We start from the raw sequence: 106,555 nt of genomic DNA, 5'->3' as shown, positions 1-106,555 counted from the left end.
GGGGACAGAACTCTTTAGTCAGTTGTTCAATAAACCAAGTGCCTATTACTGAATGCCTATTATGTACCAGGCAAAAGGGACATTAAAATATACAGATGGTTCCTAACCATAAAAAACTCAAGTCTCTCATTATACACACCCATAAACAAGTAACTTTCATACAATCACTAACCCTAGACCCATTTGGCTGCAGGCTACCACTCCCTTCAAGACTCCCTTCTTTTCAGTTACTGTGGTGCTTATGATGCATTTAAACCTCCTTTACTTCAGTGCACCGAAGATGGGGCTTCAAGTCTCAGAACTTTCTTCCACTACACATTCTAGCCAGCAAGAGGTATAAATCAGTGAGATTTCAAAGCCATTTCTGCTCTAGCTTTGTGTTTTAGGATACACAGTGCAGAGCTGACTTGGAGATTCCCAGTCTTTGGTCACTAAGCCTCCATTTGACTTACCACGTTTCTTGCATCTTGAGGCAGCTGTAAAGAGAGGGCATTATAGAAACAGAACACTCTGGAATGCTCTGGTCAGGCAAAAATGAAAGCAAGGGATATGGACAGGTACCTGAGGAGCAATCCGTACTCTAACATGTCTGAAACCCAAAAGTTCTCTCTGAACATAATACAAAAACAGCAATATCCTTATCTTTAATAACCAGTTAAACTAGATTCTTATGGACCATAATGAGGAAATTACTCTTTTTATCCCATTCCAATTGCTTCTGCTTTTTAGCTAATGCTTATCAAATTACTGAATACTACTACTCATTAGTCAGCTATTTAGATAATAAAAAAATATATAGACCAAAGAACAGTATAGATCACTTTGTGTTTATTACACGTTTAACTGAATTGTTTCAAATTACAGAATTCAACTCCAAAATAAGGTCATTAATGTCTGTTATTATTCACTTGCATTTTTCCCTCCTAAAACACCTTAAAGACATGTGCATGGGTTCAGTGCACTTTAGTGGCTCACAATCATGAGACAAAGACGACATTTATCCATAAAAATTAAGACAAATCACTCAATATTTTAAAATATTATTGACATGAAATAAAATAAAGAAAAAAATAAAATACTGCGTTTTTACCACAACTGTTTTGGTAGATGATAGAATATTGTTTAAAATAGTGCTCCTCTGCAGAGCATATGCTGTGGTTGGCATGCTTGGCACACAAGCACTTGGGAACTGCTCAGCCTCCTCTTGCAGTTGTTTTAGAAGGACCCTTACTCGGGGCCCACTTTCCCCTGAGCTTGATCCTTCCTCCACCTGGTCTTAAGACTTTTCTGTCTTCCCTTTATTCTCCCCAGACTCACCCTTGCTGCCACCTGCCTTCTCCACAAGATGCCTGGCCCAGAACTTAAAACACTGAATTAGTTTAGGCAGAATATATACCGACTGCTCTGAAGTTCTTTAAAATCTTTCCTACTATTGTTGTTTTTAAAACCATAAAAATATAGAAATCCTGTCACCTTACTTTTTATTTAGAGAGTTCAAAAAGAACAAAAGTGACACCATGTTCCCTTTGGCAGACCCCAAATCATGCTCCCAGCCCTAACCTACTATTACATGTCTCCCACCACCAGATAGCTCTATAGTTCAGGCATGTCTCTCATGACAACAGCTGCTGCCACTCATGAACACCCTTGTAACAAAGCAGTAGCTCACTGTAATATCTCCCAGATACTATGCACCTACTTGCTGGGCACCTCACATCCACTGCTCCAGCCTCAATGGCCATGCAAACACCTGGAAGTAAGGCTATAAAGATCCGGGAGCACCTCCTCTGCCACACGCTGCATTCCTCTGACAAGTGAAAGGGTGCTTCCTATCTCTTTGCCAGACTAACAGCAGAATCAGGTGGGGGTACTATTGACACAGGTAGGACAGAGGAAGCTGATGAGTCGAGCCACCAGTGTCCACCATACCCCCCGAGACAGCACATTCCCTTCACCATAACACCACTGGGAGCTTGACGATGAATCTCATCTTCTATTCAAAAGGAGAAACCTACACAGGAAATTCATCACTCTACCCTGCTCTTAGAGAAAAGTTTCACTGTATTTTTAAAAGCATGAAATTAACAAGGTGTTATTTTTTAAATGAATAACTTAAACATTAATTTAAAAAAATACTGTTTTGTTTTTAGGGAGGAATATGCTAGACACAAATGACTAATGAAATCTATCAGCTCTGGCGAAATCACCTTAGCATCTTTCAGACCAGCTATGATTAATGAGATCCCCTAAAAGCAGAATTCCACATCTGGGTGACAAATAACACCAATTAACCAGAGTACTTACTGCGATGATTTAAAACTACATTACCTGAATAGTCTCTATGGTGAAGTATCAGAAAAAGTGAAATATTTCCACAGCACCATAAGGTTTTAGAAAACAGAATTTCAGCTTTTAATGTGAATGTACAATCTCAAGATTCTGGTCCATCATTCCTATTAGTCTGATAACAGTCCTGACAGCGGCCACATAGGCACAACCATCCATGAAAATGATACATTTTACTGAAGAAACCGTATGGTACACTGAGTCACTGTTTTGGTTGCATCCACTGAGTGTTAGTGGATTCAAAGGCCAGGAACAACGGTTTCGCCATTTATACTCTAATCACAAATTTTAACTTGCCAAAAGAACCGAGGTGGTAACTAAGGTATTTGTCCTAACTGAAAAAGTCCTCTTGTATCTGTTTGCTTTGGTACTGCGTGCTCTTGTGGGTGTTGTTTCTGTATGACAGTATTTTGTAAATGGTTCTGAGTTTTTAACATAAGGATATAGTTACTCAATTTTAAAAATAAATGCAAGTGGAAAACAGACAAATTCTGTAGCCAAATTATCTGCCATTATGTACAACAAGTTATCTGTAATACAACCTGTATCACAGACTGGATCCACCAATACCCAGCATGCTCATGGATCTCTTGAATTTAGTGTATGCTGTGCCAACTTAGCGCAACACTGACGTAAGCAAAATAGAACTGAAAGGACTAACTTGCCCACCAAAGAGCATTTGCTGCATTCCAAAGCCAAATATGAATTAGGTTTGGGAGGATCAATTCCATGTCACCCCTCCATTAATGCAGAGAACTCAGACTTGGCTTTACTGCAAATCTGCTAGCACTAGAGTAAATTTGCTATAAAATTACTTATAACAAAATAAATATTTTCAGTCCCTCTACACTAAGTGATATATAAATCATTAGTAGTTTGTAACATTAGCTTAGGTCACTCTTTGAGACCCAAACATACTGTACAATCCTGAGTAAAAGGTTAGAGATACAGTTTCTTGATGATTTTCTTGACCAGGAATCATAAAGACAACACATAACACCACCATTTGTAATAATCCCCATTTTCATTAACAGTACCATGAGTTCTTTTTACTTTGGTAAATAAATTTATCTGTGTAAACCATTTATTTTGATGGAGTAAAATATAAGCAGAGCTTCTGCTAGGAGCCCTCCATCACCTTTTGACACTGATACAGTAAATAGTCAGGAAGAGGGGAGCAGGAGGACCTGAACCAGAGGGCTAATACGTCACCATGCACTCGGAAATGCAGCAAGCAGGGGCTGGATGGGAGCAGCTGACAAGCCAACAGCCCTTCGTTGCCTACAACAAAACAAAAATTAAAAATTCTTTAAGTCCAAAGAACTTCAATAGACATTTCTCCAAAGAAGATATATAAAGGGCCAATAAGCCCATGAAAAGATATTCAATATGACTAATCATTAAGGAAATGCAACTCAAAACCACAATGGAATGCTTCTTCACACCATTAGGATGGCAGTTACCAAAATAAATAAACAAATAACAAGTGTAGGTGAAGATGTGGAGAAATTGGAACCCTGGGGCATTGCTGGTGAGAATGTAAATGGTACAGTTGCTGTGGAAAACGATTTGACAGTTTCTCCAAAACTTAGATACAGAATTACCACATGCTCCAGCAATTCTACTCCTGAGCATATGACCAAAAGAATTAAAAGTAGGAACTTGAACACAGACGTGTGTGCACCCATATTCACAGCAGCATTACTTACGATAGTCAAACAGTGGAAACAAGCCAAGTGTCCAATAGACGAATGGGTAAGTAAATGTGGTATATTCATACAATGGAGTAGTGCTCAGGGTTAAAAAGGGACTTTTGACACATGGATGAACCTTTAAGGCATTATGCTAAGTGAAATAAGCCAGTCACAAAAGGACAAATATTGTATGATTTCACTTATAGGAGGTACCTAGAGTAGTCAAATTCATAGAGAAGGAACACAGAATGGTGGTCGCCAGAGGCTGGAAAGGGAGGGGACATGGGGAGTTAGTATTTAATGGATACAGTTTTAGTTAAAGAAGAAAAAGTGCAGGAGTCCATGGTGATGGTTGCATAACAACATGAATGTGCTTAATGCCACTAACCTGTACACTTAAAAACGGTTAAAATTGTGAATTCTGTTATGTATATTTTACCACAAAAAAAATTCTTTAAGTCTGAAGAACAGATTCATCTGAAAAATACTCTTAACAAGAAATACGGCTCTAAGAAATCTGACACTTGTAAGAGCTGATTTGTGTTCTGACTGTGAAAAAGCCCTTATAAACACAGTTTTGCCTTTTCATAACTACGAACCTATAATGTCAACAACATGAAGTCTCAGTTTCTGCTGCAGGGTCTTTAGGGCAGAAGGCAGAGCAGCTTGAGAGTCTGACATTTTTACATTTTGCTTCACATCATTTGCGAAGGATAACCAGAGTTTGCCAAAGTCTTCAGTTGAGATTTTTAATGGCCTGAAAATAATTTTTAAAATTAGATTAATGTCAAAAAGAATGAAATTATTCTAAACAAATAAATATACATTTCAAATGACACATGGAGATAAAACAATCATTGTAAATCTGCGTCCCACAAAACTTATGTTTTTAAACCTAACATGATTAAAATGCTGACCACCATCCTCTAACCTGATGAAAATAATCAAAGGAGATGTTATTAAAGTGCAAATATCTTTTCAACAAATCACCCAGTTCTCTCTTTTTCTGAGATTTAGTGATTTCATTAAATTTTACAAAGTAATTTCATGAATCATTCAAATATAATATGAAACGTACACTTTGCATTTGTGAATAATGAGAAACTCTATCAAAGTCACGTGCAAGAGTATGAATACGAAGACCCAGTACCTTAAGTAATTTATACCAACAGAAAGGATTTTAGTAAAAGTATTTTAAAAATGGTTCATGAGACTGAAGATTAAATAGTAAACATGGGTATCTTGGGGTGGGATTAAAGCAAACTTTTATATTGTACTTATATTTTTCGATAGCATTTGAATTTTTATAAGTACGCATTGATTTTATAATTAGGAAAAATATTTTTAAAGATACAGAGGATTTTATTAATACACACAAAAGAACTGTTTGTGTTATGTATATTGTGCTTCTTCGGGTTAAAAATGCTCACCATAGGATATACCTTCATAGTCAAAGAATGTAAGTTTTTTGAAGGCTGGATTCTATCTTATATAGCTACACAGGCATAAATACTCTTTGACAGATTGACAGACATGTTCTTACTAAAAGACTTTAAAGCGTCAGCAAAAATTATAACACAAGTGGATGTGTGGAGATTAAAACAATTTTACAGATAATCACTGGTATTCTGCATTCTTGGTTCAGGCGGCTTTCATTTTAAAAAATGTGTGAATACAGTACAAAATATTTATAACACTAACTGAGAGCAGAAAAGTTACAAGGTCATTTGTGATTATTTTGGTAACACTGCACAGTGTCTAGTATAATGCTAAACACTTACTGTATGTCTAATAAAAGTTTAATAACTTTGTTGAGTAATTCTCTGGCAACTCTCTAAAATTCAATGAACAGATTTTATGAACGAATTAATCAAATCAATGAAATACAAATGAGAGAAACTTTAAAAACTTTTTTTAAAAAAAGCAATGCACAATCTTTAAAAGTTTTACTTTAATATTAGTTTCTCTCAGAAGTTTTCCAAGATCACTAACCAATCCCAACCTAAATCAGGTCCCAAACTATAATCAGTCATTGTACCACTTCCTTTCTCTTCATAGCACAAATCACAATTATACTCGTATATGCATTTGTATGATTGTTCAATGTCTCCTCCCTAGACTGGACACTCTCCAAAGGTAGGAACTGTGTCTACTTTTGAATTGTTATACTCTCTAGCACCTAGGATAGTGCTTCTGTCCACAAAAGAGGCCTAATAAATGTCTGCTAACTGAATAAATAACCTGAATTAACATTCCATAAAATATTTACCTAATGAAATCTAATAGTGATAAGTTTATTGAAAATTCAAGCTGAACCGCATGAGTGTCCATCATTTGATAATTTATAAAACCAGAAAGATTCCCTTCTGTAAAAGGTTTTTCCATCTGCACACTATACTGAAAGTTTCTGGTGTTCTCTGCTTCTAGGACAGGCAAGCAGCATCCAGGTTGCTCGGTGACCTGTAAATAAAGTAATGACAGTATTGAAGACAGGTTCAACACAGACTATCATATGAATACCAATTTTCTATTTAATTTAAATGGTATAAAAGCAAACTATTGTGAGATGTTAATAACAAACCACATTATGAACACGACTGACAACTTAAGTTGAGAAACACTCACTAGCACACATAATTAAGCATAGTATACAGTTCAAAATTATGTAACAAATGGCATTACAATGAAAACCTCTGTATAATTTAAGAACCAAAAAATTTATTAAACTTTAGTTTTGTGGCTCTTAATCCTGGCTGGCACCAGATTCTTAAAGCTAGGAGAGTTAAATATATATACACAGGGTACCAAAAAAATGTATAACCATTTTAAGAAAGGAAAACTGTATTAAAATCGCAATACTCAATATATACCAATAACAAAGGACAAATAAAAGTCACGTTTGACTTCTGCAATTACAAGAGGTGCTCACAGTGGTTACCATCAACGTCCAGACACTTCTGATTATGGCAAATTACTACTTGAGCAACGGTGACCAAGGTGTTAACATCTCTTGAAATGTGTATACATTTTTTTGGCACCCCCAGTGTTTGTACGTACACACACACACACACACACGTCTTCCCTTCTCATTCTCCACCTTTACTTGAGGTCTGGTGATAAAGCTCAGGCAACCGGATTGGGTTTTGGGTTTTGTTTTGTTTTAAATTCCACAGGTGATTCTAACGCATATCTAGAGTCGGGAACTTCTGCCCTGGTCAGGCCCAGGTAATATCCCATTCCACACATTCCAGCTCATAGAAGACACTGGGTCAGTTTTGTGGAATGCTGATCTACTAATCAAATCTCATTATAAGTCCACCAAGGACATGCATACAATAATTCAATTAGCACGTTTCAAAAAATCCCAATGGCAGTCGGAGTTAGGGAGGAAAAAGAATTGCTGCCTGAGCACTCAGTATAATGCAAAGGCACACATACTTTTAATATCTTCACTTTAAACGTGAGAAAACTAAGGCACAAAGCAGTTATATAACTTGACCATGTAACACAGCTAATAAGCAGTAGAAGCAAGATTCAAAGCCAAGCAGTCTGAGTCAAGAGCCTACATTCTTAACCGCTGCGCTCTACTGAAACTCACGTTATATTTACAGCCTACCCCAATACAATCTTTATTATGTGTCCATGTCTCTCTTAAATAATTCACTCCTACTCAAAATATAATAAAATCTGTCACATCTTTTACTTATTTTGCTAAAGAGGAAAGAATAATACAGAAACAATGTATAAACCATTAGACAAGTCAACAGCAGAGACAGTAAATGAGCATTGTCTATTTAAGGAAGAAATAATGAACCATTCATTGGCTTACCTTGAAATTTTCTGCAGGAGCAATTTCTAAGTTAGCACTTTTCAGTTCTGAACCACTCTTATTAGAAACTGAGCAGACCATCAATAAACAATCATCTTTCCAAATTTTGTAAGAAGACACTGACACGGTTTCATTGTTACAGACCTCCATAAGATCTGAATGCACGTGTTCAGTAGTTTCTTCCAACAAAGAAGAAGCTAAAGAGATTTCACTGGCAACTGAGGCTGCTGCGGATGGAGGAGGGTGAAAAACTTCCATGCTGTTATCAGCAAACAACGAAGGTGTAGACAGCCTGCAATTTGAGAGTTTTTCAGCCAAGGGCAGTTCTGTGAGTGACTCAGAATCCAAAAGTTCTGAATTGAGAGTGAATTTCTTTAATTCTTTGTCTTCTCTACCCTGCAAATTATCCAAATAATAATCTTCTTCATAAGTCACATTTGATGAAGAACTAAAGGAAGGACAGGTTGTATTATGAGCACTGGTTGTTTCTCCACTTTTGGTTTCCTTAACTTTCGATTTCCTTTTAAACTTGTGAGAGACAGTATCTGCTTTTCCTAGCTGTGAAAATGAAACATCATAATAATATTAAAAAAAGTCATTCTTCTAGTCATGGGTTTCAAACATTTTTCAATAATTTCAAGTGAGCAATTTACTAACTTGCTCAAGTTCTATCTATAAAGCATGGATTTAAAAAGAATCAGAGATGAACAAAATGTTAAAGCCCTGAAATTCTGACAGCTACATAACTTTGAACTATTAACTAAATCTTATTTCTCATTAAAAACACATAAAATCGGAAAAAGAAATAAGGTTAAAAAGTCAAATGTGAACAATTCTAAAAACTTGGCAGATTTCAGAATACTAGAGTACAGAATTGTACAAATTAAAAACAATGAGAAACCTAGTCAATTTTTGAGTCCCTAGAGTTGTCCTGGAGAAGCCTAAGACACCCCCAAATACAAGAATGGCTCAATTCTGATTCAGTTATCCATAATAATCATGATTTCATGGCCTGGGAGTCAATAAGCAGGGAAGAAAAACTGATTTTACCTCAAGAATCAACTGGCAGTGGCTGACGGGAGCATACACCGAGAAAGAATTCTATAACTAACCAGTGATGTTTGCTACAAACTCGAGATGGGAACAGCAACTTGCCATCATTGAGCTAACCCTCCTGAGGAGTGGCCTGCCAATCTGTGCCCCAAAAAGTCTATCTAGAATCAGTGCAGGAGATCAGCACTACTCGAAGTCCAAGTTCATGCCTCCATCCTCCTGGGGGAGGGGGGAGGTCACTATGTGGTCACCCTTCACATGATTCTAGTTAACCAGAATTCTAGTTCCCTCTCACTCCCTAAATTCCCCACATCTCTTCCCATTCTCAGCAGAAGAGTCTGTCCCCTGCCTTTCCATTTAGTAGTTATCAAAAAATAACTAACATTGTATTAACACAAAAACAGGGGAGGGAGTGGGGGAAGCACTTCCATTCAAGTAGCCCTGGGACCTGAATTAGACATACAGTAGTCCACCCTTATCTGTGGTTTTGCTTTCCATGGTTTCAGTTACCTGCGGTCAACCGCAATCCAAAAATATTATATGGAAAATTCCAGAAATAAAAATTTGTACGTTTAAATTACACGCTGCTTTCAGTTGTGTGATGAAATCTCTCACTGTCCACTCTGTCCATCCTGGGACGTGAATCATCCCTTCGTCCAGCGTCTCCATGCTGTGTCTGATACCTGCCCATTAGTCACTTAGTAGCCATCTGGGTTATCCTGGACTGTCCTGGTATCGCAGTGCTTGTATTCAAGTCACCCTTATTTTACTTAATGATGGCCCCAAAGCGCAAGAGTAGTGATGCTGGCAATTTGGATATGCCAAAGAAAAGCGTCAAGTGCTTCCTTTAAGTGAAAAGATGAAAGTTCTCGACTTAATAAGGAAAGAAAAAAATCATATGCTGAGGTTGCTAAGAACAAATCTTCTATCCATGAAACTGTGGAGAAGGAAAAAGAAATTCATGCTAGTTTTGCTGTCACAACTCTCACTACAAAAGTTACAGCCACAGTGTGCGATACGTGCTTAGTTAAGATGGAAAAGGCATTAAATTCAGGATGGAAGACATGAAGCAGAAAATATGTTTTGATTGATAGCTACATGTTGCAACAGAAAGCACTGAGCCTAAATGAAGACTTCAATTCAGTAAGGGATCACCTGAAGCGAGTGACACCAAGCAATTTACTGCAAGTAAAGGATGGTTTTACAAATTCAGGACTAGCTTTGGCATTTTTCATCTCACACCATCACAAGCAGGGTGAGTGCAGCACAACAAGATATTTCCAACAGACCACATTCACGTAACTTTTATTATAGTATATTGTTACAAGTGTTCTATCTTATGATTAGTTATTATTGTTAATCTTTTACAGTGCCTAATTTATAAATTAGACTTTATCATAGGTATGTATGTATGGGGAAAAAAGTGTATGTATATATATATATATATATATATATATATATATATACACACACACACATATATATACATGTATATATATATGTGTGTGTATATATATATATATATACACACACACACACACATATATATATATATATGGTTCAATACGCAGTTTCAGGCATCTGCTGGGGTTCCTAGAACATATCCCCCCCAGATAAGGGAAGACTGCTGTATATTAGACTGCTCAATATTGTTCCTCAGGTCACTGATGATGCTCTCAGTTTTTTCATGTTTGTTTTTTGTCTTTTCTTTCTGTTTCATTTCTTATTATTTTGTCTTCAAGTTTAATGATCTTTTCCTTTGCTTTAATCTCCTGTTAATGAGAAGCTAAATAAGGCAGAAGACACTGGAGTAACATCTTTGTTAAAATACTTAAACAAAAGAAACAGTTAACCTAGAATTCATTACCCAGAGAAAATGTCTTTTAAAAATGAAGATGAAATAAAAGGTGAAGGGGGGAAAAATGTAAAAAAACCCTAGATTCTTGACACAGTGAACGATGTAAAAAAAGTTAACTAAAAATAGATCACAGACCTAAAATAAAACTAATTAAAGTCAAATACATCAATATAGCCTTGATCTATGTAACTGAGAGCCTTAAACAAAATTTTTTCTGAGAGCCTTAAAGAAAAACTGGCAGGGAATAGGATGGCTGGAGAAAAGCAGTTACAAAAGGAGTCATGCTGTAGATGGAGCACATCCACTCAGTGCCAATCCTGTCTGCTTTGCCCTCGTGACGAAGGAAAAGTTGTGGATGAGGAGTGACAGGACACATGCTAATTTCATGTAATCACTTGCTTCCCCTCCGTTCTGCATAATGCCATCTGAGTTACAAACAGTTCCTCACAGAACTCAGGGTCCCTTAAAACTGGGAAATGTACTCTTTTTTGCTTTTTAAAACTATTCTAGTGATAGCTGAGGGGAAAAGAAAAGTATAAGGGGCAACCCAAAAAGGATTTAGCGTACATAAATAGAAGAACATGGTTATTACATTTCTGATTTTAAGATGACCACAAAGTCTGATAATTAATTTGTCCCTCTGAATGTTCTCCTGAGGAAGAATCTGACAGCTGTGCACTTTGTTGAGAAGGCAGGAATCCTTTAACCTCAGTAATGAGGTTCACAAATCAGGGCCCTATCTAAGCCTGGGTGCATGCTGACCTTGACGCAATCTGATCTGGGTGTACTCTGATCACTAAGAACATACCCCATCAGAGCCAGAGCAGCCACTGGTACCCTTGTCACAGTCTGTTGGAACACCTTAAAGATCCAAATCAATTACTGTGCTGCTGAACGGATAATATTGGGTGAGATAGCATTAAGATACATTACTTATTGATACTTTAAGGCTGAATTTGGGTTTTTTTAGGAGGGAAAATCAAGTCTAACATAAATAGGATCTGGAAACGAGAGAAAGACAGGCAAAGGGTGTAGCCTGGTCTGGTCTAGTGTTGATAGGGATGGAGGGAAGATTCCACCAAGGGAAGGAGGCGGAAAGAACTAGGCTGATGTAAAACTGATAAACACGTAGCTCTAATCACAAGTTTGCATGAGGTAAGTTCATCAGCCCACCAAATGGAATATGACATGGAATTCTCAGATGCTAAAAAATAGCACCTGTCCTTCACTCCAATTTTTCATTCTTTTACTATGACAATAACATATCAGCATAAACACTTTTGAAAAAACATCGTAATCATAATGCCTGAATATTGTTTTCATTTTTATATAATTCCTTTCAGTCTCAAAACATTTTTAAGTTATAGGCAAGGTGTAAATAAAATGGTATATTCTGTTTTTAATATATATATATTTATTTTATAATACAGTATATAATTTTTAATGGCTGAATAATATTCTGAACTAATAGAATTTATGTACCAATTCTCCAAACTGATTCCTATGTTTCACTATTAAAAATACCATCTTGAGAAGTACTTTTTACATAGACATATCAATATTGTTGAACTATTATTATTGACATTATTTCCATCAAGCCCCTTTCCCATTGAGAGCTGTCCTCCACCCACAGGGGTGAAACTACCCATGGCCATATTTGTGACTTTATTTGGACCCTGACCCTTGCCCAGCTGACTGGATACAAGAGAACACCTGACTCAGGATGAGCTAATTAGATTTTCTTTTTCAGGAATACAAAAGGCGTGTCATTGGTGGCACACTGGAGCTGAGGAAACCATTTCCCACCATTTGTATAGATGACGGACACAAACTTATACAGCGCCAGTATTTTTGTACAAAACAGGGGACACAGATTCTCAGAGGAATATAACTGACTACTTACCAAATTGATTGTACTTGATCCTAGTCCAACAAATAATGATGATGCCAGCAGCTGCTTTTCTTTTTCTTCTTTAGATTGGGCAAGAACTTGAGATTGATCCTTTTTTGTTATAGTTTGATCTACATTCTCCATGACTACACTCTCTTGGGGAACAGGCAGAACTTCAGTTTCATCACCAGTTTTGCTTTCCTTCTTGGGAAGATAGCCCTCTTTCCCCCACAATTTCTTTATGCCTTCCAGCTTCAAGCTATTTGTCCTACGGAGATTGATAATGAAATCAACTCACCTTAAATAATTGCTAGTTACTTTCTTGAAGCATTTTTTAAAAACACGTCATTGCCATTGCCTTTTAGAAACAGTTTTCATGTTATATTTTATATGCCAAAAGTAAAACCTAGATCTCTAGATTTTATTTTAGTTACAGCCAACCTCCCCCCCACCCTCCAGCCAAATGATTTAAGGCAACAGAACTCTAGACTTCGTTAAAAATACCAGACCATTTAATTTTCATTTAATTGCTTAAATAACTTGTCCAAAAATAGACCTACTGTAAATCAGTTCCTTTCCCCCATTGACTTTTCAAAAATATCTTGTCTTTAATTCTGATGAGTTAAAGATGAGAAATGACTCTTAAATTTCTTAGCTATCACCATTCAATGAAAGACTTAACCCTACATAAATTTATGAAATAAAATCCTGTTGAAAATAAAAAAAATTCAAATCCACTCCTATATGTAAATTTAACCTTTAATCCAAAAGGTTTATTCTTAATATGAAGACTAGCTACATTTTCAACTATTATATAATGTACTTTTATAAAAATGAAATGAGGTTTAATCTGTAAAAGAAAAAAGTACAACTTCTGGGAAAAGCATGAAGGTTAGGAGTTTTTTTATACCTCAGCTGAAGAACTAAAGTAGTGATTAGAATTTGGACTCACCTACTATTGTCCCAAAAGTTACAGCTATGAATCTGGAATGACTAATATAATCATAACTGCAGGCTGAAACAGCAAAAGATTGCCTCTATTGTTTTCATGTAAGAACTATGTGTCCTTGGTACTTGGCTCATTTAAGCATCCCTATCATGGTCAAAAATAGCATTTTAAAAATTTGTACTACAAGATAAGCAGATCATGAAATGAATCTAAAAGACTCAGAAACACTTGTACTGATTATTCTCTTCTAATTTGTTGAAATAATAACCAATTTTATTTTCTGCACTACACCAGAAACAAAAACAGGTAGTTATACTTCACACTGAGTGAAGAACTCAAGCTATTAAGTACTAACTGGCTGAAAGAAAATCTGAACGTTAATCAAGAACGATCTATGGGGAATCAGTCTGTTCTTCCTCAATGAATTTTGCTGCTGAATGTTCCTTTACAAGTATCTTCATTTCTCCCTTTCTTTCAGGTACCAAAAGAATTTTCTAAAAAGTTTTTAAGAAAATAAAAACTCGTCATCATCTTGGTCCAACTCAGGACAACGCTGAAGGGCCATTCTAGCTTCCAAGCTCCCCATGGGGTCAGCAAAGGCTGTCGCTGGCACCACATGGCATCTTAACTTCTTACCTCTGCCCAAACCTGCTTCTTTCCCCTTCCTTCCATAGGTGTTAATCCCAAGAGCACTCCTTAATATTCTGCATGGTAAATTCCAACACGCTGTGCACTTCCCAGGGAACCCAATCCACAACAATAGGCAAAATGGGAGAGGGGAGGAAAAATAAGCCCTAAAAGGAACCTTGAGCTATTTTAAAGATTTTTCTGACTTACAAGTATTTCATCTGCATACATGCCTATTAGCAACATAAATTTTCTCTGTCATGCATTACATACAGACAGTCTAAAAAGCAAGAAAGTAAGAGAGCAGCTTAATGCCATTTCATACACAAAATATGATATTAAACATATTATAGAAGAATTTTTTTTAACATGCACCATCTTTGTCTGGATTTTGACAATAATAAAAATATAACTGGTGGTTTTATATGGTATAGCTTTGTATTATTTCTAATCAGACCATTCAAACACAGATGTAAACTCTGGTCAAGCAACCTTCAAAAGATCAGGGACATATTTTAACTCAGCTTTAGGAACTGCCCTTTGAGGTAGGGTGCTGCCTGTGTCAGGGCTGGAGGTAAGACACTCTAAGTTGGCCACTACTTTATTCTCAGTTTGCCAGAGGCTACAGAAGAGTGACTACCTCCTCTCTAAAACTCATTCACTTTGCCTATTATCACACAGGGTCCTGATCTGAAATAATGTGTGAGCTGTGGTCCTCTTTGGAAAGGAACTTTAAATTCATCCCTCCTGTTCCATTTTATGATAATATAGCATATGTGTAATTCCTTAGCAGCTTTGCCAGATGTCACTTCTTGGAGGGTTGTACCTGCACAAGTATAGAATTTACGAGGCCCTGTCAAGTCCTCCAGATTCTAGTTCAATACTGAAAAAGCAGATGCTGCCGACTGCTGTGCAGGTGAAAAAGAACTAAGTTCCTCCTTGGTGTCGGAGAGCTCCTGTCTCTCCTTCCCTCGCTCCTCTCATGCCTGTTTGAGACACTTAATTGCCATCGCCTCCACCACCACATGCCCACAAACCGGATCTGCTCTCCACGCTTGCAATACAAAAATTAAATGTCTTGGAAAGAAAAGGGTGTCAAAAAGGAAGGAAAAAAAAGGCTAAGAATGAGATTTTTGAACTTATGCCATTTCACTGAGCATATCATTCTACATTCCTCATAATCTGTCATCCTTCTGAGATATACTTCTTATAACCATTTCACTGGAAGACTGACAAATGCAAAGATGAACATAAAATAAGGTGACCAACTCCTTAATGAACATATGAGAACGCAAAATTCAAACGGCATCTTTCAATGTTGTCACCTTCGAGACTCTATCACATTTATTCCAATAATGCTGCCATTACTAAAAACACTTCAACTCCTTTAGAAGCTCCTCCACAAAGAAGAAAGCCATATACATTGCTTTGTGCCACAACGGGGTACTGACCAAAGTCATCCAGATTGATCACTAATTTTATTTCGTTAACTCAGCTTTGGATAATGATGACAATAACAATTATTAATATTAGCAGCTACCATTTATCAATTACTATGTGCTGGATTGTGAGGCACTTTACATACATTTTCTCATTTTATTAACTTAATCATATTTCTAAAAACAATTTATTTATATTTCCAAAATCAAAATCTACTTAAAAAGAATAAAAATTTGGCTCCCCATTAAGACATTTATACATACGTATCACCAATTTTCAAGCAGCTGGAAAGAAGCTCTGAAAGCATTTTGAGCCCTCAAGTGAAGTCAATCACCTTATTTTATGTTTATATTTGTCAATGTTCCAATGAGATGGTTATAAGAAATAGATTATAAGAAACAGAGAATGATAAGCTGAATACTCACCTGGGTATATAAGTTCTGATATACTCTTTTAAACACACACACACACACAAACACACACACACACACACACACACACACACATAATATATAGTAATAACACACACATCATTACTATGTATAAAGCTTGTATACATCCTATGCTGTCTTGGAAGTAAACAAGCTCTTTTAAAGTATAAGGACATACTGTACAGCAGTAACACATGGAGAGCAATAAACAGAAACAACTGAAACAACAGCCCATGCAGAATTTAGCTTTCAGGAACCCTTCTACATTTAAAGACATTTAAATACTCCCATGTTTTCAAGTTTACTAAGAAAGGAACTTACTCTTTCAGCCCTGTCTCTGCACTATTCCCAGATATATCTGAACCAAGAGAAATGCCAGCAGGAGACTGTCGTCCAGTGAAGCCAGATGAAGAAAAGGAGAGTCCATATGGTTCAAAGTTGAGAACTAGAATTTTAAAACAATAACAGAGGTTCATATTTAAAACTAAACAAAAATTATTTTAAAAAAGGAAAAACTATCAAAATTATCATTTACTATTGAAATAATTGAAGATTAGAATCCAGTGATAATTTTTAAACTGGAAGGAACTTTGGAGATATTCTAATCAAATATTTATAGTAACAATAATAAAGTAAGTAAGATTTATTGAATGTCTACTATAGTCTTCATACTATTAGTTAGTCAAAGACAGTCTTTCAGGGGCAGCCTGTGAGCTCAGTTGATTAGAGCACCGTGCTCTTAACAACAAGGTTGCCAGTTCGACCCCCACATGGACCACTGTGAGCTGCACCCTCCACGACTAGATTGAAACAACTACCATGTTTCCCCGAAAATAAGACCTAGTCAGACCATCAGCTCTAATGCGTCTCTTGGAGCAAAAATGAATATAAGACTCGGTCTTATTTTACTATAATGTAAGACCCAGTCTAATATAAGACCCGGTCCTATTTTACTATAATGTAAGACCCAGTCTTATATTCATTTTTGCTCCAAGAGACGCATTAGAGCTGATGGTCCGGCTAGGTCTTATTTTCAGGGAAACACTATACTTGACTTAGAGCTAATGGGTCCTGGAAAAACACACTTAAAATAACTTTTTTTAAAAAGGACAGTCTTTCATGTTTATCATTTCACCTCCCTTAGAAACAGAAAAATAATTCAATTAGGAAAGACAACTGATAAAGCATGTCTACTGAAAAGTTGCTGCTCTCATGCAAAAATATTTAAGATATGAAGAGATGAGCATGTTTTTGCCTAACAAAATGCTTAGGCAAGTCTTACACCAAACACAGTGATGGAGCCCTTAATGTGAAATCTCCCTTATTGAAAAAGAACAAGGTTTACTCAGATTCACATTCCTTTGAGTCTGTATAACTTTCGATCAGAGACATGAAAATTCACACTGTGATTGTTAGGGGAGATGACAATATCTATTATCTTCCTTCAAAGTAACAGAACCCTCGACTCTTAGCTAGGTACACGGCCACTCAGCAAAGAGATGACATTCCCAGACTCCTTTACTATTTGAGTTTTGGCCAATGAAATTACGTACATACTTTGTGTGCAACTTCTGAGAGGAATCTTCCTGGACTAAAAAACATCTTTTTTCTCTCCCTTCCTCTTTTATAGTCATGAAGCCATCATCACAACTGGTTGCCTACTTATGAATCTTTTTAATGAAAAGAGCAAATAACCTTCTGCCTTGCACAAGGCCCCACTTTGCTTATGTGTTTTCTAATATGTTATGTAGCTAAACCTAATCCTAACTGGCGCATTTATCTGCTTGGACTATCTGCATTATAACACAAAAAACCTAATTAAGTCATAAAATGTATCTTAGAAAATATAAACGTGAACTTCTGTAATTATTATCTTCATTTTACAAATGAAGAAACTGTGGCAAAGAGTCTGCTACAAACTTACTGAAGATCACTAAAATAGGACATGACAGAGCCAGGTAAGAAACCAGATATGCACTCTGGTTTCAGAGTTGCACTCTCAACTACACTGCCTCCTCCAAAGGAAACAGCATCTCATCCAAAGAGAACTAAATAAATGCTTGCTAGCTAAATGAATGATATAGAAGAGGAATCAATGTGCAGTAGAAAAAAATAACGGGCTAATCAGTAATCAACAGAACTGAGTTCTTGACGCAGGTTGGGTGTTAACCAGATACATGAACTAGACCTTAATTTCTTTGTAAAGTGAAGGGTTCAGACTAGATCAGCAGTTTCCAAATGTTGATTTGATGACCAGAGTCAAGCTGACTTCACAGAATCACCCACGGATCTTTTTATACAAACAGCCAAGCTTTCAGAGATGTAGGGATAGACGGTATAATCTGTATCATTTCTCAAATCTCTCTGCGATTCTGATTCACAATCATCTTTGAAAACCGTTTGTTTAAATCTTTCTAAGGTCCTTTTCAGCTACAATATCCTCTCATTTTAAGCTTTTCAATGCTCTAATCTAACCTTCTATCCCATGTTGCCTTTTTTAATAGCATCTGTGATGGCTGGTCATCCAGTATCTGCATTAACACTTCCACTAATAGTGAATAGCTCAAGAAATGTTCCTATGCAGAAGACAAAGTTTAAGCAAGGAGTAAGTGAACATACAGCTTAAACAAAGAACAAAAAGAATTCAAAATTAGAGGTTAGAATTTGAGAGAGAGAAAGACTAGACATGGAAGGGGACAGTATCTGGAGAATAGTCACGTAAAATTCTGATCCTGAGACAAAAGAATTGATTGCCATCTAAGGAAGGCCTAGAAAGGTTTGAGATTGAGAATGAAGTTCAAACCACATTCTTCAGTGAAAATTTCCCAAGGTCCTTCCAGAAATGAATGACTAGAAGGGCCAAAGATTTTTAGGAGTTAACTAGATATACAAGAATTCATGTATGTGGGGAGCAGGAGAATAATAGTATGCAGAAAGAGTGAGGGGAAGGAAGAAGATGGCTGAATTGCAACTTAATGAATATGTAGAAGTTAATCACAAGAAGAATAAGGACAAAGGGCAATTCATATAGAAGAGAAAGCACGAGCCAAAGTTAGACAGTCTTTGGGAGTTGCAATTTATTGAAAGCAATCCAGGTGAGAGAGAAAATATACACTATCTTGGGCATAAATAAGAAATTCAATGTTTAACCTGATTGTGTAGCCTTCATGACTTTAGAGGCCTTGATTATACACACACTCCCTTTTACTTTTTTACTACATAAGTTTCAGGTGTGTAACATTATAATTTGACATCTGTATACACTACAAAGCGATCACCCCCAAAAGTCTAGTTACTATTTGAATCCTCCTTCTTTATCTTAACCTTGGACTGCAGTTTCTTTATACTTTGATCATTTGGCTCTACTTCTCTTACCATCCCAAGCTGTTGTGTTGTTGTGGTTTTTTTTTTGAGAGAGTAACAATCTCAACTTGACATGGTTTTCTAAAAGCCATAGTTCTATAGACAAGAGATTATACTGTTATTTCCCCTTACAATTTATAGTTTTATCTAACATTGGGGCTACAACATATTTGAATAATGTTTTAGTGTGAAATTTAGTAGTCACTGCAAATTATTTATAAAAATCTCAAATAAGATCAGTATCAGAACTGACTGATACTTGAAGGATTCCAGAATTGACAACTTTTTAATCCAAAAATACCATTTTCCCCCTACTCTTTATTTTCTGTCTTACAGCTACTCATTCCGAGATATATAACTTTGTAACTTATTCCTCAAATATTTATTAAGCATCGCTATGTCCTGTCTCTTAATTCATTTCTTTTTCCTTGACATAACAGTCTAAGCTCATGAAATTTTAATTTTGCTTTAGAGAACTTCTGAAAAATAAATTTGGGAAGAGCCTAATTTGAGAGCTTAACCCCATTTACAATGATGATTCTACGGGGGGACGGGGGGAATGTAGTTGGCAAAGGAATGCATTAGCTTGGGGAATTCCAGGGTTATCTATTTTATCTGCATCAGCCACTTAACTCATTTAAAGAAAGAAGACAGTCAGTGCCAGGAATCAGGCCCCTCATCCTATCTCCCCTCTCCTATCCCATCCCTAAATTGCCATAATAGAAACTGATGGCCTTAAGACATTTCAAAATAAGGAAATATGGCAAGTGGACCATTACCTCCCCTCTGGATCTCCAGATTTTCACTCTATGCCCTGGATGTCGTAAGGCCTCTATATGGACTATATATAGTCCGAGTTCGGGCAATTGTAATTTAAAACTTTATTTTTTTCCTCCACATAGTCTATCAGTATATGAGGAATTAATGGGATGGAAACTGATTATTTTTTGAAAGGAAGTTGAATTTTATAGGCCATTAGGTATCACTGTGCCAAATAACATATCAAAAACCTTAAAAGAGCAAATATTCTGCAAAAAAAGATAACATCAAGCCTATTATTAGTATTTATATTTTTTGGTCTCATTTGAGGATTAACCATTTTAGTTCTACTCAGCACAGAGCCTAGAAAATAAGAAGTACTCAACAAAATTATTAAATGATGAATAGAAAAAAAGAGACTTTTCATCATTGAACTTTGCGGTATTAACATTCTGAACCCTTATATAGATAATATTCAGTGGTCTCCTTTTATTCATATACATACTTCCCATTCACCATCCAAATATCTCAGTGATTTCCTGTTTACCAAAATCATGATAGAAGTCTTTCCCTGACATGCTACATTTCTTAAATGCAAAGTTATTCTTTCCTTTCTTACTGTTCCTAACTTCACTGATCAGATATTTTGTTGGAGAGTATTCTAATATACTTAAGATATACAGATGTACAAAGCTGCTGAGAATGAAAATGAAACTCACTAGTCCATAGTAACCAGAGTTGTTTTTTGAAACTTTTCACAGATATGCTTATACTAATATCCGTTAGCCCTCTAGCACAGTGACCAACATGATAATTACACTTTTGAAGTCTTTCAAAATTCCAGGATGGCTGTCACGTTTCAGGCACTTCATATGTATAGAAAGCCTATGACTTTGTGAATACCTCTAGGTTAACTTTATTTCTGGACTTCTAAAGACCTCGTCAGGGTAAACAAGTCACAAGTAGATTTACTTTTATTAAAGATAATAAAAGTAAATATCCTCAGTTATTTGCTTACATGCATTTAAAAAAAAATGATGTCTCTATAACCTAGCTTATAAACTCATGATAAATTACCTTTTTCCTGAGAAAGCTTTTCCTGCTGCCGTTGGTGGTGAGGTTTATAAGGTGCTGCCCCCTGACTCAGTTGTTCAGCCACAAAACCATCCAGAAAAGACAGGGAAGCATCTACCTGCATTAAAATGAAGCAAAAATTAGGAATTTAAAAAATTTCCGCTAAACAGTAGACTGTACATTCACATAAGTAGTTTCAGTCCATATATCCTAAAAACAATTTTTAAATGAAAAAGAGAACTTCAATTCCAAAAGTGCTACCTAACTGTCTAGCTTTCCAAAATATCTATAATCAAATCACTCGGCTAATAATCTGACAACGTAAACCATTCACAGTTATTATTAATTGTACTGCATGTCAGAATACATTTTTGAGCATCCAATTATATTAGGGCATCATGTGAGGTGCTATGATTGAGACAAAGAAAGACACAGTTCCTGCCCTCATGAGACTTATGACCTATTAGAGGAGAAGATACATATACTACGAGCTATAATCTGTATGTATTAGCTTCTTGCCATTGGGGGCTAAAAACAAGGTGCCCACAAGGCTAGTTCCTTCTGGAGATTCCAGGGGAGAATAAGTTCCTGTCACGTCCAGCTTCCAAAAGCCACCAGAATTCCTTGGCCATATCACTCTGATCTCTGTTTCTATTGTTACTTCTCCTCTGACCTCTGGCCTCACTTTTATAAGGACCCTTGTGATTATATTATGCCTACTTGGCTAATGCAGGATAATCTCCCCATCACAAAATCCTTAATCATCTATTTACATCTATTTACAAAGTCCCTTTTACCATGCAAGGTAACATAAGCACAGGTTCCAGGGATTAAGATGTGGACATTTTGGATGGGTGGAGGGCTATTATTCAGCCCCCTTTAACTATCTGATTCCCTTCTATGAAAAAATGCTTTTTACAAATCTTATGGAAAATTACTAATTTCAGTAGTAACAGAAAGGTATAAGACAATGATTAAATGAAAAGAAGTAAGAGATGAAGAAAGAGTAAGGGGAAAAGGAAAAAGAGAGAAAGAAAAGTAGATATGTAGTGATGACCTCAGAAACCAGAGATTTGCTTCTCCTAATTTAGCTAAGTGTATGGAAACAGCACAGATAATTTAGAACAGCAGGTAATTCGCAAACATTTAAATGGCTTGCCACACTCTGAATTTGGAAAGGTTTAGTTTCAATAAGATTCTTAAGAGATGAAACTATGTCATCATCGTTATCTTTCATGGGAGGAAAGAGGAAATGTGGTTACTTCCAAGTCTAATTCTATGTACAGCAGATTTATTAATCATTTCAATGTCTCCGGAATGCCTACCATTCTGTTAAATCAAGGCCTCTGCCTTTAAGGAGCTGTTGAAAGAATGAATAAACAAGGGTTCAAAGTGAATACAAGCTATGAAAATCTGATTCAGAATTAGTGGGACTACTGCCCACCCTCTCCTCTTTCTCAACTATATGTCATCCAACACATAAAAATTTGAACATATCTGGTTTCCTTTTGGAAATTTTCTGATTTACACCAATCTGAGGGAGAAGCTGGTACAAATTCAGAAGGTGAGTAGTAACTCAGTGTTGCGTGTTAAAAGGGGTGGTGGCTGAAAGTCGGTGGGAGAAGGAAAGGTAGGTGGTCAGGTTCCAAAGTGTTCAAGAATTTAGGCAGTAGGTGGACAAAATAAAATGGAAAACTATTTTTTTACATTCTCAAAGAAGAGAGAATAATAATAAAATGACATGATAGAGAAATTCAAAGGAGATGAAAGTTAAAATTCTTCAATTATTATATATAAAAGAGATTGTCAGAGTATAAATCCCTTCACAGCAATTCTCCAGAAGAGAAACTCTTCCATTCCCGACTATTTAGGATCAATACTGAATGGAAGCTCTCAAATTCTCTCTCATATCAATGTGAGAAAAACTCCAACCTTCATCTTAAGTGCTGCAGAAATTATATTTTGATATATTCCAGATATAGCACAAAGGCAAGAATTATTCTGTTTAAAGAGTATGCAATCTTTAAAAAGATGGAACGCAGATGTCTTACCACCATGTCTTCACAACTCTTATTAACTGGAAGCAAGCTCTTCATAAATTCCACATTCTCATGCAAATGCTTTAATTCAAATGCATGCTGTCTCATGCAAGTATTCAAAGATACAGTAAATTCCTGGATTAATCTCTCAACAATGTTAGAAGAGTGTGCTTGAGGTGTCAGCTTGGTCACAGCAGCAATTAACCAGGCTTTCGTTTCAGAAGAAATGGAGTCATTCATAAGCAACCTGAAGAGCTTGGTTATAACTTCATCTGGCGTTTCCTTATCTAAGAGATAGGAATACTCCCCTAAAACCTACAAGTAAAACAAAGAGATATTTATATACAAATACCAAGTTATACAGCAAACTATACTTGGAAATCTACACAAAGTGATGACTGCTGGAATAAATTTAATCTAGATTAACATATTCTCATGGTGAAGAAACTATTAGATAAAGATACAACTATTAGGTTCAAAATCATAACCAAGAATTGGAAGGCAATATAAAAAAATTTTCCACATCTTTATCATTAACAATATATAAAGCAGATAGATACCTGTACAAGTTAGCTTTCTTCTGAACTTCCATGTTTGGTTGTTGGTTTTTACAAGTACTTTCACATTCTGCTATTATTTTCCAATAAGCATTTAAACGAGTGGTTGTCATATGCTAGTATGCATAAAAGTCACCTGACATGTTTCATTAAAATACAGATTTCTACACATTTACCCCAGATATTCTGATTTATATGTCTATGGTGATAATCTACAATATACATTTTGAACAATCATCAGCTGATTCTCATGGACATGATCCACTGAACTCTAAGGAACACTCGTCTATGTTACATATCCTTTTTCTTACATTTAACTTATTCCGGTGATATATAATCCTACTCATCTAAGAATCATTAATAAACATAATTTACAGAGTGCGAGCTCTTTCATAAGTGGTGTTTATGAAGTATTTTCATGTCTCTGGTGAAATAGCGGTACTAGCAAGATAAAAAAGAGGGAGGTGAGGTGACAGTCAAGGGAAAATTTATAGCTGGTAACAAGAAGAGGAGGAAAAACTAGGACCAAATAAGTTCAATCTTTAAATAGTACAATAATTTTAAAAAATGGAAGGTAGCTCTAGAAGAACAGGTAACCTAAATCCCAGTTCAAAAATCAGTGGACTTCACTTCTGGGAAGATGGAGTCAAAGCATTTTCCCCTATCCATCCCACTCAGTACACATAAAATCCCTTGATGTCATATATAAAATACACACAAAAAGACTCTGAGAGGTGAAGAAAAGACAGCAGATCACTAAGGACCGTGGGACTTAAGGAACAACATTGTGGGTTACCTGTTGCCTCACAGGCCCCAGACCAAGTACTGGAAATACCAATGGGCTCAGACAAAAAAGTCCCAAGAAAAGCCTGCTCTCTAGCCAAAGAGCCAAGAGAACAGAAAACTTTTAGACAGTAACTCCAGCCAAGCACCACATAGAAAAACTGCAGCCCCACCCATACCAGCAAAGACGGGACGGAGTGGAGAACCAAGACTTCCACCCCACTGGGCTGTAAGAGGCACCACAACAACCCCACAAGGGTGGCGACAGAGAAGGTCAAGTTGAGGGGGCAGGACTTTCATCCCCACCGAGCTGCAGAGGCCACTCCTCTGCAGTGTCCATGAAGACCACTTCACCTGCACCCAGGTATAAAGAGGTACCCTCCCCTCTCTGCTGGGACGGTGTCAGGGACTGCCCAGGACTTTCACCACTGCTCAGCAATAACGAGGCCACCCCTTCAGTGTCAGTGGAGGCCGCTGGTTAATCTCAACACCCCTATGTCAACACAATCTCCAAAAGAATTTAATCCACATTTACAGAACACACCACCCAACAGCAGCAGAATACCCATTCTTTTCAAGCCACATTCTTTTTCAACCCACAGAACATGGTCTCCCTGGGAGTGGGTTGAGGTGTGGAAGCAGCCAGGGCTTACCTGTACTCTGACTTGAGACCAGTTCAATAAAGTGCACACCATAAAAAAAAAATAAAAATAAAAAAAAATAAAAAAATAACACAGACCACACCACAGGCCATAAAACAACCCTCAACAAATTTAAGAAATCACAGAGTATTTTCTCTAACAATAGAAATCCAACCAACAATCAGTAACAAAAAAGATAATGGGAAATTTTTCAAACACTTGAAAACTAAACACCCTTCTACACAACCTTTCCAGAAACAGAAGAGGAAAGAACATTCTCAACCCATTCTATGAAGCCAGTATTACCTTGATACCAAAACTGAACCGAGTAGAAAAAAATGAAAACTATAGCCCAATATCCCTCATGAGCAGAGACGTAAAAGTTCTTAACAAGGTTTCAAGAAATCTATAAAAGAAATCCTAGATTAATAAGTGAGAGTACGAGACTGCAGGGTACGAGATCAAAATACAAAAATCTATTATATTTCTATGTAGTATTAGCAACAAAAACACAAACCAAAAGTAAAAATACATTTACTACCACTCTAAAGAAAACAAAATACTTAACTATAAATCTAACAAAACATGTAGAGGATTTGTATGCTGTAGAAAGAAATAAAAACACTCTAAATATATGGAGTGATATGTCACGTTCATGGAAGGAAAAAACAAATGGTCACAAAATACAATAACCAATTTAGGCAAGAATTATCAATACTAAAACCACTGGTGAAAGAGAGTTGAAGAAAAGATGTTCACACAACCTCACAAAATCAAAGATTAGTCATAAATTACCAAGGAGAAAGGACACCTTTCAATGAAGAGATCTGAAGGTCACTATCTTAACCCAACAAAGAAACTTACTTACAATCGCCAATAAATGGAGGAACTGACATTATATGCATTCTGATATGATGCAGTGGGAAGTACGTTATATTGCCGATGTAGTAGTCTTGCTAAAAGTGTTTAGCTGAACCAGAAATAATCAGACAAATTCAAAATGTTGGACATTCTACAAGTCAACAGGACTCATACAAAAAATCAGTGTCATGAAAACAAAAAGAAACTGAGGATCATGGTAAAATAAAAAACAGGCTAAAAAGATATAACTAAATGCAATTTGTAAACCCTGACTGGATCTGGGATTAGGAGCAGAAAAGCAGCCATAAGAGACATTTTTTTGGACACTGGATAAACCTGAGTATGAACTGTATACTAGGTGATATTAGTGAATTAATGTTACATTTCTTAGGTGTAATAATGGTTTTATCATTATTCAAAACAATGTCATTCTTACGAGATTCATGTTGAATTTTATATGGGTGAGGTATCATGATGTCTACAACTCAATTTTAAATGGCTCAGCAAAACAAACTGTATAGGTAGATTTAGATGTTGATTTAGTAAAGCAAAGGTGGTTAAAAATAGTAACTGAGAATCTAGATGAAAAGCATAGGGATATTTATTATACAAGTCTTTCAAATTTCCTGTAGATGAGAAAACAAAAATTCTTACATAAAAGTCTGGGTAAAATTTAAGTTAACATGCTAACATTTGTCCAAACTATAAAATATTGAAATGTGTATAGTCTATGACCCAGCAGTTGCACTTCTCCAAATCACCCCCATATATACAAGAAAGAATACACAAAGGTGATAGGATGTATGTGATTACATATGATTAAATTACATAAAATTGTGAACTTCGTCTTACAAAGAGATGATCTCTTTTGCTAGCTTTCATGAAGCAAGCAGCCATGTTGAGAGGCCCACATGGCAAGAATCTAAGGACGGTTCTGAGAGCTAAAGGTAGCCTACAGTTGACAGTTTGAAACTCAAACCCTCCGTTTTACAGCTAAAGAAACTGATTCCTGAACTTGGAAGTGGATCCTTCACCAAGCAAGCTTCAGATGAGACAGCAGCCCCAGCCAACACCTTGACTACAGCCTTGAGAGACCCTAAGCAGAGAACCTAGCTAAGCCATGTCTAGATTCCCGACCCTCAGAAAACTGTGAGATACTAAGTTTATGTTGTTTTAAGCATTAAGTCTGTGCAGCAATAGGAAACTAATATATCACAGATACATGAGTATTCACACATTCAAATACAGATTCACATAGAAAACACACAAATGTATTACAGACACAGAGCTCCAAACAAACAGCCATATTTAAAAGACTAGGCAAGTGAGATGGCAGGCAGAATGAACAGACAAGTAAATATTTAAGTGATAGAAGGTAGCCACTGGGGAAAAAAATGACAGCTGAAGGACTTAACTAAATGGTTTCTAAAGGAAATAGTGTATTTGGTTTTATAAAAAAATGTTATACACATTTGTGATTTAATGAACTTTGCTCACCCAGCTCATAACTTGAAGAAATCTCTGTGGATAGAACACATTTTCCACATCTAGTAAAGTGAGATAAGACTGAACTGCATAAAGTCTTAATTGTTGATCTTCTGTTTCATCATCAAAACCTACAAAAAAATTGATATATCATTTTAATTTCCACTAAATTCTCTAAGGACTCTGTAATAAAAAACATTTAATTTTAAAATCTTTACTTTATAGAATGCAATAGTTTACTAACCTTCCGCTAGCAGTCTCAGGAAGTTATTGGGAATATCAGGATGCATTACATCTCCTCCCACTGAAAACACAGCATTCATTGTCTGAATAAACCACGCATTATCAGGAGCATATGTGTCCACAGTGTTAAGAACAAGTACACTTCCAAATGTCACTTACTAAAATTATCCTTTCTGCATCAACCTTTTAAAAATAACTCCCAATTCATCCTAGTTTGGCATTTTTATCTTCAACCTCTGCCAATAAATTGTTCTATACTCCAGTTTTATGTAAAATAGGTGCTCAGTAAATCTTACTCAATAAACTTAACAAATCAAGTTCACGTTGCTTTATCTAGCACTCTGCCTTGCACATCATAAGCATCCAATAAATAAATGGGAAATAATTGAAAGAAACGTTCCAGCGAATGACAGACAAATAATGGAAAATGATATACACTTCACAGAGGCTAAATGTTGTGATGTCTCTACTTGAACAAGTTGTTTAACCTCTTTTCTCATCTGTTCCTCTTCATTTCTAAAATTCCATCATTCTGCTGGCCAGAGCTATAGCACTGACTAGAACGTAAGCAATTTCCAAGATAATCTGATTATCATTATTTATTCATTCTTACTTAGCTTTAACAACAGACATCTTAAAAAGAATGGAATATCTTTGTGACTTGTGCAAGTTCCTCTGACTTTTAAAAAATGAATGTGAAGAAACGTAACATGTGAATGGCATTTCCACTATTTTCTTTTGACAATTTCTAATATAAACAATAGTTTACGGATAAATTTTAGCATTCTGATTACCCAACCCCCAAAACAACAAGAACTTTTCTTAGAAAAGAAACTGAGCAGAAAGTAAAGACAAAGACTGAAAGAAATCAGGCAGAGGTTCTTTTATCTTCTACTCATAATACTGACCAACTATATGAAAAGAGCCAGGAAAAAAAAAGCCATCTCCTGAGAAGTCTACGCAAATTCCTGTTTTTGATAAGAGAGGCTCTAATATCAGGAAGGGAAGTTATTGCTGTGTCTCAGAACTCAACTTGCAAGTGAACATGTCTATACCAATCATTTAAAAATCACTGCGTTGCCTGATCACGGCACTGTACACCAGAAGCTAAACATTAATGAATGCCAACTATAATTTTTTTTTTTTTTTTTTTTTTTGGTTTTGCAATCTTTTATTTTTTAGTTTTACAATGCACCGTAGACATTTTTCCATGCAATGAATGAAAATCTGCTGCTGAAAAAGGGCTGCAGCTGGATAATGAAAGTGACCCTAAAGCAAAACATTAGCCTAAGGTTACAGCTCAGGGCCTGGCAAATGCCTGGGGGACACTACACAAAAGGAATGTCTTCAAAGCCCCTTTGTGGGGCCCTGCAGCCACCCCTGAGCTCCCTTGGGCCCCTTGGGTGGAAGGGATCCTGTAAGCTTTTTTGCATCCACATAAACCCCACCAATTTCTGTCTGGTTTTCTTCACCTCATCTTCTACCCTAGCCATCTCGCCAACTATAATTTTATATATATAATGTGATGGCTCGGTGCGATGTCAGAGGGATGGGGGGAAGGGGGCCCACAGTGTGAGGGATATAAATGATGAACGTCTAAGTATTACCTTGTCTTGTGCACCTGAAACTAATAAAAAGAAAAAAAAAAAGATGCAGATAAAAAAAAAAAAATCACTGCGTAACTAAAGGAATTTTATGACTCATGGTCCAAACAAAGGATATTTCTCAGCCAGTTCAGCTATTTTACCAACCAAATTGACAATAATATACTCTTCTTTGCTCTGATGTAAATATTCAAGCATTTTCTGGACAATCACTGTTATGTTTTGTGCATTAGTAATTCTGTAAAGAAGTTCCAGAGTCTATTTAAGAAAGAGAAATAAAAACAGTATTATAAAACTATGCCTTATAATATTGATAAACATAGTAATATATGTTTATGACACAGTTGATTCTTCCACTTTTATGCAGATCTACTGGGCAGATCAGTTTATAGGTGCTCAAGAAATGCACAGAACTTAATAAAGGTAACTTAATTAGAAATAAAGAAATACAGATTATATCTCCTCTGAAGACTAAAACAAAAAATAAAACTAGAAATTTATTATTTCAAATTTACAAAACTAAATGATTACTAAAGAAATTTAGATACAAAAAAAGAAATAAACCTTAAGTAAAACTATTGTTAACTAAAAAGAATTATGATCAATTCCAAAGTCTAAAAGCCTTTTATTGATATAGATAATTGTGATCTAACATTTCTGCAAAAAAGGCTGTGTAAAGACTAAAAAGTTAAAACTTTTATAATTTATTTTTTTAAAATACAACAGCTTCTTACACCTACATTACTTATGCCTATCTGTATCTGTATATGTACGTACATACACATACAAAAACCCAGTCTCACAAATTGTATTTTCCATACTACCTAAACAACAGAAAACAGCATGTGAGAGGGTTTATCAGCTAAGGGACAATGGCCTCTAATAGATGGACAAAGGTTGGTGGCTCAAGTGCTTCAAAGCTTAGCAAGGCCTACGTTTAGAACCTCAGCCAGTTATCAACAAGAACCACTTGCCAGCTGCTTGTCAGTGCTGAGGAAATATACCTCTTGCTGCCTTAAGTAAGATGAAGGAAGACCAGTACCAGAGTAAGCTCCCATTTGGCTGATTTCCTAAGGCCCTACATTAGGTTTCTAAAAATATAGCTCCCCAGAAATCAACATAAGACCAAGGGCAATACTGAGAAAGTATCATTTACTGATGTTTTAGGATCAACAATATTAGCAGCAAGAGAATTTCCACGTAAGTATACCACTTGTCAAACTTGTTCAAAATACCTTTAGGGCTTTTTCTAATTTTTCAATCCTTACAGCCAAGACTTCAAGGACAAAGGATAATAGATTTTGAAAGATTAAAACAAAAAAAATCCTTAATTCTATTTAAAATCTATAAATACATAAGTCCCCCATCAATAGTTTTCAATTTTAGAAGCTGCTTCAGACATACTCCCTGTACACTCTAAGCTATCTGTTATGTATTTTTAGATAATCTCCACCAAATTTATTTCCTACTCTAAGACCATGGAATTTCGCATTTCCAAGACTGAATGGTGTATGGTATTAGGAATTCTATGGGTAGAGGTCTTTTCTGTTAGCTCCTTCTTTCTCCTTTTATGAAAGAAAGGTAATAAAATCAGGTAAAATGAAATCCCAGCCCCAAGCAACAGGTCACTCCATACCTAAGGACCACAGTTCTTGCCATGTATTTACTGATAAAGTAATGAAGTTAGAAGTGACAGCGGCATGAGGAGACTGTACTACAGTGCCTTCTTGGGGCACTACTGATACTCAGTTCCTCCCCCAAAGAATTTAAACTACTTTTCTCACTCTAAGTAACGAACCAAACATATCAGAATTGATCATTTTAACAGTTGCCTATTTTCCTTTTGACTCCCATTTTCAAATGAGAGCCCAATAATTCAATATAACAATAAGAAAACTGTACCTAAGTCAATCCTGTTCAATTAGTCAGCCTCACAAAGAAAATGCATGCTCTGTATCTGGTCAAAGCGGAAGAGCCACATAGTTATTTGTTATTGTCCCTTGGCACCTTCTCATTTTTCTATGATGACTACACGCAGAAATCAGTACATACATCTATAAACTTCCCAGATTCATTCAAGCAGGTAACAATTTTCCGAAAATTAAAAATATGAATGCAAAAAAATATGTGTATACATATACACATCGCATACATGGCAATTTGTCAAAAATAGTTTTGTTTCAAAAACAGTACCTTTTAAAATTCAAAATTCATAATCTTATCTTTTAAAAATTACAACTATTTAATGCAATACAGTATTCCCTCAATAACTACTTTTAACTCATTGTTTTTAAATAATTTAAATGTTTAGTAGGTTCTTTTTATCTTTATTACTTTTAAAATCAGAAATAAAACTATCCACTCTTCTTAACGTAGTCCTATATACCATTTTAAATGAAGGTATAGAGTGATTTCTCTACGTGAGAATTAACAGAAATATTTACATAGACACCCAAGTACATATTAAAGCAATTTTACAAAAGGAAAAAGTCCAAAACAATTAAGTATATTATGCACCTTTCCTTTCAAGAAATTCAAAACATTTTAGAGATATTTTTATTAATTCTTTCAACATTCCTATATGCATTAGACAATTTTACAGATGCTAAGGAGAGTAATGAAAAAAATATTAGTCATCATATATTACATCTTTAAAGTGTACTAATAGGAAGACCTGGTAACAAAATTCAGGTCTCCTACTGATACAATTCTTGGACTGAAATGATACTAATGAATCCATACAGGTAATTGGACCCAACTACTTCAACTCATAATTTAAAACCATTCCTGTAGATACTGACACAAGTACTTTTTAGAAAAGTTCCTTAAACTTTAGTGGAAAGAATAAAATGCTCTCCAAAGTTAAAATGCACGTGTGCACACACACGCACATACATACTGCCCACCTCTTTCATCTCTCTCTATAATATCAACAAAAAGTTTAAAAATTGTAACACTTCACATACACTATTCAAAAGATCAGTTTACCTCTCTTTTAATAATGGGATCGGGATGGTCTAAGCATTCAATTATTGTCATCTGGTGTTGAAGAGCCAGAGTGGGATCCTGCTGGATAACATAGGTAAGAGCCTTCAGTCCTAGCAACAAACATTACATTATACCAAGTGACAAAACAAATGCCCAGCAAATTTCAAAAGCTCTTTTTGTAATTTTTGTCAAAAGAACCAATCATCTTACCTAAATATTTCAGATTTATTTTAGGTGATAGAACAAATTTTCCAATGCACTTGGCAGCCTTCTCAAGTAATTCTGACTTAGGATAAATAGAATAGACTGTATGCACACATTCAAACAGAATAGCTAGAGAAAGAAAATACAGAACTGTCAGGGATCACGCTAAGGCACAATAAAAGCACAAATCTGTGTAGATTCATAAACAAACTAACTGAAAGTTCAGTTTTAGTCAAAAATCTTTATGGAAAATTTTCAAAACATGAACTTTACTTTTTTCAGGCTTAGTTACTAGGATTATGTTACCACAGTATAATTTAAAGAGAATTATATAAATTGATAAGAATGATTATTCATTCATGCAACAAGTATTTACTGAACACCTCCTGTGTGCCAGGTATTGTTCTAGTAGTATGGATACAGCAGTGAACAAAACAAACACCCCTGCCCTCAAGGAGGTCACATTCTAATGGACACTTAAGTAATGTATCTATTGTTCCTTATAAATAAAGGTTTCTAACACTCCTTGAAGGCTTTAAAATAATTTATTTTCAGGCAGTTTCTACACTTATACACAGAAACTGTATATGTGGTTTATTTCAAAGTGGTTTACATCAGTATAATCATTTGGGGATGCTCTAACATTTATGTCAAAGTAGGGCCACTGTTCAAAAATCCTCAAGTCACTTCTTCCATAGTAATATCAAAGAATATAGAACAATCTATTGAACATCTTGATAGTGTTCAAATTTGATTTTTTCATATGGTCAAACATCTGATAACTAAAATAGAAGATCAAAGTGGACACTAAGTCAAGGAGCTTTGCCATGCTGGAGCTTTGCCATGGTAAAAAAGCATCACCAAGGGAGGCACCATTAAGTCCTGCAGGTACGAGAAGTGAGACACAGAATCAGTAGACTTGAAAACAGTTCTACTAGAAGTTGAAGCACATCAAGTGTCCTTGACAGAATCACTCCTTCTGTATTTCCAAAAGCTTAAAACATAAAGATCGGACACTTCTTTGTATACAAGATAGATCCTGATTATTCAACTACTTATGTTTTACATTGCTAAGTTGCCTACCAATTGAGGCACACATAAATTTTGTGTAAAAAGCTTTATATAAACCCTTTCTATACAAGGAGACAAAAATCAGAAATATAATTTCTTATTAGAAAGGGAACTGACTTTTATTAAAGGAAAACCTACAAAGTAAGTTAATTGAACCTAAAAAGATATTTTGTATATTCAGATGTTGTGCTATAAAATGTCTTTGTGCTATGACTTCACAACTTTATGAACTAAACAAAGAGAGTCTTGGTCAATTAACAAATCAACAAAGGCAGGAATGGGCAAACTACCAGTAAATTCAGACCTCAGTCTATTTTTGCAAGACTGTGAACTAAGAATCGTTTTTATATTTTTTAATTGAGATATAATTTATATGAGTATATAACATTATATTAGTTTCAGGTTACAATTATATGTTTTAAAGGTTGTAAAGAAAAGCCAAAGGAGAATAGTGGCAGAAACCTATGTGACTTATGAAGCCAAAAATATTTGCGATCTGGCTCTCAGAAATTTTGCCAAATCCTGAACTAAAATGACAGTCCTAAGCAAAATTGAAAATGATGATGCTCCACTATCATAATTGACATATTTTCCTCTATGGATTCCTGCCATTTCAGAACTTTCCTGCTACCAAATTATTTTACTACAAAAGATTCTCATTACCCACCTAAACTAAACTTCTATATACAGAAGTTTAAAATCTAAAGTTCTATATATAGATGCTCATAAGATTTCTGGAAAGCTAGTATAGTTCAAAATTGCACTTAGTAGTCAATTTAGGCATAAATGAGCTGAAAATGAATTTAGTAGGTCTTTACATTCCCACCCAAAGTCCCTTTATTCTCCAACGCTACAAATATGTGAGTATACGTCCACAAATGAAAAAGCAGCCACTCTGCTGTCTCCTCTGCAGTAGTTAAAAGAAAAGTGCTTCTGAGGGAGGATTGCTAAACATAGAACGTAGAGCTGTACTTACTCTTCCGGAGGAACCCAGGTCCTAACCAAAATACCACCAAATAACTATTACCAAATTAAAAATTAGTAACATTCTAATATCTGTTACACTGTTTTATCACAGATATTTTGGGTTAGAATATGCACAAAATTTGAAGTTCTACTGATACCTTATCCTTCAGACTAGACTTTACTTTCATTTTAAATGTTATGTCTCTATCTATTGATACCACTGGCAGGGAGATGAGGGCACTGCCCAGGGGGCGTGGAAGCCCAGGTCCTCCACTTTGCCCCTGACACTTTGAGAGGAGGGGATCCTGGTTCCTTCTGGGTGGGGAATGCGAGTATCTGCTGATATTACCCTGCTGAGAGGAGAAGGGACACCTCATTACTGCTCCCTGTGTGGCTTCCACTGACACTGAGGGGGTGGCCTCAGTACCCTGACCAAAGATCAAAGTCTTTACGCTCCACTAGGCTTCCTCTGACACCAACCCAGCAAAGAGGGGAGAGGTACTGGTTACTTCCTAGTCCTGGATAATGGGAAATCAGGCTTCCCACATCATCTGCACTGACAATTGGGGGGGGGGGGGTGTCGTTAACACCTAGCAGGGATGAAATTCCCGCTCCTCTCCTGGGCTTCTCTGCCACCAGCCTAGTGTGAGGATTGAAGCGCCTCCTTACACCTGTGAGGGTGGAAATATCAGCTCTCCACTAAGCCTTACTGTAGTGGGTGGACCCCTAGTTTTTTCTGTGTACTAGTTGGCTGGAATAGAGAGGCTATTGTCTAAAAAGTTTCTGTCTTGCTAGTTTGACCTTTTCTTCTTGGTCCTTTGGCTAGAGCAGGCTTTTCTTGGGGCATTTTTGCCTGCACCTGTTGGCGTTTCCAGGTTGCTGGCTCTCCAGTATCAAGTCTGAGGTATGTAAGACAAAAAAAAAACCTAGGGTGCTCACCGTGTTGTCCTTCCTTGCAGCCCAAGATCCCTACCTAGTCCACCTCCATTTCCCCACTTTTCAGAGTCTTACATTTATTTTACATATAATGTCCAGGGTTTTTAGGTGTACTTAGTAGGAAAAACAGAGAAAGGTACTTCTATTATTTCTGATGATTCTGTCTCTTGTACTCCCAATTTACTAGTTTACTAAAAATGTCATTCTTATCAGTACCCTGCCCAAAAATCTTCCGTACTTCAGATTGACACAGTATGAAGTCCAAACTCACTTGGCTGCCATGAGAATACCTCCACAATGAGGCATTGCCACTGCTCCCACTATGAATAGCCCACTCAGGCAGGTGAGTCAGTTCTCTGAGACTGTTGTAAACATCCCCGTTTGGGCACTTTCTGTCATGTTCCCTCTTCCTAGAACCCCTTTCAACCTCCCTTCTGGCTACGAATCCTACCTACCTTTCAGGGTCCTATTACATCAAAAAATCCTTATGTGTGCCCTCAGACCCACAGCGATGGCTACTACTTCTGTAATATTTATTCCCTCTTTGCATTCTGCCTTCTACTTCTATTACACTTTCATAAAAAGTTATCTCTTCCATTATAGTGTAAATTCCTTGAAGGCAAAGATTACATTTTATACTTCTTCATATCCTCTACAACACTTTATACAATGCCTGGCACATAGCAGATACTCAATAAATGTCTTCGGTGTGATTTATTTCTTATTTCTATGATTTGACGATTTGGCACTAAGGTAAGTTATAATAATGGAACTCTCATAAAAATATGGTTTAGAAAGTGTTAAGACTGACACCTAATCAGACAGGTAATTGGTAAAACAGCTTTCTCTTCCTTCAATTCAGTTAAAATCGAACACTCATTGATTAACCCAGTGCCAGTTACTGGGACATACTGGTCACGAAGACAGACACAGTCCCTGCCCTTATGAAGTTCGTAATTTAAAATTCACCATCTTAAGAAGTAAAATTTTTCTATTAGGATTACTAGAGAATACTCTACTATTGATGAAATCAATGGAAACTATAAACTCTATTAATACAAATATGGGGTAAAAGCATAACAATGGAAAGATGAATAAAGGAAATAAACAGAACAGAAACTAAAAAGTTTCTGTGGCAAGATGAAACAATGGACTGACAGCCTTCAAAGAAACAAATTGTTGGTGTTGGTTGCAGCAGTTTAGTCAGAGAAGGGTGTCCTAGTGGAGAACATTCAAAAATATTTCATCAGGTATACAGTATTCTCCAGATCAAAAGGAACAGGTAACAGTGGTTATTTCCAGGAAGGGGAACTGGGTGGTGGTTGACAAGGATCGAATGGACACTTACTGTTCACTGTATACCCTTTTGTACCTTTTGAATTTTGAACCATGTGCATATATTACCTATTCAAAAAAATAAAAAAAATTAAAGCTGAAACGTCAATTACAAAAAAAAAGAGCTGTCTTCAAGAAAAAGAAAAGCAGATTCTTAACTAATTTTAAAAACTGAATTCGTTGAGAGCCTTTCAAATTCTTAACCTAGACACTGATTATATCTCAAGCAAAACTTTTTAACTTATTTTAGCTGCCTGCAAAGACTGAGACACTTTCCTGGATCTTCTGACAGCTCCTAGCCAAACCACCTGCCTCAGTAAGGGTCATCCTTACCTCTGGCCCCTTACTCTTCTTTACATAGCAGGATCCGAGATCATATCAGCTGCTCATATACCATACACTCATAAGGGCAGGGCCTGTGTCTACCTTACCCTTCCTTTAATCTCCCACACTTAGCATGGAGGAATAATAAGTCAAGTAACTCTTTCCTCAATCTATACCTAGTTTACAAATCAAGTCTTTGTTTTGTAGGCATTCAATAAATACTGGTTGAACAAATGAATAAACCATTCATATTGCCTTTAATTACCACTTACACTGCAAAACACAAAGCTATCCTTTTAAATTTACTATCCTAATTCACTACCATGTGATTTTTCCTATACTAGTCTTATGCATACAATCTTTTCTCTTTATTCCTACTGCATCTTTGCCAAGCACTTTTATACTACAGTTAAACTAGTTCAATTTCTGCCCTCTAGTCTACCCTACACTTCTACAATCACTGTCCTTAAAGATCCAGAGTTTACCACTGTCTGAAAAAACAAGAAATGCTCTTCATCCCCTACTTCACAGTACTTCACCAGATTGTGAAATGACTTTTCATTTGAGTTATTAGGTTGGTGCAAAGTAACTGCGGTTTAAAAGGTTAAAAATAGCAAAAACCCCAATTACTTTTGCACCAACCTAACATAGCTCTCAATGCCTCTTCTACTGCTCTTCTCCATAACATACAAAATTCAAACTGCTTTACTTCTATTTTTTAAATATCTCCAAATATCCCAATTTCTTCACTGAGCTTTCTCAGACTGATCAATAAAGAACTCACTAGCTACTAAATTGGAAGATTTTTTGGTTACTTTTCTTAGTTCTCCACCCTCCTTCCCAACTTAGTCTTATCTCCTATCACTGAATTACTCTGTGAATTGTATAACATTGTACATACACAGGTATTGTCTCTTCACAAAATAGTATGTTATTATTCCACATGTACCCTTATCTATATCCTACTCATCCCTCAGTTGTGTTCTTGAATATCACTTTTCCTTAAAAAACTTCTTTGTTCTCCCCTCATCTAAGACTAGCTGCTACATTCTCCCACAGTACCCTGTAATTCTCCTTTATAGAATTTACAGCACCTGTTCCTATCTATCATGTGAGCTCAATGATTGTACTGTTTTATTCACAGCTGTATTCCAAGCATCTTGCCCAGGTCCTGACAAATAACAGAAATCTAATAAATATTTGACAACTAGCTGACTGTTTAAGAATCGCCTTCTTAAATATGGAACAGGTCTACTAAGTTGATGAATATTTTCAATAAAGACAATTTCTCTGAAAAAAATAAAGTCTTAAAAAAGAGAAATTATATAATAATGAATTTAGATCAACATTTAAAATACCATAATTGAAAATTATTTCTATTATTCAATGCTTCCATTGAAAAACAATAACCCAAAGGATCACCTTAAAAATTAACATAAAATTCCACCGGAATTTGTAGTATTCTAACACAAAGGCAGCTATAACACTGGAAAACACTGCTAGTCATTACAATAGCATTTACATATGTTACCTACCATATGTGACATTGTGATTTAACTCGGCTCTTCGTAAGGATTCATCAAGAACGTCATACATTATTTCACTTGTCCTGTTTAAAAGATATTTTATTTGCAGTAGAATTATAGTATTATAACCCAATAAAACATAGTTTTTCAAAGTCCTCTTTCTTTAAAACTGAGGATCTACAGAAAAGTGGAAAAAATTCATTTTATGAAGTTATGGGAATTTTACTCTTTAAAGATTCCATTTGCTCTTTTTCATGAGTTTAACTTCTGCTTTATCAATGTCAACTAGTCAATGAAGATAAACATAATTCAATCAACCTCTTTCTTCAACCTGCACTTAGTTTGCAAATCAGGTTTTTGTTTGGTTGAATATACTATCTTTTATCATTTTCCTTGTAATAAAATGTTTCCACCTGTTTCAGGTTACTACAATAATACCTCGTATATCCAGATCATTTCATATTATTTTAACCACATAATTTTTTTAAAGTATTCAAATACTAGTCTTTCTTTGAGCAGCACTAGGTTCTTCAGAAAGAAAATTTTAACTTTCATTTATGTTAAATATAAATATATTTTGTGGAATTAACAAATTTGGACATTCCTATGTCTTTATGATCACTGATTACAGTTACAATAACTGGGTGGAAGTAGATACTGTAAGAAAACACAGTGCTTTATAGAGCCCTAGCACTCATCTTCCAAACCTAGAAAGTCCTCTCCAAAATGCCACTGTGAAAATTATGGCTTCTCGGGCCAGCCCAGTGGCTCAAGTAGTTGGAGCCCTGTGCTCCTAACATCAAGGTCCCCAGTTCGATTCCCACATGGGCCAGTGAGCTGCGCCCTCTACAGTTAAGACTATGAACAACAGCTTTCCCTGGAGCTGGGCTGCCGTGAGCAGGTTGGTGTGAGCTGCTGTGAGGTACCATGGGCAGCTGCCACAGGCTGCTGAGTGCTGCCAGGGGCTGCTGAGTGATAAAGCAAATGCAAATAATTCATGAATCTAGGCAAAGGGCATAAAAGAGTTCCTTGTACTATTCTTGGAACTTTTCCATAAATTTGAAAAACTACGGCAAAATAAAAAGTTACAAAATACATACATAATTGGGAAAATAACCATGAAAAAGTTTAATATAAATCTTTGGTTAAAAGCAATTCAGACAAATGAATTAAGAAGGTGAAGCACTCACATGCAGCTAGAGCAACCATCAGCAAATCATAGTCCACAGGCCTAATCTGGCAAGTGGTCTATTTTGTATGACTGCAGGCTAAGAATGGTTTTTACATTTTTAAATGGTTGGGGGACAAGAATCAAAATAATAATATTTCATGACCCATAGTGTATGAAATTCAAGTTTTTTATTTGTTTGTTTCTTTAAACAGAGGTGTGTTTTTTTTTTAACATTTATTTTTAAGAGTGTTTTTCCAAGACCCATCAGCTCCAAGTCAAGTAGTTATTGCAATCTAGTTGTGGAGGGCTCAGTGGCCCTTGCGGGGATTGAACCAAACCGGCAACTTATTGTTAACAGCACCATATTCTAAGCAACTGAGCTAGCCAGCTGCCCCAATTCAAGTTTTAACGTCCATAAAAAGTTGTGGTTTTTTTAAATGAGCTATGCTCACTTATTTATGTCTATGGCTGTCTATGGTTGCTTTTGAGCTATACAATAGCAGAGGTGAATGGCTGCAACAGACAACATACACCTCACAAAGATTAAATATTTATTATCTGGCCCTCAACAGAAAGTTTCCCAACCTGGAAACCAGAGTGATTAAGAAAGCTTCACAGAACGCATAAAGCTTCATAGGGTTTAGATAAGCAGACAGCCAGGATTATTCCAGCAACTTGAATTTATATACTTCTTACAGTGGTTTACTTATCACTATTAAGCCAATCAAGCTTTGGGAGAATCTGGCTTATCATGAAACCCATAGGTGACTAAAGCCTAAGGCTATCAAACTTACTTAGTTTACCTTTGATCATCTTTTCCTAGAAGTCCTAGTATTCTCAAGAGCTGAATTTGTAACCACGGTGCTGGCACACTGTGGTAATTGAAATCCACTGGGAGCTTTCCTCCAACTACTTGCTTCAAAATTGTTACAAAACTCCCAGTCAAGTCTTTATATCCAGATGAATTCTCCTACATTGAAAAAACAAAACAAAAAACTTTCTGTTAATGTCTTCTCAAATATAAAATAGACGTGGTTGAAATGCCATATAGAATCTAACTTAATATCACCATTTAGAAAATTTTTTACCATACCATTCAACTCTTCTTTCCTCATCTGACACAGTTTCAATGTATGGCTTCAACATTGTAGTCTATACCTTACAAAACCCCCACTGGCTCTCTTCTTTTTTATAAGCTATTATGCATCCCATGAAGTTGTATAAAAGAATCACCGCTTGAAAAACCACATCTGCAAATTTCAACTGCCTTCCTTAGCTACCACTTTTCGATGCTTCTTTAGTAACATTAAAAATTTTTAGGCATTGAAAAAAGACTAATTTTGTAATGTGCCTACAATTCATGCTATCAATAACTTGTAAAAATTACTGTTAAAAAGTCAATAATAAAAACTTGAAATATTAATTAAGCATTTTACTGAAAAATCTGAGTTTTCTTTTAATTCTACACTTACATTTTTTTTCTAATGGTAACTACTCAGTACCTGCTGAAATTTGCAACTTACCTTAATCATCCTAAGGTATATGTGCAAGGAAGCAGCCATAACCCCAACATCTCTGTCACAAAGTGCTTTCCGAAACTTAATATGGATATGCTGTACTTGATTAGGAGCAATGAGATAGAATTTGTACAATGCCAAAACAGCTTTTCTTCGTATAATCTCCCTAAAGATAAAAAATGAAATCTAAACAAGCCATCTAAATTGTCAGGCATTTAATTTGAAGATTATGAACCAGATGATTTCAATACTGTGTTTCCCTGAAAATAAGAACTAGCCAGACCATCGGCTCTAATGAGTCTTTTGGAGCAAAAATTAATATAAGACCCAGTTTCGGGGAAACACAGTATATCAGTTATCACCTTAATCTAAAACCAAAGAGAGAATTATACATTTATTATTAACTTCTTTTTTCTAATCCACCAAATTATAAAAAGTGGTTATCTCTAGGAGAGACGACCTCAAGAGACTTAAACTGCTCGTAGTATATATTTCTCTAGCTATGGAATTTTTTTGGTAACAAATATATATTACTTTTGAAACCAGAACAAAGAAGAAAGAAACAAATTCCTTAATTTCAGAAATTCCATTTCTAAAAGCCATATCTCTAGAAATTGGGAAAAGAATCAACAGTAAGTTTAAACCAGTAAGAGGTCATTTCAGCTACTAATAATAGTCTTTTTATTAATATTAAAAGTCTCTTTAACATTCTGGATTTTCACATTTCTTTTTTTATATCATGGGCAAGCATATTTCAAATACTTTAGGTAGACAGGAAGTACAGGAGGGACTCACAATAAACGACGTTACTCCCCTCCTTGCCCAGCTCGTTTCAAAAACCTCATTACAATGAAGAAGAAAGCATACACCAGACTGGCATTTCATTTGTCACAGATAATATCTAGCACACCAGCAAAAATAAAGTTGCTATCCTCTGTTCATAATGTAGTTTTCAAGGAAGTATATTCCTTGTTATTCTCTCTCAAGCCTATTTCTACATATCTTATATTTGCAGACGAGAGGGCAGTGCTCACTAACAACAAATGTCACAAAAGTCAAGTTTTTACTTTTAGGGTTCCTTAATATGTATTTCTGTTAACTACAATCAAGAATCTCAAAACTGAGATTATTCAATGCAATCCTCTATGTTCCACTTAAGAATACCGTCTATTTCTAACAAATGGTCATCCAGTGTCTGCTAAATTCCATTAACAAACAATTCACTATCTTCCTATGCAAATTATGCCATGATAGAAAATTCTTTTCATATAGAAAAAAATCAGATTAATAAGAGATTTGCCAGTAATATTAATACTATGGTGACTGTAAACTACATCCCAGTGTATTGCTATGGGATGTTAATCAATATTAGTTCTGGGAGAGAGTAGGTAAATGAGGTGAGGAAACAGAATAAAAACTGAACAGGCTCGGGAATCCCTAAGTCTGGCCCTAAGTGGTGGTACTCACACAAGACATCAAGAGACCTGGATTTGAGCTCCAGGTCTGGCATGCTGGCATACAGCCAGGGATTCAAAAGTCGAGTCCAAACCCTGTCTCACATCTTTGCGACATTTACTGGCCCACCTGTAGTTCTGTCCCATGTGCTTTAGGTCTTTACTCCATAGCACCGAGTTAGGTATGGCCATAACTGCAGAAGTAGGGTTTCAAAAAGTCTAAATTCTAAACAAAACAAATAAACAAACAAAAGTCTAAACTCTAGTAAAAGACTGGCGAGGCCAAGATTTGAAATTAGAGTAGATGGGAAGCAATAAGGAGAAAATTGAAAAGGTAAATGGAAAACAATAAGGAAAAAAATCAATTCTCAGAAGGATTACATACAATAAAAGGTTAAATATAATTACCACAAAACACTGGTGTTATGGAAAAAATTATATAAAAATATGATCTGCTATGATAAGATCAACCTATAATTATCTAAGAAAAGCTAATATTTTATTTCCAATAATTGTCTATACCCATCATTTGTTTTAAATACAGATTTGACATATAATATTATAGCAAGTCTGAAAAACCTAACAAGTTATTCTATCATTCTTACCAAAACTATCACTTTAGCTGGAAGATTCATGGTCCAAGATTTCTTAAAATATGACAAACCGTTAAGTCAACATTTTATAATCTTAGAACACTAAAAATACTGACTTAAAACATAAGAAATAAAGAAATATTGTATGAGTAACAAAAATATATTTATCAAGAATATACATGTAACTATAATACTGTAATCGCAAAGGAAATATGGAAAATATTGCGAACTTTTTCCTAGCTTTAAAGGTTATGAAGTTAAGAGGTATGGTCAAAAACAAAATAATTCAAGTGTGGTGAAAAGATAAGTCAAGCATTAAATAGAAAGTTAAGGAACCGTACAAGATAAGATTAGCAAAATACTGTGATTCAGGTTTATTGGGATATTCTGCTATAAAACAGAATTTGAATGCTGCAGTTTTGATATAAAAGTACCCCCAGTACACTGAAGCTCTGCACTGATAGCACTTATATTTCCAAATGTTTGTCATTATTTCATTTTATCCTCAAAACAACTTTGTGAGAATTAAGGAACTTCAATCAACCTCACACAGCAAAGGGAAAACCAGGATCACTGCTGGATAGTGGCAGAAGTGGGAGGAAAGCCAAGGATTCCTGACATTAAATGCCTCACTGTCTTCTCAGTTTAACTTTAGAAAGCTGCCGAACATTTTTCTCAACCCACATAAAAACAAAGAACAATGCTATCACGGATTTTTACATTATAGCTGGCAGTCAAAGAATACCCTCTACCCTGGTAGCATTAAGTTAATTACAATAAATTTTTTAGTGTAAATTTTTGTTGTAAAATATACAGTATAGACACCTATCCAAAAACAGTTTACTTACTTAGAATGCTGAAGTTTATCTTCTATTAATGGAAGAACAGCTGGAATCATTTCTCGAGGGAAAATCTGGCTGACAATAGTAAGTGCCATACATACTTCCACCAGGTTAGTGCTCTGCAAATCCTAACATAATTATTAAGCAAAGAAAACATTCAGTGCAAATTTCGAAGCTAGGAATAGTGAGCTCAATACTGCAATGGTCCTATATATTTAACAGTTCTATACTAACTTTATAATTAAGTTGCACATTAAGACATATCTCATATTTTATAGGAATATCTGTTTCATTTGCCTTCATAGAATCAACAGATAAATACAGCCAAAAAGCAACTGATCTAAAACGAAACTATATTTCTGTTCTGACACTGGACAAAGTAGTCTCCTTTATGACAGCATTTTAAAACTTTTCTAAACTAACAACAAACCAATTTTAAGAATTTTTTCTCGTTAATCAATATTATGACTGGAAGTTTAAAAGAAAGGCAAATGTATACAACAAAATGAATGCATTCATATATACATAAAGTTTATAAATCATTCTAATAGAACCTGAAAATGTGTTTTTGAGAATTTGGAAAAATTTAAGCTACTAGTAACATTAAGAGAGTATGTGACTTAAAATTCAGACACAACACATATCAAAAGACTGACACAAGATAATCATGGAAAAGCTCAACAATCAATTATACTTCATTACCAATTTTGATTAAAAGTTTAACAGGAAATAATATTGTGTGTGGATTAAATTCGTTTTATTACTTGTACATTTCAGTCACCCAATTACTCTATTCTCCTTTTAAATGACTTTTAGGATTTAAAAGATTTCAATTATTCAGTTAATAGCTAGTTATATCCCTTTAGAGCAGATCCTAGTGAAAGATACGACAGCATGGAAAGTACACTGCACTAACAGTCTGGAGATCTGAGTTATAATTCTAACTCTGCTTTTTTAAATAAAACAATAACAGCAGCAGTAGCAATCTAACCCTCATACCTTGGTTAAGTTCTCCTATTATCCTTACTATCCTCATTTTACAAATGCAGAAACTGATCAAAGAGACCTTTCTAAACCCATTATGTAAGCTAATCTTCAAAAATATTTAATTCAGTATGATTGAGGAGAAACATCAGATGCCTGCAGAAATAATTTAAGGCTTCATATTAACCAACATATTACACAGTACCTTTACAACTGTATTCACAAGGAGAAGCAAAAGTTCATGACTTTCATGTAGAAATAAAGAAACCGCCAAATAACCTATAAAAGTTGAGGGGAAAAATTTCATTATTATCTGTCAAAAATATACGTTTCCCAAGAAGCTAAACAAAGCAAAAATAGATCCAAAATTTAAGTGTCAAAGATACTAGCTACAGGTAAATATGAAAACAAATTACAAAATATGAAGTTAAAAAACTTTGGAATGGAGGATTTCAGGTGTTCATCCTGAAATCTTTCAGAATTATGTATTTCTCAGGATATACCTGAAATGGAAAAGAGGCTACGGGTACCAACTTAAAGTCCTGTAAATGACATTAGGAATATATGCCTTCTATTGTCTGTGCAAATCTCTACAATCAAAACATTTTTAATCTTGTAGCCAAACATGTAATTATTCAAAAACTAATAACTACTACAGTTAATAGTGAGTTACTAGCTCTTTCTATTATTGAATGAGCTACCTAATACCAACCCATATGACACAAATCACGTTAAGCCATAAACAAAACCTTACTTTCTCAATTTGAAGATACACTACTGAATGAATAATAGTCGTTGAGGAAAGAAACCTATCTTCCCCATTAAATGTACTCACTGACTTAAGCATTTTTATTTCAACAGTATTAAAACATTAAAAAGTACACCTTCGCATTGAGGAAACACATTAATACTTTGGCAAATGCCATGTGCATGGAATCTAGATGCTCCGTGTCATTTTCCTGTCATCCTTCACATTGGTAACATTGGTTAGACAGTTACTATGCGTCAAGTACATTACAAGCCTCACTTCATTTAATCCTCACAACAACTCTATGAAGTAGGTATTATTATTATGCCCAATGAAAAATGAAGCCCAAAAAGGGTAATTGCGCATGGTCTACAGTGATTACACGGTGGAGCCAGGACTGAAACCCAGCCAGTAGGAGTTAGTTCATGTTTTTAACCCCCATGCTGTCTCCCCACAGTCTATCTTGAGGCCCTATTCCCTCAATCCCATCCTCATTGTTTTTCATTCTTCTCAATTCTTTCAGCCCTTTCATTAGGGATTCTAATGTTAACTATCCCCCCATTTCCCAGCATCCACACTGTCTGTCTGTTGGGAACATGGGAAAACTGAAGAAACTTCCTATTTTCCAAGTAGCAGCGTGACCCCCTGCAACATCTTCACTGAAGGTCAGAGCAGAGCTATTACTCCCACAATCATGAGAGAGAAGAAAGAACTAACTAGGGCTAAGAAAGAGATAAGAAAAACCCTAGAGAGCATTAAAGCAGAAATCAGATCTTATCAGACTGCTAAGAACTCATCTGCTCAGCTAAGGTATCACCCACACTCAAGTAACCAGTATCAAGACACAAGATCGACAAATTAATCCAAAGACAATCTCAGTGAAACCTTAATTCTATCTGTTACAAAGAATTTCCTAACTGTTTGGACAATCAGGAAACAAGAAAAAAGATATTCTGTGACTCAGAAAATGAAAAAGGTTTCAGGAAAACAAAGAATAACAACTATGATTATAGAGTATATTTGAAATGACTAAGAGTGAGCTATAAGAAAAGAATACAGGCTTTTGACTCATAGAAACTTAGGTTCACATGCCAGCTCCTTCATTCATTAGCTCTATGACCTTGGACAAGTAACTTTATCTTTCTGAACCTCAGTTTTCTACTCTGCAAAATGAATATACTGTGTCACAAGATAAAGCATCTAACATAATGCCTGACTTAATGGCTACTGAAATTTATCTATTCAACAATATTCATATAAAAAATGAGGCATACACCACCAGAGAAAGTACCAAAACTAGCTTTAGAAATCTCAGGAAAGTGGATGAGACAATAGTACCAGAATAAAGACATAGAAGACTTAAACGCTATCTTGAAAAAAAGAACTTCCACTCATTAGCACACAAAAAGAATATCTGATATCTGGTTGGCAATAAAATATTTTCCTAAGGAAGACCATGAACGTCAATAAAAATGACTCAGGTCGCTTTTAAGATAAGTCTTCATAACTATGAAATAAACACTCGTAGGTTATTTGTTGCAACATTATTTATGAGAGCAAAAATAAAAAACAACCCATATGTCCACCACTAGGGACCTGACTGAAAAAACTATGTTACACCCATACACCCAATTATGCAACTGTTTAAAAGTATGAAAATGTCAAAATAAGGTATAGAATAATCTATATAGCATGTTATCTTTCCTGTAAGAGTGTGAGTGTGTACCCTGCATTTGCTTGTTTTTTTCAAAAAGAAACAAAAGATTAATCAAAAACTAATGAAAATATTAATAGTTACATATGGGGCTAAGAGGTAAACTTGGTAGAAGGGCTAGAATTGAAAGTGAGACTTCTCTGATTATACCTTTCTATAAGGTCTTAACTCTTGAACCATGTGACACTTCACATATTTTAAAAATTGAATTAAATTGAAAATGAAAAAAATTTACGAAAGTCTAAAAAGCAGAATATAGCAACAGTTGTGCAAAATAACTACACCACCAACCATCTAGTATTTATTGGCTATCTATTGTTTTCAAAATTTCCTGCCTTTAGGGATCTTAAAGTCAGTTCAGAGTTAAGATATTAATATATGAAAAGACACCACCATAAGATAACAGATGGTAGGAGCCACCTGCGTGACCATAGAAGAGTTAAAACTTGATTTGGAATATGAAAAGGGAGAGACAGGATGCCAGAAGACATTCTACTTGGAGGGAAGCAGAAAACAAATCTAGAAGGTGGAAGAGTATTTGGGTGAAGTGAGATTCAACAAGTGAAATATTGTGTGTATATAGTCTCAGAATCCTTACCAAGACATCTCCCACTCCCACCCCAGCACCCGACAGCACGGGTCTATATAACTTGTGAAGTATGCTGGTCCTTGGCAACACGACACGATCAACTCCACTGAATAAACATGTTCTACTCCCATACTATTCTAAAGTGCTTCCTTCTTGGGATTCTGATTTAGCTGAATCCGTGTGAATAGAAGATTTAACTCCTTGAAAGGATTTTTTTTTCCTAATAGCCCTGAAGATTGATTACGGAGATAAATTTTTTAAAAAGATGCCTGTAATCCTCATAGCTAACATTTGTGAAACTGAGAACAGTGTATTTTAAATTATTCAAGTCAATCTTAGTTGCATTTTATAAAGAAACATTTCTGATCATTAACATTTCTGAGATTAGATAGACTTTTTTAAAATCAGCTTTACTGAGGTATAATTTACATACAAGAAATTTCACGTACACCCATTTTTACATACACCCATTTTAAGTGTCAAGTTCATTGAGTTTTGACATATATATATACACATATGTATACATATATGTATACATATATGTATACATACATGTATACATATATGTATACAGTCATTTAACCACCATCACAAGAACAGGCAATTTTTAATCTTCTCTATAACTCCTATGAATGAATGCTACAAATCAGGAAAACTGACTTCATTCACAGGCTTTAAGTTTTTGAAGTACTTTTGAAGTATCTTTTAAAGCTTTGGGAATTACAAGGCAGTATTCTAAAAACATACTACATACCTGTCATCATTCATTTTACACAGCAGCTGGACTTTCAAGGACAACATTAAGTGTAAAGTCTTAAACACATACATACCTACTCTTTTTTCTAAAAGGTTTCCTTGTTGTGCCAACTTGATTGCATGTATGTAGCCAAAGGAAGCATCGTATCCAAGCATTTCACAATATATAAGTCTCACCATACATTCCTTCATCATTTTCTTAAAAAAAAAAAAAAAAATCCAGTAACTGTATAAATAAACAGGTTTTGATTTTATTATGTTTATTATGTGGTAATCATTTAACAGAGAAGTCCTTTAACCCTGGCACCAAAGAGAAAAAATATATATAAAATAATCACCCAAAGTCAGACTTTTTAAATAGAAGTTGCTCCCAAACTTAACTACCAAGAGTATTCATTTTAGTCAAATAATTTCAAAGTTTTATTAGTGGCAACACTATAAAATAAATCAACTGTAGCTATTTCTAATTCTAGGTGCCTCTCATGTAAAATTTGGTTATAACATGAGAAACAAGATCCTCAAATAAAATTTCACCCATGGTAATCTGACTTGGCTTCTAGAATGCAGCACACCATTTTAATATATTTTGTCAAATGAAAACATCCATAAAATTCCCACAAATTGGTAATAATTTCTGTAATGAAATATTTTTTACATTTAAAAACCAAATTACAAGTGGCCTTTCTTTGGAATTATTATGCTGTATGTAATATGCTATAGTTTGCTTTATATGTTTCTTTTTCAACAACTCTAGTAATTATTATGAATTAAAGGGCATGATGGTATAGCCACTCCAATATTTTAATTTTTTAACTGGGTCTTTCAATATTTACAACACAAGCAAGTAAGGTGTTTTAAGAGATTCTATAAATTTCTTTTATTAGTATGATAATATTTACATTTTTTAAGTATTTGCATCATTGAGTATTCTCAATACCACAGCAAATTTTTATCAGAAATAAAAAAACACAAATGTGTTTCAAAATAAGAAAAGCTCACAGACTATTTTAATACCTAAAAATTAATGAGGATTAGTATATTACAGGATTATTAAATCACACAATCCTTAGGAAACAAAACAAAATATTTTAAAATTAAAAATAATGATGTTAATATTTCATTTATATATGTGTATATATATATATATATATATATATATATATATATGAAAGTCTAAAAAGAAACCATAGGAAAATTTTAGGGGAATAAGATTTAATTCAGGTCATTTATGTTTAAAGTAATAAAAGTCAATTCATTAGCACATTAAGACTACTAAATACTGAAAGAAAAAAGATTAAAAGATACTGGAAGTCCCTCTTCAAAAGGCTTCTAAGTCAATTAGGAGTGGAAAGTGTTATTTAAGCCATTAAGCATCAACCTGGGTTTTGTAACATTTTATTAAATATCTCAGAATTTTTCATAAGTCACTATGAACTTTAAGTAAAATTGCATTGCATACGTTGTTATTCTCTTATTTTTAGAAGATAAAGTGTATTCCCCAACGCAGGAATTCTCTTTACAATTCTCTAATGAACTCAGCCAACCTCTTCATGACCACCTCAGGGGCAGACTACTCTGTAAGGCACGCCCAGAGTTGGGTGGCCATAATCATAAACTCGATCTTCCAAACTCTGCCTCCCTAACTTCTACCTATTTATCTTAGTTCTGCCCTCACCAGGTTTATGCCTGGCAGCAATAAAAATTCTATTTATTAATACCAGTTATAAAAACAGAAATCTAACAAAGTAAAAAGAGAGAAACCATTTTGCTTAACATTTCTATCAATGAAGCACAATGGTTTTACACATACAAATATACACATACGTATACACCCAAGCATATATACATATATACACATAGAGATATCAGATTAGCTATGTTTTAAGTTTCATTTGTCCCCATATTATTATGATCCTAAAAGGAAATATACATTCTCTCAGACTTTACAAGTGTTACTCATGTACACACTCATGTATGCATGCAAAATGATCACCCCGATATTTTTATTAGAGGAGAGAGAACATTCCCATAGTGACTTACACACAAAAGGTACGTACTAAATATTTGCTGAATAATGTTGCTTGGAAGAATCTCATTATGGGAAACAACATTAAAATTAAGAAAGAAAAAAAAAATCCTAGGTCTTAATCTAACTATGTAGGGACAACCCTACAGTAACTGCATATAGTAGCCACTCATTAAACAGTTGCTGAAATGAATGTTATTTGAAAAATCAACTTATATGGAACCAAGTTTGAAAACAATTGGATTTTTACTTAGCTGCTGAGCAATTCACTTAGTTTTACAGCAAGAAAACCATTTTTTCTACCTTGTCAATCAGTCTATACTCCAAGATGTATAATGGTAAAATGAGATCTACAATATATCAATTCAGGTCTGAAAATACTATTTTAAATGATATATCCTAACCTTTTAATGTGCACATTAAAACAGTGAGATCAGCACTGGGGACCCAGGAGTATTACCACATTTATGTAATTATCATCACACGTTGGCGCTAAGTTGATTTCAGTCAAGCAGGTCTTTTCCCAGTACAACCAGTCAATAATAAAAGGCTAAATAAAATTAATATCTGACTCGCTACCATCCATAACAGATTGAGATTACGATAAATTAGGTTTTAGCAACTGATCAATTAGATGCCACTATCGAGTCCATAGTGGACCAGATTTCAAATTCTAAATGTGTTGGCACTGATTATGCAAACTTACCAGTGTTGTTGTAGGAGCAGAAACAGTTGCTTTCAGATTACTCAATTCCTGCTGGATTAATTTCTCTTCCTCCTATAAAAGTGAAAATATTTAAACATATGAATGTCTTTTTAGACTATAACTTTTTTTAAAGGGTAAAATACAATTTATAATACTTTCAATAAAAAAAGAAACGTTATTTTAAAAGAGAGTTATAAAAATTATGTACTTAAGATTTGCTTAAAGGCATTTCTCCAACCCTGAGAATCATTCCTGGAAAGAATCGATATTTCCAGTCTAACCCACCATTTCTCTTTTCTTCACTCAGTTATTGTGCCCTTAAGGACAGTTTAGCAAAAACTGATTTTAAAAACAAAAATTAACAGTGGAAAGAAAGTAGAAAAGAAATTATTCATATAGTGGCCCAGGGTAAGATTCTTACACTCCCCTTAAAATTAAAATCTTCATGAAATAGAGAAAAAGGGCAAAAAGTCAGAAACAGAAATCGGTCTTTTTCCCTTACCCTATCCTTTTCTCCTTATTCCTCATATCCTTTTCCATCTCTTGCTCTAACACACATAATAAACATACTAATGTGGTCTTTATTGTGTTTTACCTCCGTTAGCACTTGAAAATTTTTGGCCCTCTTTTTGGCTAACATAATGCTATCTTTAAATTACACAATTAATTAGATAATGTCAATCAGATGGCTAATCAAGAACGACTAATGAAGTACTGCCACATTTAGGTAACATACGTGCAGTTTCAAACCGCAATTTAAGACCAAAAGTATTTTTAATTTCATTCAGCATCTCATAAAAATTAGCAAAGAACAAAACATTGAGACAAAGACTATTAAGGCCACAAATATGGATTCTGAATGTGAAGCAGACCCTCTCCGGCATGGCGTCATCTTATTTCAGTTTAAAAACATTTTAAACACTCAGAGCACTTTGAAGAAAAACCTTCCCTCTTTGTCTTTTCTTCTCTCCGGGCACTTATTTCATGGTATGCTGCTTACACTTGTCTTAAACCCAAGATGGATGACCAAGTCCTTGGGACAAGCCAAAGGGTTTTACTGTTTGCTCTGTGCCTCACACATAACCTCTTCTATAAATATCTTCTGAACAAATTATGACACAACACGTGATCTCGTAAGACAAACTCCCTGAAGTGTGAATCAGTATCTGACACAATCTGTGCAACCACCAAAAGTCTGGGAACTTATAACTTCTAGTATCACTGCTCGTTTTCAAAGTCCATTTGAGGCAGTGACTTACTCAGCAAATTTTACATTTGGGGAGAATTACGCTTTTCCTTTCCCCTCCCCATCGGTCTAAGCTAAAAACCTCAAGCTCTGCAAAGATATTCAACAGCAGGTGCCGATGGCAGTGTCGGTTCCCGTGTGTGACATCTGGCAGCTGAAAGCACGGAGGGAGAGAGAGAACCCGAGTCGGGAAACTTCGTTCAAGGTGAATAAGGCTGACACTTCTATTGCACTCGGTATTTTCGCACGCTTGTTGGCTCATCTAATCCTCGCAACAAACTACGAAACACGTATCGGTAGCTTTCCACTCCAACGTTCAGGAAACACATGGAGGCTCGGACATCAAAGAGATCTGCCCCCAGATCGTAATGAGTCAGTGTCCGGGCCAACGGCGGAAAGCCGGCCTCCCAAGTATCAGTTCGGGTCAGCGCCGCTTCCAGACAGACGCAAAAACGGGCCGGCACGCACGCGGTCGCTGAGCCCCGCGGGAGGACCGGCTCCGAGGGCTCGCCGCGGGACCAGGGCCTCCCAGGGCGGGGGCCTCCTCCGGGCGTCCCCGACCTCCCGGCCCCGCCGGCACCTACGTGCTTCGAGGTGAGCGCGGTGATTCCGCGGACGAGGCCGCCCAGCCGCGAAGAGAAGGACGCCGTGGCGGACGCTGGCCCACCAGCCCCCGGGTTCTGCAGGAAGAGTCCCGGCAGCGCCGTCAGCGTCTTCTCCACTATGTCGCTCATCGCCGCCGCCGCCGCCGCCCGCGATCCAGTCGCCGCCCGGCTTCATGCCCGGCTCGTGCCCCGCCGCCCGCCCGGCCTCCGTAGGCACTTCCTGTTTGTTTGAAGAAGAAATCTTTATTGGCGTCCCCGGTGCACAAACACAGTGTAGTCTTCGCGAGAGGCCGCCGGAGGGAGCGCGAGTCCGCGCGAAGGGAAAGCCGCTCGCCACGCTGGCGCGCTGGGTGGACGTCGCTGGGAGGAATCGAAGCGCGGGACTTGGGTGGTTTCGATGGCAACCCCGGGATCCCGCTCATCACCGGGTTCTCCGGAGGACGAGCTCTGGCTCGTCCCTTTTGCAGTTGGTCCTCCAACGTCACCCTTCGGTTTAGCAGCCTCTGCCCAAGACCGCGTGGGGAGGTGCGCAGTCCCGGCGCGCCTTCGGCCACCGCTCCCTGAGAGACCACAAGCACTCCGCCCCCTACCGCCACCGAGCCCCGAGCCCCGGTGGCCGAAGGCGGGCCGGTCCTCCGCGCCACGCGCGCCACGCGGTGCTGGGCACTGTGGTGGTGGTGAAAGTGCGGCTGTCCTGCGGACCCATCTTGCCGGTTTCAAAGCCCGCCGCGTATGGGGGACTCGTGGCCACTGTTGCTTCTCATCCATCTCTCTTCTCCTGGGATTTGGGGAACAGCCAGGAAAGGCGAGAGGTCGCGCAGCCAGCCCGGCCCGGGCCGACCTCGCAGTCTAAAGGTCACTTTCCTGGACGGGACTTCCCTGGCCAAGCCAACTTGGATAGGTCTTCCTGTTCTACCCTTTCATAGGCTCGGTTCTTCTCCATGTTAGAACTACCCCCAGCTGCCACTACACACAGATATTCATATCCCTGTAGAGCGGATATCTATTGCTATTGCCCCAGTTTCTTTCTACCTAGAACAGAATCTAGTACAGTGGTTCTCAAAATGTGGTCTGATGACTCCTGAGGGTCCCTGAGACCCAGGGGGATCCCCGAAGTCAAAACTATATTCATATTAAAAAACCGAGAGTTGTTAGATGGGCCCGGGGGAGGGGGTTGGGGATGGGGGGAAGGGTGAAGGGATTGGGGGGCGGCTGGTGACCACAGGACGGCCTCAGGGTTTTTTGAGAATTACTTTGGGGAACTTATTCAATAGTGTTTGGGGATTTTGTTGGGTGTCGATGGACATGTGTCCTGTTTGGGAGACCACCTCAGGGATGCTCTGGATGCCTGGTCATGGCATTGTACACCAGAGGCTGGACATTAATGAATGCCAACTATAATTTTATGTGTATAATGTGATGGCTCGGTGTGAGGTTGGGGTGGTGGTGGATGGGGGGAGGGGGGTTCTCGGTGTGAGGGATGTAAAAATAAAATAAAACTATAAAAAAATAAAAAACTATATTCATATTACTTAAATGTCATTTGTTGTTTTTGCTTTCATCCTCTCGGGAGGGTACAGAAAAGTTCAGGATGATAGATGACTTACAGTCGCTCTACTGGCTGGTGAAATATGTGCTGGAGTATTCTTGTGTTTTCTAGAATCCGCTAAGGTTTAGGATATAAATGTGTGCGTTTTCAGAGATTAATTCAGTTTGTCTTCAGTACTTCTAGTGTATTCTTACGATCTATTTTCACTTACACGTAACCTCTGTAACATTAATCTTCCAACAAATGGTTTTTTGATATCCCTAACTTGCTTTGTACTGATGCAGAAACACAAGAAAAAGTTGTTTTGTTGACTTGTTTTGATAGAATATTTTTAATTTATTGAAAACTTTCTAAACATTTAAATTTTATCTAAAATTGTTATTCTTTTAGAATTTGGGGGGATTAGCACTTTGTGAGGGGTGTATATGTCTAATCATTATGTTGCTTTGTACACCTGACACTAATTTTTAAAAATAATAATAAATAAATATTAGATGCCATTGAGAAAAAAATAAAATTTTTAAAAGAATGTAATCTTTTGGGACAGCCCGGTGGCTCAGGCGGTTAGAGCTCCATGCTCCTAGCTCCGAAGGCTGCCGGTTCGATTCCCACATGGGCCAGCGGGCTCTCAACCATGATGGTGGGCAGCGCCCCCTGCAACTAAGATTGAACACAGCACCTTGAGCTGAGCTGCCCTGAGCTCCCGGATGGCTCAGTTGGTTGGAGCGCGTCCTCTCAACCACGAGGTTGCTGGTTTGATTCCCACAAGGAATGGTGGGCTGCACCCCCTGCAACTAGCAATGGCAACTGGACCTGGAGCTGAGCTGCACCCTCCACAACTAAGGCTGAAAGGACAACAACTTAAGCTGAATGGCACCCTCCACAACTAGGATTAAAGAACAACTTGACTTGGGAAAAAGAAAAAGTCCTGGAAGTACACACTGTTCCCCAACAAAGTCCTGTTCCCCTTCCCCAATAAAATCTTTAAAAAAAAAAAAAAAAAAGAATGTAATCTTTTATTCTAAAATAAAATTTAGTTTGTAATTTTTTTTTTAATTTTAGTGTCTTTCATTGGCTTACAAAAGGGGATTAGAAGGCTTGCTTTTTCATCCGTCCCACATCAAAAGACGCTTAAAAAGATGATATTGATATCAATATCAGAGGATTCTGTAACTCGGGTAGAGGGAAGAATCTGGATAAAACTGAATAAGAAAATATAACAAAAGCTTCTTTCTTTTCCGTGGCTTTAGAGATACTAATAATTTACACTGTCTTGTCTTATTCAACAGAAGATTTCAAATATTATTATGGTGCCAGTAAAGTTGAGGCATTATTTTGAGACCTATCATACAGTTTAAAGGAAAAGGAACTAAAGATTTTCAACATGTTAAGTTCTTCAAAAGCCAGAGCTTTCTTGTTATCACTTTTCAAACAAGAAATGAAAAACCCACTGAAGCATCTTATAAATTAGATTATTGTGTTGCACTGGCTAGAAAAGAGCGTACAATGGCTGAGAGACTAATAAAGCCGGGACATTATTAAGTGAATGCCTGCTAGGTGAAAAAACAGAAATCATGGCAGTACTACTTTCTAAAGATGCAGTAACTCACCAAATTAGAAATTTAGTTGCAAACTGAAAGACTGAGTGAACATCTCATCTGCAGTTATACTGCCTTTAAAATGGATAAAAATTATCTAATTATAGATGTAGCTAGACTTGTTGCTTTGCTTATATCTACCCAGTGTCAGCACGACTAATACTTGCAGATCTTTTATATAAATTTTGGGCAGTAAACAAGGGATGCTGAAATAAAGTGTTGAACAATTTTATGTAATCTCATAGTTTATTCTGGAACAACTGTGCTGTTTGTACTGATGGTATAAAAGCAATAGTGGGCAAAACTACTGGCACCTCAACACAAATTAAGGCAGAGGCTGCAAACTACTCTTCAACATCAGATACATTAAAAAAAAAAAAAAGCCAGTTTTACCTACGAATGTCTTTGATGAGGCAGTAAAAATTCTTAGTTTTATTAAATCTCTACCATTGAGTACATTTCTTTTAAAACGGTGTGTGACAAAATGGGAAGGAAAGTGCGCAAAAAGCAGTCCTGATGCACAACCAAGGTTTTTCAAAAAAAGGCACTGTGTAATTGTTTGACTTGAAAGCTGAACTAGCCACTTTACTTCATGGAGCACAATTTTCAATTGAAATAATGATTAACTTATTTTTCTTGAAAACTAGCAGTAAGTCTGTCACTTCAAAGAAAGTAACAGACAGTATTTGTTGTCATTGATAAAATTCAAGCTTTCAAGTAAAAATTGGAATTTTGAAAAATGTGTATCTACCACCAGAGTTTGATAATTTCTCAATATGTAAGAACTGTTCTGATAAGATTGGTGGTGATATTAATGAATGTTATTTTTTAATATTGCATAATTAAATGTGTCAACATTGATAAGATCTATATAACTCAATAAACCAATATTTTTCCAATTGATCAATGTATGATATTATATAATTATACATCAACTAAAGATCTATTTAAAGTGTACATAGCCCCCTCCCCAGTGTCACAAGTTGGTGCCAGTGCCACCTTCCACACCCTCTCCTTGTTCTGGGCCTGCTTGGCTGGGCTGTACCAAGTCCCCTCCTCTCCTCCCTCCTACCTGCCCTGCCCAGCAGGACCACCACCTCCACCTGCCCCCCATCCTTTTTGTCTCCCTGCAGCAGCAGGAGGGGAGCCGAACCAGAACCGGAACTGGAGGTGGCAGTGGCCAGTCAGGGTTGCCGCAAGAAAGTCTGCTACTACTATGATGGTGATATTGGAGATTATTATTATAGACAGGGTCATCCCATGAAACCTCATAGAATCCACATGACCCATAACTTACTGATAAATTACGTCTTGTATATAAAAAAAAAAGGACATATAGTCCCCATAAAGCCACTGCTGATGACAAAATACCACAGTGACAAATACATCTAATTTTTACGGTCAGTATGACCAGATAACATGTCTGAGTATAGTAAGTAGATGCAGAGATTTCATGTTGAAGATTACCCAGTGTTTGGTGGGCTCTGAGTTTTGTCTCCTCTCAACTGGTGGCTCGGTTGCTGGGGCTGTGAGTTCAGACAACAAATTGATATGGCTGTTTACTGGGCTGGAGGATTACATTGTGCTAAGAAATCAGAAGCATCAGGATTCCATTATGTTAACGATATTGTGCTTGCTGTCCTTGAATTGCTAAAGTGTCAATAGAGAGTCTTATATATTGATATTAATATCCATCATGGTGATGATGAGAAAGAAGCTTTGTATACGACAGCTCGGGTAATGACTGTATCATTCCATAAATATGGGGAATACTTTCCTGGAACAGTAGACTTGAGGGATATTGGTGCAGGCAAAGGCAAATACTATGCTGCAATTTTCCCATGAGTCATAGTATATAGATGATGAGTCATATGGGCAGACAGTTAAGCCTGTTATCTCAAAAGTGATGGAGAGCTTATCAACCTAGTGCTGTGGTGTTACAGTGTGGTGCTCACTATCTGGTGATAGACTTGGTTACTTCAATCTGACGATCAAAGGTCATGTGTAAACGTTGTAAAAACTTTCAATTTACCATTACTTGGGGGAGGTGGATCCACAATCCATAACGTCTTTTCAAAGTTGGACATAGGAGACTGCAGCTGCCCTGGATTGTGAGATTCCCAGTGAATTGCCATATAATGATTACTTTGATTCTTTTGAACCAGACTTCAAACTGCACATTAGTCCTTCAAACATGACAAACCAGAACACTCCAGAATATAGGGAAAAGATGAAACAGTATTTATTTGAAATTTTATGCATATTGTCTCATGCACCTGCTATCCAAATGCAAGCTGTTCCTGAAGACAGTGGAGATGAAGATGGAGAAGATCCAGACAAGAGAATTTCTATTTGAGCGTCAGACAAAAGGATAGCTTGTGATGAAGAATTCAGATTCAGAGAGTGAAGGACAAAGAGATCGTAGAAATGTGGCTGATCATAATAAAGGAGCAAAGAAAGCTGGAATCGAAGAAGACAAGAAGGAGATAGAGGATAAAAAAGTAGATGTTAAGGAAGTAGATAAATCCAAGCATAATAGTGATGAAAAAACAGATACCAAAGGAACCAAATCGGAACAGCTCAGCAACTCTTGAATTTGAGTCTCACCAATTTCAGAAAATGGGAAGAAAAATGTTTTCTCTTTGAAGACTTCTGGCTTCATTTTATAATATTGGCATGGACAATATTTATTTTCAACATGGCTTTTGTTTTTGTTTTCCTTGGAAAGTTTTATTGTGAGTTTTCTAATTATGAAGCAAAATTTCTTTTCTCCACCATGCTTTATGTAATAGTATTTAAAATTAATGTGAGTTATTATGTCAAAAAACTGATCTACTAAAGAAGGAATTGGCCTTTCTGGAAAAAAAATAATAAAGTACATATAGACCAATTTTTTTAACATAATCCAATACAAAAAGTTCACTGATATATTTTAAAATTCCACATTGCAACAAACCGTTAAGAAACTACTTCTTGTTTAGTTTTGCTGTCGTATCGAAGAAGATAACTATCCACAATTATTTGAAAAGGCTATTAAAATACTCTTTTTTCCTGAGCTACATATCTGTGTGAGACCAGGTTTTCTTCATAAACTCCAAACAAAATAACAACTCTGTGGTGGGCTGATATTGACTCCCAAGGATACATCCACATCCCAATCCTTGGAATTTGTGAGTGTTACCTTATATAGTAAAGCTTCCGTGTTTCCCCGAAAATAAGATCTAGCCAGACAATCAGCTCCAATGCGTGTTTTGGAGCAAAAATTAATATAAGACCCGGTCTTATTTTACTATAATATAAGACCGGGTCTAATATAATATAATATAATATAATATAATATAATACAACATAATTAATATAATACCAGGTCTTATATTAATTTTTGCTCTAAAAGAAGTATTAGAGCTGATTGTCTGGCTAGGTCTTATTTTCAGGGAAACAGGGTTGTGCAGATGTAATTAAGGATCTTGAGATAAAAGATTATCCTGGATTATCTCAGTGACCTCTAAATGCCATCACAAAGTCCTTACAAGAGAGAAGCAGAAGGATATTAGCCACCACACACAAAGAGAAAAGTTGAGGTGAAGATAGAAGCAGAGATTGGAATGATGCAGCCACAAATTAACAAATGCCAGGAGCCACCAAAAGCTGGAAGAAGCAAGGAACGAATTTTCCACTGGAGCATCCAAAGGAAGCATTTCCCAGCCAGCACATTGATTTCAGCCCAGTGAAACTGATGTTGAACTTCTGGCCTCCAGAACTGCAAGACAATACATTTCTGTTGTTTTGAGCCACCAAATTTGTGGTGATTTCTTACAGAAGCCCCAGGAAACTAAACTAAAACTCCAAAGTAAAAGATTAAATGCAGAACCAGGCTGCCTTATATGAAATCTGGCAATAAACAGATTTGCAGAATTGTAAAACAATACCAATCCTCTCACTAATATTTTTGTTTAGAATATGTAGCTGTTTTTAATTTTTTTAAATGTTAACATGTAATGGATTCATTGTTGCTATTTTGTTTTTTGTTTTTTGAACACCTTTATTGAGGTAAAATTCATAGACAATAAACTGCATATATTTAAAGTATACAGTTTAACAAATCTTTTTTTAAAGATTTTTATTAAAAAATATAGCTAACATACAATATTATATTAGTTTCAGGTGTACACCATAGTTAGTCAACATTTATATACCTAAAGAAGTGGTCACCATGACAAGTCCAGCACCATCTGACACAATATTGTTATCACAATATTATTGACTATATTCCCGATGCTATACATTACATCCCCATGATTTATTTGTTTTATACCTGGGAATTCGGACCTCTTATTGCCCCTGTCTTCCCCCCCTTTTTAAATTTATCAATTACAGTTGACATTCAATATTATTTTATATTAATTTCAGATGTACAACATAGTGGTTAGAAATTTGTATAATTTAAGAAGTGATCCTTACTAGTCTAATACCCACCTGGCACTATACATACCATGTTTCCCCGAAAATAAGACTGGGTCTTATATCAATTTTTGCTCCAAAAGACTCATTAGGGCTTATGTTCAGGGGATGTCATCCTGAAAAATCATGCTAGGGCTTATTTTCCAGTTAGGTCTTATTTTCGGGGAAACACAGTAGTTATTACCATATCATTGACTATATTCCCTATGCTTTACTTTACATCCCCATGACTATTTTGTGACTATCAATTTGTACTTTTTAATACCTTCACCTTTTTCACCCTGCTCCCTAACCCCCTCCCACCTATCACCCCAACAAATCTAGTACCCATCTGACACCATACATAGCTATTACAAAATTATTGACTATATTCCTTATGCTATAACCTACATCCCCATAAATTCTTTGTAACAACGAATTTGTACTTCTTAATCCCTTACCCTTTTTTCACTCACACCCCCAAACCCCCTCCCATCTAGCAACCATCAAAATGTTTTCTGTATCTATGAGTTTGTTTCTGTTTTGTTTGCTAATTTTGGTCTTTGATTCCACATATAAGCGATATATCACATTGCATCTGTCTTTCTCTGCCTGATATACTCCACTCAGCACACCATGCTCCAGGTCTATCCACACTGCCACAGATGGTAAGAAGCCATTCTCTTCCATGGCCAAGCAATACTCCATTGTATATACATTTTAAGAAAGAAAAAAAACTGTTAAAATTGTAATACTCAATATATACCAACAACAAATGATGAATACGAAGGTGTGACAATTAAGTTCACGAACTCATCCTAGAAAAAGTGCTACATACCTCATTGCTGAATATCACTACGGTCGCTTTCGAAGTACTCCCCTTGGGAAGCTATGCATCAACACCAACGCCTAGTCCACACTTCAAAGCAATTTTGGAATTCTTTTTCTGGAATAGTCATCAGAGCTATCGTCATATTACCCTTGATGTCCTGAATGTCATCCTTTCAATATTTCCTTTACCTTCAGGTAAAGAAAGAAGTTTTGGGGGGCCAGGTCAGGTGAATAGGGTGGGTGTTCCAATACACTTATTTGTTTACTGGCTAAAACTCCATCACAAACAGTGCTGTGTGAGCTGGTGCATTTTCGTGATGCAAGAGCCATGAATAGTTGGTGAAAAAAAAGTTCAGGTCATCTAACTTTTCATGCAGCCTTTTCAGCACTGCCAAATAGTAAACTTGATTAACTGTTTGTCCAGTTGGCACAAATTCATAATGCATAATCCCTCTGATATCAAAAAAGTTAGCAACATCATTGCAACAAGTTTGTGAACTTAATTGTCAGACCTCATACAAGTCACATTTGACTTCTGCAATTACAAGAGGTGCTCATAGTGGTTACCATCAGCATCCAGACACTTCTGATTACAGCAAACTACTACTTGAGCTATGTTGACCAAAGTGTCCACTTGTATACATTTTTTTGAAACCCCCAGTATGTACTATCTCCTCTTTATCCATTCATCCATTGACAGACATCTTGGCCATGTAAACAATGCTGCAATAAACATAGATGCACATGTCCCCTTGAAATAGCATTTTGGGTTTCTTCAGATAAATACTCTGAAGTGGGATTACTGGGTCCTTCATCATCTCTTCTTATAGCCTTCGTTTTAAAGTCTATTTTGTTTCGTATAAATATTGCTACCCCAGATTTTCTCTTTTTTTTTCATTTCCATTTTCATGAAATATTTTTTCCATCCCTTTACTTTATGACTGTGTGTGTCTTTCAAGCTGAAGTGAGTCTCTTGTAGGCAGTATATGTATAGGTCTTGTTTTCTTATCCATCCAGCCCTCCTATGCCTTTTAATTGGAGCAGTTAATCCACTTACATTGAAAGTAATTGTTGATAGATATGTAGCTATTGCCATTTTATTATTCATAATTTTGATTTTTTTTTCCTTTTTAAGGAAGTCCCTCTAATATTCTTTGTAATACTGGTTTGGTGGTGTTGAACTCCCTTAGCTTTTTCTTGCCTGGGAAGCTTTTTATTTGTCCTTTGATTTTAAATGATAGCCTTGCTGGGTGGAGTAGTCTTGTTGTAGGTCCTTGCTTTTCATCATGTTGAATATTTCATACCAATCCCTTCTGGCCTGCAAAGTTTTTGTTAAGAAATCAGAAATCAGCTGACAGTCTTATGGGAGCTCCCTTATAAGTTACCAGTTGCCTTTCCCTTGCTACTTTTAGGAGTCTTTCTTTGTCTTTAACCTTTGCCATTTTAATTATAATGTGTCTTGGTGTGGACCTGTTTGGGTTCATCCCATTTGGGACTCTGCACTTCCTGAACTTGTATGTCTACTTCCTGCATCAGATTACGAAAGTTTTCAGTCATTATTTCTTCAAATAGGTTCTCAATCTCTTGCTTTCTCTCTTCTCCTTCTGGTACTCCATGATGCAAATGTTGTTATGCTTGATATTGTACCAGAGGTCTCTTAAACTATCTTCATTTTTATTTTTATGAATGTTTTTTTCTTTTTGCTGTTATGATTGAGTGTTTTATGCTACGTTGTCTTCCAAGGTGCTGATCTGATCCTCTGCTTCATCTAGTCTGCTGGTGATTGCTTCTAGTGCAGTCTTCATTTCAATTATTGTATTCTTCACTTCTGACTGGTTCTTTTTTATGGTTTCTATGCCATTTGTTATGCTTGCTATCTCTTTGTTGAAGTTCTCACTAAGTTCCTTGAGCATCCTTATAACCATTGCTTTGAACTCTGTGTCTGCTTGCCTCCATTTTGTTTAGTTCTTTTTCTGGAATTTTCTCCTGTTTTTCATTTGGAATGCATTTCTTATTTCCTCATTTTGGCCACCTCTCTGTGTTTGTTTCTATGTATTAGGTAACTTTGCTATGTCCCCAGTCTTGGCCAGGTAGCCTTATGTAGTAGGTTCCATGTGGAACCCTGGCACAGTCTCCCTGGTCACCTGCTCTGGGTGCTCCAGGAGTGTCTTTTATGTGGGTTGTGTATTTCCTCCTGTAATAATTGAGCCTTGATTGCTATTGGCACACCAGGGGGTGGGATTGACCCTTAGGCTGACTGGCTGTAGGGTTTGGCCACGACCACAGCTTATGGGTTGCTGTGTGGGAGGCTTATGCCACTGAGTGGGATTTACCGTAGTGGCTTTGGTGCCTGTTGAGACCGCCTTTCGTATGTGCCACTTGTGAGGCTAATTGGGTGGTACTCTGCTGTGGTCTGAAGCCAACCTCCAAATATGTTGGTTCTGGGTCCTCTTGGGAGGGGCTTCGGTGCAGGCCCAGGTCAGGAACTGCCTGTGACTGGCCAGGGGCTACCTGGTAGGAACTACAAAGCAGTCTTCAATTGTTTGCTGCCTGTGCTGGACCTGGAGGCATGTGGGAGAGGCCATGCTGCAAAGTGAGTACAGCTGCAATTAGTACCAGATCTGGGGTAGTTCCACCAAAAGCCAGGAGGCCTGCTGCCACCTGCTGGCTCCCGTAAGATTTAGCCACTGATAACGCCTCGTGCAGTATGTAAGTGGAGTGATGCAGGGTCTCAGGGAGTCACTAAAGTGGGAAGAGTTGTGGTCACCAGGTTAATGTAAATTCTGTTTTGGTGTCAGTGCTGAGCCTGGAGTGACTCAGCAAGGGTCTCAGGGATTCATTAAAGTGGGAAGTGTTGTGGTCACCAGGTTAATGTAAATTCTGTTTTGGTGTCAGTGCTGAGCCTGGAGTGACTCAGCAAAGGTCTCAGAGAACACCTAGACCACTCATGGCCCACCTAGGGCCTGCTGGACTCTGATAGTTTTCCAAGAAAGAGTATAATTCAGGCGGGGCTGGCTGCTTCTGGAGAAAGTGCCTCCAGTGTTGGAGGAGTTGGATGGGGAGGGGTCCCAGTGAGTCAGAAGGGTGGAGCAGTAGAGCTCACCAGGCCAATCAGATTCAGATTTGACTAGAGGGGGTAGGCTCAACACAGGAAAAATGGCATCCACCAGTCGGCTGCACAGATGATGGACCCTCTCACTGGGAAAATGCCAAGTGTCCTCCAGTTCTCCCCTGAGAAGCCATACACCTCAGTCTCCCCCCTCCCCCATGTGTCTCCGAGGCCCTCTGAGTTACTGTCTCTCCTCTGGAGCCCAAGGTGAGTGCCTGCGAGTGAGTGAGTCTGTGCACAAGTCATTTAAAAGGATGTCTGGGTTTCCTGTGGCCTTCTAGCCCACCCAAATGGTTGGAATACCCTCTGTTTTTCAAAGCCAGTTGTTGTGGGGGCTCATTTTTTTGTCAATAGTACTCCGGGCTAGGGAGCCTGGTTGGGGGTGGGGTCCCTCACTCCTCCAGGGGGAACCAAGGTAGCCGAGATATCCCTCCTGATTCTCAACCACCACACACAGGTGTGGGGCCCATTCCGGGTCTCTGCCCTTCCTTCCAGTCTCAACGTGGCTTCTTCTTTATATTTTTAGTTACAGGACTTCGTTCGGCTAGACTTCAGATGGTCCTTTAGGTTGAGTTTTCTATAGTTTAGTTGTAATTTTTTTAAATTTATTGGGGTGACAATTGTTAATGAAATTACATAGATTTCAGGTGTACAATTCTGTATTACATTATCTATAAATCCCATTGTGTGTTCACCACCCAGAGTCAGTTCTCCTTCCATCACCATATATTTGATCCCCCTTACCTTATCTCCCACCCCCACCCCCCTTAACCTCTGGTAACCACTAAACTATTGTCTATGTCTATGAGTTTTTGTTTCTCATTTTTTGTCTTGTTCTTTTGTTGTTTTTGGTTTACATACCACATATCAGTGAAATCATAGGGTTCTCTGCTTTTTCTGTCTGACTTATTTCACTTAGCATTATACTCTCGAGATCCATCCATGTTGTCACAAATGTTCCTATATCATCTTTCCTTAAAGCCGAATAGTATTCCATTGTGTATATATACCACAACTTCTTTATCCATTCATCTATTGAACGACATTTTGGTTGTTTCCATGCTTGGCCACCGTAAACAAAGCTGCAATGAATATTGGAGCACACGTGTCTTTATGTATAAATGATTTCTAATTCTTTGGGTAGATACCCAGGAGAGGGATTGCTGGGTCATATGGTAATTCTATTTGTAATTTTTAAAGGAACCTCCACACTGCCTTCCATAGCGCTGCACCAGTCTGCATTCTCACCAACAGTGTATGAGGGTTCCTTTTTCTCCACAGCCTCTCCAAGTTGTAATTTTAATGTGTTCATGGAAGAACACAGGCACAGTGTTTATCTACTCCACCATCTTGGATCTCTTTTCTTGTTATTTTAACATAAATTAGTAGCTTAAAATGTTCCCAGTTTTACCTTGTAAATCAGTAAATATCTATATCTATATCTATCTTTCTATCTATCTATATCTATCTATCTATCTATCTATCTATCTATCTATCTATATATATATATATATATATATATATCCCATATAAACAAAAGCTTTTGAAGGTCCTCAATAATTTTTCAGCATGTAGAGGGGTCCTAAAACCACAAAGTTTGAAAACTGCTTATCTTTTACCAAGTATGTGCTCAATTATTTTTTGAAATAATTATATTTATCATTTAGTCACATCAGTTGATATATGACTATAGGCCAGTGAACAGAAAAAGAGTTTAAGAGTAAAGTGAATGGTTCCAAGAAAAGACAGAGGAGTTCTAGAAGAGAAAAATTTGGGGAAAAGACAAAATTATCTCCAACTCACCAGATTCTGAAGAAATGGCTGGAGCACTTCCAGAGTTTCCCACCCTGTGACCCAGACACAAAGATCATTGAATTCCCACTAGTTCTTACCATTCCTCCTCAAGCTTCCACCTTGCAAAGTTAAAAATTGAAAATAGAACCAAGAAATAAATGTCAAAAGCCCAAACGTGAAATTCCTCATAGGAAAAGCTGTAGAATTATATAGCAGGACTTGCTAAGATTTAGATTTATAGGATGTAGGAACTGGAAGAAAATTTGGAGGTCATCAACCCATCTAATTACCTAATTTTGTAGAAAAGGATAATGATACTTAGACTGTGGAAACCACTTGACCAAGGCCACACAAGCTTAGGGGTAGAACTGGAATTGCAACCTTAAATCTAGACTTTGAGCCTGGAGTGTTTCCCCCGGTACTTTCTTGGTATTGACAGTGAAGAACAAGATTGCCTGTGGCTTCCTGTTCTGAGACTCTGGCTCCAAATCCTGTCCTGAAACAAAGGGGATATGTATGTCTGTTTTAAGCTTATAATTTTGGAGTATTCGTTTTTTCCATAAATATGGATCCTTCTTTCTCCTTTTTCTATCTTTCTTCTGTCCCAGGTAATTTCACTCAGAATGACGTGCTATCACAGGGATTGAGCCTATTAAATTAAACCCTCTGGAACTGGGTTTCCTCTTTCTCTTCTTCCAGTTGGGAGGAAGCAACTCAGTATATGAGTAAGGTGCAAGTACCTTAAGAAGGTGCCGTGGTCCTAGGATAGAAGGGGGACAAACTAGTTTATTTCCCAAAATAATATTAGCAGCCTCACTACAAATTTTCAAAGCAAGGCTGTCTCACTTGGAAGTATACACAGTTGTATGAGAGGGCAACGAAAATTCTTCAGTGCATTTCCTAAGCTTCCTTTAATTTCTTTTTAATTTGAATAGATGTTAAATTCACTTCATTCACAATTCAAAATGTACAAAATGTTATACTGAGAAATGTCTTCCTCCCTTCCCATCCCCAGCCACCCACTTCTCTTCCCTAAAAACAACTGCTATGATCTATTTCTTCAGAAATATTTCATACATAAACATTAGCTTTCACTTTGAAAGCCTTAGATTCCAACCCCAGGTCCACAGAGAATTCAGCCCACTTATTTTCAGGATATATCTCTAGGGAATGAATCATTCCTTCATGTAACATTTTTCTGAAAATCTCGGTGCTCAGTTGATGGGACTATTGAAGACAGAAAACAGTTATTCATGCTCACTTACTCCAAGGTTGCCATGCTGTCCTGGGAATGTGCCTGAGAAGCACCTAAAAGGAGAGTTCCAGGACGCACACATATCCATCCAGTTCTCACCCTCTATCCTCAGCCAGACTCTTTCCTGGGCTCCAAGTCATCCATCCTATTTCCAACCCCCTCAACTTCTAAACTCCATTTAACTTTATCCACTTGCTCTTTGGGTTTAACATTTGGCAATGCTTTCCCTTAAAAGCCCTTGTCAGCTGTCACCAGTAATTCTGATTTCCCATTCTAGCTAAATTGCCACCATTTACTCCTAATAACATGCTTAATGCACCCCTTGCTCCATTTTCCCTGCCACAATCTTGCTTTAGTACTTTATCTCTGTCCTGGATTATTATTAAAATCTTCTATTATTCAACCTCCATGATCAGTTTCTTCTCTTTTCAGCCAAACCTTCAGAGAGAGCTTTCTTTCTTAAAAATCTGATCATATTATTCTCAGTTCAAACTAGTCTGATGGATAAAATGCTAACTCCTTACCGGGAGATCTAGGGCTTGATAACTTTCCCATTGTCTGCCTCTCTATTCAGCTTAGGTTAGCATTTTTTGCTGTAGTGACACTGAGCTGCTTACAGTTCCCTGAATGTGCCACGCTTTTAATTCCTCATGTTTTTGCACACGCGGACTGCCTGGAATATTCTTCTACTCTTTACTTAACTGGAAAATTCCTATTTATCCTTTCAAAGAGAACTCAGGCATCACTTTTTCTATGAAGCCTTCCCTACCTCATGTTTATACCTTATACAACCTGTACTAAAATTGAATTGATTTATTTATATGTTTCTCTCCCCTGTTAGAACTCAACCCTCAGGGATAGGAGCATGTTTTATAAGTAAAGAAAACTGTTACATTGATATAAGTAAAGAAAACTGTTTATAAAACATATGTGTGTATGGTTTGAGTCCATCTCTGTCAAAATACCTGTCAATCTCAAATTTGTCATAAATTGTAAATATAAATTGATTTCCCTGATTTATTTAGTGTCTTTCTCCCTAGCTAGGCTGAATGCTCCCTGAGCACAGGGATTAGATGTTCACCATCATTTGCCCAGTGCCTGGCACTTAATAAGCACTCACTATACATTTCTTAAAGGAAGTCTGTGGTGGGAGAGAGGGGTGCGCATAGAAAAATATCTGTAAATAGAAATACCTGAAGGTTAAAGGCGTTTGCCTAGGATGGTGGAAACAACTCTGTATGTTGGTTTTTTTTTTAATACTTCTTGGTATTTATTGAATTTTTTGAAATAATAATATATTAATTTTATAATCATAAAGAAAATTAAAACTATTTTAAGAAGGAACTAGGAACTCAGAGACCCATCCAAGCCCCAATCCTACCTTCTCTGTCAGGGTAGATGATATGGGTTTGCCTCAGACATAAGATTTGTGGGAACTGAGAGTGTCAGGGATTAAAATAGAATCAGAGGAAGAATTATGAGGAGAAAGGGGTACTAAGAAACTATCTGGTTATTTTTTCCCCAATGCCAGCAATAATCTGTGGGAATATAAAGAAGTACCCATTGATGACCATCTCTACTATAATTAATCGCCTATATGTGTCCCAAAATATAAATAGTCCCTTGATCCCAGTGTTTACCAAACTGTGTTTCTTAAGTTGTTAATAGATATTCATTGTAAAAGGTATTCTGTGGCTAAATTAATTGGAAAATACTGCATACTTATATTCTACTCACAACCCTGTTCTTAGAGATATGAAATGAATCTTGTCATATTCATGACCCGGTGAAGTCCTATAATAAAGAATTCTACTTAATTTTGTTTAACTCGACATTTCCCAAACATTTGTAAACTATGATTTTTTTTTTAACCAAACAACAATATGGTATCTCAGAAAACTGCTTGATAAACATAATATTATCTAACATAAAAATGGATTTCAGGACAGGACTTCTCACATGATGAAGAAAAGAGATCAGCAAATCTCTATGGAAAACAACTATAAAGTAAAATTATCAAAAACGTTTATTTTAGTGCTCTAGAAATCAATCAAATGCATATAACAAATTAAGAAGTACGCATTTAATTACCTTGTCTTGTACACCTGAAACTAATAAAAAAAAAGAAGTATGCATTGAGAAGTATTTATTGAGAAATAAATTTCTATGCTTTTCTCCCGTTTTTAAAAAACAAAGTGAAATGAAAACATTTCAACATAATCCAAGCAAACTTGCCTTAGAAGAAATATTAAAGAAATTTCTTTAGGATAATAGTATTTGACATCAGATAGTACTCAAACTGTACAAAGAAATGAAGAACACAGGAAATGATAAATATGTGGGTAAATATAAAAGACTATAAGTATATATTTTTCTCTTTTCTTTTAATAACTCCTTTAAAAAACAAAAGGTTGTACAAAGTAAATTATAACACTGTACTATTGGGTTTATAACAAATATACGAGTAGATATAATGTGTATGACTGTAATAACACAAAGAAAGGAGCAGTAAATAGAACTGTATTAGAGCAAAACATCTATATTTTACTGGAATATTATTACTACAGTTATTAATCTGAAATACGTTGTGATAAATAAGATGCATACTGTAATTCCTAGAGCAACCACTTAAAAAATAACTCAAAAAATATATGAAAAAAATTAACACAGGAATTAAAATGGGATGCAGAAAATATTGATTAAACATAATAAAGGACAATAAAAGGAACAGAAGAAACAAAACAATGGCATATAGAAAACAAATAGCAAAATGGCAGACATGAATCCTACTACATTCATAATTATATTAAATCTGCATGATCTGTTTTCTTCATTCTGTTAACGTAGTGTATTGCATTGATTGATTTTTGTATGTTGAATCACCCTTACATTCCAGAAATAAATCCCACTTGGTCATAGTGTATAATTCTTTTAATGGGCTGTTGCATTCTATTTGCTAGTATTTTGTTATAAATTTTTGCATCAATGTTTATAAGGGATATTGGTCTATTGTTTTCTTATAGTGTCTTTGTCTGACTTTGGTATCAGGGTAATGCTAGGTTCATAGAATGAGTTTGGAAGTGTTCCCTCCTCTTTGATTTTTTGGAAGAGTTTGAAAAGGATTTGTGTTCATTCTTTAAATGTTGGTAGATTCACTAGTAATGCCATCTGATCCCAGGCTTGTCTTTGTTGGGACGTTTTGATTACTGAATCAATCTCCTTATTAATTCTGGGTCTGTTCCGATTTTCTGTTTCTTTATGATTCAGTCTTGGTAGGTTGTATGTTACTAGGAATTTATCTATTTCTTCTGGGTTATCCAATTTGTTGGCATATAACTGTTGATAGTATTTTCTTATAATCCTTTTTTATTTTTGTGCCATCAGTTGTAATGTCCTCTTGTTCGTTTCTGGTTTTAGTAATTTAGGTTTTTGGGATTTTTTTGTCAATCTATTTTGTCAATTTTGTTGATCTATTTGAAGAAAATATTTTGGTTTCATTGACTTAGATATTGTTTTTGTATCTTCATTTTTTTTCTTCCTTTTGTTAGCTTTGGGTTTAGTTTTATCTTCTTTTTCCAGTCCCTTAATGTGTACAGTTAAGATATTGATTTCAAATCCCTTTTTCATTTTTATGTATATGTTTACATTTATAAATTTCTCTCTTAGCACCATTTAGCTGCATCCCATAAGTTTTGGTATGTTGTGTTTTTATTTTCTTTCATTTCAATGTATTTTGTAATATCCCTTGATTTCTCCTTTGATCTATTGATTGTTTAAGAGTATATTGTTTAATTTCCACATATTTCCAGTTTTCCTTGTGTTTTTGATTTCTAGTTTCATTCCATTGTAGTGATTTTAATCTTTTAAGATGCATTAAGATTTGTGTTGGATATACTCTATCCTAGAGACTATTCCATCTGCACTTAAGGAGAATGTTTATTCTACTGTTGTTGAATAGTGTTCTGTTAGGTCTAATTGGTTTATAGTATTGTTCAAGGCCTCTGTTTCATTATTAATTTTCTGTCTTGAAAATGGATATTGAAGTCTCCAACTATTATTGTAGCTTGTATTACTCCCTTCAATTTTGTTCATTTTACTTCTGTTGATAGGTAGATTTAAGTGACTGGATAGATATTCCATGTTCATGGATTGGAAAGAATCAATATTGTTAACATTGCAGTTCTCCCTCAAATTGATCTATGGATTCTGTGTAAAGCTACAGCAACATTTTTGGCACAAACACATAAGCTGATTATAAATTTTACATAGAATATCCAAAAGCATTTTGAAAAAGAAAAATAAAGCTGGATGATTTACAATACCCAATTTCAAAACTTACTATAAACCTACAGTAATCAAGATGGTGTATTGGTATAAAGATAGGCATATATTTTAATGCGACAGTATTGAGAGTCAGGAACAAATTCTTACATTTATGCTGAATTAGTTTTCAGTAAAGTAGCTGACAGTTCGATGGAGAAAGGACAGTCTTTTCAACAAATGATGCTTGGACAATTTGACATCCATATTTTTTTAAAAAGTTAACTTAGATTTTTACCTCACAAAATTACACAAAATTAACTCAAAATGGATCTTAGACCTAAATGTAAAAGTAAAACTATAAAAGCTCTAGAAGAAAATATAAGATAAAATCTTCATGGCCATGGGCTAGGCAGAGTGCTTAAATATGACATCAAAAGCACAGTTCACAACAGAAAAATTTAACAAATTGGACTTCATCAAAATGAAAACTTTGTGCTTCAAAAGATACTCTTGGGGGTGACCAGTTAGCTCAGTTGGTTAGAGTGTGGTGCTAATAACACCAAGGTTGCCAGTCCAATCCCTGCATGGGCCACTGTGAGCTGTGCCCTCCTTAAATAAATACATAAATAAATAAATAATTTTTTTAAAAGATACTCTTAATAAGTTGAAAAGACAAGACACAGACTGAGAAAAAATACAAATTATATATTTGATAAAGAACCGTGTATCCAAAATATGAAAGAACTCTTATAACTTACTAATAAGAAGTCTAACAATCCAATTTAAAAATGAGGGAAACATTTTAATGCACATTTCACCAAAGAGGATATATGAATGACCTAAGAGCACTTGAAAAAATGCTTAACATTATTAGTCATTAGGAAAATGTAAATTAAAACCACAATAAGATAGCATTACACACCTACTAGGGCTATGAACAAAAGGACAGATGATACCAAGTGTTGGAGAGGATATGGGAAACTCTTCCTATATTGCTGGCAGTGGTGTAAAATGAACAGCCACATTGTAAAAAAGCTTGGTAGTTTTTTTAAAAGCTAAATAAATTTGCCATATGACCTAGAAATTCCACTACTAGATATCTACCCAAGAGAAATGAAAATATATATTCACACAAAGACTTGTCAATGAATATTCATAGCAGCATTATTTATAATAGCTAAAAGCTAAAAAAAAAAAAAAAAAAGAAAACTCCAGATGTCCATTAACTGCTGAATGGATAAATAAAATGTGATATATCCATACAATGGACTGTTTTTCAGCCATAAAAAGGAATGAAGCACTGATACATGCTACAACATGGATGAACCTCAAAAACATTATGTAAGTAAAAAAAGCCAGTTGTAAAACACTCCATATTGTAAGATTTCATTTTATCATATGACCAGAAAAGGCAAATCATGTCAGTAATTGCCTGAAACTTGAGATGAAATTGACGATTGACCACAAATACTCATAAGGGAACTTTATAAGGTTTTGGAAATGCTCTAAATCTACATCATTGGCAATGGTTGCACGGCACTCTAAATTTACTAAAAATCAATGACTATACACTTACAAAGGATGAATTCTATGATATGTAAATTATAGTTCAACAAAACTGTAAAATGTTTAAATGAATGTCAGAAAAACTTGTCCGTTATTGATGGACACTTTGCTACAGGATCTCTCTGGGACTTAGTGACCAGAGATGCATGCAGAAATGGAAAAAGAATTTGTTTAGAAAAATTAATACATTGGGTAAGGTCCATTGGGATCACCAGAGAAGAACTTCAAGAGACAAACTTTAGGAATGGCCAGAAGTTGATCAGGAAGCTCTCCAGGCTGAGAGGCAAGTCCTAGAAAAAGAGACATACTGGATAGAGTTCTGAAGACTGCAATGGTGGGGATTTGGGCAACTTTAAAGAATACAGTTCCACCCTTGTGCCCAAGAGGGCGCCAGAGGAGCAAGCCCCAATTGTGACTGCAGACATTCCCAGACCTTGATGGCAGGGCACTCTTCTCCGTTCATTCAAAACCCAACCCAGGTTCTTCACAGACCAGGACTCTCGATTTAATTTTATTTTCTTTCTTGGGAAGAAGAAGGAATTTGTCCGAAGGTGACTTCCTTTTAAGTCTGAAAATGCAGCACTAAGAGCCAAGTGAGGCCCTGTGACTCTCTCCAGGGGAGAGGCAGCCATTACAGCCAAAAGAAACTACCGTAAGAGGAGCTTTTTCAGAATGACACATGCTATTTTCTTCCTCTCCCTCTGTGACTCAGATTCACATTTCACACAGACCTTTGCCTGTGTTTTCTTTCCTCTGCCTTGACTGCTAGCCAGCAGACTGTGTACACAGTGTTTTCCCACTCCTGCTCCCAGTCTGAATCAGCCTGGTGAAAACATTAGCTGGAAGAGATTTATGTTTACCAGGTAAATTCCTCTACAACAATACCTTTGCAGTGAAAATCTTTAACCAAGAGTCCTCTGCAGCCCAGTTTATGTCTAACCTAATTCATGCTATAGCCGTTCGAACAAATTCTAATACATATCATGTATTTGGACAGTCCAGTGGAGCTTACTTGTAAAAAGATTTGACCTGTAATACTTTCTTTTCCCCAAGGAGCTTGACAAATAAGTAGAGGCAAAAACAGAGTCCCCTCCGTACTTGGAGAGGATTTTCCCACAGACACTTGTTTCAAAAATCCAGTTCCCAGGAAATATGTGGAAGGACTTTTCCCAATAGTCTACCCAGTCCTGGGTAAGAGAGAGATAGACTCTAGATTTGATAAGCAGGGATCTTCCCAGAAGGAAACCATGGGAACTTTCTCAACATTCAAGCCGGCCCTGATCCCAGAGCACGGTAGAAAGTGATCAAGGGATCAGAAATGAATCAAGTTAAAGAAAACAAAAGTAGCCTTCAGAAGATGTGATAGTACTGTTGAGGCCCAAGGCTATACTAATGTACTAGAGAGAATCAAGTCTTTAAAACTATGGTACCTAGATCATATGACAGAATTAATTACACCAATTGTTCTTATGTACTCCTAAGTGCAAGATGTTCCTCAAAGGGCATATTGCTGGGGAAGCCATTTTCTCCATCTCCTAGCTCCATAAAATAGAAACGTCCACTTCTTCAAAACTGTGAAGAGCATTTGCCTTCCTCCTACTCCTTTTTCAGTTCTCCCCAAGGAAGGAGTGACTCATCTGACTGGGCACTGGGGAAGGAACGGAGCCTGCTTGGCCTCTTCTGCCACTTCTTCTGCCCACCTGGCAGGGGCATCCCAGCCCCAAGCCCCTCACACACATGTACACCCACTGCTGCCTCCCAGGAAGGTATAGAGGGCACGTATTAGCGTGTCTGTTGTAAGCCCTGACCTGTGGCTCCTCCACTTTGGCCTCACCCCCATTAAAGCTGACATTTTTATTTCCATGTGTCTGATTTCATGTCTATTTCTCAAAAGGTTCTGAACATAGAGAGGGTAAGAGCTGTGGTTTATTGGCCTCTTCAAAGACCCCAAATAAAGACTTTAAGTAGCCCTGCCACTGAGAAATTTGAAAACCAGGGTATAACTCAAAGAAATGACTCTACCAGGAGACTAAATTCACTGTATGCTCTTGAGCTCCTCAGTCAGGAAGGGAGCCATCTCTTGTAAAAGAGAATGCAGCTTGAGGGTCTTGCACATGTGGCAGTGAGGGATAAAGAGATAGCTTTGCAGGAGCCTGGAGTGGGGAGACCTTTATCACTTCCATATTTTCTCATGTCTGAAGTGTGAAGTGGTGGCAATAGCCCCGAAGCGAGACCCAGAAAACTTGTGTTGAAATCTCAGCTCTTATCAGATGTGCAGCCTTTACCATTTTGAGCCTCAGTTTCCTTATTTGTAAATAAGCATATATATCATTCCCACGTACACTGCAGGGTTACTGTGAGAGTCACATTATATCTTGTATATGAATGTTCACATACACTGGAAAGCATGATAGAAATATAACATAGTATGAAAAAAATTTTCATACTATGAAAAGGTATACTATGAGAAGGTGCTTGATGATACTGTGAGGTGGAAGTGCTGCTATTTTCCATTCACTCCTCCAGATGCCCTCTCCACTTGATCTGTGTCGTAGAGGCTGAATTTTCTGAACTGAATCAATGGGATCCCTCACCTTTTGGCTGCTGTTGAGTCTAATTAATGAGAAGCAACAGAGGGGATTGCAGAGGGGGCTGTTCTGCTGGTTGGATTAGATTCCCCCAATTCCTCTTTGCTGGGTCTCCCCAGGTTGGCTACACCTCTATGGAGCATACAACTCAAGTCAAACTGCCTTCTCCACACATTTTCTCCCCAGACCAGCAGCATTGCCATTATGGAGAAGAAAAAATAATCTTATTTCTACCCTTCTAAGTTATTCTGGCTGGTCTAATAATCAAATGGACCTGAGACAGATTAACAGGAGAAAATAACCAAATTTATTATGTATGTACATACAGAGGGTTCCATAAGAATATGGGGCCCAAAGACAAATCAGGCAGTTGAGGCTTAATTGCCACATTGAGCTAAGGAGAAGGGGGAGAAGGGGATGGTTGGACTTCAAAGAGCAGGAAGGCGATTTACATGGAGATGGAAAAGCAAATATTTGGTTTACGAATGTTTGCTGGGCCATCTGTAATCTTGGGACACAGAGAGGACTTTGATCAACCTTGCTGAGTCCCTCTCTGTCTTTCACACACAGTTCATATTAAACTATAGTTTATCTGTGGTAATAGCGCTACTCTTGGAGAAAAGGACTTGGAACAGGTCCTCTATCTAAATTCCTTTAGGCAGGTAAGGGAGAGGGTCAAAATTTCTTTGTGAGTCTTTTGTTTCTAAAAAAAATAACCAGCTTAAAATAATCAATATCCCCAAAAGCATATTTTGGGGTGGCAAGATCCGCTTTCCCTCACCATCACCAGGGAATTTGTAAGAAATACAAGTACTCCAGTCTTACTCCAAACCTACTAAAACAGGAATTCCGAGGTGAGGCCCAGCAATCTATGTTTTTACAAGCCCTCTAGGTGGTTCTGATGTAAGCAAAGTTTGAGAACCACAGCTGTAACTAACCATTTCCTTTCTTTTGCTCCAGGCTGCTAACCCTGGGATGTTGTCCAGTCCCTTGTTGCTTCCCCTTAATCCTGTTTACCTTTGTAAATAGTCCTTTTGTTATACTCTCCTCAAATGTTTCATTTTGAGTGTGCTATCATTCCATCAGGGCCCTACATCCTCTGCTAGGGTCTTCTTGAGATCTTAAAAAGAAGACAACTTTGTATTCTGCCTAGGCAAAGGACAGGGCCACTGTCGAAGGGGAAAGAAAAAAATCTGCTAGTGGGATAGCAGAGTAAGGAGATCTAGTTACAGATCATCCCCAAATCCTTCAGGCTTGCTGTGGGTCTCTGTGTTTCAGGAAATGTCTCTGTTTGGTAAACTAAGAAATGATGCAACATCCTTGTGAGACATATGACTAAAATCTGAGGTTTTTGTGTGGGCTGGGGTTGTGATGCAGGCTTCTTCTACCAAGGGCTTTAGTCTGAACAGGGAAATGCTAAAATAAGTTGCTACTTGCAAAAGGAAACTGCTGGTATTTTTGTCCTTTAACTAAGGCTGAAGCTATAGCGAGCTAAATTCATACCATTTATTTTTCATCTAATATGAACGTTTTATGGGCCAAGATATAACATTTGAAGAAGCTGTAGAGAATAAGCAAGTTCAAAGGATCAGTGTGACTACAGTATACAAAGCCTAAGACAAAGAGAAACTGTTTCTAGGTGTTTGTTTCCTCAGGTCTCTTGTCACAGGGATCTCCTTGTTTCCAGGGCATAAATCCCATACAGAAATATTCAACAGAGGTCAGGAATGGAGCCTGGAATAAAACTGAGAAGTCCCACTCCAAAGGCTAAGAAGCCTAGAGTCAGGGTAAGGGGCTTTGGAAAAACTTAGACCAAAGTACAAAACTAACCCAGGTTTTTCTTGCCGTTGTGGATTGAATCTGTTGCTTTCCTAACAAATGAAGAAGCTGGTTTTCAAAGTACATACATCTCTTATGTATGCCTTATGATTTATTAACTTAACCAGTAAGAGCTGGACCCTGAAAAATGGTAAGGCAGTTTGTCTTCCAATTTTTGGTTCAATCCACTTTTTAAAAACTATTTCCCCATCTTACCCACCCACCCCACCCCCAAATCCACAGTATCCCCAAGCCTGTCTGTTCGTGGCCCACCACTTTAACAACCTTCCCAAGTTTTTCCCTCTTGGAACTTCTCCAGAGCACACTCAGGATTTAAAGGAACAGGGTCCCATTCCTCAGGGGCTATTGCTGGTGTGATTAGCTGGCTAACCAATGGCTTGCTGCTACTAATCCTCCTGCCTAAGGCAGGCCACTAGAGTGGACTGATCTCAGGGACAGAAGGTCTTGCCACTTAGTAGCTGTGTGATCGTGAGAAAGCTCTCACAGCTTCCAAGGACACAAAGAAGGACACAAAGAAGGACACAAAGAATAAGAAATTCTGGGGGTTGAAAGGGACCAATGCTTGAATACATATTCTAATGAGGAGTTATCCATGTTCTATTTAATTTTCTGCTGAAAATAATTTCTACCACTTATTGAGAACTTTGTATGGACCAAGCCCTGTGCTAGGCGTGTTGTAGACATTATCACTAACCCTGAAAGTAACCCAGCAAGGTAGCTGGCACTAGCCCCATTTTACAAATGTGAGACTGAGACTTGATAGAGGAACATAATCCAAGTAAGTGACAGAGCCAGGGTTTTCATACCCAATTAGAGTTAGCCTGGAAGTCAGTGTTCATCCCACGTAACGGTGTGATCTCTTGAGAGACCCCCATTCTAAACCTGCATTTGAAGAATCCTTTACAAAGAGCTGAATTCCGTCTTCCTCTGCCTCTGTCCCTCACCTCCAAGTTCTACCCCTCTGGGTATACAGCAAGCAAAGTCTGCTTCCTCGTCCACATGCCATTCCTTCAGCTATTTAAAGACTACAAACTACTTTGACCATCCTGAAAATATTCAACCTTTCCTCCTAAAGGGTTTAAAATCCCTTCACTATCCTGATTCCTCTTCCGTTTGTCTATAGCCCATAAATCAACAACAGAAACCTGAAGTTTAACCTATGTACAGAAAACTGCACAATTATAAGTATGTAGTTCAATTACTTTTTACAAAGTCAGCACTCCTTGATCAAGAAACAGAAGCATCATCAGAACTAGAAACCCATATTATCCTGCCTCCGCCTTCCCCAGAGGTGACCACCACCCTGACTTTTCAGGGAAGCACAAAGTCTGCAGGCTTTTGTGTTTGGCTTCCTTAGCTCAGCAGTGTGAGAGTCCCATGTCATATTGTGTGGGGCTATGGTTGGTCCCTTCTCCTTGCTTTCTGTGTACTTGGGGGGGGGGGAATGTGGTAAAATACATATAACACAAAATTTATCTTCTTAATTATGTTTATCTTCTTAATAAAGTTCAGTGGTACTAAGTATATTCACAATGTTATGTAAATCACCACCATCCATCTCCAGAATTTTTTCCTCTTCCCAAACTGAAACTCTGTACCCATTAAATGATACCTCCCCATCCCCCGTCCCTCAGCCCCTGGCAAGCAGCATTCCACTTTGTGTCACTGTGAATGTGACTACTGTAAGTACCTCAGGTAAGTGGAATCATACAGCATTGTCTTTTTGTGACTGGCTTATTTCACTTAGTATAATGTCCTCAAGGTTTACCCATGTTGTAGCATGTGTCAGAATCTCCTTCCTTTTTAAAGTTGAACAATATTCCATTGTATGGATGTGCCATTTTTGTTTATTCTGTGTGCTTTTTAAAGTGTGTTGCCTTATATAGGACCCTGTGTCCCAGTGGTCTGGCACGAGCAGCTCCTTTGCACACCCCCACCACTGCGCTGCCACATTCTTTTATACTTTCTTTTAAATCTGGCTCCCCTTTACACAGAGTGCTCCTTGTGCCTTAACCATTGTTGCTTCCCCAGCACCTATCTCTGAGTATAAATTTAGTGAACAATGTCTGCTAATAAGCAAATGAATGAGAGCATAACAGGCCCATGAGGTCCTTCCTCACTACCTCTGTGATCCTCAGTTTCCTCATTTTTTAAATGAAGGCTTTGGACTGTAGATTTCTCAAGTCTGCCTGCCTTAACATCTCTGATTTTATAATAGACTTGCACTTAGCAAGGCTCTCCAGTGACCAAGTTCAGGGTTTGACTAACAAAAACAATAACAGTAATTTTTAAAACTATATTTATGTGTTCCAGTTTATGTAATATCAGCTTATCCCTTTGGTAACCCTGTTAGGTAATGTGAGAGTTTAAGGCTCTCTGAGAGATGCTTCTGGACAAGGAGATAAACTTGCCAAGTGGGTCATTAAGGTGGTCTCCTTTAGGGAGAGGTTTGCCAACCTAATTTCATTCCACATCTGATTAACAAAAATTCCCCAGGTTGTGGATAAGCTGCAACTCCCAACCCAGTCACTAGGTGGCCACTTAAGAGTACCCAGAAGAGACAGATGAGGAAAACAACTCCTGCCCCAGCCAGAGCCAGGATAGTTCCCAAGTGGCAGTAAACCAAATTAGGCTTTTTCTAGGAGCCTTTCCAGATATAAAATGGTGACGAGGCCCTGAGTATTCTGGAATATTTTGTGATTGGCATTAGACTTAAAATGTTACTTGCTCTGTTCCTGGACAAGTTAAAATACAACCGTAATATGTTATCCTCCATCTTGTGACTTCTGGATCTGATTCTCTCCTCTCTTCTTTCTCTCTCACCCCCTAGAATTCATGAGAGAGGTACAAAGCCAAATTTTGATGGGCCCATGGTTGAAACACACTGACTTGAAATGTCTCAAGGGACAGTAAGGCAGATCAGGCAGATCAGTAGCTCTCCAGCTGGAAATTTTAAAGGAAACTGGGTTTACTGTCTTAAGAAACAGAATACTCTCACATATTACAAGAGCACTTGAAAACTTCTATCAGATCAGATCAAGATCCATACAAGTATTTATTCTCTCCTTGACAATTGCTGCTAATATAGTGGTGTATTTGCCTCCAAATATTTTTTCCTAAGTACATACTAGCATATGTTTCTTCTTTGTAAAAGCTAATACTTTAAAATAATCTTTAAAACTTTATTATAAAAAGGACTATTGATTAAACCCTGATACTTAACTGATAACCTCATGCCACATTACCTTCTCTTAATTTGAACACTCATGGGTCTTTGTAAAATTGGGTTCAATTATTTATTTTATCTTTTTGAAATAATTAGTGTTAATTTATTTTGGCCTCCTGAATCCTTACGTGTTATTGGTATTTCTCCTACAAAGGTATTTTTGATAATTCCTACCAACTTTCTCTTATCCTTTCAAATTGCAAATTTGATTACTGAACCTAGGTTATATTTTTAAGATTGATTTATAACTTCTGAAACATATGTTGCTCTATTTTATTATTGTTGCTTCCTTGGTTTCAAGCACTGCTAACTTTAAGTGGGCTTAGCACACTTGACTGTTCTTTTTTTGTATTATCTTCACGGAAGTTCTGTGTCCCTCTTGCTGTATTCATTCTTTAACATTTGTAATGCCCCAATGGCTTAAAAGCAGACAGAAAATCAGAGACAAAATAAATAAATAGCTGTTTTAGAGACTACAGAGGACAACTTTAACCTACACATTAGCGTTTTATAAGGATAAGATGAAATAATGAATGTACAAGTCCTTTGAAAAATATAAAACTATGCCATGCAAATGCAATTTTTGGCTTGATTTCAAGTGGCAACCAAAAACTGCTGAAAGTAATGGCTTCTTAGGATTTACAAATGCCTGGGGTCAAATATCTGAGGAAAGAACTTGGAGACACTTAACTAGCATCATTTCTTAAACTAGTTAAATACTCTATATTGTTTACTTACAAGTGATCTGGCTACTATTGTGACTTAACACATTTCAGTAACAGAGCACTGACAGAACGCATTTTTTTTACAGTAACCTAGAGGTTCCAACAAATACCAGGGGACATAAATCAGCACTAAGTCTTAAAAGTGGCTGGTCTGACAAGACGGAGCCAGTGTAATGTGGCTTTTCTTATTAGCTTGGCTATAAAGTTGGCTATTAACTTAGCACTTAATTGGATCCTCCTACAGTAGAATCATAAGAGCATTCAGTCCTGCAGGCTAAAGAACATGTTGTACCTGCTGAATAGTGTTTAAGTTCCTTTAAAAGTCTGGTTATAATTGAGTAATGACTAAACACAACTTTATTGTATCAGATTTTTAGAGGTGATAGGTATGCTGTCTACCCACACAGAATTGTGTCTGAAGCACTGAGTCTGAATCCTAGCTCCACCATTTACAAACTGCATGACTTAGGTCATATATTTTCACACTTATGAGCCTCAACTTGAAGACATCTGTATAATGAGGGTAAGAGTTTCTGTCCTTACTTTATAGAATTAAAGAAGACCATGCACAGAAAAGAGCTTTGGAGACTTAAGCACTATACACACATTAGTTACAATTGACGAAGGTAGCCATCATGTTTTAGCAATGAGGAAACTGAGGCACAGAAGAGCTAAATGATTTGGCTAAGAACCTATAGTGGCAGAGTTAGGTCTAGAACACAGATTTTAAAAGCCCCTTTTCTTTGCAGTGTATAAATCAGTACTGTCTTTTGACATTTTATATAAACTAAGGTCTCCATCCATGACTCATTTACATACAGTTTATTACCCAGCTATAAAAAGTCATTAAAATTTAACTTTAAGTTTGTTAGAAGCTAGATTCAATTACTGTGTATATGTAGATGCATTACTGAACTTCCAGCTAAAACTATAGCTAGGCTAGTCCCTGAAGGAAAAATGTTTTTATTTTTATTTTATATGTCAGTGTTTGGCTAAAACTTCTGTTTTTATAAGAGTCACATGAGATCATTTAAACCATAAATCTAATTTGAGAAAAAATTCTTCAAAACAAATTCAAAACTGATATGAAAGCCAAAACTTTCATTGTATTTTCATAGTCCTCATAAAATAACTTTTTTCACCTTCATCCTAACATATATTTCAAATCTGTAATTTTACCATTAACATAAAAAGGACCAGTTGTGGCCTCAAAAATATCTTATTCTGATAGTATTTTTGTCTCAATAGGATTCATTTATAAATAATGTGTCTGTGAAAGTAGCATTATATCTAAAGGTACTTTTTTGTTTTAAAAAGGCTATTCTGAGTGTTTCCTTATACTTCAAATTTATGATGGATTTGGAATAAATAATATCTAAAATTGTCTTATAATTCTAAGCTCCAGTGATCTAGAATTCAGAATTATACTGAAAAACTACATCAGTATTTATTTTTCTAGCTATAGTCACATGGAAATTTAGAGCTAGTTTCTTTTCCACAGGGAAAAAATATAGAACGGCCTTGTTCAAACTTGGGGCCTTATTAAGGAGTGTCTCTCAAAGTCTTTGTGAGTTTATGTAGTTTAACAGTGTTACACATGGAAAAAGCATGAAATATATTATAATTGAAATAATACATCTAAAGATTTGGGTTCATACCCTGGCTGATTATGAAAAGACATTAAGCTTCTCTAAATCTCAAGTTTCCTAATCTTTGAAATGGGTTGTTTCAACAGGTAGCCCAGAATTTACACGATTTTTAAAAGGGGTAGGAGGAGGGAGGGTTGGGAGCAATGGAAAGTATCCAAAAAAGGTATTGTCACAAAACTAGAGAGTTTTTCTGTCTAGAAAGAGGGGGAAACTTGACTACTCGTTGTTGTCACCATTTATTCTGAAATAAGCCAACAGGGCTCTCTATAAAAAAGTGAAACTTGTAACTTCCCAGGGTCGTGGAGAGCAGGGTGAGGAAACCTAAATGCAGATGTTCTCAGTCCGCAGAGAATTTGGCTAGATATTCCCATTGGTTACACAGTTATTCGCTGCTGAGACTGCTTTTTCTTTGCCCACTTTGTCACTTCTGAGGTGGAGGCAATGTCTCTTTTCTTTTCCATATGAATCTAAATGGATTAGGGCAGCAGTCCTGTTGCTCGTGCCTGGGAAAATGTGTCTTCTTGCCAGAGAAGATGTTATCTAGAAATCTGAAACTGAGGCCCTGGAGAAAGCAGGGTGTTCACATCTAGAACATAAGGACAATGACACTTACCTTTGAATGTAGTTATGGGAATTAAATGAGCTAATGCACATAAGGTTTCTGGCACATGACAAATACTTGGAAAATGGTAGCGATTATGAATATGCCCAGTATTGTTTTCCTAAGTCCTGCCATGGCCTCTTCTTCCGGCAGACATCAGGAGAAGTGGTAAGAAGCAAGACAGCTCTCAGTGGACAGCTCTACACAGGTGCTGGCCTGTATGGTCCCACCCTACCCCTGGGACATGCACCTGCAAACCTTGGGCAGGGCGTTGGGTGGCAGCTACACAGGGTTAACTGCAGTGAGAACCCAAAGCAGTCTGTACACCTAGCATCCTCCCAGGGCTGGCCCAGGGAGATATGTCACCTGCAGTTCAGCAGAAGTGTAGTCAGGGGACATTCTCTCAGTCCCTAGTTTAGATAGGATTGCATTCACTTATTGAAGCTTCAAACAGAAGAGATGCAGCAACACGAGGCAAAGGAACACTGCTACCAGGGAGGATGCCCAGAAAAGTGCTATCTTGATACGCTCTGATTGTTTTAACCTCCAGTATTCTGCTCTTTAAATAAATGACAACCAGAGTAGGAGCATGAACACAACGCTGAGCCCCATCTTCCAAGGATTTAACAGATGTGAGTCACAGACGAATTAGGAAATGGGAGCACATGGAAGTTTCCTCCGATTATTTATATAAAGCATAGCAAGTTAGGTGACCTGCAGAGTAAAAAGAGGCAGCAGGTGTGAACTAGCCGTCTAGGGGAATGGGTGATGTGATGGAATAGCCAGGCAGCGTGGAGGGCCATGGGATGTCCACGATTATGAATTTAATGGACTTTCAGTTGGCACAGTTGTTTTTCCTCTGCACTTTTAAGTGTGAAGTAGGCAGAGCTGGTTTTAATTAGAGTCAGGATTTTGCCAGGTAAGTACTATGAAAGGAAAGAGGGACACAGAAATTAGGGGTTTATGCAAGGACCATGAATGAAAGCTGGATAGGAAGAGAAATAAGGGCGCAATGTGGGTGAGGAGTGATGAAAGGTATCAGGTCAATGGATTCTAGGTCCTAGTGGGATTCAGGAAATTCTTTAAGCAAATAATGACATTACAAATCTCTCTCTTTTTTTTGTGGGTATTTAAGAGTGGACTTTTCCTTGCTGTCTTCACACTTCACCTTTTTTCCTCTTCTCTTTCTACAGTTTAAATAGATTTGGCTACTTACTTTTCTGAGGAGAGAGAGAGAGAGAGAGAGAGAGAGAGAGAGAGAGAGAGAGAGAGAGAAAGAAAGAAAGAGAAAGAAAGCTTCTTGCACTTCTGGTAAAGAAGGAGTTAAATGGTGTTATTTGGAAGTCTTTTAACTTTATCCAGATTTGGCTTAGAGATAGGATTATGCTGATGTTCTTTATTTTTCTCCTTAATTTACAAAGAGCTCTCTTATCTCAGACATTCTGGTGCTCTGTTGGAATTTTCTAAGTAATGCAGCCTATTACTTTTTGGGGAGAGCTGCAATCTGACCCTTAAATTGGGGCAGAATTTTAGCAAACTAGAGGTCTCCAGGCCAGAGCTTCTGCTCAGGTTCCTAACAGGAACCCATGTCTCATCAGAATGGCTGCAGGAGATCAGATCACAGAGGCCATTTTATCAGTTTGTTGTGCTGTTTTTTTTCACCTACCTGAAAACTATCTTAAAATGTTTGCTTTCCAAATGCAATGACACAGCAGTCTGTTTTCTAGCGACCTCACATTCAATAAGTTTCTTACTCAGAATGTTTGTTCTGGTGGTTCCGAACTGCTTTAAAGTAGAACAAGCAGTTCACAAAGGCATAGAAAGGAGGGAGAATAGAATCCGCAGGATTTTGAAATCACAAAAAGTAAAAATGACCCACTAATATGTCCACCATACCTGCCTTGCTGGAGGGACCTGGAATGGTCTTCATGTCCATCTTTCTGCCTCTATACAGGACAGCAGCAAAACTATTCTAGAAAGAGATTTCTACCCGCTGGAAATTAGGTCTAATGCTCTGTCAATGTCTCAGGAATTTTAAAACATTGATCTTCTATTTATCTTTAAGCAGATTTATTCTTCCAAACTTTTACTCATTCTTCTACTGACTATTAAGGGATATTCCCAATTTGGAACGTAATTTTCTCCTTGTTTCTATAACAAACATACCTAATTTTTAAATTAGAAAAGGAAAAATTACTTATGATAATCTAGGGCTTAAGTCTTGACTTTTGTTTTTTGAATTTGTGAAAAGTACAGCCTTTTGTAAAGTGGTTAAATTCTCCCTGAGTTCAACCTCCTCACCTTTCCTGGCACTATGAAATGGTCAGCAGAGAAACAGAGCTGAAGTCAGAAGCCTCAAATCCCAACTCTGCTATTACAAGCTGTATCATCACAGTTTATATTATTCTTAATTTATAGCACCAATGTCCTCATCTGCAAAATATGAAGAAGCGTACCTATGCTCCAGATAAATCATGTAACTAACGTGAAAATCACTTAGTAAATGATAAATATTGTAAAACTGTGTCTATTTTTAGAGTTAATTCCCAAATACTCCATGTTAGCTTGTTTGGGGTCCTCTCCTTCTCGCTTCTCTTTCCTTGCCCAACTTCCCCTCGGCTTTCCCTAGGGTCCAGCTGTCCTCCATGGAATGTTGCTGTAGCAGAAATCTCAGATACTACACAAAAGTTAAAAATACTGTTGACCCTTAAACAACACAGATTTGAATTGCATGAGTCCACTTATATGTAGATTTTTTTCAATAAATACCTGTACTGTTTTTGATCTGCTTTTGCAAGTCCTTGAATGTGGAGGGAAGACTAGATGCATTGATCTATGCCGTTTTACATAGGGGACATGAGTCTCTGTGGGTTTTAGTATTTGCAGGGGTTCTGGAACCAATCTTAAATTTGGGGAGAGTCAAAAGTTATACATGGATTTGTGACTGCATGGTGGGGGGGGAGATTTGGTGCCTCTAACCTTTACCTACATTGTTCAAGGCTCAATTATATAGCCAAAGAAGAAATTCAAACCACTTTACAGAGACCTTCCTGCTAACCACATTTCTTAGAGGCACTATAAGATTGGGCAAATGAGGAGAGAGAAGAAAAAGCAATTGGAGACGACAGTGACAAGAGAACAGGAGAGGAGAGAAGGAAGAGCAAAGGAGGCAGCAAAGAATCCACTAGAAAGGGAGGAGCAGAGAACTCACATCACCCTCAAGCCTCTGAAGCCAGCTGGGAAAGGAAGGGAGAAAGGTAGCATAATTCTAACAAACCATGAAAGTATACAAAAGGGAGCTTGTATAGAAAAGAGCAAAGTAAACACAAGAGAATAAAATTGTTTTCAGAGAGGGGAGTATCAGGTAGCATTGCAGGTAGGCACTGTGATAAACTGAAGTTATGATACAGTGTAAACTGCTGAGAATAGTTGAATGAGAGCATGTGATCCCTACCGCCAATTACTAGAAGGAAAGTGTAAATCACTGTTATATTTGTAATGCAGGTAAAGTTATATTATGGCCAATAAAATACAGAAAAGAGATTTGCTTAAAATATGGTTGGACTCATGCTCTTACACTATTCACGTGATAGAAAGAATGTGGAGATAAACTTGGAGCCACACTTATTCCCATCTGCATGCTTCCTACCTGCAAGGAACCAAATAGCATTCTACAATAACTTGGAATAGGACGACAGGTGTTTGATGGACACCAAGTGTGGGAATTGGAAGAATGAAGGAATTGGACGAGGACTCACCACTTAGGAATGGGCTGTAGAGGGAGTAGAGCAGCCTAGATGAAGCAGCAATCCTATTAGGAACTAGACTTTTTCTAATGGAATTTCTTGAGCAGGGGAATTGTTTATGCCTAAGTCTACCCCGTAATATAAGAATTCTTTCCTGAGCGGAGGCAAAGACAATAGCAGACCATATTATGTCCTGGTCTCCCACGCCCACAAGACTATTTGAGAAATTAACATTAGGATTAGCAACCAGGATAGTGTGCTAAGGTTGGGAGAATTATATTCTTCCTCTTCAAACTCCTCAGGGAGCAAAGCCACAGAGGTAAACTATCTCTGTTTCACATTCCAAAAGTATCCCATGACTCACGTCATTCTTTGTTCTTGACTGGTCCGTCTCTTTCTGATCACATCCATCTCATCTCAAGCAAACCTAACTTTTGTTACCCTACTGTGAGCACGAGGATGGGTTTCCCATATGCTGTTGTTTTGACAGTCACCAAGTTAATATCACTCCTGCTTTGGCTGCTCTGAAAACAGCCACTTCATGAATGTAGGTGCCTTATCTAAAGGAGCAAGGTGCCATGAAAAGAGAGGCCTGCTTTTGGCTGAGATGACTGGACTTTCCCACATGGTTCAGAAAAAGTCCTGGAAGTACACACTGTTCCCCCAGTAAAGTCCTGTTCCCCTTCCCCAATAAAAAAAAATCTTTAAAAAAGATAAATAAAAAAATAAATACAAAGCAAAGAGAGAATTAGCAAACCTTCCATTTTCAACATCTAGACCTCCTGGGCAGTCTTAGCATTACTACAATGACACAATCAGACATGCTAGAATCCTGATTTGATCCAATATGATGTGCATTATGTGGCACTGAAGCTGAAGTATTTTTGCCCCAAATATTGAGCCTAACCAAGACTCTAGCTTTGTCTCTCTCTTAACCTAGATTTCCAATGACAGGAATAACGGATAGATGAATAAGTCAGATGATGCCATGAGGAAGCAGACAAGCTCAAAATGTGGGACATTCTTCAATAAAACCCATCTAATTTATTTACGTCAGCATCATTTTTAAAAAGGACTATACGAGATCAGTGTTCTGAACCAGAGATGATTTTGTCCTCAGAGAGACATTGAACAAAGCCTGAAGACATTTTTGTATTGTCACAATGTGAACTGTGCTATTGGAATTTAGGGAATAGAGGCCGATGGTGCTGCTGCACATCCTGTAATGATGCCCAGGGCAGCCCCAACAAGAACGGTCTGGTCCAAATGTCCGTAGTGCCACTGCTGAAAATCCTGCACTAAAGGAGATTGAAAAGACACAACAATCTAATTTAGTGTGTGAGTCTTATCTGGATCCTTATTTCAACAAACTAAAACCACAAAAAAACATTTTTGAAACAATCAGAGAAATATGAATATACGCTGAGTATTAGATTGTGAGGGTTCAGAAGAAGCTACCCCATGATATGCAGATTACTTTGAACTAAAGGCTACTTTAGCTGCGGGCTCAAGAGAAACTTCTGCCCCTAGGAGAACTTGAATTAAGGGCCTATCCATAATAAGCTATCATCAGAGATAACTTCTTTTGACCTATCTATAGGGCAGAGCAAACTTCTATTTACCAAATATCTGTTCTTCTTATCCTTCAGTGACCCTTTGAAGCCCCCAAGGTGCATTACCTCATCCCTAGCTCAGGATTGTCTTATATACCTCAATTACTCTTTAGAACCTCTCTTGCATGTGGGGTCTCCTCTCATGTATGTGGGTCTCCCACACATATGTATGTATTAAATTTGATTATTTTCTCTTCCTAATCTGTCTCATGTCTATTTGATTATTAGACCAGCCAGAACCATCTTGAGGGTAGCGGAAAGTTTGTTCATCCCCCACAAGATAATACTGAAGAATTATTGTTGGGTATTATATTGGTATTGTGTATGGAACATAAGGAAATGTCTCTAATTTTTAGAGCTGCACACCAAAGTATGTATGAATAAAATAACATGATGTCTAGGATTTTCTTTAAAATATTTTCGCAAAAAAAAGAATACATGACATACGGATGGCAAAATGTTGATAATTCTACAATTTTGGTGATAGCTTTGTGAGAGTTCCTTTTATATTTGTGTATATTTGATACAATATCTCATTTCAACACAAGAAATATTCCTCAGAAAGAAGAAATTTAACCCAGCAGGGAAAAGGAATAGGCAAGAAACAATGATGATTATTCATTGAGGAATCCTATTGAACTGTGAGGACACTGTGCAGGCCAGAATGGGCATGGTAAGCAGCTGGTGTCCATACTTGTCCTCAGTGTGGTGAACTGCACAGTGGCCAGGCACTTTGAATAACAATTCAATGAGAACAAGTAAGACCTCTGTGCCCACCAAAAGAGATTATAGACAGATAGTGTATTATAGAATTGTACACTTGAAACCTATATAATTTTGTGAACCAAAGTTGCCCTAATAAATTTAATATTTTAAAAAAATCAAAACAGAAACAAACCAAAAAAAATGATACTATATATGAAAACATGTATTTTGGTATGTTCATTCTAGTTCAGAAACTATGATTATACATATTTGCTGAACAACAAGATTTTTCTCCCTTCATTTTTGTAGTAGAGATTTTTGAGAAAGTTGAATACTCTAAAAGTATTCAAATACTTTTTGATAGAGACTGTAATTTTTTACATCTCAATTTATTTGATGACTATACCTCTGAGAAAATTAGAGACAAGATGATTCTATTTGCAATTTCCCTTAGGTTGTTATCATGCAATGTCCAGACACCTAATATGACCTCATTAGAGTGGGTGCAGTGATGGGTGTGTTCTTTATGATTGGTGGAGACATTGGTGGAAAGTCAAACCACACTTGCACTGGCCAAATAGAATCCTACTGTCTGCTGGAAAGCATCTGTGGAAAAAAATCATTCACTGGCATGGCAGGGCACAAGTATGGACCACAGTCTGAGGGCTTTTCACTGGTGTAGTGGGTTGGACGATGGTTCCCAAAATGGTGTATCTACGTTCTAACCCCTTATACCTGTGAATGTGAACTTATTTGGAAATAGGGTCTTGTAGATATAATTAAGACTTTGGGGGGTAAAATCACCCTAGATTTAGAGTGGGTGAACCCTAAATCTAATAACTGTCTTGGTATAGAATTAACCCCTGGTCATCTGCTGAATGTAAAAAGAATTTTACGAGACTCCACAAGAGTAAGACAGTTTATTGAAAGTCAAAAAGAGAGAGAGAGAAAGAGAGAGAGAGTTCTGTTTGGAACTGGCAGAAGTTTTGTCAGGGCAGAGGGAGAGGGAGAGCTGCGGAGACAGAGGGGTCAGAGAGAGATATTGGCATGAGTTTTCCAGAGCAGTCTAATGGAGACAGCTGTAGAGACAGAAGGGTAAGGGAGAGATACTGGTAAATGGAGTTGTGCCGGGGTAGAGTCTTATGGGGACAGCTGCACCGATGAGAAGGTGTCCTGGGGTTTTATATTTTTCCATGCAGGATGTAGGGTGCTTGTCAGCTTACGGGGGGCTGCCGTTACAATTGTCTTCTCCTGAGAACTATCCTGTTCCCATCTATGATGGATGCTATAATAGCTTGTTGGGGGCTGCTGCTGCAATTGGGAACCGTTCTGTTCCCATTCATGATGGGTGATTGCTAGTTTGTAGGGGGTTGCCATTGCAATTGGGAACTATTTTCTTTCCACCTATGATGAATGTAAGGTGCTTGTCAGCCCGCAGGTGCTGTGCTGGCCAGGCGAGTCAGAGCCAAGCAGTGAATGTTTAGCTCATGCATTCACAGGCTTGCTCCTGTTAACTCTGCCTGTGCCATCCTACCAGCTCAAGCCCAGTCCTGTTAACTGTTTACTTGTCTCATCAATAACTATGTCCTTATAAGAGAAAAGGGAAGGAGATTTTAGACACAAGAGAGACACAGGAGAAAAGGCATGTTAAGATGGAAGCAGAGATTGGAATTACACAGTTATGAGTCAAGGAATGCCAAGGATTGCTAGCTGCCACCAGAAGATAGGAGTGAGCCATGGAACAGATTCTCTCTCAGAGCCTCCAGGAAGAACCAACCCTACCAACACCTTGAATTGGGACTTCTGGTCCCAAGAAGTGGGAGAGAATAAATTTCTGTTGTTTTCAGCCACCCAATTTGTGGTAATTTGTTATGGCAGCCCTAGGAAACTAATACAACTGTTACAAGGCAGAAATACCTTGATAAATTATAACAGATGATTCTCAGATTCTCAGATGGCCTCCATTTGGGCATTCATTCACTCATTTTCTTATTCATTCATTCATCAAATATCTATTTAGTATGTACTTGGCTCTGAATATGATTGGGACTTTTTAGATTCTCTGACGCATTCTTATCCAGGGTAAATTTGATTACTGCTAATTCTGTAGGTGGTGGAAAGTTTACTGTAGGTATTTTGTAGTTCACTTCAAAAGAGCTATTTATTATCTTCTGGATTCTTTTTTTTTAAATTAAATGTATTGGGGTGACAATGGTTAGTAAAATTACATAGGTTTCAAGTGTACAATTCTGTAATACATCATCTATATATTACATTGTGAGCTCACCACCCAGAGTCACCATATATTAGACCCCCTTTACCCTTTTCTACCACCCCCTATCTTCTGGATTCTTCATAAGCTACATTTACATTCTGCCTAACAGCTAACAAAAGGCAATGACAAGAAGTAAAGCAAGATTTTTCCATTATCTCAGAATTTCATCTAAGGCCACTAAGTTGAAGACAAAGAGTGATAAATACCTCCACATTGGGAGGAAATGTGCTACACAGATACATCTTTGCAGGATTTACAAAAAGATAAAAACTTTCTCTATTTACCTGTAATCTACATATGAGAAAAGAGGTTGTTAGAATAGGAGTCACTGAAAGGAATTCATAGAAGCAAAGGGTGTTGAGATTTTTCTTCTTGGGAACACTCCTAAAAGTTGTGTTAAGTGTACATTGCACAACAACAGGGGGCACAATTCACCCCACAGTCATTAGACATTTGTATAGAATTATAACAATTTTCCAGCAGGTGGCAGTAAGATATCTTGAGGAGTCAGTCCTTTTCCTAATTCACAAAAGGTCACATGGGTTAATAAATGTGCTGCTCCTTTACCTTCTCTCTCACCATCCCCCAAGCCAAATATGTAGAGTTCCTAGAGAATCTTCATAGATATTGGGATTGACAGCATTTTATTAGCATTTTATTCCCTGGAGAGATTTTATACCCTGAATGAATGCAAAGCTGAGTTACACAAACTCTTAGGCCTGCTCCAGGCTACTTACTATCAGAGCAGAGCCTAGGAGTCCTGGGAAAACTGGATAAGTGTCACAGGAGTCAAGCCTGATGCCTTCTCTTTATCTGGGGAAATCTGAGAGCAAGAGACTGGCTAGAGCTACCATGACAGCAAGACAAGGTGAGGGATGTCAAAGCTGATCACATTGCACTTCTACCACTTGACGTGGCGTGAGGACATAAATTCCCTAGGTCTATTGGACACCCTGGCTTCAGGTAGCCAGGTGTGAGCTGTCTGAAAGAACCTTGTCGAAGGGACCTGATCACTGAGTGACAGCCACCACTACCCAACCTAAAAGAGGGAATCTACTAGAGGACAGAAAAGAGGAGAGGAGATCACCAAAGGTCACCCAGAGAAAAGCTCACATTTGGCACATAAAAATGTTTGGAGATCCACCACAGGTTTACCAAAGAACCCATAAAAGTGCCCCACAAAGGAGAGACATTTGGTCACCTGCAATTACAGAAGGCATTCCACAGCAAAGAGAAAACTATAAATAGCACAAGCCTTTGTCCACTTACCTGCCATTCACTCATCCCTCCTTACCTTGGAAGAGCCAGAAGCTACAAAGAGAGCAGAAGGAGCAAGAAAATTAAAAAATAAACCGTCTCACCTCCCCTTCCTCAGTATGGGTTCTCAGGTCATCAATTAAGCCTAAGGAATTACATCTCACTGTAAACCCTTTTGTTCTGTCTGAAGAAAACCTAGATTTTTACAGGTGTACCTCAAAGATATTGTGGGTTCAGCTCCAGACCAGCACAATAAAGCAAGTAATAATCTTTTTGCTGTGGAAGTTCTTACCTTCAGTTTATAAAAAAAAAATGCAATGCCTGTGAAGTACAATAAAGTGAGGTAAGCCTGTACTTGATAGTCTCCTCTCCCCCATGCAACTCATGTACTTTAGCGGAAGCTAAACATCCTACAAAAACAACAACAACCTACTCTCTACCACTCCAGCATTAGTTCTTACACTCTGAAAACTATAAAACACTGTTAAAAGAAATTTTAAAAGATCCAAATAAATGAAAAGACATCTTATGTTCATGGATAAAAAGACTTACTATTGTTTAGAGTAAGCAATTCTCAAATTGCTCTACAGATCCCATACGATTCCTATCGTAATTCAACTTGGCTTTGCAAAATTCACTAACTAATCCCAGATTTCACGTCGACATGTAAAAGACCCAGAATCACCAAAACAATCTTAAAGAACAGAGTTGGAAGACTCACACTCTGATTTCAAAACTTACTAGAAAGTTACAGTAATCAAGACATTGTGGTTGTATAAGAATAGACATATAGATCAGTAGAATAGAATTGAAAGCTCAAAAATAAATCTTCACATTTACCATCAGTTGATTTTCTATCAGAAGCTAAGACAATTCAATGAGGAAAGAATAGTCTCTTAAACACATAATGCCAGGGCAATTGGATATCCACGTGCAAATAATTAAATTGGACCCCTTCTTCACACCATACACAAAAACTAACTGAAGATGCATCATAGAGCTAATTATAAAACTCTTAAAAGAAAACAGGGGTAAACCTTCACGACCTCAGATTTGGCAGTGGTTTCTTAGACATAACACCAAAAAAAAAAACCACAAACAAACAAACAAAAAACTAATTTGAGAAAAGAAAAAATAAATAAATTGGATTTCCTCAAGATTAAAAACCTTTGTGCCGCAAAGGATATCATCAAGAAAGTGAAAAGACCAGCAAAAAATGGGGAAAAAATATTTGCAAATCATGAATCTGGTAAGAGACACATATATAAAGAACTTGCTCAACTCAATAGAAAGAAAAGAACCTAATTTTAAAACGGGCAAAGGATATAAATAAACATTTCTCCAAAGAAGACATACAAATGGTCAATAAACACGTGAAAAAATGCTCAACATCATTAGCCACCAGGAAAATACAAATCAAAACTACAATTAAATATCACTTTTTTTGTTGTTGTTTTTTTAATGATTGGGTCTATCCCCAGAGATTGTAATTTAATTGGATTGGGCATCAGGATTTTTAAAAACTTCTAAAGTGATCCAAAATGTGCAGCAAAGCTTGAAAACCACAGGTCTGAGCTAATTAATCATGGTTAGTTTGCCAGGAATTGGTTTAGGCATGGGCATATGTGCAACTCTGGCCAATGAGATGTAAGAACTTTGCCTGGGGTTTCTGGGATAACTTTCTAATGAGAGTTGTAGGAGAAGAAATCTCCTCTTTTTAAAAATGTGAAGTCAGGAATTGTAGCAGCTGTCTTACTACCATGAAATGAGTTAGTTCAAGGACAAGGCTGACACACTAAGGATGGCAGAGAAGAAATATGTAAAGGAACCTGGGACCTTGGTGACTTAATTGAGCTGCTAAATTAAGCAACCCTCAAGTCACCTGAATTTTGGTCTTCTCATAATGTGAGATAAATTTCCTTATTTTCCAAGTTTCTTTGAGTTGGATTTTCTGTTACTTGCAGACCTAAGTATCCTCACATACTGAGGAACATTGAAGGGGCCTCAGAAGACCAGCCTACAAAAGAGAATGAGAAGAAACTGACAGAAACGTGGGGGAAAAAACAGAAAAGTATAGTATCATAAAAGCCAAAAACATAGAATAGTTTAAGAAGAAAAGAAGAATCAACAGTGGAGAATGTTTCAAAGCAGGTAAGATAAGGTAGAGAGCGCTGTGAAATCTAATTCATTATGGTTTCGTCCAGCTACAACAGTACACTGGCATAGAAGATCTCTGCATACAGACCTACACCACCCAATATAATATCTAGAAGCCATGGGTGTCTCTTTAAGTTTCAATTAATTAAAATTAAATAATTTTTTAAGTTCACATTCTCAGTAATATGAGACAGATTTAAGTTGCTCAACAGCCATCGCATTGGACAGATATTAAAAATTTCTATCATCACAGAAAGTTTTATTGAACAGCATTTAAACGCACCTGAACAATTTGGAGCCTCTGACTCAGGCGTTTTGAATTCCAAAGTTATGTCTATTATTCCTTCAAGTCACCTTTCTCTCCCCAAAGCCTAATCTTTGGGGAGCAACTACTGTTCTATCCACCTTATTTTTCAGAGATAAACATAGTTATAGTCACTCATTGTTTCTTTCTGTGCCAGGTAGTTTCCATTTGTCCTTCAGATCTACCCTCCACTTTTTTCCAACCTGTTCTGTACCCCAGGAAGCACAGCAATGGCTTTCTTCCTTCTCATGTCTGATTGGGTTTGGCCAATGTGAAGTACCAAGGTCAGAGGGATGAAGGAGAGAGACCTCAGGATATTTATGCCCTGGCCTACTCCCTGAAGGATTGTTGTGCATCAGCTGTGTCCTTCCGTCAAAGGTGTTAGCCATAGTCAGGTGGCCCTTTTCATATATCCCTCTATCTCCAGGAGCAATCTATCTTCAGATCCTCCCACTCACCACCTGCTGGGAGCCCTGCTTTTACTAGTCCTAGGCTACTGCACTCTCCCTTGTGATTTTTCCTGCGATGTGCCCACACCTTTTAAATAGTCCCTTTATTAAACTCTCCTCCAATTATTATAATTAGAGGGTATAATGGGGCCCTAATACACTTTCTTATATTCATTAATTCTCCAAGAAGATGGGCCTATAAGTAGGGTGACCAAAACTCTTAGTTTGCTCAGGGTTCAGTGCTTTCCCAATACAAGGGACTCTCAGGGCTAAAACCAGGACACTCCTAAGAAAACTGAGATGTTTGATTACCCTACCTTTAAGTAGCCTTTAATATGACATTTATCCACATGCTAGTCTTTAAAAATTCCTGGATAGAATTAATTATCTCTCCTTTATTAAACTACCTGTTTAATGTTGGCTCCTCTCTACCAAGTTTGATTTTATTTTGGGAGCTATCAGTTTCTGTCAGATTCTTTTTTTGCCTTCATGCCTCAGTTGTGTCCTCTTTCCAGGGTGGGAAGAAGTCATACACAGCACCTGTGTGGAGATACAAAAATGTGAAACATTTTAAGATGTTTTCCTTGAGTCTATAATGTTTGTGGAAGTAAAATCTAGGTTACTGTCTTGCTACTGCCCTTCTTGGGATCTTTGACTAAACATTCATTCAGGGTAATCAGGGACTAAAAGTTTTTTTGTTTTTTTTTTATTTCTGGTGTAAAGATAATATCAAACTTGCTTTAAGGGTTACTATTATATAAAGTGACTTCAGCCCACTCAGGCTGTACCTTTCAGGGTGTTGGCTCCTAGTTAGAAGATAAATATTCTCTAAATGGATGCCATGTTTGCTAAGGGCTATTCTGAGGTTCAGAGTATGGCTTTTGGCTCAGGGTCTAAGAGCCTAGAACTATAAGCAAGAGCTGAAATTAGATGAGTTACTGTTTTAACCCTGAAGGTGAACATGGAATAAAATAGAACTTGTAGAGGCCCAGGGAATGACAAGTGCCCCTTTCTCTAGAAAGATTGCATAACAACAATTTCCCTGACTCTTCTTAACACTGATGGCTATCATCTACTCAAAAGATAAAGTCACACTACTTTACACGACTTTATAGAATTTCGCTTAGGAAGAAAATCTTGATTTTCCACTCTCTGATACTTCTTTTCTTTTTCCCTATTCCCAAAATACAGGCTTTTTGTTTCCTGTTTCTTCTGTTTGCTGACTTCTACCACCTATCAGGCCAGCTGATCAACAAACATTTACATATGTGGTCTCATCCTGGAAGGATGTCTAAAAATTCAAAGAGTTGGAAACTTTTCTGGGGTAAACTTTCAGGAAAGGAGGGAAATGTTTCTTCCCAGAAACCTAATAAAGCTTAACTTCACTCACAATTCAGGTTGCTCTTCCACTCCATGGTTCTTAACTGTTAGAATTCAGTCAGATTCTGGGGTTTGAGGCCCTCCAGGGTGCTTTTTTGGTTTTTTGTGGGTTTTTTTTTTAAGCCATCCAAGTGATTCCAATGTGTAAGCAGGGTTAAGAATCCCAGCCTTACATTTTAAGAATATAAGTCCAAATACATACAATGACTGTCTCTACTGCATAGGTAGAAATCATTGATCAACCTCAGAAACACTTGGAGAGACTTTCATTCCCTTTGTTTCTTACCATGTAAAAAAAACTACGCAAACCAACGCTGCTCAGCATGACACCAACTGGCTGATTCAGCACATTCCTGACAATCATTATCCCGAGGTCCCTGTGAATCACTACATAGGCTTTTTTCAGTTAGTCCTACTCTCCTCCCACATGCAGGCAATGGAGCAGCTGTCTCCCTTGTAATAAGCAGTGCACTAGACTACAGAAGACATGGATTCTAACCTCACTCTGCCTCTAAGTAGTTGTGTGGCATAAGCCAGGTCATTTAATACCTCTGAGATTTTATAAAATGGGTTAATTTAACTGTCTGGCCTATCTACTTCACAGACTTGTGTGAAGATCAAATGAAATGTGGAAGCAACCATAAACCATAAATTGCCATTTCAAGGTAACAACATGACTATGTACTTAAGAGCTCCTAGAACAGAACAGAGCTCTTCCTCCCTTATTTTGTCTATAGAGTTTCCCCTTTGGTCTCAAGGGAGGGCATGTAGAAAGAAGGTAGAGACACAGAAGCATATGTATGAGTGCATTTTTGCAGTGTTTACAAAAGAATACCATGTACATATTGAAAAAAATGAGATAGCTCTATATGATACACACAGGATAATGTTAATGATATATTTTTAGGTGAAAAAATTAAGTTGCAACACAGTATGTGGGGTATGATCTCATTGAAAAATCATGTAGGAATATGTTAGTGCATGAAAAATGTCCAGAAAGATACATTGCAAACTGTTAACACTGGGATTGACTGGGGAAAAGACTTATTTTTCCTTTGTACATTTCTGTAATATTTGAATAATTTTATGATGAGCATATATCATGCCATAATTTTAAAATACATACTAAAATACAACTTGAGGGGAAAGAGAGGTGGTGAAGGTATCACAACCTAAAGTTAGTGAAGAGTCAAAGAAAATGTAATTGCCTTAAAGTTGTTTTAACACCTGGGCCCCGACAAAGCATGCCGCAAGGTGAGGGACTGTCCGAAAATGTGCAGTTCTCATGTCTATTATCAACAACTTTAATACTTCGTCGAGAAGATAAGAGGTGGCAGAAGGCTGAAAAATGGTCAAGGGTTCTGATTTTCAAACAAGAAAAGGGTATAGCTTCTGGGAATTACAAACTACAAAACTTGAGACTGATCAGGAAAAGTGTAGAATGGATTATTAAACAGTTGTTTCGTGAACACTTAAAAAGGCGTGTGGTGATCAGCAGCAGCTGACAGGGAGTCACTAAAAACAAAACACAACAAAATGACCTATTTTCTTTTTAGTATGGAAACTAAATTACTAGCTCAAGGGAATATCACAGACTTAATGTATCTTGATTTCAGCAAAGCTTTTCCCAAAGTCTTTCACAATATCATTCTGGAAAATATGTGAAATTAGCCAATTAAATATCCTATTCATATATCTGGATAATCCAATAGAGGGCTGGTCTTTAACACTGTTCTCTTTCATATTTTTATTGACAACCTAGATAGAGATATTGAAGGTAACCTTATCAAGTTCTCAGATGACACAAAGATAGAAGGACTAGACACTAGCTAAAGCACAGAATCTATATTCAGGATGTTCTTAGTTTATTAGAATGTCAACCTGAAACCAGCAAAGCAACTAACAGGTTATAGCACGAAATCTTTTATTGTAAGAAAGACTTCTTAACTATAGGATTAGGCAACAGATTGTTCCTGCATATGCAAAATTATTTGATCCCAACTAAAAAATTAATAACAGACACTACGTACTAAAGGATTTCAAAGATTGTGGAAGACTATTTTAGGACATAGTGTTTGTTTTCATAGAGAAAACAAGTCCTGCGCGGAAACTTTAGGAACCAGGAAATGGGTATAGATGCATGAAAGAGACTAGGTCATTCCAGGGTGTCATAAAGCATAGACACAAGACTTAATGTTGCATTTTCCAGAGTCAGGAAGTGACTAACGTGGCTGTGGCTGTGGTGAGGAAGAGTAAAGGAGGCTGGGGCCAGATCTTGGAGGATCCAAAGCCAGGAAAGAAGTTTATACTCTGTACAACAGAGAAGGGATCACTCAGGCTGTGTTTGCAAGCATCAGAAACCAACTCTGCCAAACTTCAAGAGAGGAGTTCATTGGAAAGATATCAGAACGAATGGGAAGGTTAAAGAATCAGGTTTAGAAATATTAGAGAGCAAGGTGGCCTCTAACAGCTCAAAAGCAGGAATCAAAAGAGTGGTCTTGAAGCAAGCCATAGCACCATGCTAGGGTGAATGAACACCCAACCATGTTTGATCTATTTATCACACTGCTAAGGATTCAAAAAGAGGGATGGATTGTTCCAAATCCCTAGCATGGGTCACATACCCTTCTTGTAGCTGAAGAAGATGCATACTGGAATAACAGTTTTTCCAAACTATATCCAACCGGAAAAGGTAATTCTCCAAAAGGTAATTGAGATGTAAAGAAGAAATAAATTCTGAGCAGCCAAAAGGCAATGAGAGCTCACTATTGGCACCATTGGGGTTTGAGCAAGATAGTAATGTGATGAAAATAGTGCTATAGAGAGATTTGGCAATTTGCAAATGGACTAGAGGCATGAAAAATCTAAAGATGGAACGGTGTAGTGGGTAAAGAGGTGGAATACAGAGGATTTTTAAGGCAGTGAGAGTATTCTGCATGATATTATAATAATGGATACATGTCATTATACATCCATCCCAGGCTATAGCATGTATTAGGTTGGTGCAAAAGTAATTGCAGTTTTTGCAATTTTTTAACCTTTTAAACAATTACCTTTGCACCAACCTAATACATAATCAAGAGTGAACCATAATGTAAACTATGGATATTGGGTAGTAATGATATGTCAATGTAGATTCATCAGTTGCATCAAACGTACCACCGTACCACTCTGGTAGGGAATGTTGATAAAGGGGGAGGCTATGGTTCTGTGGAGGCAAGGGGTATATATGAGAAATCTCTGTGCCTTCCTCTTAAATTTGCTGTGAACCTGGAACTGCTCTTTTTAGAGTTTTGTTTTGTTTTGTTTTAAAGAATCTAAAGGCAGATGGTGAGTTCTTTAGGTTTAGAGAGTGGTGACGAAAATAAAACAGCAATGATGTTCAAAGTAAAAACAGTAAGTCTTAATAACTGCATAGATGTTAAACAAAAGGAGAGAAAAGAATCAAAGATGACTATAAATGCTCCTCTTAGAGACTGAAGGAATGATGGCGGTAGAAGTAAGAAAGCTTAGAAAGAGAGCGGTATCTAGGTTGGAGATGAAAATAATGTTCTCGGTGTTGAGGTTAGCTGATGGTGAAAATGTGCAGTAGGAAGTAGGAAGACTAGGTAGTCTGAGGACTCGGTTGGAGTTTAGATATAGGAGGATTTGACATAGAGAACATAATTGAAATTAGATCATGCTCTCTCAGAGAATACGTAAAATGGTCAGCAGAAATGGTGAAAACCCCCTCTGAATTGTAAGAAAACAGAGAACCCTCCTCAAAAGAAATCAATAGAGGAGGTTTTGGGAATTTAGAATGAGAACTTCTGCACTGTGAATCTTTACCATAAACAGTATTCCATTTTCCATTTTTATTCCTGATCCCACAGACACCCACTCTAATTATATGTCTTTAAATGTGTATATATTTCTGTAAAATATGTGGGGTTTGGCAGAGTTTGTTTGTTTGAATGCAAATAAATGGCATTATGCTGTAGAACTCATTGTGTTATTTTTTTCACTCACCATGTCATGTTGATGAAAAGTATGAGAGCCAAAGCGTTCTTTAGAAATGGCTGCAACCGTTCACATTTCCACCAGCAGATCATGAGAGTTCCCATTTCTACACATTTTCACCAATAGTTTGTAATATCTAATTTTCGCTAATTTGATAGATATAAAGTTGTATCTTGTTGATTGAGATTAATTTCTTTTCTAATGAGTTTGAACATCTCTTCAGATTTCAGGTTTCTCTTTCAGTAAACTGCTTAATTGTATCCTGTCCTCATTTTTTTTCCCACTAAGCTTCCTTTTATTTGTTGATTTGTTGGAGTATCATTTACATTCTAGAGCTGTGCAGTCCAATACAGTAGCCACTAGCCACTAACCATTAACTAGTCAGACATGAGATATTGAGTACATGAAATACACAGTCTGACAATTAAGCTCAAGAACTGTTGCAATAATGTTGCTAAACTTTTTTGATATCAGAGGGATTATTCATTATGAATTTGTACCAACTGGACAAACAGTTAACTAAGTTACCATTTGGAAATACTGAAAAGGCTGCATGAAAAAGTTAAAGGACCTGAAGTTTTCGCCAACAACTCATGGCTCTTGCATCATGACAATGCACCAGTTCACAGGGCACTGTCCATAAGGGAGTTTTTAGTCAGTAAACAAATAACTATCTTGGAACACCCTCCCCACTCACCTGATCTGGCCCCCAATGACTTATTTCTTTACCCAAAGAGAAAGGAAATACTGAAAGGAAGACATGTTGATGACATTCAGGACATCAAGGGTAATACGATGACAGCTCTCATGGCCATTCCAGAAAAAGAGTTCCAAAATTGCTTTGAAGGGTGGACTAGGCACTGGTTTGGGTGCATAGCTTCCCAAGGGGAGTACTTCGAAGGTGACAGTAGTGATATTCAGCAATGAGATATGTAGCACTTTTTCTAGAATGAGTTCGCGAACTTAATTGTCTGACCTCGTATTGCTAGTCTAAATTGAAGTGTAAAATACACACCAAATTTCAAAGACTAAGTACAAAAACCATGTAAAATATGTCCTTTTAATTTTTATATTGATTATGTGTTGAAATGATAATATTTTAGATATATTGTATTAAATAAATATATTGTTTAAATTAATTTTTCCTGTTTATTTTTACCTTTTATAATGTGGCTGCTAGAAAACTTAAAACTACATATGTGGCTTACGTTATATTACTGTTGGACATGCTGTTCAAGATATTAATTCTTAGTTGGTTTTATACTAGGCATTTTTGAAAAATACCTCTCTCATTCCTTCCTCCATCTTAAATTTGTTTATGGTATCTTTCATCAAATCCATCCATTTTCACCAAGCCGCCGTGTTACGAAACTCTGGGGGAGGCATTCACATCAAGATCTATGTAAATGCCCACGCTGGAGTTGTAAAGTGGATAATACCATGTTTCCCTGAAAATAAGACCTAGCTGGACAATCAGCTCTAATGCGTCTTTTGGAGCAAAAATTAATATAAGACCTGGTATTATATTATTATATTGTATTATATTGCATTGTATTGCATTGTATTGTATTGTATTGTATTGTATTATATTATTTTATTTTATATTATATTATACCTGGTCTTATAGTAAAATAAGACCGGGTCTTATATTCTGTTATATATATTGTTATATATATAACAGAATATAAGACCCGGTCTTATTTTACTTATTTTACTATAATATTAATTTTTGCTCCAAAAGACACATTAGAGCTGATTGTCTGGCTAGGTCTTATTTTCGGAGAAACACCGTATATGCAGCCATACATAGCTCTGGTTTTTTGCCTTGTGAATTGCACTTTGTGTATCTTGTTTAAGAAATCCTTTCCCACAACAAGATTACAGTGATATTTTCCTTGTATTATTTTTATAATTAACAAAGGATGGTGTTGTATCATAAAGAAGCCATAAAAAAAAGTTGATTATAATGCCAAAAAATGCAGATTTCAGCCAAAAAGGATGATGATAGAGGAACCATTTATATTGGATTTTATGATTTGGACTACAATGTTATCTTTCTAATTATGTTTTGGACAGACGAATGTTAAAATTTGCATTTCTCAAATATATGGTGATGGAAGGAGAACTGACTCTGGGTGGTGAACACACAATGGGATTTATAGACGACGTAATACAGAATTGTACACCTGAAATCTATGTAAATTTACTAACAATTGTCACCCCAATAAATTTAATTAAAAAAAAATTTGCATTTCAAGGAGAACATTAGCAGTTGATGAGGCTCGCAGGCCTAATGCATGTAGAATGACAAGCTGACTCAAGTTTCTAGTCTAAATATCTGTTGAAGTTAATCCCCACAATACGTAAATAACTTTGATATGGATCATAAAGAACTGGAAGTGAAAAAAATTTTTTTAAAAATAAAAAAATTAAAAAATAAAAAATAAAAAAAAAGAACTGGAAGTGATTGCGAAGATCATAAGATAATGTTTAGATGTATACTTAAGATAATGAAAACTTATGTATACATAAGATAATGTTTAGATGTATATCATTCTGAAACGTCACTTTTGGCACATCATTTGCCTCCCCTGTAAGCTCAATAAGCCTCCATCTCCTATCAGATCAAATTTAGACTGCTCTAATCTGTCAGTCGAGACAACTAAAACTGGTCCCATTCAGTTCCCCACATCTCACCTTCTCCACAGACTGTGTATTCCCCATAGATAGATACCATGTATGACACTCATAGCCGTCATCAACATCCTGGGAGACGTCATGGTTAAAAACTCAGCATCTGACAAACAGGACACTATTTCCTAAGTCAACTGAAATTTTCTAAATTATTTAAGTAAATGCTCTGTGCTTGGCATGAAATGACTAACATTCATTTGAGCAACGGTTTTCACCTTGAAGTAACTTACCTGACCTCATACAAAGAAAAATGCTAATAGCAGAAGCAAGTAGAAAATAACATGTTCAAGATGAGATATCAAATGATAAGGTATTTAAGTGTTGAGGTCAACCTCAGAACTGCTAATATACCATTACAACCGCAGAAGTATAGGCTTACAGTAATAAGTATTGTAGTCTTCTTCAAATCCTTTAATTCAAGAAAGACGTTGAAAGGTTACAAAAAGTCAAAGGTAATGAAGATAGACTCACCTCAGATCAAGTTTAGGACGTTTAGAGAGTGAAGTCATTTATTCTTAATTAATACTGGGAATTCCATCTCACTTCAGGTATTAACACTTACTGGAATTTGTAACAGGTAAGCCCCAAATAAAAGCTGACTTCCTTTTTATTCAGCCCCTAGCTATAGGTTTAATTATGACTGTGTGAATGTATAATTTTCATTTTTAAGAGTTTGTGATACTTGTGGTACAAGTCTGGGCATTATGCTAAGAAAACCAAATGTTTTTGATCCGTCTTATGACAGTTATAACTTCAGTGTCTACTGGAAAAATTTGCTCAGGCAAGAATTTGTCTTTCAACATTATATTTGACATTGAATACAAATTTATTTCCCAAGGCTAAATTCAAAATTACATACTTTTGAAAATTCAGCTGTGATTTTTCCCAATGTTAGTGCTTCTCCATGTCTCACTCCTCCTGAATTCATTCTCCTTGCTCATGTACATTCTTTGGTAGTTCTTTTATAAAGCATCTATGGAAAAAATCTTTTGCTTTACTCTTTCAATGACAATTAATCAGCCATGTGGACTTTTGGATCTGCACAAAATTCATCAAAAATTTCTTAACAATATTTGATATAAATCAAAGAAATACAAACTAAGAAAGCATAAAAA

General features: G+C 36.9%; 1 protein-coding gene and 1 pseudogene across 2 annotated transcripts; one reads left to right on the top strand and one right to left on the bottom strand.

Moving 5' to 3' along the window:
- Positions 1 to 805: 805 nt before the first annotated feature.
- AP4E1 (adaptor related protein complex 4 subunit epsilon 1) lies at positions 806 to 54,081 on the bottom strand. The gene is made up of 21 exons (XM_081049983.1): positions 53,808 to 54,081; positions 51,978 to 52,049; positions 49,320 to 49,443; positions 45,644 to 45,717; positions 44,461 to 44,582; positions 41,572 to 41,731; positions 40,852 to 41,018; positions 38,887 to 38,960; positions 32,726 to 32,848; positions 32,516 to 32,625; positions 29,646 to 29,785; positions 27,925 to 28,037; positions 27,693 to 27,811; positions 23,366 to 23,668; positions 21,318 to 21,432; positions 16,440 to 16,563; positions 12,684 to 12,939; positions 7,870 to 8,427; positions 6,310 to 6,500; positions 4,640 to 4,797; positions 806 to 3,627 (listed from the first exon to the last, which is right to left on the bottom strand). The coding sequence occupies exons 1-21, from the start codon at positions 53,955 to 53,957 to the stop codon at positions 3,467 to 3,469; spliced, it is 3,414 nt and encodes a 1,137-aa protein (XP_080906109.1). The 5' UTR covers positions 53,958 to 54,081; the 3' UTR covers positions 806 to 3,466.
- A 1,338-nt stretch (positions 54,082 to 55,419) lies between these two features.
- On the top strand, positions 55,420 to 59,569 carry LOC308497876 (histone deacetylase 2-like; annotated as a pseudogene). Its single transcript has 2 exons — positions 55,420 to 55,469; positions 58,109 to 59,569. The product of its transcript is annotated as a histone deacetylase 2-like (transcript).
- Positions 59,570 to 106,555: the final 46,986 nt, after the last annotated feature.

The sequence above is a fragment of the Rhinolophus hipposideros genome, assembly GCF_964194185.1.
Source record: "Rhinolophus hipposideros genome assembly, chromosome: 5".
In the NCBI taxonomy this organism is placed as follows: domain Eukaryota; kingdom Metazoa; phylum Chordata; class Mammalia; order Chiroptera; family Rhinolophidae; genus Rhinolophus; species Rhinolophus hipposideros.
The sequence above is the reverse complement of the archived record's forward strand: the minus strand, read 5'-3'. Positions and strand labels throughout refer to the sequence as shown.

Bases quoted from the DNA above. Each gene is read 5' to 3' on its own strand.
- AP4E1 (XM_081049983.1), bottom strand. From the start codon at position 53,957: ATGAGCGACATAGTGGAGAAGACGCTGACGGCGCTGCCGGGACTCTTC. The intron at 32,626-32,725 runs GTAAGATGATTG...GTTTGTTGCTAG, and splicing joins AATAAATCTGAAATATTTAG to GACTGAAGGCTCTTACCTAT. The intron at 8,428-12,683 runs GTAAGTAGTCAG...TCATTTTCACAG, and splicing joins GATCAAGTACAATCAATTTG to CTAGGAAAAGCAGATACTGT.